At 44.4% G+C, this 124,689-nt stretch overlaps 3 protein-coding genes across 9 annotated transcripts; 1 reads left to right on the top strand and 2 right to left on the bottom strand.

Moving 5' to 3' along the window:
• The first annotated feature begins 4,365 nt into the window (after positions 1 to 4,365).
• On the top strand, positions 4,366 to 61,190 carry KATNAL2 (katanin catalytic subunit A1 like 2). 3 transcript variants are annotated; one of them, XM_058171066.1, is made up of 17 exons: positions 4,366 to 4,653; positions 9,373 to 9,502; positions 22,695 to 22,765; positions 23,879 to 24,045; positions 26,708 to 26,744; positions 32,073 to 32,184; positions 34,200 to 34,295; positions 36,384 to 36,482; positions 37,982 to 38,059; positions 40,197 to 40,295; positions 42,065 to 42,128; positions 45,455 to 45,573; positions 48,340 to 48,431; positions 52,032 to 52,142; positions 55,543 to 55,705; positions 57,932 to 58,034; positions 60,582 to 61,190. In XM_058171066.1, the coding sequence occupies exons 4-17, from the start codon at positions 23,973 to 23,975 to the stop codon at positions 60,719 to 60,721; spliced, it is 1,386 nt and encodes a 461-aa protein (XP_058027049.1). In that variant the 5' UTR covers positions 4,366 to 4,653; positions 9,373 to 9,502; positions 22,695 to 22,765; positions 23,879 to 23,972; the 3' UTR covers positions 60,722 to 61,190. The 3 variants fall into 3 exon arrangements, with proteins under 3 accessions (XP_058027049.1, XP_058027047.1, XP_058027048.1); XM_058171064.1 differs by lacking the exon at positions 9,373 to 9,502; XM_058171065.1 differs by lacking the exons at positions 9,373 to 9,502; positions 34,200 to 34,295.
• Positions 61,191 to 61,309: 119 nt separating this feature from the next.
• Positions 61,310 to 89,249, bottom strand: HDHD2 (haloacid dehalogenase like hydrolase domain containing 2). Of its 5 annotated transcripts, none has more exons than XM_058171068.1 (8): positions 89,206 to 89,249; positions 86,294 to 86,395; positions 82,790 to 82,998; positions 78,404 to 78,472; positions 76,673 to 76,757; positions 66,948 to 67,164; positions 64,106 to 64,169; positions 61,310 to 61,673 (listed from the first exon to the last, which is right to left on the bottom strand). In XM_058171068.1, the coding sequence occupies exons 2-8, from the start codon at positions 86,392 to 86,394 to the stop codon at positions 61,570 to 61,572; spliced, it is 849 nt and encodes a 282-aa protein (XP_058027051.1). In that variant the 5' UTR covers position 86,395; positions 89,206 to 89,249; the 3' UTR covers positions 61,310 to 61,569. The 5 variants fall into 5 exon arrangements, with proteins under 5 accessions (XP_058027051.1, XP_058027050.1, XP_058027052.1 ...); XM_058171067.1 differs by lacking the exon at positions 89,206 to 89,249 and adding an exon at positions 89,046 to 89,198; XM_058171069.1 differs by lacking the exon at positions 89,206 to 89,249 and adding an exon at positions 88,809 to 88,948.
• A 9,181-nt stretch (positions 89,250 to 98,430) lies between these two features.
• IER3IP1 (immediate early response 3 interacting protein 1) lies at positions 98,431 to 106,423 on the bottom strand. The gene is made up of 3 exons (XM_058171072.1): positions 106,266 to 106,423; positions 102,409 to 102,510; positions 98,431 to 98,613 (listed from the first exon to the last, which is right to left on the bottom strand). The coding sequence occupies exons 1-3, from the start codon at positions 106,354 to 106,356 to the stop codon at positions 98,558 to 98,560; spliced, it is 249 nt and encodes an 82-aa protein (XP_058027055.1). The 5' UTR covers positions 106,357 to 106,423; the 3' UTR covers positions 98,431 to 98,557.
• Between the last annotated feature and the right edge of the window lie 18,266 nt (positions 106,424 to 124,689).

Genomic DNA, 124,689 nt, shown 5'->3' with positions numbered 1-124,689 from the left:
CCCTTTGCTGGGAAGTTTCAATGGCCACCCTTCAAAGACAGTGTAGTAGGGGGTTTTTTTGTACTGGACAGGGGGTTGGACTGATGATCTCCCAGATTTCTTCCAACTCTTACAGTCTGTAAGTCCAATCCAAATGCAGAAAGATAAAGCTAGTAATTTATATTAGAATTAAAGACACCCTATTACAACACCTGGGGAAGTTTTCATACAACACCTGGGGAGTTACGCAGGCCAAACGGGACCACCTGCTGCCACCGTTTGCCTCCCATCGACCTGTGCGCTCCCATAGGGAGGGCCTCCTCAGGGTGCCGTCGGCCAAACAATGTCGGCTGGCGACCCCCAGGGGGAGAGCCTTCTCTGTGGGGGCACCTACCCTCTGGAATGAGCTTCCCCCAGGACTTCGACAGCTCCCTGACCTCCGGACCTTCTGCCGCGAGCTGAAGACGTACGTATTCTTCCATGCAGGACTGGCATAAAAAATTAGAAATTATTAGTAATTTGAATGGGGTTTTTTATGGTTTTAATGTGTCTTTTAATTAATGGGCCAGATTGAATAGGTTTTTTAAAATCGGTTTTTAGCTGTATATTGTATGTTTTTATTGTGTTTTTTTACCTGGCTGTAAACTGCCCTGAGTCCTTCGGGAGAAGGGCGGTATAGAAATTAAATTATTCATTATTCAAATTATTCAGGCAGTTATTCATATTAGAGGTATGAAGCCACAAAACCCCTCTCCACCTAAAATCAACTGCTTAGTGTAGCCAAGAGTTCTACCACCAGCTTTACTAGGACACGTTAATTTTGACTGATGCTGTATTTTCTTTATTTAAACCATATTTACTTTTTTGCTGAGTTTGTATAATGCACTCATGGTTTAATATACACTGTTGCCTGGGGTTGCAATACACAATGAATCATAAGCTTACCATGTTGGCTAGATTCACACATCACAGTAGTTTGAGCTAAAGTGACTTTGTAGGGAGTCATGTTAGGAAGCCAACGATTGTTTTAGCATGTATGAACAGGCCATCCAATTAAGCCACAACAAATGTATCTGGGCACAGCCTGTTATTTGAACAAAGCAATTATACTTTATTAATTCAGGTTTAGCTGGTAAGGTAAAATTGAAGTTTTTTTTAAAAAAATGACAATTTTATTACGTAAGATTCTTACCCATGGTTAACTGAGGGAATTTCACTTAAGCCCGTGTTCAGGATTTGTATAACACACACTGAAATATAACTTCTTGAGCTGCTTCTGCATAACCCAATGGACTAAAATGTAATTTGTAAGTGTTGGAAGAAATATCCATCTGGGTTCAGTTCCAAGTGGGGACAAAGACACTGGAAACATGGAGACTGCTTGGAAAGATGGTTTAATGGTGGTCAGGATCACATGGCTTGAGTTCCTGAACAGAAAAGGGATGAGATCCTGTGTGCTCCCTGGCTTTATGCTTTTTCTGAGCTTTGAACTTTCTGGGGCACAGGAAGAGTATCCTGATTGGTTGTCAAACTCCCAGGTGGTCTAGGGGTCTTAGTTAACATTGTAGGTTGTCCCTCAAGCTTGCCTGAGCCTTGCCATGTGGTGAGTTTCTGTTGCTAGATGGGTTCTATTATGTTGCAGATGATGGCCAAAGGTGGGGAGAATGAGTTTCTACCTCTGACCCATTGACAAAGGTGGGGGGAAATGAGTAAGCTTGGTTGAGGCTTTAATGGCCCATTGACAAAGGTGGGGGGTGGCAGGAAGTTGCAGGGAGCTGCTTTGTCTTTAAAACATGTTTCTCCATTTCTCATCCAGGGAAGTATATTCTGCCTTTTTAAATATTTTCTAAAATATTTCATTCTTCTAGGAGGAGGGTGGGTGCTAAATTCCTACATAAGTATGTGGCTCAAGAGTACTGTGCAGGCATGCTGCTGCTTCTTTCAAAAGTTTTGTCCGTAATCAACATGAAACATTAACCTAAAGTTTGTTTTTCTTGCATGTTACAAAAAACATCCTCGACCATAAATTTGCTGATCACATTTTAACCTAGTGTATTGAATGAATTCAGACTACTGAATTCATTCTACATGTTTTAGCCTCCAGTCCCCTTATCATCCTGGTTGCTCTTCTTTGCACTCTTTCTAGTCTCAACATCCTTTTTATAGTGTGGTGACTAAAACTGGATGCAGTATTCTAAGTGTGGTCTTACTAAGGCTTTCTGGAGTGGTATTAGTACATCACTTGATCTGGATTGTATCCCCCTGTTAATGCAATTTAGGATTTCGTTGGCTTTTTTGGCTGCCACCGCATGCTATTGGCTCATATTTAATTGATTGTCCACTAAGACTTAAAGAGATTGGACAGCCACAGGAGCCTGGATGTCTCTAAAAATTACTTGTGTTTAACAATTTGGATCTTCTTTCATGCTTTTGAGTACCTCATGCAAGAAGAGGTTTGCAAGGGTTGGACTGTAGGAAGTTAGCACCTACCCCTCTCCTAGAAGAATGAAATGTTTTAGAAAATATTAAAAAAAGGCATAATATTGTATTTCCCTGGATGAGAGAAATGGAGAAACATGTTTTAAAGACAAAGCAGCTCCCTGCAGCTTCCTGCCTCCCCCGCCCTTTGTCAACGGGCCATTAAGGCCTCAGCCAAGCTCACTCATTCCCCCCACCTTTGTCAAAGGGACCATCATCTGCAACACAATAGGACCCATGTAGCAACAGAAACTCACCACATAACACCTGGGAAGATTACATCAGCCAGCAAGTCTAGTTAAGGCCCCCACCCACTTGGAGTCTGACAACCAATCAGGATACTCTTCTTGTGCCCCAGGAAATTCAAAGCTCAGAGAAAGCATAAAGCCAGAGCGCGCACAGCTTCCCTTCCCTTTTTTTTCTGTTCAGGAACTCAAGCCATGTGATCCTGTCCACCATTAAACCATCTTTCCAAGCAGCCTCCATGTTTCCAGTGTCTTTGTCCCCACTTGGAACTGAACCCAGATGGACATTTCTTCCAACAGGACATTACAAAGAAAAGAGCTGCAAGGGAAACCATAAAAGAACAACAGAATTGGAAGGGACCTTAGAGGTCTTCTAGTCCCAACTCCCGGCTCAGGAGGAAACCCTATACCACATCAGACAAATGGTTGTCCGATCTCTTCTTAAAAACTTCCAGTGTTGAGCATTCACAACTTCTGAAGGCAAGCTGTTCCATTGGTTCATTAGTCTCAATTTCTCCTTATTTCTAGGTTGAATCTCTCTCCTTGTTCAGTTTCCATCCATTATTCCTTGTCTGGCCTTCAGGTGCTTTGGAGAATAGCTTGTCTCCCTCTTCTTTGTGGCAGCCCCTCAAATATTGGAAGACTGCTATAATGTCTCCCCTGGTCCTTCTCTTCACTAGATTAGGCAGGCCCAGTTCCTGCAACCATTTATGGTATGTTTTAGCCTCCAGTCCAGCCCCCTAACACTGAGAGGGTATGGACCAAGACAAATTCCTTGTGTGTCCAATCACACTTGGCCAATAAAAAATTCTATTCTATTCTATTAAAAAAAAATTGCTACCAACCTGCCTTCCATTAAGGACCTGTATACTGCATGAATCAAGAAGAGGGCCGTGAAAATATTTAGAGACCCCTCGCATCCTGGACATAAACTGTTTCAACTCCTACCCTCAAAACGACGCTATAGAGCACTGCACACCAGAACAACTAGACACAAGAACAGTTTTTTCCCGAAGGCCATCACTCTGCTAAACAAATAATTCCCTCAACACTGTCAGACTATTTACTGAATCTGCACTACTATTAATCTTCTCATCATTCCCATCGCCAATCTCTTTCCACTTATGACCGTATGACTCTAACTTGTTGCTGGCAATCCTTATGATTTATATTGATATATTGATCATCAATTGTGTTGTAAATGTTGTACCTTGATGAAGGTATCTTTTCTTTTATGTACACTGAGAGCATATGCACCAAGACAAATTCCTTGTGTGTCCAATCACACTTGGCCAATAAAAATTCTATTCTATTCTATTCTATTCTATATTACGCCAGAGATATAATCCTAGCCTAAAATCCTGGCCCAGCAAGCCTTCCCAAAAGCAGGCGAGGACCAAAGCAATCAACCCGCATTCCAGCATCTGAACTCAACCGAACGGTCCCTGTCAATCAAATACGCTCCCCGCCCAACTCAATTCAGGCCATCCCTATTACGTCACCAGCTTCCGGTCCATTGGCAGCCACAAGAGGCGACAGGCGAGTCGGCCAACCCTTTTTGCAGTGCCGTCATTGGCTAATTCCTCCCGCCCCGTCGTGATTGGCCACCTTCCAAATAACCCCCCGCCTCCCGCTCCTTTTACATTCTAATCGATTGGCGGCTTTTCCTTGGCGTCGCCGGCTCGCTTTTAATCCCACCCCTCGCCTGTCAGTATTGGCTATTGGGGCACATTGATTGGTCCGCCTTCTTTCTCAGATGAAAAGCGCCGCCGAGGGAAGAAAGCGATGGAGCTTTAAAAAAAAAAAAAAAAAGCCCTTAACGGAATAGCAACGCGGAGTCGTCTCGGGTCGGGTTGTCGTTTTTTTCTTCTTCTTCTTTTCCTTCAGTCGCATTCTCGAAATGGAACTGACGTATCAGTCGTTGAGGACGACGCACCAGGCCAAAGAAGAAGTGAGTGAAACGAGAATCCGTTCTTGTTTGCCCCGTAACTATGGTAACCGTGAGGCGAAGGGCGGGGCTCGTGGCGCACGCGCGGTAGGAAAGAGGCGCGCCCGGGCCGCGCATGCGTTTTAGCGCCATGGGGAGGGGGAGAATGGATGCTTGCGGTTAATCTTGACCTTAAGGGAGGCGGTGTCCAAACTTGGCAACTTTAAGACTTGTGGACTTCAACTCCCAGAATTCCTCAGCCAGCAAAAGCTAGCTGAGGAATTCTGGGAGTTGAAGTCCACAAGTCTTAAAAGTTTTTTTTATTTGTCACAACAGTATATATAAGCATAAGCATGAAAATAACTATATGATATATAAGCATATATATGAGCATAAGTATGTAATAACTATATTAATTGGATATAATGAAAGGGAATATTAGGACAGGAATGGTAGGCACCTTTGTGCTCATGCACGCCCCTTACAGACCTCTTAGGAATGGGGTGAGGTCAATAGTAGATATTTTTGGTTAAAGCTTTGGGGATTTTGGGAAGAGACCACAGAGTCAAGTAGTTTATTCCGAGTATTAACAACTCTGTTACTGAAGTTATATTTTCTGCAATCAAGATTGGAGCGGTTAACATTAAGTTTAAATCTATTGTGTGCTCTTGTATTGTTGCAATTGAAGCTGAAGTAGTCTTCAACAGGAGGACATTGTAATAGATGATTCTATGAGTTAAATTCAGGTCATGTCGAAGTTGGCGGAGTTCTAACTTTTCTAAACCCAGGATTTCAAGTCTGGTGGCATAAGGTATTTTGTTGTATTCAGAGGAGTGGAGAACTCTTCTTGTAAAATATTTCTGGACACGTTCAATTGTATTAATGTCTGAAATGTATGGGTTCCAGACAGGCGAGCTGAATTCAAGAATTGGTCTAGCAAATGTTTTATATGCTCTGGTTAGTAGTGTGGTGTTTCTGGAGAAGAAGCTACGCAAGATTAGGTTTACAACTCTTAAAGCCTTTTTTGCAATGTAGTTGCAGTGAGCTTTGGCACTTAGATCATTTGATATGAAAACTCCAAGGTCTTTAACAGGGTGGGGGTCATCTGTAAGTTAATGACCATCGAGCTTGTATTTAGTGTTCAGCATTCTTGGACCAACACTCTTCATGTTATATATTAATGATCTCGGTGACCATATTGTAAATAACTGTGTTCTCTTTGCTGACGATGTCAAACTATATAACACTACCAACAATACAGCTACCTTTCAAAAAGACCTGGACTTTGTGTCGGAATGGTCAAAAACTTGGCAACTCCAAATCTCAACCAGCAAATACTCTGTCTTACACATTGGAAAAAAGAATTGCTAGACCAATTCTTGAATACAGCTTGCCTGTCTGGAACCCATACCACATTTCAGACATTAATACAATTGAACGTGTCCAGAAATATTTTACAAGAAGAGTTCTCCACTCCTCTGAATACAACAAAATACCTTATGCCACCAGACTTGAAATCTTGGGTTTAGAAAACTTAGAACTCCGCCGCCTTCGACGTGACCTGAGTTTAACTCATAGAATCATCTATTACAATGTCCTTCCTGTCGAAGACTACTTCAGCTTCAATTGCAACAATACAAGAGCACACAATAGATTTAAGCTTAATGTGAACCGCTCCAATCTTGATTGCAGAAAATATGACTTCAGTAACAGAGTTGTTAATGCCTGGAACGCACTACCTGACTCCCAAAATCCCCAAAGCTTCAACCAAAAACTGTCTACTATTGACCTCACCCCATTCCTAAGAGGTCTGTAAGGGGCGTGCATAAGAGCACAAGCATGCCTACCGTTCCTGTCCTAATGTTTCCTTTCGTTATATCCAATTAATATAATTATTACATACTTATGCTTATATATATGCTTATATATTGTATAGTTATTTCATGCTTATGCTTATATATACTGTGTGACAACATAAATAAATAAAATAAAATAAATAAAATATAGGATAGGATATAGGAGATAGGATAGGATAGGATAGGATAGATAAGATAACCTATGGCACATGTGCTGGAAGTGGCATGCAAAGCCAATTCTCCGGGCATGCGAGCCGTTGCCTGTTGCTCTTCCAGGTTCTGGTGCACCAGCCAGCTGGTCTTCACGTGCGTGGGAGTGCTGGAAACTGGAAGAGCAGTCACCTGGTGCACGCATAATCTTCCAGTGTCCACGCGCACCGGCCAGCTGGTCTTCGCACGTGCATGCGCACCAAAAACCAGATCCCCCCCCCCCATGCACACTGGAAACCAGAAGGTCATCTACCTGACACGTGCATGCACACCGGGTGGCTGCTCTTCCGGTTTCCAGTGTGCACATGCACACCGGCCAGCTGGTCCTCATGCACGCCAGAAACCGGAAGACCAGGTGGCCGGTGCGCATGTGTATGCCCACCCGTTTCAGCACTCGGTGCTAAAAAGGTTCACAACACTGGAATAGAATCACAGAGTTGGAAGGGACCTTGGAGGTCTTTTAGTCCAACCCCCTGCCCAGGCAGGAAACCCTAAAACCACTTCAGACAAATGGTTATCCAATCTCTTCTTAAAAACTTCCAGTGTTGGAGCATTCACAACTTCTGCAGGCAAGTTGTTCCACTTATTGATTGTTCTAACTGTCAGGAAATTCCACTTTAGTTCTAAGTTGCTTCTTTCCTTGATTCATTTCCACCCATTGCTTCTTGTCCTGCCCTCAGGTGCTTTGGAGAATAGCTTGACTCCCTCTTCTTTGTGGCAACCCCTGAGATATTGGAAGACTGCTATCATGTCTCCCCTAGTCCTTCTTTTCATCAGAGTAGACATCCCCAATTCCAGCAACCGTTCTTTAACAAATACTGCTAACTTAACAACTGCAGTGATTGACTTAATACCAAGAAAAGTCGTAAAATGGGGCAAAATTCACTTAAGAAACATCTCACTTAGCAGCAGGAAATTGGGGCTCCATTGTGGTCCTAAGTTGAGTATTGGTTGAAGAAAAATAAAGAAAAATGCACGCAGTCAGTACTTGATACTTCTCCCCTGTGCTGTGTCTAAACTGGGTGTGTCTTCCTTTCCTAATTCGAAGCCCCTCAGATGTGCCAATTACATATCCCATCAGCCTCCACCCTGGCCAACTGGCTAGCTACAGAATGACGAGCGCTGTCATCATTACGAAGAGATTGAACACCCATTTGTCTGAAATGGTATCGGGCAGTGATGGCTAACCTTTTTGCCATCGCGTGCCAAAAGCGGGAGGAGTGCTGGCGGGTCACGTGCGTGCGTGCCCGTACCCATAATTCAATGCAGTGGTGAAATGTAAAATTTGTTACTACCGGTTCTGTGCGCGTGGCTTGGTGGGAGGGTGGTAATGTGACTGGGTGGGCGTGGCCAACTTTAAAAAAAAACTTTTAAAAGCATTTTTTTCTACAACCTCTTCGGCCGAAGAGATTGTAGAAAAAAAATGCTTTTAAAAGGCTCTGACGATCCCAGCTGAGCCGCGCGATCATCAGAGGCTATTTTTTTTTAACTTTTAAAAGCATTTTTTTCAGCTGAAGAAAAAATGCTTTTAAAAGTAAAAAAAAAACAACCTCTGATGATCCCGCAGCTCAGCTGGGCAGGGCGGGGGTGCAAGGATTTTTGCTTACCGGTTCTCCGAACCACCTGCCGACATCGCTACCGGATCGGACAATCCGGTCTGAACTGGGAGCATTTCACCCCTGATTCAATGCCCTCCTGCGCGCGCCCCCGCCCATGCATGCGTGCGTGACCACCAGCCCTGCACTTTCCCCGCCAGTGGGTGCGGTAGGCCTGTTTTTCGCCCTCCCCAGGCTCCAGAGCCTTTCTTGGAGCCTGGGGAGGGTGAAAATGGTCTCCCTCACCCCCCAGAGGCCCTCCGGAGGCCGAAAACACCCTCCCAGAGCCTCTGCGGGATCCCTGTACTTACCTGGCATCCAAAATGGGCCGTATGGAGTCTCTTGGGAGGGGAGGGATGGCATGGACGGGGCCAGCCAAAAATCAGCTGGCAGGTGCACGCATGCACTGGAGCTGAGCTAGGGCAATAATCTGGCTCCGCGTGCCACAAGTTCGCCATCACGGGTATAGGGTTTCCTGCTTGAGCAGGGGGTTGGACTAGAAGACCTCCAAGGCCCCTTCCAATTCTGTTATTCTGTTACCATCTGAAGTAGGGAAGGCGGCTTTTAGAGAATACTGTCATAACGTTCTACCGAAGGGTTTGATGCACATGCATCGAACACACTTTATTTTCATTTATATATGTTCGTCTAAGCCCACTAATCGATTTTTTAAAAGGACTCATGTGCCGTCTTGAAGATGGAAAAGAGGCACCAGAATGTCCATGATAAATGCTGAACAAACTAGGCCCGGGCTATTAAAATTGGAAGAACAACCTCAGCACCATTTAAAAGGGGGAAGAAAAAAAAGAGAGAGCCTGGAAGAAATATTTTTGATTGTATTGCTAAAATCTTGATTGCACCCTAATTCATTCGACTGGCAGCTGCAAAGGAAAACAATGTGTGGCATTTTAAGAAATGAATAATGTGCGCTCTGTAAGCATTCAAGCTAATTAGGAAAGCGCGTTTAGCATTTAAAACCAGCTCCTGTTTAAGTGCTTTACGCTTTTATTAATCGGATGGACCAAAAATCCCTTACAGTAATTGAAATTTTAATTACACCCATTTTTTTTTTCCTGTTCTAGGACTGGGAGCTGATTAAACTTTAAACACTTAAACCTCTATCGAAATACCAATAGCTGTAAAGATGGTGGCATGCTACACAGCAATTAGAGGAGCAAGTGTAAATCACTATAAACCTAAACTGAATTTTAAGTAAAGTTTCGTGCTTTTAAGTGTTTCGGTTCTTTTACGCATGTACAAGACCCAGGGCTTCTATAGTTACCGTTTATTTTTAGCAGCTCAAAGGCTCATATTAATTCTGGTGGTTTTTTTCCCCTTTATAAAGAATTAATCTTGTCCTTGGGACAAATTATGTAGAATGTACAAATCCACACGGACGTTTGTTGTTGGCATACTTCACTCTCGGATGCAGATGTAGGTGATATGTTTGTTTGGACTGAGAATATAAACAATATGTTTATAGAATATTGGGGCTTAAAATTTAGGGAAAAATTCTGATGGATGTAGCAGAACCAAGAGGGAAGCCAATTAAAACAGAAGGAACAGAAATACCCAGCAGGCCCTTCTCATGTACTCTGCTAAACTCCTTCCAATTTGAACCTGACTGCTGAACAAGTGATATTGCAAATGATCTTGCAGTTGTGGTATTCATTTTCCAATAAATCCATTCCCTGACTCCTGCTAGTATGGATGTCTGTCGTTTTCAAAAGGAGTTAATAGACTGTCGGGAGAAATATCCATCTGGTTCCGTTCCAAGCTGGGAGGAAGACACTGGAAACATGGAGGCCGATTGGAAAGATGGTTTAACGATGAAGCAGAACCACCAAGCACCTGGTCCTGGTGCAGCTGACCACATGGAGTTGAGAGTGAGGGGTTTTTATACTTTCTCTTGGGCTTCGCACTTGAGCTTCCTGTTCCTGTGCAAGAACATGTATTCTGTTGGCTGTTGTAGGGGTCCTAGCTGTCTCTGTAGGTTGTCTGAGCTACGTTTGGTTGAAGTTTGGAGGTTGATGCAGTGAAGGGGTTTGTTGGGCAATTCCTATTGTGGCTGAGGGCTAACGCTTCCTTTGTTCCGCTGATTTTTGGGCCTTCTGGGCCAACTAGAAGTAGGGAAACAGGCTGTTTCCTGCCTCCAGAGGGCCTCGGGGTGGGGGGTGGGGAAGGCCCGTTTTTCTCTCTCACCTAGCTCCAGAGCCTCTCTAGGAGTCTGGGGGTGGGGGTGAAAACAGCCTTTCCCACCCCACCCTGGAGGTCCTCCGGAGGCAGAAAACAGCCCGTTTCCCTACTTCTGGTCTGTTTTCAGCTTCCGGAGGACCTCCGGAGGGGGTGCGGGAAGACCGTTCTCACCTTCCCCAGACTCCTAAGAGAAGCCCTGGAAGCTGGGGACAGCAAAAAACGAGTCTTGCAGTCCCACTGGAAGTTGGCAGGTGAGCTGTTTTTGGCCTCCAGAGGACTTCTGGAGGGGGAGGAAGGCCATTTTTGCGCCCTCCCCAGGCTCCTAGAAAGGCTCTGGAGCCAGGTGAGAGAGAAAAATGGGCTTACTGGGCCATTGTGTGCCAGGAGCAGGGAGAGCGGGTCGCACACGCATGCACGGGGGCAGGGCACAAAGAATTATGGGTATGGGCACGCATGCATGCAATCCCTCACCCCCTGCCCCCCCCCTCCTGGCATGTGACGGCAAAAAGATTAGCCATCACTGGTTCAGGCCTTGCTGCAGGAAGTAATGGATTACCTAATCTGCATTTCTAAAAGCTGGCCTCTACGTAGTATACCCATATATATTATAAGACCCAGAGAAATAACAAGTCTAGTTCGGATGTATCCATGTACATGGTGAGAGAAACTGAATCTTGTGAGTTTACCAGACAGATGGCCTAGGGAACAAAGCTATTACAGAATGTGGAAGTCCTGCTAGAAATACTTCGAAACCACCTTCCAGAGGGGGGACAACAGAAACAAACCGTGAAGTGGGTGTATGGATGCTGCTTATAAGCACATAGCGCTTATAAGCAGCAACCTTAATGGCTTAGGGCCAGGGTACTTACGGGACCGCCTGCTGTTACCGAATGTCTCCCACCGACCTGTACGCTCGCACAGAGAGGGACTCCTTAGGGTGCCGTCCGCCAAGCAATCTTGGCTGGCAGCCCCCAGGGGGAGGGCCTTCTCTGTGGGGGCTCCCACCCTTTGGAACGAACTTCCCCCCAGACTTCGGCAACTGCCGGACCTTCGGACTTTCCGCCGAGAGCTGAAGACCTATTTGTTTGTTCGCGCAGGACTGGCATAGGATTTTAATGGGATTTTAATTAGTTTAGTGTTTTAACATTTTAAAATTTGGGGTTTTATTCTAAATGTTTTAATTCGGCCATTTTTATAATAAGTTTTTTAATTATGGTTTTATGTGTATATTGCTGTTGTTTTTTATCATGGCTGTAAACCGCCCTGAGTCCTTCGGGAGAAGGGCGGTATAAAAATTTAATAAATAAAATAAATAAATAAAATAAAATAAATAAATAAATAATGGGAAGCAAGTTTCCTATAATCTTCTCCACTGTCTTTACCACTCTCTGTAGGGACTTTCTATCTGAGACTCTACTGCCACCAAACCAAATAGGGATGCAGTTTGTTAAAGCATTCTCAATTCTGGCCCAGTAAAAAGTGGCCAGGATGGATGGAAAAAGATGTATCCGATGCAGAAAATGCAAGCCCCGGTTTGCACACTTCACTAAGGATAACGCACAGCTTACTCGTTCGTTAACATGTTTTGGATAGCGTATACTATATAGGTCAGGTAGTTTTAACCGGTCACTTAACAACGGTTCAAAGTTGCAACCAACCTGAAAAGGAGACCTAACCCAGATTCAAAGTTCCAACAGGCACCCTCTGCAGTCACATGACTGAACTCCAGGCACTGAGCAATATTGCCACATTTATGACTATTTGTAGCCCCCTGCGATCATGTGACCACATTCTGTTATGTTTCACTGAAAACTGACACTTCCGATTTGTAGCATGTGCCCATATGCTGTCAAGGACTATTTGAATTATCTGCAAAATGGCTTCCTAAATTCTCAAATTAGGTTGCAGTTTGCAAACTACCTCAGCATCGTCGTACTACACAGAGGAAATTATGTGGTGTAAAGATAGATAGGGATGGCATACAGGTTCAAAACTGGCAAGGAAGACTTCGACAATTACCTGACCTTAGGACCTTTCGCCGCGAACTTAAAACCTATTTATTTCGCATGGCTGGACTGGCTTGATTGTTAAAATTTTAATTTAATTTAATGGGTTTTTAATTTTATAGGGTGTAATTTGTATTTTAAATTTCTTTGGCCAATTGAATAAGTTTTTTAAGGGTTGTTCTTAATATTGTATGTGTTTGTGTTTGTATTTTATTTGGTTGTTCACCGCCCTGAGTCCTTCGGGAGAAGGGCGGTATACAAATTAAAATCACGTAAATATTGGTTAAAAATTAAAAAGTGGCTACAAGAAATTACGAATGAACAATTGGATCTAGAACCCGAACTTTTTTTATTGGGGATTTTTAAGAAAAAATACTTGAAGAGTATAAAATATTTAATACTACATATATTAACTGCTGCTAGGATGGCCTTTGTTCAATGCTGGAAACAGCCATGTGTGCCCTCAGAGAGACTTATTATACAAAAGATTATGAATTGCGCTGAAATGGACAAACTAACTCTGAGTCTGAAGGGTAAAGAGACATCAGTATTTTATGGTATATGGGAACGGTGGTATGGATGGATGGAAAGGAGATAGGAATTTTTAGTTACTAAGCATAATCAATAGATAAAATAAGAATACAAATATGTAGAATTTAATGTTTGTCATTATTGCACGGATTATTGTCAGATGAAAAACACCACAAATAGCTGTTAAATGATATAAGCTTTTCTTTTTCCTTTTTTTTATGCTTTTAATGTAAAAAAGTTCAATAAAGTATATTTAAAAAAATAAAATAAAAATAAAATAAAATATTATTTTATTTATTTATTTATTTTTTCACATTTATATACCGCCCTATCTCCCTAGGGACTCAGGGCGGTTCACAGGCACTTAAAAATACATATAAATACAAACTAAAATAACAAGTAAAAAAAAAAAAGTAAAAAAATATTATTATTATTATTATTATTATTATTATTATTATTATTATTATTATTATTATTATTATTATTATTATTATTATTATTATTATTATTATTATTAAAGAGACAGTTGCGATGTGGCCCCCAAAATTTTGCATGATCCAGAAAATAATGATCTTGATTCAGAAAATCTTGTGAATTTTCAAGGTTTAGCTTCATTTTCCTCCTTACCTTATTTAACGAAGTCCCCATGATCCTTGAGAGAGAGAGAGCTCATTAAAATGCAGATTGCCCTCGACTTACAACAGTTCACTTAGTGACCGTTCAAAGTTATGACGATGCTGAAAAAAAGTGACTTTCGACCATTTTTCACACTTACGGCCGTTGCAGCATCCCCACGGTCACGGGATCAAAATTCAATGCTTGGCAAGGGGTTCGCATTTATGACAGTTGTCGTGTCCTGGAGTCATGTGACACCCCCCCCCTTTTGTGACCACCTGAAGAGCAAAGTGAATGGGGAATCCAGATTCACTCAACAACCTTGTTACTAACGTAACAGATGTAATGAGTCACTTAACGGTGGCAAGGAAAGTCGTAAAATGGGGCAAACTCACTTAACACTTCGGGACCGTCTTGTTGTGTCTTGCCCGCCCTCAGAGCAGCCGGGGCCTTCTTACCTGCTCCCCAACACTGAGGAATGTATGCCTTGCGGCCCAAGTCCTGGCTCCATGCCCCCACAAACTGCAGAAGAAGGAGCATCTCCCTGCCCCAGCCCTGACTCCATGCCCAGGCAAACGGAGCAGCTAGACCTCCCCTCCTCCACAGCAGGTGAGCCTGAGGAGGTTTACTCCCAAGAACAGCTGATTGGGTGACCTCGCATCAGAAGATTGGAGAGGCGGAGGCAACAGAGGGAAGGGAGGGGCAGGCCTTAATGAGTGCTGAGTCATGGAGCCACACCCCATGGCCTATATAAAGGAGCTACTTTCTGGCAGTCTCTGAGTCAGGCAAAAGTCAAACTTATCTTGCTGAAGTCACTTACTGGTCTCCTGCCTGCTCTGTGGACTTTGCTAGGACTTTGGGCAGAGCTGCAGAGGCAAGCCTGATTCGGATTTCCCGGACCCAGCCGTCAGTGGAGGAGTGGGACACGACACGTCTACTGCCAACGTCTATCTCCCAACGACCGGTGCGTTCTCACAGAGAGGGGCTCCTCAGGGTGCCGTCAGCCAAGCAATGCCGGCTGGCGGCCCCCAGGGGGAGGGCCTTCTCTGTGGGGGCTCCTACCCTATGGAACGAGCTTCCCCCTGGACTCCGACAAATACCTGACCTTAGGACCTTCCGCCGCGAACTTAAAACCTACTTATTTCGTCTTGCTGGACTCGCTTAAATTTTAAATTATCAAATTGATTTTATGGGTTTTAAATTTTTTGTAAATTTTAGAGGGTAATATTTTATCTATAAGTAGCCATATCGAATAGGTTTTTTAAGGGTTGTTTTTAGTTCTGTATTGTTGTTTTCTTTCTGTATTTTATTTCCTGGCTGTACACCGCCCTGAGTCCTTCGGGAGAAGGGCGGTCTATAAATAAAAATATTCTATTCTATTCTATTCTAACAAATGTTTCACTTAGCAACATAAACGTTGGGCTCAGTTGTGCTCGTAACTCGAGGACTATCTGTAGGACTAACTTTCCCTCCCTTTCCTCCCTTCTAGCCCTTGGCTGCTGAGACTAAACTCAGAAATTATGGTTGTTAACTCATAGGGCCGGGTTATCTACGGGACCGCCTACTGCGACCAGATACCTCTCACCGACCCGTGCGCTCTCACAGAGAGGGACTCCTCAGGGTGCCGTCAGCTAGGCAGTGTCGTCTGGCGACGCCCAGGGGAAGGGCCTTCTCTGTGGGGGCTCCCACCCTCTGGAACGAACTCCCCCCAGGACTCCGTCAACTTCCAGATCTTCGAACCTTCCGTCGCGAGCTCAAGACTCATTTATTCATCTGTGCAGGACTGGCTTAGATTTTTAAATTTAGAGGGGTTTTAAATTGATTTTAATATTTATATTTCTATTTTTAATAATTGGTATTATTAATTATTGGCATTAGAATAAGTCTTTTAATGATTATTTTAATTTGTATATTGATGTTTTTATATGCCTGTAAACCGCCCTGAGTCCTTTGGGAGATAGGGCGGTATATAAGTTTAAATAATAAATAAATAAATAAATAAATGGTGTCCAGATTGATGTGCCATCAAGTCGACGTGGATAGCTCTGTCCCCAACTTGGCCCTTCTGATCTTCCAATGATGCACCCATTGCTGCTGCAATTGAATTCATCCACCTTGCTGCCGGTTGACCCCGTGGTGAAAATGGAAAATTTCTTACTACCGGTTTTGTGGGCGTGGCTTGGGGGAGGGTAATGTGACTGGGTGGGCGTGGCCAACTTTTTTTTTTTTTACTTTTAAAAGAATTTTTTCTATAACCTCTTCAGCCGAAGAGGTAGAAAAAAAGCTTTTAAAAGGCTCTGATGTTCCCAGCTGAGCCGTGCGATCGTCGGAGGCTTTTTTTTTTTACTTTTAAAAGCATTTTTTCCTGCCAAAGAAAAAAATGCTTTTTAAAGTTAAAAAAAAACACCCTCTGATGATCGTGCGGCTCAGCTGGGCATGGGGGTGTGTGGAGGCAGGGATTTTTTCTACAGGTTCTCCGAATCGCCTGCTGCCATTGCTAGCAGATCGGGTGATCCAGTCCGAACTGGGAGCATTTCACCCCTGGGTTGACATCTTTCTTCCAACTTTCAACATCTATATGAAGCCGCTGGGGGAGATCATCCGTGGTTTCGGGGTGAGTTGTCAACTGTACGTTGACGATACTCAGCTGTACATTTCCACCCCGAACCACCCCAACGAAGCCGTTGATGTGATGACCCGGTGCCTTGAGGCCGTTCGGGTCTGGATGGGGACGAACAGACTTCGACTCAACCCATCCAAGGCAGAGTGGCTGTGCATACCGGCGTCTCGGCACAGTCAATTAACTCCATCTTTGACTGTGGGGGGCGAATCGTTGGCCCCCAGGGAATTGGTGCGCAATTTAGGCGGTCTCTTGGATGCGCGGCTGTCTCTAGAAAATCATTTGATGGCCGTCACCAGGGGAGCTTTTTATCAGGTTCGCCTGATTCACCAATTGAGCCCTTTCCTGGATCGGGACTCGTTATGTACAGTCACTCATGCCTTCGTTACTTCCCGTCTGGATTACTGCAATGCTCTTACATGGGGCTCCCCTTGAAGAGCACCAGGAGGCTCCAACTGGTACAAAATGCGGCCGCGCGGGGAATAGAGGGAGCTTCTCGTAGCTCCCATGTAACACCTCTCCTGCGCAGGCTGCATTGGTTGCCGGTGGTCTTCCAGGTGCAATTCAAGGTTCTGGTGATCACCTTTAAAGCGCTCCATGGCATGGGACTGGGATACTTACAGGACTGCCTACTGCCGTCAGTAACCTCCCATCGACCTGTGCGCTCCCACAGAGAGGGCCTCCTCAGGGAGTCGTCGGCCAGACAATGTCGCCTGGTGACCCCCAGGGGGAGAGCATTCTCTGTGGGAGCTCCGGCCCTGTGGAATGAACTACCCGTGGGGCTACGACTTCTCCCTGATCTTCGGACCTTTAAGCGCGAGCTCAAAACCTTCTTTTTTCACCAAGCAGGGCTGGCCTAATGATACAGTTTTAAATTGAATGTTTTAATGGGATTTTTAGGGAATTAATTTTATTTTACTATTTTTACTTAGATAGTTTTAAATTCTTCAGCTTATTGAATTAGATTTTTAATCGTTTATTGTATTTTAAAGTTTTTTGATATTTATGTTTTATTTCTGCTGTACACCGCCCTGAGTCTTCGGAGAAGGGCGGTATAAAAATACGAATAATAAATAAATAAATAAATAAATAAATAAACTTTCCTCGTATTAAAACAATTTTCTAAAAGGCGTTGAAATAAAAGTGAGCTTTTCCACTTAGAGCCACTAGGTGGTGCTCCAGTTCCTAAGAAATTCTTGCGTATTACATCAGGGAAGTTGATTCAAGAAAGTGAATAGTTTATATATGGATTATCTTGCCTAGGATAAATGCTGTGATTTAGGAGCCTGCAGAGGGCAGAATATTTATTTCTGTTGATTGATTGATTGATTGATTGGATTATGTGCCATCAGATTGATGCTCACTCATAACAATCCCCTAAATAGATTTTCTCCATGACAACTGGTCCTTCAGGTTTTCCAACAGTGTCCCCATCACCACTATAACTTCCATCCTTCCTTTCTGCCGGTCTTCCTCTTCTCTTTTTTTTTTTTTTTTATTCAAAAAGTTTGACAAAATTTTTTCCCCCTTTCCCCCCCTCCTCTCCTCCCTTCACAACCCCCCTCCCCCGACTTCCCCGAACGGGCACAAGGTACAGTTAAAAGTAAAACAAACATATGCTAAAAAAATTTCGTCCCAACTTAATTATACCCCTACAATCATCAATTCCTAACTTCCCCCAAAAACAATCAAAAATAATACATCATAATCATTCAAAAACAGTCTGATAACTCTTAGTCTGATATCTACATTGAATATAGTCAATCCATTTTTTCCATTCCTTTAAGTATCTTTCTTGCGTATTGTCTTTCAAAAAGGCTGATATCAAGATATCAGCCTTTCCTCTTCTCTTTTTATCCACCTTTCTCTCATGTCCTCTGCCTGATTGCCTAAACCAGGGGTTGTTGTTGTTAGTTGTGAAGTCGTGTCCGACCCATCATGACCCCATGGACAACATTCCTCCAGGCCTTCCTGTCCTCTACCATCCTCTGGAGTCCATTTAAGCTCACGCCAACTGCTTCAGTGACTCCATCCAGCCACCTCATTCTCTGTCGTCCCGTTCTTCTTTTGTCCTCAATCTTTCCCAGCATTAGGCTCTTCTCCAGTGAGTCCTTCTTTCTCATTAGGTGGCCAAAGTATTTCAGTTTCATCTTCAGGATCTGACCTTCTAAAGAGCAGTCAGGGTTGATCTCCTCTAGAACTGACTTGTTTGTTCGCCTTGCAGTCCAAGGGACTCGCAGGAGTCTTCTCCAGCACCAGAGTTCAAAGGCCTCAATTCTTTGGCGCTCAGCCTTTCTTATGGTCCAACCTTCACAGCCATACATTGCAACTGGGAAAATCATAGCTTTGACTATACGCACTTTTGTTGGCAGGGTGATGTCTCTGCTTTTTAGTACGCTGTCTAGATTTGCTATAGCTTTCCTCCCCAGGAGTAAGCGTCTTTTAATTTCTTGGATGCAGTTCGCATCTTCGGTGATCTTGGAGCCCAGGAAAATAAAATCTGTCACTACCTCCATTTCTTCACCATCTATGTATCTCTGTTAGTAGCAAAATTTTCTAACCGCCCACCGGTTCCACAGTAATGGTGATTTATAAAGTAGGGAAGTAACTTTACTTTATAAAATTTATAAAGCAGAGTTGCAGAGTTACTTACCAAATACTTTATGTCGGACTTTCACTAAGTTTGGCAGAATAAATCTTTATAGAACAACTTACTGTAGTTAAATCTGTCTTTTTATTTATACTTTGCATACATAGAAGCATAAATTATGAAAACCTAATGAAAATGTTTTTAAATAATGCTATGAATTTTTTAAAAAAAGTCAATTAAATTAAAAAAAAGGAAAGTGCTTCAGTATCGGACAAAACCCCTACCGCCCACCATGAAAGCTGGAACTCCCACTAGTGGGCGGTAGGGACCAGGTTGACTACCACTGTATTTTGTGCATTTTCTTATCCCTTTTCGCACTTCCCAGAATTTCCTCTCTTGCAGGGGTGGAGAGAGAGATGGCTTGGACAAGCTAGCTCTTCCTAAACTGCTTTTCTTCACAACACAGGCTTTTCTGGAACGGTGCTAAACCATAAGTCAGCTCAGCTCTGCTATCTTATTTAGTTAATTAGCAATCCAGCAAGCTTCCGCTTCTCTCTGAAATTGGCAAGATCCTAATCTCCTCCGCTCGCAACAGAATACCTTATGCCACCAGACTTGAAATTCTGGGCTTAGAAAATTTAGAACTACGCCGCCTTCGGTATGGCCTAAGCATAGCTCATAAAATCATCTGTTACAATGTCCTACTTCAGCTTCAACTACAACAATATGCGACCACACCATAGATACAAGCTTAAGGTGAACCGCACCAAACTCAATCGCAGAAAATATGACTTCAGCAACAGAGTGGTCAATGCCTGGAATGCACTACTGTTGTGACCAGGGCCCAAGTAGGTAGTAGTAGACACAATCAGTTCAAAAACAAACAGACTTTATTAGAACAGCTGAGAATTAACTCATTATCAGTGTAGTCCAAGCTAAATCAAAGCAAATTCTTCATAACACAATTCTTCAGTCTTATCACCAACCTTGGTCTAATTAGGCAAACTGCCAAAGGCCTTTCTTGGCAAAAGTTCAAAAGCAGAAGACGCCGACAAGAAATAAATGCAGCAAGATAAGGAGCAAGACTCCTTATTTTTCCGACAAAGAGCCCAAACGCCATTTCTGGTCTATTTTAAGCCTTCTGGGTGGGGCCAATCATCTCTTGGCCCTACTCCTGAGTCGTCCTCTTTGCTTTAGCTGCTCTTGCCTTCTAGCAGCTCTTCTCATGCGTGCACTAAGAACAGGCTCCTTCTGTTCCTCTGCCTCACTATTGTCAACCTCTGGAAGCTCCGGAGTCCGCACATCACTTGTTGTGCCTCGCCCGCCCTCCTCTCCTCAGCCGGGCCCCTCCCATCTCCTGCTATCTGAGCCAGAGACTGATAGTGAAGAAGAATGGCCTGGCATGCCTCCAGCCCCCAGCCCTGGCACCATGCCCGGACAGACTGAGCAAACAAACCTCCCTCCTACAGCGTGTGAACACGAAGCCAGCCACGAGCTAGAATTGCCAGCAGCTGAGCAGGAGGATGAAAGGTGGGCAGATCCCCGCTTCTGGATAATGGAGAGGCGACATCAACAAAAGGAAGGGAGGGGCAGGCCTGGATAAGTGCTGAGTCATGAAGCCGCACCCCATGGCCTATATAAAGGATCTGCTTTTTGGCATTCCTTGAGTCAGGCAAAGTCTCATCTGGTTGCTGAAGTCACACCTTGGATTCCTGCCTGCCCTGAGAACTCTGACAGGAATTTGGCAAAGCTGCAGAGGCTTCGTGGCCACGCTTGATACAGATTTCCCAGACCCGGCCGTCAGAGGAGGAGTGGGACACGACATCACTCCCCGATGGTCCTGGCCCCACATCTGCCTCCAACGCAGAGCTCTCATCAGCCTCCAGGACTGGCCCATGTTCTTCCTCAGCCTCATCGCTGTCCGACTCCGTTGCCAGCTCCGCAGACTGCTGGCGGACCAAAACAACTACCTGACTGTGGTTTCATCCCCAAACCCTCCAAATTTTAAAATTTTAACCTTAGATTATTGATACTGTTGACCTCACCCCATTCCTAAGAGGTCTGTAAGGGGCGTGCATAAGAGCACCAGCGTATCTACCGTCCCTGTCCTAATGTTCCCTTTAATTGTATTCATTTTATGTATTCAATTCATGCTTATACATATATATTATCTAATACGTACTCGACAAATAAATAAATAAAAGTTTTCCCCCCTGTCTCCTGAGTAGCAGAGAGCATCTTTTGCAACGAGGTGGTGCTATTGTGTATTTCCCCCTTGTGTGCTTGCTTACTCCTTCGTAACCTTTTCCTTGTCAATGATTGTAAATACAAATATTACTTTCCCCATGCTGATTATCCCAAAAATTGCATTTCTGTGAGATCTAATCAGAAATTATCTGATTATCATGTCCCCCTTATCTACTCAGCGATCATCTTTGTGGCAGCCCTTCAAATGCTGGAATACTGCTCTCTAATCAGAGTTTAGATACCGGTGTTCCAGTATTTGAGGGGCTGCCACAAAGAAGAGGGGGGGTCAATTTATTTTCAAAAGCCCCAGCAGGCAAGACAAGACTCAATGAATGGAAACTAATCAAGGAGAGAAGCAACCTAGAACTGTGATGGCGAACCTATGGCATTCATCCCAGAGGTGGCACACAGAACCCTCTCTGTGGGCACACGCGCAGTCACCAGCTGCTCTTCCGGGTTCCGGCGCATGCATGCGCACCGGCCAGCTGCTCTTTTCCGGGTTCTTTAGCTGCGAAGAGCGCACAGGGACCTGGAAGAGCAGCTGGCCGCTGTGCGCATGTGCACTCGGTGCTGAAAAGGTTAGCCGTCACTAACCTAGAACTAAGGAGAAATTTCTTAACGGAGAACAATTAAACAGTGCAAAGACTTGCCTTCAGAAGCTGTGAATACTGGAGGCCTTTAAAGAAGAGACTGGATAGCTCAGGAGTCAGCAACCTGTGGCTCTGGAGCCACATGTGGCTCTTTCATCCCCCTGTTGCGGGTCCCTCTCACCAGTCGGCACTACAATTTTGAGAGGACTTTCTGGTTGGGGGGAAAGCACAGCGCATCGGGAGGAGAATCTACGGCAAGGGGCAAGTTTTCTGGTCGGCTCCACAATTGATAGGGCTTTCAGTTAGGACAGGTAGATGAAAAAGGACGCCATGCTTATAAGGAGATTCTATGGTGTGGAAACCGGACTTCCGGTCAGCTCCAGAATTGAACGGGGGATTTCCGGTTAGGACCTTTGTGGCTCCCGGTGTTTTCTTTTCTGTGGGAAATGGCTCCAAATGGCTCTTTGAGTGTTTAAAATTGCCGACCCCTGGGATAGCCATTTGTCTAAAATAGTATAGGGTTTCCTGCTTGAGCAGGGGGTTGGACTAGACGACCTCCTAGGTCCCTCCCAACTTTTTTATTTGGTTAAATAAATTTCAATTTATTGGAGTCCAACTTGATGAGATTCAGCTGACTTTGTCTATACTTGCGACCTTGCATGTATGTCCAATTGAGCTGGATGGGAACTGCACTAAAGACTTCAACATACCACCAGCATCTTTAAATATATTAAATGTATTCAACATGTATCAATCCCAAGGAGTATTTATCATCTAAAGTTGACAATTGGGGAGAGGACTGACACTAGGATCATCAAGTATAGATCCAAATGTAGTATGTTGATTATAGCTCAGAAATTCCTGAAACATGAAAACTCAAGAGCAATGATATAATAAAAAATACCTACTAAAACATGGACCGATTTTCCCAGAAAGCCTACAATCTACAGTTACCAATGAATGCTTTACAGAGCTATGTATTTGATTATTTTCTTTTTTTGTTCCATAGGAACACGTACGAACAGAAGCCCGGCGCAAAAATCTCCTTATTTTGATTTTACGTTATTTAACTGATGAAGGGTAAGCATTTATTGGCTTTATAAGATACATACTGTGTTTCCCCGAAAATAAGACCCTGTCTTATATTTTTTTGAACCCTGAAATACACGTTTGGCCTTATTTTTGGGGAGGTCTTATTATTTTGGGGCACATGGAGCAAGACGGGGCTCCTCTTGCCATCTTACCTGATTTCCAGCTTTGTCTCACCAACCCTAACCAGAGGAAATGGCGTGGACCAGCTGCACATGCGGTTAAATATTTTTGGAGGAGGGCTTATTAACAACAGTGACAGAGTTGGAACAGACCTTGAGGGTCATCTAGTCCAATCCCCTGCTCATACAGGAGAGCTATACTAGGGATTCGAACCACCGAACTGCCGATCTTTCTGATCGACAAGCTCAGTGTCTTAGCCACTGAGCCACCTAGCCGCGACCTCTGTCAGGGTTCCAAGGAACAGCCCCAACGAAATAAAGCTCTGAGGCTTGAGGTTCCTCAAAGTTCCAATTTATTAGAGATGTCATGTTGGCACAGCTGGGAAAACCCGAAACTGAAAGCTTCCAGGTTTTCCACACCCAGTTGACAGTTCACAGCCCTGCTGCACACACACAAGTTCATCACATTGTCCAATCAACTCTTCACACTCAATTGGATACAATCTTCAGGCAGTCTCCATCAGACGAATACGGAATGTTGTTATGACTAACTTTCTACCGCTCCATCAACAACCCCCTCCCAATTTCCCCAGCTAAAATATGTGGCAGTTAAGAAGCAAAAAGAAAATTGCCTTCCAAAACTGACAACCTCATTATTTAGGGAGATCTTATTTTCGGAAAAAATATGGTATTGCAAAACTGTAATTGTTGCCATAAGCGAATTTCATAGGGTCTCTGATAATGTTCAGCTTTCTTCCCTACTATATATCCCATCAGCCCCAGCCAACGTGATTCAGCATGATAGGGAGTTGAAATCTAACACACACACAAAAATAAATGCAGAAATAGTTGATTCCTGAACTGCGATTCTGATTCTGGTTTTTTATACTTTTCCCTTTTCTTCCCCCTGTATAAAACTCATGTCGTAAATGACTACCATTCTCAAGTCCCAGTCATAAACTGAAAACTTTCTAACTCCCAGGTATGTAGATGCTGCTAACGCACTGGAACAAGAAACAAAATTTGGGTTGCGCCGTTTTGAAGTGTGCGACAACGTTGATCTGGAGACCATTTTGATGGAATACGAAAGCTACTACTACGTCAAGTTCCAAAAGTACCCCAAGATTACCCGGAAAGCTGTCGACGCCGGTACGTTCTGTTGCTCATTAAGAACTTTTTGTGTTTTAAATGTTGGCACTGGCACTAACACTTACCATATTTTTCGGAGTATAAGACACACTTTTTCCACCACTAAAAGAGGGTGAAAATGTAGGTGCATCTTATTTTTTTTTTTTGTTTACATTTATACCCCGCCCTTCTCCGAAGACTCAGGGCGGCTTACAGTGTATAAGGCAATAGTCTCATTCTATTTGTATATTTTTACAAAGTCAACTTATTGCCCCCCCAACAATCTGGGTCCTCATTTTACCTACCTTATAAAGGATGGAAGGCTGAGTCAACCTTGGGCCGGGCTCGAACCTGCAGTAATTGCAGGCTTTGTGTTCTTAATAACAGGCTGTTCTTAATAACAGGCCTTACCAGCCTGCGCCATTCACCAGCCCTGTATACACCCTATACAGCCTGCGCTTACCAGCCTGCGCCATTCACCAGCCCTGTATACCGGCCCTATACACCAAATGTAGCCCTGCCCACCTGCCGTCCCCCACCCTTTGGCCTCTGCCTCCCTGCAATTTATCTCCTTGCAGCAAACAGCCCGTTTCAGCTTCAGCACATCCTGATTAGCACAAGCAGTTGGGATCAGCCTCCCGACCATCAACTATTTTAGGCTGCAGGGATTGCCATTGCCTATTGCTGCGCAGGCCTCCGGTGTTTGCTGTTTGCTGCAAGGAGACAAATTGCTGGGAGGCAGTTTTTTTTCCCTTGTGCTAATGAGGCTGTGATGAAACTGAAACTGAAACAGGCTGTTTGCTGTTTGCTGCAAGGAGGCAAATTGCTGGGAGGCAGATTTTTTTTCCCTTGTGCTGGTCAGGCTGTGCTGAAAATGAAACTGAACAGGCTGTTTGCTGTTTGCTGCAAGGAGGCAAATTGCTGGGAGGCAGATTTTTTTCCCTTGTGCTGGTCAGGTTGTGCTGAAACTGAAACTGAAACAGGCTGTTTGCTGTTTGCTGCAAGGAGACAAATTGCTGGGAGGCAGATTTTTTTTTTCTTGCTTTCCTCCCCAAAAATGGTAGGTGTGTCTTAAAGTCCAGAGCGTCTTATACTCCGAAAAACTTTAATGCCTCTTCCCTCCCAACCTCCATCTCCGAAGGAACCCTATTAAAAAGTGAAAATGGTTTGTCCCTGAATTTTATACCTCTGGCATATTGGCCTCCCTCCAGGGTGGAGCAGAAACCTATATGGGTGTGGCTCCTTTAGTGGAGCTCATTTTATTTATTTATTTGATTTTTTTATCCCACCTTTTATCACTTTATAAGTAACTCAATGTGGTGAATGTACATACTCCTTCCTCCTCTTTTTTTGCCAGCAGAACAACCCCGTGAGGTGAGTTGGACTGACAAAGGTTAATTGTCCCAAAGTCACCTAGCCGGCTTTCATGCCTAAGTGGGGGGCTAGAACTTAGTCTCCTAATGCTTGGCCCAAAGCCACCCAGCTGCTTTCATTCCCAATGTCATACTAGAACTCACAAGCTCCTGGTGATTAGCTCAAAGTCACCCAGTCAGCTTTCATGCCTAAGGCAGGACTAGAACTCACAGTCACCTGGTGATCAGCCCAAAGTCACCCAGCTGGTTTTCATATCTAAGGCAGGACAAGAACTCTCAAGTCTCCTGGTGATCAGCCCAAAGTCACCCAGCTGGTTTTCATATCTAAGGCAGGACAAGAACTCTCAAGTCTCCTGGTGATTAACCCAAAGTCACCCAGTCGGCTTTCATGCCTAAGGCAGGACTAGAACTCACAGTCACCTGGTGATCAGCCCAAAGTCACCCAGCTGGTTTTCATATCTAAGGCAGGACAAGAACTCTCAAGTCTCCTGGTGATTAACCCAAAGTTACCCAGTCGGCTTTCACGCCTAAGGCAGGACTAGAACTCACAAGTCTCCTGGTGATTAACCCAAAGTCACCCAGTCGGCTTTCATGCCTAAGGCAGGACTAGAACTCACAGTCACCTGGTGATTAGCCCAAAGTCACCCAGTTGGCTTTCATGCTTAAAGCAGGACTAGAACTCACAGTTTATTGGTCCTAGGCCATCACCTTCACCACTAGACCAAACCAGCTCCCATCACTACCAGGCTTGGATGCAATCCTTTTAATCCAATGCAAGGAGAAAACTGAGCAGGTCTTTTTTTGTTCAGGAAAGGTCTGCTGGCACATCACCTCCAACTGAAGGCAGTTTTCATAGAATCGTGGCATCAAGGTTTGCAAGGGACCTTGAAGATCATTTAGTCAAATATTTCCCATTATTACATGTGTGGATTTCAGCTTCCAGGATTCTTAGTAATAATGGCGGTGGAATTCTGGGACTCGAAGTGCACACGTGCTAAGTTTGGGAAACAATGATATAATTGAACTCCTTTCCTGTCAGCTCCTTTGCATTTGTGTTTGCTTTGAGCAAGGTCTAACAGGTTCTTTCTGGATTTTTACTGCATACAGTCCAAGTTCCTTATAATATTCATCTGGAATAAATGTTGATCTTTTCTTTCTAAACTCCTGTAGGAATGCTGTAGTGGAGGCCACTCAGTCCAATAACCCGGAAACCAGAGTGTAACACAAATTTGAGAACACCTTTGCTTCTGTTCAGAGTAATAGTTTCTTTTTTAAAAACTTTTAACTGCTGTCTTTCTCCCCTTCCACAGCAGACAATAAATCAAGAAGTGGAGGGAAAACAAAAAGGTAAGAGAAATGTAGCTGCTGGATGGAATTAGGCAATAATTCTTTAGTAGCCACATTTATTGATTCATTTAATTTCCCCCCATTTCTGAAATGCAAATGGTGTTGCATTCAATGTGTTAAGTCTTGTGGATGGATAAATGGATGGATGGATGGATGGATGGGTAGATAGGTAGGTAGGGAGATAGATAGATAGATAGATAGATAGATAGATAGATAGATAGATAGATAGATAGATAGATAGATAGATTGATTGATTATAGATGGCTAGATAGATGATGGATGGATGGATGGATGGATGGATGGATGGATGGATAGATAGATATGATAGATAAATATGATAGATAGATAGATATGATAGATAGATAAATATCATAAATATGATAGATAAGTATGATTGATAGATTAGATAGATATGATAGATAAACAGATAGATATAAATATGATAGATAGATAAATATAGATAAATATGATAGATAGATAGATAGATAGATAGATAGATAGATAGATAGATAGATAGATAGATATAGATGGCTAGATAGATGATAGATGGATAGATGATGGATGGATGGATGGATGGATGGATAGATAGATATGATAGATAAATATGATAGATAGATATGATAGATAGATATAGATAGATAAATAAATATGATAGATATGATAGATAGATAAATATCATAAATATAATAGATAAATATGATTAGATATGAGAAAAATAGATAGATATAAATATGATAGATAGATAAATATAGATAAATATGATAGATAGATAGATAGATAGATAGATAGATAGATAGATAGATAGATAGATAGATAGATAGATAGATAGATAGATAGACAGATAGACAGACGGACGGACGGACGGACGGACGGACGGACGGACAGATGGATGGATAGTAGTTTTCATTTTTTTCACACACAGTCTTATGAACACCTCTGGTATTGCGAATAATGCAGAATTGCAGTAGAAGGAAACGAAAGTGATTCATGAGAGAACATTGAAATGTTCTCTGTTGATGAGTTATCTTAATGTTGGGGAAGCAACACAAAATAGAATAATAAAACACACAGGCTTTAAAACCTGAATGAAACTGCACCAGCAACTAAAAAGGATTTGGGGTAAGAAAAAAATGCTGTAACTGACACAGAAGATGGAAGGATCTGGCAAAGTCTTTGCCAAAACGAAGCCTCTGTTTTCTACCTTTCCATGCCGGTCTGTCATCCTGAGTATCTCAGCAGAGCATAAACCATCTTGAGTGTAGAGCATACCCTTGTTTCCCCAAAAATAAGACCCTGTCTTATATTTTTTTGCACACCGAAATAAGCGCTTGGCCTTATTTTCGAGGAGGTCTTATTATTTTGGGGCGCGTGGAGCAAGATGGGGCTCCTCTTGCCATCTTACCCGATTTCCAGCTCTGTGTTTAAATATTTTCGGGGGGAGGCTTATTTTAGCGCATGTGCTCAAAAGCCCGATTGGGCTTATTATCAGGGGATGTCTTATTTTCAGGGAAACAGGGTAGTAGATCTTAATGCAGTGGTAGTCAACCTGGTCCCTACCGCCCACTAGTGGGCGTTCCAGCCTTCATGGTGGGCGGTAGGGGTTTTGTCCGATACTGAAGCACTTTCCTTTTTTTTAATTTAATTGACTTTAAAAAAAAATCATAGCATTATTTAAAAACATTTTCATTAGGTTTTCCTAAAATTCCCCGTGACAATTTAAATTTCTGAAAATATATTATTTGTATCGCCTGCGAATAAGTTTAGTTCAGGCCGGAATAGCTCAGGCTGTTAGAGCCTGTTATTAGAACACAGTAGCCTGCAATTACTGCAGGTTCAAGCCCGGCCCAAGGTTGACTCAGCCTTCCATCCTTTATAAGGTAGGTAAAATGAGGACCCAGATTGTTGGGGGGGCAATAAGTTGACTTTGTAAAAATATACAAATAGAATGAGACTATTGCCTTATACACTGTAAGCCGCCCTGAGTCTTCGAAGAAGGGCGGGATATAAATGTAAATTAAAAAAAATGTAAGTGAAACTAAATGGCGCTATAGTGCGACTGCAAACAAAAGAGCCCCATCCCAGAATAGCTTGGGCATCTCCCCCCACACCACCTAGCTGTAACAGACAAGCAGAGCTGGTAGCCGGCGCCACCCCCACCAAACCCAATCCACGATGCGCGAGAGGCATGCGCCGACGATGATAGACGGCGCATTACTGTGGAACCGGTGGGCGGTTAGAAAATTTTACTACTAACAGAGATACAAAAGCGGGCGGTAGGTATAAAAAGGTTGACTACCCCTGTCTTAAGGCTTGGGTAACCTTTTTGTCGGGTAACCTGGTTCAAAACTATTAAGACCCACTTGGTTAAAAGAAATGTTTCAAGTGTGCTTTAGAAATTAAGTGGCTGAATCAAGATGAGACATTTTGAGCCAAGCTATCCAGTCTTACTTTGCATTATTTTGGATAAACTGATGTCTTTGAATCTCTTAAAACCAGTCCTGCCTGTAGCACAGAGTTGCAATCTAAATAGGAGAGTGAGGTGCCTGGGTCTATGGAGCTTTTATTGGGAGCATCTGCATGGAGGTAAAAAAAAAGTTAAAATGATGACAGCTTTGCTGCATCCCTTTTATATCTGGTATATGTAAAGCAATGGTGAAATCTGAACTGGTTTAATGCATGCGCGGTGTGCACCGCGCACCAAATGCGAGGTGCGCGCACATGCAGTGCACGCCAAAAGAAGGCATGGGGTAAGTAGAACAGCATGCGGGCGGTGATCAGCTGTGGCATGCAATCTTTTTTTTTACCTTTTAAAAGCATTTTTTCTACAACCTATTCGGCAGAAGAGGTTGTAAAAAAATGCTTTTAAAAGTTTAAAAAAAAGGCTCTGACAATCACACAGATCAGCTGTGATCGTCAGAGCCTTTTTTTACCTTTTAAAAGCATTGTTTTTACAACCTATTCATCCAAAGAGGTTGTAGAAAAAATGCTTTTAAAAGTAAAAAAAAAAGCCTTTGATGATCAGGTAGCTCAGCTTGGATCGTCAAAGCCTTTTTTTTATCCTTTTAAAATCATTTTTTAATAACCTATTCTGCGGAAGAAGTTGTAGAAAAAATGCTTTTAAAAGTTAAAAAAAAGCCTCTGATGATGAGGCAGCTCAGCTGTGATCATCAGAACCTTTTTTTAATCTTTTACCACCTCTTTGGCGAAAGAGGTTGTAGAAAAAATGCTTTTAAAAGTAAAAAAAAAGCCTCTGATGATCAGGCAGCTCAGCTGTGATCATCAGAACCTTTTTTTTAATCTTTTAAAAGCATTTTCTTACCACCTCTTTGGCGAAAGAGGTTGTAAAAAAATGCTTTTAAAAGTAAAAAAAAAGCCTCTGATGATCAGGCAGCTCAGCTGTGATCATCAGAACCTTTTTTTTAATCTTTTAAAAGCATTTTCTTACCACCTCTTTGGCGAAAGAGGTTGTAAAAAAATGCTTTTAAAAGTAAAAAAAAAGGCTCTGACGATCGCGTGGCTCAGCTGGGCATGGGCGGGCAAGGATTTTTGCTACCGGTTCTCCGAACCACCCACCGCCATCGCTACTGGATTGGGCGAGCCGGTCCAAACGGGAAGCATTTCACCCCTGCTTCAAGGTAGTCCAGATCAGGAAACTGTCATTGCAAGGATTCCAAGAGTGCTAATTTATTGTTCTGTATAATAACAGAATCATCAGCGTTTCCCTCTGCCCTGTTTATAAACATAGAATTGAGGTGGCATTATTCTGAATTTCTTTTTCACACCTTCTCCTTGTCCAAGGAGTTTCTCCAATTTTCTTTCAGGCCTCTTATCCACTTTCATCAAGATTACCTGCATATCCCTCTACAAATTGATAGGAATATAATTTACATTAGGGGAGGGGAGTGGCATGGTGCCATAGAGGTGGAGCTTTTGCCTCACAATCGAGGCTGTGAGTTCAATCTTACTTAGCGGCAGATATTTTTCTGGGTGCAACGGGAAAATATCTGCTGGAGCTCCCTATAAGTGTCAGGAAGGGAATCCAGCTCAAGCTCTGCTCAGTCTCCCCAACTCCAACCGGAGGAAAGGGATTACAGGATTGTTAAAAGAAAAGAAAAATATTAAAGGGAGGAGTCCCAAAAGTGCTTTTTTCAAGAGGCAACTGGACTTTCTGGTTTTTTTCTTTGAAGATATTTTGCTTCTCATCCAGGAAGCTTCTTTAGCTTTGGCCGGATGGTGAGGAATGGAAGGATTTATACCCCTTGCAGACAGCTGGTCATTTCCATCCTTTTAGAAAGTCATTGAGGCCACTTGGTGGTTTGTGTCCACAGGGTCACTTTGAGTGGTGCAAATGGGTGTGTAGCCTTCTTGGAACTCTTGAAAGGGCTATGTTGTAGACTGGAGATAAATAATGTTGTAATCCTTCCCGCTCGGTTGAGAGAGGGCTGTTTATTTATTTATTTATTTATTATTTAAATTTTTATACCGCCCTTCTCCCGAAGGACTCAGGGCGGTTCACAGCCAGATAAAAAATACACAATAATACACTATAAATACGATTAAAATACAATTAAAAAACTTATTAAATTGGCCAGGATTAAAAATTTGGGATAAAAACCCATTAAAAACCCATAAATTTAAAAACTAACCCAGTCCAGCGCAGATGAATAAGTGAGTTTTAAGCTCGCGACGAAAGGTTCGGAGGTCCGGAAGTTGACGGAGTCCTGGGGGGAGTTCGTTCCAGAGGGCGGGAGCCCCCACAGAGAAGGCCCTTCCCCTGGGCGTCGCCAGACGACACTGTCGCGCCGACGGCACCCTGAGGAGTCCCTCTCTGTGAGAGCACACGGGTCGGTGAGAGGTATTCGGTAGCAGCAGGCGGTCCCGTAAATAATGTTCAATTTGGACACAGATGGCCTCTTTGACCCCTCTTTCAAACCAGCGATCCTCTCTGTCCAAAAATGTGGACTTTGCTGTCTTCAAAAGAGTGGCCTTTGTTTTTCAACTACAGATGGACTGCTGAATCTAGCCCTGATGGGTTTGTTCTCCTGTGTTGTGCCACGCGTTTATGAAGTGGTTGTTTCGTTTCCCCAGCGTACAGATCTGCATATGGCTCACTGCATGTATATCCTTTGGGACAAACATGGCCTGGATGACTGAAAATCTCCATAGACATTTAAAGGGAGGGGCTTTTATTACCCTCTTGTGGCAACCGCTGGGACTTTAACTGACAGCGTGCGCGTGCACACACATACACACAGAGTCTATGACCAGGCCTCAAATCTTTTCCGCTTCAAGAAATGTCCTCAACTAAATTCCATTTTTCCCATCTAGGGCCCCCAGCGGCACATGCCGGAATCTTCCCAAGATTAGCCAACATCAGGGGAGACCCCAGTCCAAAATATCACCCAAAAAAGTAACAGAGCTCAAAGAAAACTCAAAGCAGGTAAATCTCCTTTTCGTTTGTTTACTGCTTTCACTTGTGAGAAGCCAGCTCGGAAAGTCACCAATGGCTGTCGGTGGACGCTGCGACCGTCATAAATACGTGCCCGAATTTTGATCACCTGACTTCTGGGGATGCTATGACAGTCTTAGGCATGAGAACGTTTTTCAGGGCTGTTGAACGGTCACTAAACGAATGGTTGCAAGTCGAGGACTACCTGCCTATGAAGCAATATTTTAAAATTATTTACTATTTTATTTATTTGTATCCGATATTTATTATTATTTTTTCGAATAACTCAAGGTGGTGAATGTATCCAACACACCTTCTTCCAAGTCAAGGACTACCTGCCTGTGAAGTAATATTTTTAAAATATTTATTATTGTATTTATTTTTAATCTATTTTTATCTCTTTTATTCATTAAACATGAAACTCAGTCAACTGTATCTATTATTATTATTATTATTATTATTATTATTATTATTATTATTATTATTATTATTATTATTATTATTATTATTATTCACACAGTCAGCCATATGTTTAGACTGGTTTTGGCATTTTTGTTTAGCTATCGAATTCTTACCAAGGACTTGGGATACGATTATCTCTTTTATTCATTTAACATGAAACTCAGTCAACTGGATATTTAAAATGTGTCACAAATACCATTGACTGGTGCTAATGGTTGATCCGGGTCACTGCCAGCATCTTAGGTATCAACCAAGTATCTTCTTATATATAAAATGTTCCGAGTAGCACAGTTTTTTGCAGTTCCGCTGGTGTTATTGCAGGAAGCTGCAGTTTCTCGATGTGTTTTATAAAATTCTTGGACATGGTACCAAGTGCCCCGATGACAATGGGTATCACTGTTACATGTTTCATCCATAGCCTTGTAGTTTCGATGGTCAGGTCGCGATACTTCATGATATTTTTCCAGTTCTTTTTCTTCGACTCTGGCATCTCCTGGTACCGCGATGTTAATAAATTGTACATTTCGGTTTTCGACAACTCTGATATCTGGCGTGTTGTGTTCCAAATGATGATCCGTCTGTATTCGAAAGTCCCACAACATCTTCACCATCTTATTTTTGACAAATTATTATCAATAACAACAACAACCTGTATCCAAAAAGTGGGACATAAAGTGGGAGCATAAAGTGGAAAAAGTTATATAAAATGAGAAGCTGAAGATCTTGTGGGACTGTCGAATACAGACGGATCGTCACTTGGAACACAACACACCAGATATCAGAGTTGTCGAAAATCAAAACGTGCAATTTATTGACATCGCTGTACCAGGAGATGCCAGAATCGAAGAAAAAGAACTGGAAAAAAATCATGAAATATCACGACCTGGCCATCGAAACTACACGGTTATGGATGAAACACATAACAGTGATACCCATTGTCATCGGGGCACTTGGTACCATGTCCAAGAATTTTACAGAACACATCAAGATATTACAGCTTATTGCAATAACACCAGTGGAACTGCAAAAAACTGCACTACTCAGAACATGGTTGATACCTAAGATGCTGGCAGCAACCCGTATCAACCGTTAGCTCCTGTCAGTGGTATTTGTGATGCCTTTTTAAATGTTCAGTTGACTGAGTTTCATGTCTAATGAATAAAGTAAATAATAATAATATAACTCAAGGTGGTGAATATATCCAATGCACCTTTTTCCTGTTTTCCCACAATAAAAACCCTGTGAGGTGAGTTGAGCTGGGAGAGAGTGACTGGCCCAGAGTCTCCCAGCTGGCTTTCATGGCTAAGGCAGAACTAGAACTCAAAGCCTCCTGGTGATTGGCCCAAAGTCTCCCAACTGGCTTTCATAGCTAAGGCGGGACTAGAACACATGTTCTCCTGGTGATTGGCCCAAAGTCACCCAGCCGGTTTACATTGCTAAGATGGGACTTGAACTCATGGTCTCCCACTTTGTAACCTTGTACCTTAATCGCTAGACCAAACTGGCTCTCACTAAGTTCAGAATATTTCTTTTTTCCCATTCAGGAGGATGAAGGTCCTTTAAGTCGGGTGGCATCGGAATTTGGTTTAAATGTATCTGCAATCCACAAAGGAGGTGGAGAAGGCCCTCATTCTAAAAGAGTTAGTCAAAATCTTACAAACATTAAGGGTCTTATGTAACATTAAGGTGTCCAAGGGCAAAGACTTGTAGACATCTTGAGCGTCGTTTAATGTATAGATAATCCTCAAATTGTTTTCTGAGGTTTTCGCGGGTGTTTGTATGTAGGTCTTTGGTTATTCGGGTTTTCTCCCGCGTAAAATCGGAAGTGTCTTGGCGACGTTTCGACGAAGTCTCATTCGTCATCTTCAGGCTTCAGCTTCATGCTTCTTCATTGCTCCCAGAAGCACGAAGCTGAAGCCTGAAGATGACGAATGAGACTTTGTCGAAACGTCGCCAAGACACTTCCAATTTTACGCGGGAGAAAACCCGAATAACCAAAGACCTACAATCCTCAAATTGTATAGATAGTCCTCAAATTACGACCACAATTGAGCCCAAAATTTTAGGTTGCTAAGCAAGAAATTTGCTAAGTGAGTTTTGCCCCATTTGACGACACATTTGTTAAGTGAATCACTCCAGTTGTTAAATTAGTAACACCATGGTTAAGTGACTCTGGCTTCTCTATCGGCTTTGCTGGTCAGAAGGTCACAAAAGGGGATCACGTGACCCCGGGATACTGCCAACCATCATAAATGTGAGCCGGTTCTCAAGCATCTGAATGTAAATCGCATGTCCAAGGAGATTCTTTCTCACTTTTCTCAATAAGTGAGAAAAACGGTCATAACAGTCGCTTTTTTCAGTTCCATTGTAAGTTTGAACAGTCAGTAAATGAACTGTTGTAAGTCGAGGCTGCCTGTATTTGTAAACATACTTGAAGTTGCTAAAGTTGAGAAACATTAGATGATCATCTCTGGCCTTTGAAATCAATAGACGTTTTTTCCTCTGGTTTAGCTTGATATATTTTTGGCTCATTGCAGAATAAAGTAGAGATAGCACAGTTGGCCAATAAAAATTCTATTCTGTTCTGTTCTGTTCTGTTCTGTTCTGCTCTACTCTACTCTATAGTAGAACAGAACAGAACAGAACAGAACAGAATTTTTATTGGCCAATTGTGTTGGAACACAGAAGGAATTTGACTTCGGTGCAAGAGCTCTCATTGTACGTAAAAGCTATAAGTGATAAATCATGATTACAGTCATCATAAAAATACATTCATCATGAATCATAAGATATAACACTTAGTGATAGTCATGAATTGTATTAGGAAACTACATAAGAAAATATAAATCATAAAGATACAAGCAACAAAGTTCTAAGAAGATAAGGAGATAAGTAATAGGAAAGATGAGAAGAATAATAGTGACACAGCCTTACTAAATAGTTTGACAGTGTTGTGGGAATTAGTTGTTTAGCAGAGTGATGGCATGGGGAAAAAACCTGTCCTTGTGTCTAGTTTTTCTGGTGTGCAATGCCCTCCAGGAGGGGAGGGGTCTGTAGATATTTTCACAGCCCTCTTTTTGACTCCTGCAGTATACAAGTCCTCAATGGAAGGCAGGTTGATAGCAATTGTTTTTTCTGCTGTTCTAATTACGATATCTTTCGGAGTATAAGACACTCCAGACTATAAGACACACCTACCTTTTTTGGTGAGGAAAACAAGAAAAAGAAATCTGCCTCTGCCCCCCAGCAATCTTGCCTCCTTGCAGCAAACAGCAAATAGCCTGCTTTAGTTTCATTTTCGTTTTCAGCATAGCTTGATTAGCACAAGACGAAGAAAAAAATCTGCTCCCAGCAATTTACCTCCTTGCAGCAAGCAGCAGAGGCGCGCGCAGCAATAGGCCATGGCAATCCCTGCAGCCTGATGAAACAGCTGAGAGTCGGGAGGCCGATCAACTTGGGCTAATTAGGCTGTGCTGAAGCTGAAATGGGCTGTTGCTGCTTGCTGCAAGGAGGTAAATTGCTGGGAGGCAGAGGCCAAAGGGTGGGGGGCAGTGGGTGGGCGGGGCTACATTTGATGTATAAGACGCACCCAAATTTTCACCCCCTTTAGCGGGGGGAAAGGTGTGTCTTTTAGTCCGAAAAATCTGGTATCCGTTGACGTCTGTGTCTGTCTTGTTTGGTGTCTCCAAGAATTCAGGCTGAGCAAATGGTGTTTGCTTCTCCTGCAGGGCCAAATCATTGACTTCCGTGGGCTGATTCAGGATGCTATCAAAGGAACATCCAGTGAAATCTCCTTACACAGCTTTAACTGCAATCCAGATCCTTCGGTGAGTGACGTTCTTTCTAACCAAGAGCTGGCAAAAGGCATTAGTCCTTTGGAAACAATTCTTTCAATTAGAAATAAAAAAAAACTCCGCTCAGAACTGTTGCTGCGTGAGAATGTTTCCCAGCATCTAAAACCAGAATATTCTACTTTGCATCTTTGTAAAATGAGAGTATGACGTTCACGCTTAAATAATTTCCCCAAATTAATTGGAATGGCCAAATAACGTTTGCTTTTTTTAATTATTTGAATTTATATCCCTCCCTTCTCCGAAGACTCAGGGCGGCTTACACTGTGTTAAGCAATAGTCTTCATCCATTTGTATATTATATACAAAGTCAACTTATTGCCCCCAACAATCTGGGTCCTCATTTTACCTACCTTATAAAGGATGGAAGGCTGAGTCAACCTTGGGCCTGGTGGGACTTGAACTTGCAGTAATTGCAAGCAGCTGTGTTAATAACAGACTGCATTAGTCTGTTGAGCCACCAGAGGCCCATATTTTGAAGGAGAAAAAGCACTGCTTAGGAAAAAAGGGTCAGGAGCAGTGGTGAAATCCAAATTTTTTTTACTACCAGTTCTGTGGGCATGAATTGTGAGTGTGGTGTGGCTTGGTGGGTGTGGCTTGGGGAAGGATATTGCCAAATCTCCATTCCCTCCCCACTCCTGGAGGGGAGGATATTGCAAAATCCCCATTCCCACCCCACTCTGGGGCCAGCCAGAAGTGGTATTTGCCGATTCTCCAAACTGCTCAAAATTTCCACTACCGGTTCTCCAGAACCTGTCAGAACCTGCTGGATTTTACCCCTGGAGATCTGCATTAACTGAATCCAGTTTTGCCTCATAACACTTCTCAAATTTGCATCTGTCTTTCTTCCCCAATTATGGGTAGTCCTCGTCTTATGACCAAAATTGAGCCCGACATTTATGATGCTAAGTGAGAAATTTGTTAAATGAGTTTTGCCCCATTTTATTGACTTTTCTTGCCACACTTGTTAAGTGAATCGCTGCGGTTGCTAAGTTAGTAACCCGGTTGTTAAGTGAATCTGGTTTCCCCATTGACTTTGCTTGTCAGAAGGTCCCAAAAGGGGATCACACTGCAACCGTCATAAGTATGAACCACTTGTCAAGCGTTTGAATTTTGATCACATGGCCATGGGGATGTCACAACAGTCATTAGTGTAAAAAACGTTCATAAGTCACTGTTTCGGTGCCATTGTAACTTTGAATGGTCACTAAGTGAACTTGTAAGTTGAGGACTACCATATAGGTCTTTTGGATAGGTGAATGGAAGCTAACAATAGGCCAGGGGTCTCCAACCTTGGTCCCTTTAAGACTTGTGGACTTCAACTCCCAGAGTCCCTCAGCCAGCAAAGCTGGCTGAGGAACTCTGGGAGTTGAAGTCCACAAGTCTTAAAGGGACCAAGGTTGGAGACCCCTGCAATAGACAGAGCAGGAGACAAAGTATTTTCTGCCACCAGTGTATGTTTTCCACGTTTCTAGGAACGACTGTTAAAACCTTTGGGCGCTTTGCTTGGGATGACAGCTGAAATGCGGGAACTTGCAACGATTGTCAGCAAGGTGAGTTTTCATTATCAGACTAAGGATGGTTGTTAAACTCCAGCCGCATTCAATGAGGGACTAAGCCTACTGTCCATCTTGATATTGAAAGTCAAGCAGAAGACACAGGAGGGACATCAATAGAGACCTTTCTTGCCTGAGCCCCACATTCTTATGTAAGTTCAGGGCAGTGGGATTCAGCCGGTTCGGACCAGTTTGGGCAAACCGGTACTGCGATCTGTGGGTGGCTGCCCCCGCCACAGCGTTATGCCATCCTATTTAGCTGCATTTTTTAAGCTGTGCGCATGCGTGTAAGTGTTATGTCCTCCTCGCCTCCATCTGAACGATGGCTTAATTAGCCGGCTCTCATCAGCTCTGGCAGCAAAAGAGCCAGCGTCTGCCAAGAGCCCTCGTTAGCTGCCAAGACACTGGTGAGTCACATCCTTCAGCTCTAATCAATCCGTGGATTTGCCTGATACAAAGAGACACACCAGCTCTTGCTGCCTTTTATATCCTGTGGGGTGTGGCTCCATGACTCAGCACTTCCTAGGCCTGCCCCTCCCCTGCTTCTGTTGTTCCCGCCTCTCCTGCCTATGAAACCTAGGGTCCAGCCAGGCCTGATTGCCATCAGCCGGGTCTGAAGGCGTGGCCTGGGGGGGGAAGAGTCAGGGGAAGGAAGCCTCATTATCTCCTCCACCTGGCCTGCCTCTGGCTTCTGGAACTGAGCCAGGGAAGCCGGTGCTCCAGAGGTAAGTCCTGATGGCCCTTCCCCCTCATTTTCCAAGTCACTTTCTGGCAGGGGGCCCGGCTTGGGAGGCGCAGACACAACAAGAATTCAATAAGCTGCATCCCTGAAAATCCTGAAACCTTTGCAACCTCCAAAACAGATTTGTACTACCTTTGTAAAACATGTACCCATGTACTTTCTTGTATTGTTTCTTCTAAGAACAAGAAGTACTAATGGGAAATCTTTTGCAAAAAGCCATTATTCTTTTTTTTTTTTTAAATAATTTTTATTAAACATTTTTTTAAAAAAACAACAACACAAAAACCAAAAAGAAATATTGACACTTTCTTCTTTTCAACAGTTTCGCGTCGGTGATCAATACTTATACATTTTCTCTCTCTTACCCTAATGTATCTTCTATGCATATATTTCTAATATATCATATGTATATCACTATAATTATTATATTATTCTAATTATTTTATTTACATATATACTTAGATATATACGTGTACCCAGTTTCCTTTCCACAGTTTCTGTTTCTTCCCATTTGTTCTTCTATTTCTACTCCTAGTTTAGCTGTTATTTAATCTTTCCTTGCACTTCTCCCCCCAACTTTTCCTCCAACCATTTATACCATCTCTCCCATACTAAATAATATTCTGTTTCCTCTTTTTCTTGTATCTCCTTCATAAGCTTGTCCATTTCTGCACATTCCATGATTTTTCTAATTACATTGTCTTCAGATGGTATATCGTTATTTTTTCCAGTTCTGTGCGTAGACTGTTTGTGCTGCGGTAACTATGTGGATCATTAAATACCGTATTTCTTTTTCATATGAGCCTGGAATTATTCCCAGTAAAAATGTTTCTGGTCTCATTTCTATATGTTGATTTATAATTTCTTCTGTTTGTAATTTAATTTTTTGCCAATATTGTTTCGCTTTATGACAGGAAGCCATTATCCTTGAAGGCATGTTAAGCCGCAGCTGACTCTTCCCTTCTGTTCCCCCATAATGGCAGCCGCATAAATCGTCTGTTCTTTGTCGTGCTTTTTTTGTTTTTTTGTTTACATTTATATCCCGCCCTTCTCCGAAGAGTCAGGGCGGCTTACACTATGTTAAGCAATAGTCTCATTCTATTTGTATATTTACAAAGTCAACTTATTGCCCCCCCCAACAATTTGGGTCCTCATTTTACCTACCTTATAAAGGATGGAAGGCTGAGTCAACCTTGGGCCTGGTGGGACTAGAACCTGCAGTAATTGCAGGCAGCTGTGTTTTAAAACAGGCTTCTTACAGCCTGAGCCACACTGCGGCTTTTCCCCTGTAATTTTTACGGCACGTCCGAGCTTATTTTGCTGCGTGTTTGTTATGCTTGCAGAGGGAAAATGGGAGGCCTGTTTTTAAGAAGATCAAACCATGTCTTGCAGGATATCTACCTTCACAACCCCAACGTCAAGTGGAATTGCATCATCGGACTTGACGCAGCCAAGCGGTTGGTCAAGGAAGCTGTTGTGTATCCCATCAGGGTAAGGAGCAGCTTCTGAACCACCTTTTCAAAAGTCACACAAGTGGCCTCTGTTCTCGTGGCTGAGACACACAGTTGGTTCTCGACTTACAGCAAGTTCATTTAGTGACCGTTGGAAGTTACGACGGCCCTGAAAAAAAAAAGGGACATGAGGACTATTTTTCACACTTACGACCACTTGTAGCATCCCCATGGTTGTGTGATTTATGTACGGATGCTGCACAACTGCCTCATATTTATGACGGTTGCAGCGTCCCGGGGGGGGTCATGTGATCCTCTTTTGAGAAGGTCCGACAAGTCAACGGGAAAGCTGGATTCACTTAACAATCGCGTCACTAACTTAGCAGTCGCAGTGATTCACTTAACAAACGTGGCAAGAAAAGTCGTGAAACGGAGCAAAACTCACTTAACAAATTTCTGAGCCATGGAAATTCTGGGCTGAATTGTACAGCTAGTTCTTGACGTACGACCACAGTTGGGCCCCAAATTTACGTTGCTAAGCAAGGCAGCCGTTAAGTGAGTCACCTCTGATTTTACAACCTTTGTTGCCCCGATTGTTATGCAAGTCACTGCAGTTGTTAAGTGAGTCACATGGTCGTCGAGCAAATCTGGCTTCCCCCGTTGACTTTGCTCACCAGAAGCCGTCTGGGAAGGTTGCAAGCGGTGATCACACGACCCTGGGACACTTGCCATAGTTGTAAATACATGCCAGTTGCCAAAACCCCTGAATTTTGATCGTGTGATAGCGCAGATGATGCGACGGTTGTAAGAGCGAGGAGCAGTCGTAAGTCACTTTTCAGTGCTGTCGTAACTTTACAACAGTCAGGGAATAAATAGTTGTAAGTTGAGGACTATCCGTAATCTTTATTCTTCTTTCCAAGCTATCATTGATGATATTGAAAATACTTCTTCTTCTTCCTCCTCCTCCTCCTCTTCCTCCTCCTTCTTTCTCCTCCTCCTCCTCCTCTTCCCCTACTTCTCCTCCTCTTCCTCCTCCTCCTCCTCTTCTTCCCCTTCTTCTTCTCCTCCTCCTCCTTCTTTCTCCTCTTCTTCTTCTTCCTCCTCCTCCTCCTCCTCCTCTTCTCCTTCTCCTTCTTCTTCCTCCTCCTCCTCCTCTTCTTCCCTTCTTCTTCTCCTCCTCCTTCTTCTTCTCCTCTTCTTCTTCCTCCTCCTCCTCCTCCTCCTCTTCTTCTCCTTCTTCTTCTCCTCCTTCTTCTTCCTCCTCTTCTTCTTCCTCCTCCTCTTCTCCTCCTCCTCCTCCTCTCCTCCTCTCCTTCTCCTTCTCCTCCTCCTCCTCCTCCTCTTCTTCCCTTCTTCTTCTCCTCCTCCTTCTTCTTCTCCTCTTCTTCCTCCTCCTCCTCCTCCTCCTCTTCTCCTTCTCCTCCTCTTCTCCTCCTCCTCCTCTTCTTCCCTTCTTCTTCTCCTCCTCCTCTTCTTCTCCTCTTCTTCTTCCTCCTCCTCCTCCTCCTCCTCTTCTCCTTCTCCTTCTCCTCTTCCTCCTCCTCTTCTTCCTTCTTCTTCTCCTCCTCCTTCTTCTTTCTCTCTTCTTCTTCTCCTCCTCCTCCTCCTCCTCTTCTCCTTCTCTTCCTCCTCCTCCTCCTCTTCTTCCTCCTCTTCTTCTTCTCCTCCTCCTCCTTCTTTCTCCTCTTCTTCGTCTTCCTCCTCCTCCTCCTCCTCCTCCTCCTCCTCCTCCTCCTCCTCCTCCTCCTCCTCCTCTTCTCCTTCTCCTTCTCCTTCTCCTTCTTCTTCTTCTTCTTCTTCTTTCCACAGTACCCACAGTTGTTTACAGGCATTCTTTCACCTTGGAAGGGACTTCTGCTATACGGGCCTCCAGGTATGATATTTTTAAATTAAATTTTAAACGCCGTCACACAAATCTTTTTCATTCTGAATTGCCGGCAGTCTCCTTAATGAAAGAGACCATCAGTCCTCGATGTACAACACTTCATCTAGTGACCGCTCGAAGTTACAACGCACTGAAAACAGTGCCTTAGGATCAGGAGTGGGTTTCACTTACCTTTACCACTGGTTCGCCACACGCACGCTTCGCGCGCGCTGTCCGTGCACGTGCCTGGCCTTCCTCACATCCACTTTGCTCACTTGCGCACCTTCCACGCGTGCGCCCAGCGTCAAAAAACGTGCCTAAATAGCACGACTTGGAGCCCGGGCGGGAGGGGCGGGCTTACCCACGATTGCCGCTACCGGTTTGCCCGAACTGGTGCGAACCGGCTGAATACCACCTCCGCTTAGGATCCTTTTTCACACTTATGACCACAGAAGCATCCCTCTGGTCATGTGACCAAAATTCGGACGCTTAGCAACCGACTCATATTTAGGATGGTTGGCCATATCCTGCAGTCCCGCGATCGTTTTTTCTGACCTTCGGAGAGGCAAAGGGAATGGGGAAGCGAGATTCACTTACCAAGCGTGTGACTAACTTAAGTGATTATATAGTGATTCACTTAACAGCAGTGGCAAGAAAGATCGTAACATAGGGCAAAATCAGGGGTGAAATGCTCCCGGTTTGGACCAGATCCCGTGATCCGGTAGCGATGGGGGCGGGTAGTTCAGAGAACCGGTAGCAAAAACCCCTGCCCCCCCCACTGCCCACGCCTCGCTGTTCCTCTTCTCTGAAGCTCTCGGTAGTGATATAGCTGCAAACGCAAATGCCTTAAATGACTGCTGCGGTGCTTCAAAGGGTCACACTACAGCTGATCAGCGCTGTAGGTGGCTAGTAGACCGGTGCCTCTATTTTTAAAGAAGATAGACCGGTGCGCTCCCAAAAAAAGGCAATTAGTAGACCGGTGCCTCTATTGTTAAAGGAGATAGACCAGTGTGCTCCCAAAAAAAAGGCAATTAGTAGACCAGTGCCTCTATTTTTAAAGATGGTAGACCGGTGCGCTCCCAAGTTTTGTATACTTTATTATTTTTATTATTTATTATTATTGGCCATGCCCATTTAGTTACCTGACCACCAAGCCACGCCCAACCAATTAAGCCACGCCCACAGAACCGGTTGGGAAAATTTTGAGTAGTCCAGAGAACCGGTAGCAAAAACCCCTGCCCCCCCCACTGCCCACGCCTCGCTGTTCCTCTTCTCTGAAGCTCTCGGTAGTGATATAGCTGCAAACGCAAATGCCTTAAATGACTGCCGCAGTGCTTCAAAGGGTCACACTACAGCTGATAATAATAATAATAATAATAATAATAATGTTTTAATTTGTATCCCGCCCTTCTCCAAAGACTCAGGGCGGCTTACACTATGTCAGGCAATAGATGACCTCAATTACCAAAACCCCTTTTTGTGCCTTGCGAGGAAAGTTATTTGTTCTGAGAAAGTAAAACATGTAGTTTTTCAAGTTAACGGGGATGAATAACAGAATAACAGGGGGTTGGAATGGGACTCGGTGGCTCAGAGGTTAAGACGTTGAGCTTGTCGATCGAAAGGTCGGCAGCTCAGTGGTTTGAATCCCTAGTGCTGCATAACGAGGTGAGCTTCCCGGTACTTGTCCCAGCTTCTGCCAACCTATCAGTTTCAAAAGCACGTAAAAATGCAAGTAGAAAAAATAGGGACCACCTTTGGTGGGAACGTAACAGTGTTCCGTGCGCCTTTGGCGTTGAGTCATGCCGGCCACATGACCACGGAGACGTCTTCGGACAGTGCTGACTCTTCGGCTTTGGAATGGAGATGAGCATCGCCCCCTGGAGTCGGCAACGATTAGCACGTATGTGCAAGGGGAACCTTTACCTTTACCTTAGTCCATCCTCTGCCTCAAGCAGGAAACCCTATACCCGTGATCGCGAACCTATGGCACCCGTGTCTCAAGTGGCACGCAGAGCCCTCTTTGCAGGCATGTGAGCCGTCGCCCAGCTCAGCTCCACTGGGCACGCATGTGCCTCCTGCCAGCCTGCTGATTTTTGGGATGCACAGGGGGTGGAGTGCATGGGGAATCGTGCGCATGCAGGGGGGTAGGGGTCACACACATGCGTGGGGGACAGGGACGGAGTGCGAGGGGCTGCAGGGAGGCCTGCTGGGCCCAAAACGGGGCATGAGGGGAGTGGCCTGCACCCCACCACGGCCCGTTTTTGGGCCCAGGAGGCTGCAGGGAGGCCTGCTAGGCCAAAAATGGGGGGACAGGAGGTCGCATGTGTATGCACGGGGTGGGGTGAGAGTGGGGGGGGGTCACGTGCTCATGCATGTGGGAGTGGGGTAAGCATGTGGGGGTCACACGCGCGTGCACCGGGGTGAGATGGAGGTTGTGCGCGCATACGCACAGGGATGCGTGCACTGCATTATGGCTACCGGCACACACGTTGCTATCGCATGCGCGTGTGGGCGCTTTAGGCACACTACGAGAAAAAGGTTAGCCATCAATGCCCTACACCTTTCAGACAAATGGTTGTCCAGTCACTTCTTAAAAACTTCCAGTGTTGGAGCATTCACAACTTCTGGAGGCAAGTTGTTCCACTGATTAATTGTTCTGACTGTCAGGAAATTTCTCCTTAGATCTAAATTGCTTCTCTCCTTGATTAGTTTCCACCCATTGCTTCTTGTTCTACCCTCAGGTGCTTTGGAGAATAGGTGACCCCTCCCTCTTCTTTGTGGCAGGTCCTGAGTTAACAGAACACTGCTATCATGTCACAATACAACAATACAACAATATAACAATACAACAATACAATACAACAATACAAGAGCAAACAATAGATTTAAACTTAATGTTAACCACTTCAATCTTGATTGCAGAAAATATGACTTCTGTAACAGAGTTGTTAATGCTTGGAACACACTACCTGACTCTGTGGTCTCTTCTCAAAATCCCCAAAGCTTTAACCAAAAACTGTCTACTATTGACCTCACCCCATTCCTAAGGTCCGTAAGGGGCGTGCATAAGAGCACAAACGTGCCTACCATTCCTGTCCTATTGTTTCCTTTCATTATATCCAATTAATATAGTTATTACATACTTATGCTTATATATGTGCTTATATATTATATAGTTACTTTCATGCTTATGCTTATATATACTGTTGTGACAAAATAAATAAATAAATCTAGTCTAGAAAAGCATGTCTAGATTAGACAAGCCCAATTCCTGCAACTGTTCTTCATACTTTTTATGGCTTGAGAGTAAATACTGCCTTTCTTTCAACTTGTAGGTACTGGGAAAACTTTGCTGGCTAAAGCTGTTGCCACTGAATGTAACACAACATTCTTCAACATCTCCGCATCCACCATTGTCAGCAAATGGAGAGGCGATTCGGAAAAGCTTGTCAGAGTAAAAATCCCTTTTGTTTTCTTTATACGCAGAATTTGAGAGAGAATCAGCTTAAGATATGGCCTAAGGCAAGCGTTGGTAAAACCAGGGGTCTCCAACCTTGGCAACTTTAAGACTTGTGGACTTCAACTTCTGGGAGTTGAAGTCCACAAGTCTTAAAGTTGCCAAGGTTGGAGACCCCTGGGCTAAACTAATCATCCATATCCCAATACTTTCTAAAGCAGTGTTTCCCCATTTAAGCGTGGACTTCTTCCCAGAATTCCTTAGCCAGCATGCTTGCCAAGGGATTCTAGCAGGGATGAAATCCAGCAGGTTCTGACAGGTTTTGGAGAACCAGTAGCAGAAATTTTGAGTAGTTCGGAGAACCGGCAAAGGCTACCTCTGGCTGGCCCCAAAGTGGGGTGGGAATGGAGATTTTGCAATATCCTTCCCCCAGGAGTGGGGAGGAAATGGGGATTTTGCAGTATCCTTCCCCTGGAGTGGGGTAGGAATGGAAATTTTGCTGTATCCTTCCCCTGCCATGACCACCAAGCCGGTAGTAAAAAAATTTGGATCTCACCATTGGATTCTAGGGGCCAAACTCCAAGTGATTGAAACAAATTACCCTGGAAAATCACCCAGAGTTAAAAATTATGCAGTGGAACTAATACAAATTCAGAGAGATTTTTAAATAGGCTGTAAAAACTTAGACATTCACTAGAGAGCAGCAGAGTTAGTATTCTCTGATTCTTTGCTCCCCTCTAGTGGTCATTACAAGTTCTGCATTGGAATTTCATAGGCTGGACTCTTCATGTCTCACTGTAATTTTTCATAATTCAGGTAATCCTTAACTTACGACCATTCGTTTAATGACCAATAGTTGTAAGTCAAGTTCAAAGTTACAACGGCACTGAAAAAAGGAACTTACGACTGGTTTTCACATTTATGGCCGTTGCAGCATCCCCATGGTCACGTAATCAAACGATGGACCCTTACAACTGGCTCATATTTTGGTTGTAGCATCCCGGGGTCACATGACTAATGAACATTTTTCACACTTATGACCATTGCAGCATTCCCATGGTCACACGATCAAAATTAAGTTGCTTGGCAATTTGACTCATATTTATGACGGTTGCAGTGTCCCGGGGTCATGTGATCCCCTTTTACGAGCTCCTGACAAACAAAATCAGTGGAGACGCCAGATTCACTCAACAACGGTGTTACTAACTTAACAACTGCGGTGATTCACTTAACAGCTGTAGCAAGAATGGTCGTAAAATGGGTCAGAACTCACTGAACCAATGTGTCGCTGAGCAACAGAAATTTTGGGCTAAATTGTGGTCGTAAGTTGAGGACTATCTGTACATTTCAGTACAATTATTTTTGCCGAACAAAAGATCTAACATCTAAATTACACCAGAATTCTGGCTTTTCTGAAGAGGGTTATTTGTAGAGAGAAGTGTGTGTGTAAAATGCACCTAAGTATTTAGCTCGCCCAACTTTTAATTCTCTCTGCATTCATTTTTGCTTATGAAAGTGTATTTAAAAATCTATAAATGCAGCTGTAAAGGGACATTTTAGTCTCTAGCTGTTATAGGAGGATTTTGTTCAGCTTCTCTTTCTGGAATCATTCTCCTGTCTTCTTATTCCCTTCGTATTTGAGTAGGATTTAGGGGAAAAGATTTAAAATATAAAGACGGGATTAGTTGTCTCTCTTCGCTCTTCCTCTCCTCTTTTGTGGAGCTGTGGAGATTTAAGAATTATTTTGTATGCCCATTTCTAATATGTTCGTCCTGTATTCTCAGAATAGAATAGAATAGAATAGAATAGAATAGAATAGAATAGAATAGAATAGAATAGAATAGAATAGAATAGAATAGAATTCTTTATTGGCCAAGTGTGATTGGACACACAAGGAATTTGTCTTGGTGCATATGCTCTCAGTGTACATAAAATAAAAGAGATCTTCATCAAGAATCATAAGGTACAACACTTAATGATAGTCATAGGGTACAAATAAGCAATCAGGAAACAATCAATATCAATATAAATCGTAAGGATACAAGCAACAAAGTTACAGTCATACAGTCATAAGTGGAAGGAGATGGGTGATAGGAACGATGAGAAGATTAATAGTAGTGCAGATTTAGTAATAGTTTGACAGTATTGAGGGAATTATTTGTTTAGCAGAGTGATGGCGTTCTGGAAGAAACTGCTCTTGTGTCTAGTTATTCTGGTGTGCAGTGCTCTATAGCGTCGTTTTGAGGGTAGGAGTTGAAACAGTTTATGTCCAGGATGTGAGGGATCTGTAAATATTTTCACGGCCCTCTTCTTGATTCGTGCAGTATACAGGTCCTCAATGGGAGGCAGGTGGGTAGCAATTATTTTTTCTGCAGTTCTAATGATCCTCTGAAGTCTGTGTCTGTCTTGCAGGATTGCAGAACCAAACCAGACAGTTATAGAGGTGCAGATGACAGACTCAATAATTCCTCTGTAGAACTGGATCAGCAGCTCCTTGGGCGTGGCTTACAATATTTTACTATAATAGCCACTGCCTTTTTCTGATCCCATGGCAGAAAGCGAGATATATACAGGTGGTCCTCACCCAACGACCCAAATTGAGCCAAAAAACTCTGCCGCTAAGCGAGGAAGCTGGAGCTTCCATCAAGGGCAGCACCATGTAGAGCACGTTGTCCCCAGATTCCTGCTGTCAGAGAATGATCCCAAGCAGACCGTTTGTCCCTCCTGACATTTCTTTCTTGGGTTCTGTCTCCTTCTGTGCAGGTATTATTTGAACTTGCCCGCTATCATGCGCCTTCCACAATCTTCCTGGACGAACTGGAGTCCGTTATGAGTCAGCGAGGCACGGTTCCAGGGTAACAATTCTCAAGCGCTCTAGGTTTTGTTGTTCTTGTTTTTTGGGTGGGTGGGAGGGTGTCAATCCTCTTATTGGATTTTTAAAAAATATTTCAAAAAGACGTCTCCGTGGTCATGTGGCTGGCATGACTAAATGCCAAAGCCGCACGGAACGCTGTTACCTTCCCACCAAAGATGGTCCCTATTTTTCCACTTGCATTTTTTACGTGCTTTCGAACTGCTTGGTTGGCAGAAGCTGGGACAAGGAACGGGAGCTCACCCAGGCAGTAGGGGTTCGAACCGCTGAACTGCCGACCTTTCGATCGACAAACTCAATGTCTTAGCCACTGAGCCACTGTATCCCCTAGTTGAGGACTACCTCAGTATTAACCTTTGGAGCAGAATATTTGTAGCTCAGGGTTAAAATGAGGGATCCTTGGTGCTCTCTAAGCTTGGTTGTTTTCTTGCCGACGTCTCATTGCCAAACTAGGTAACATCAGCAGCAGCATGGCTGGCTGAGGAATTCTGCGAGTTGAAGTCCACAATTTGCAAAGAGGCCATAGTTGCCCACCTTTGCTCTTGATGTTATTTTACCTGTTTTATCTCAGCAGGGATAGAAAGAAAGTTATAGTTCCACAAAGTGGATACTATGACAACCTTTTCTAGCAGTGCCTCTGTTTCTCCAAACCAACCAGTTTAGGCCAGGAAACAGAAGTCCTTTGCAGCACGGATCAAGTTTGCAGGTTTAGTTTCTGCCCCAGTTTCTAAGCGGGGTCTGGAAGCTTCGGCCACATCTGAAATGAAACTTCCCAGACACGTCTCCATCCCTCGAGGTCTTACTGATCAAGTGACCTGCGGCTGAATGTGGCAAAGAAGACGTCCGCAAGGCTGGGTCAGCCAAGGTGGTTTCGCTTCCCGAACTCATCAATGGATCTGCAGAGTCACCAAGTGATGAATCATATATATGAAAATTGGTTCGAATATTTCTTAATTGGAGAGAGGATTACGACATCATAAAACGCCAAGAGAAGATGATTAGATAAGCCGCCTGTGAATTAATAGCCCCTATCTGCTTTCTGTCCTCGGACTAAGCGTCTCTAAAATCTTTTTACCTGCAGGGGGAAAAGGATTGGGGCCTTAGGCCTGGCATACATACCCTCTGCCCCGGCTTTTATAGGTCTTTTTAATTGGCTCACCGAAGAGACTTATATAGGGCGCTCCCTTGTTTTAACATTCTAATCACCATCTATCTTCAGAGCTTGGATGTCAAAACCAGGGGTCATAACGTTAAAAGATGATAAAATGGCCCTTATCTTGCAGGGTCACGAACCCTGAAGGCCTTCAGAAAGACGGTCAAAATGTGCCTTTTGTTTTCTTCGGCCTTGGGGCTAGGAAGACTGCATCCCCCCATCTGGAGGAGGGTGTGAAGTGAATCCTTTGTTCTTGTTCAGTTGCTAAGTTATTTTCTGATTCTTTGAGACCACCATGGACCACAGCGTGCCAGGCCCTCCTGTCCTCCCCTATCCCTCAACGTTTGCTCAATGTCATGTCCATTGCGCTGATGACCCTATCTAACCATCTCCTCCTCTGCCGTCTCCTTCTCTGTTTTCCCCTTCCGTTTTTCCCCAACATCAGGGTCTTCTTCAAGGAGTCCTCTCATCTCATTTGGAGGCCAAAGCCTTTGAGCTTCAGCTGCAGGATCTGTCCTTCGAACGAACAGACAAAATTGATTTCCTTCAGGATCAACTGATTTGATCTCCTTGCAGTCCAAGGGATTCTCAGTAGCCTTCTCCAGCCACCACAGTTGGAACAGCAGTGTGAATTTTTGATTGCCTGTTAAGACTTGTGGGTGTTGGGTAGGGACTTGGATTTTTCTTTGGGTGGGGAAACCCTGGAAGCTTTCAGATTCGGGTTAATGTCAGGGTTCCAAGTAACACCTACAACCAAAGAAGACTCTGAGGCTTGAAGTTCCTCAAAGTTCCATTTTATTAGAGGTGTCATACTGGCACATTTGGGGAAAACCCGAATCTGAAAGCTTCCATGGTTTCCCCATCCAAAGGAAAGTCCAAGTCCCTTCCTCTGCACCCACATGTCCATCGCATGGTCCAATCAAAGCACCATCCCAACTAGAGATGTTTCCCAGCCACACCCTTCCAGGTGCAGGGCGAGATGGCCTTGACTCTCTGAGAAAGGAATGTTATTAAGACTATATATCTCTCTTGCTCCATACAATCCCCGCTCCCAGTTTCCCACAGAAGTAAATGTGGCAGGCCTGAAGGCCCAATGCAAAAGATGGCTTCCAGGTCTGACAGTCCGGTTGAATTTTAATTGACATTGTTTCTTTTGTTGGGTGGGTGGGTGGAGGCTATTGTGGGCTTCCAGAGTCACAATGTTTGTGTTAGGCGGCCATATAAATTCTACAAATAAATAACTACGGTGAAATATCATTTAGCTAATCACATCCCTTAAGGTTTTGGGAGAACCCAGAAACCTGACAAGGTTTCAGCCATCAGCAATGATGTTTTCTAAAATTTTGTGGGGTTTTTTTCCCAAAACATTCAAGATATTGAATGAAATTCTGTATGTAATTGTACGTAACTGAAATTCTGTACGTAATTCAGGTAACCCGAATGACAATACATGATTTGGTACTAATGTACTCCACATTGCTGATCCTCTCATCCTGGACATAAACATTATTTATTTATTTATTTATTATTCAAATTTTTATACCGCCCTTCTCCGAAGACTCAGGGCGGTGTACAGCAAATAAAACGACAATAATCCGAAAAACATTTTAAAATACAGTAACTAATTTAAAAATCTAATTTAACTGCTGTATAATTAATAAATATTACATAAGAAAATTTATAAAAGATAAAAACCCCGGTTAAAAGCCCGCTAAAAACCCCCAATATAAAATCGATCAGGCCAGCCCCACTTGGTGAAAAAAGAAAGTCTTGAGCTCACGTTTAAAGGTCCGAATATCAGGGAGAAGACGGAGTCCCACCGGCAGCTCGTTCCACAAGGCCGGGGCCCTCACAGAGAACGCTCTTCCCCTGGGGGCCGCCAGCCAACATTGGTTGGCCGACGGTACCCTAAGGAGGCCCTCCCTGTGAGAGCGGACTGGACGCACCGGACGATGGGAGGTAACTGGCGGCATAAACCTACCCTCAAAACGATGCTATAGAGCAGGGGTCACCAACCTCGGCAACTTTAAGTCTGGCGGACTTCCACTCCCAGAATCTCCCAGCCAGCAAAGCGTGGCAGAGCTGAACTGGGGCGGTGGCTCACGTGCCCACAGAGAGAGTGTCCAATCTCCCCTTAAAAACTTCGAGGGACGGAGCACCCACAACTTCCAAAGTCAAGTTTTTCCAAAGGTTAATTCTCCTCACTGGCAGGAAGTTTCTCCTTCATTCCAGGTTACGTGACTATAGAGGTGCTGCAACGGTTTTATAAGTGTGAAATACAGCCGCCAGTCCCAATTTTTCAGCGCCGTTGTAGCTTTGAACGGCCACTAAGCAAATTGTTGTAAGCTGAGGTCTACCTTTAACGGGGAAGCTTCTCCCGTGCCCAGGAATAATCGTTCCTCTTTTCTCCTGCCCTCAATATCTTGACAGCGGTGAACACGAAGGGAGCCGGCGGATGAAAACAGAATTACTGGTGCAGATGGACGGCTTGGCTCGCTCAGATGATCTGGTCTTTGTTTTAGCAGCTTCCAACTTGCCCTGGTAAGAGAGTCAGAGAATATGTTTTGAATACATCTGCATGAGCCTCTAAACACAGATAAAGATTTTACTTACCCAGAGCAGTAAAAGCCATGATATTTGGCTAAAGCCTTCCAAGATTAATTGGGAGCTTTGAGCTTCTTTGTCGTTGTTGTTATTATTATTACTGCTGTTTTGCTTCTGCTTCGGTTCTTGCGGTTTGCACCAGAAAGTACATAATCCTCCAAAAGATCAGCCAGCTGCTAATATTTAAAAGGCAACTCGATGGCCAAGTTATTTACTATAGTTAAGCTAAAGAAGCATTCTCGGCGGAGAAACTCTTTAAGGTGCTTAAATCATCCGGCGCTTAGAAAAATACGTTCTCTAAAAATAGGGGAGAGTTGGGTTTTATTGGAATTATGCGCGCTAAAGTTTCAGGATGAAAATCCTTCCCCCTCCTTTTTAAAAAAACAAACAAACATGAAGATCCAGTTGGGATCAAAGCGGAGCCGCAATATAATAGGGAAAAAAAAAGTTTTTTGTACAAAAGTAACAAAGGAGGAAATGACCCCAAATCAGTGGGGGGTATTCAGCCAGTTCAGACCGGTTCGGGAGAACCGGTAGTGGCAACCTGCGGGTGGACCCGCCTGTTGTGACCCAGGCCCAAGTAGGTAGTAGGAAACTCAGTCCGTGAAAAAGCAAACGAACTTTATTCGAACAGCTGAGAATTACTTCATTCCCAGCGTCATTCAACTCAAAGTAAAACAAATACCTCCCAACACAAATTCCTCAGCCCTATCGCAAATCTTGGTCCAATTAGGCAAACTGCCAAAGGCTCTTCCTGGCAAACGTCCAGAAGCCACAAAAACAAAGACGTATACAAAGCAGAAGATGAAGCAGAAGACGCAGCTACAACATTGTTTTCCAGCAAAGCCCAAACGCTGTTACTGGTCCGTTTTAAGCCTTATGGGAGGGGCCAATCATCTCTTGGCCCTACTCCTGAGTTGTCCTCTCTGCTTGAGCTGCTTTTGGCTTCTGGCAGCTCTTCTCATGCGTGTATTAGGAACAGGCTCCTCCTGTTCCTCTGCCTCACTACTGTCAGCCTCTGGAGGCTCTGGAGTCTGCATCTCACTCCCTGATGGCCCTGGTCCCAACTCAGCCTCATCATTGTCCGACTCCGTTGCCAGCTCCTTAGGTTGTTTTTTTTTTTTTATATATAAAAAAGTTTTATTTTTACAATCTTATCAAATAATTCATCCAATGTACAGTTATATGCAATTAGTCGGGCCTGCCCAGTCACCACCCCCCTTTTTAACCTTCTTCCCTCTTCTACCTTCTTTTACTTTCCAAACCTTCCTCTCCTTCTCTTATCTACCTCCTCTCCTCCCTCCACCCTACACTCTTCTCCCTCTTCTACCCCTCTTCCTTCCTCTTCTCCTCTTTCCTACCTCCTACTCTCTTTTTCCTCCCCACCGTTCTAAAATGGCAACTGGTCAGACCCGACCCTACATTAATTATATTTATACATCTTCAATAATCCCTGTACATTAACCATCACTCCATCACTAACCTCAACCCCCCAACTCCCTTCCCCTTTACCCCCACCCCCACCCCGACTTCCCAGAACAAAATGCAGGGTATCAAAACTAACAATCATAATCTAAAATAATTCCTAAATTATAATCTCTAGTCTCTCCACGCTTATTCACACTCTCAATTCCCCTCTCCTTCAAAAATATACCTAATACAAATTATTTCCTAAATTTACTCATATGCTATTTGATATTTTTTTATCTGATACTTATTTTGAATATAATCAATCCACATTTTCCATTCTAAAATATATTTTTCTTGAGCTCCTTAGGTTGTTGACGGACCACAACACCGTCCCCCGCCCACTCGCCCCAGTGCGATGCTGTCCTATTTACCCACGTTTTCTAAGCCCTGCACGCAAGCAATGTGTATGTGCGGAAGGCCGGGCACATGCGCGGAAGGCGTGCTCACATTTTTGGTGTGCGGCGAAACCGGTGGTAACATTATGTGAAACCCACCTCTGCCCCAAATCCTTGTTTTCAGGATCACCATGCCATCATGTGCCAAAAGTGGGGGGAGCGCGGGGGGGGGTCGTCACACACGCATGCACAGGGGGCATAGAATTATGGGTGTGGGCATGCACGTGCGTGACCCCTCCACACTCCCTCCTGCTTTTGGCACGTGATGGCAAAAAAGGTTAGCCTTCACTGTTCTATTCATACATCAGTTCTTGGCTCAAGGGAAGCCACGTAGCGTATGAACAAGCTTTGTTTCTACTGGTTCAGTTTTGGTGTCTCCGATCCTTTTTTAGCTTTGGCATCTCTTAAGGAATCTTTTTACCGCTTATACTTGAGGGAAAGAGTCCTGAGATCCAGGGGTGGGATTCTACTGGTTTGGACCGGTTCGGGTGAACTGGTAGCGCCAACGATCAGCTGAGAGTGAACTGGTTCGCTCCGACATCAGGTGGGCCCACTCATCTGCCCCTGCGCTTTACTGACCTGTATCTTCTCATCTGATTCGCGCGGCAGAGCAGATTGCCGCGCCTCAGCTGTGTTACTCTCCGGCAGTAATGTGGAAGGTAAGTTTGGTAAAACTGCACAAAGCACGCGATCACCGAACCGGTTGTTCAACCGGCAGGATCCCACCATTGCGGAGATCCTCTCGCTAATAGAACAGTGTCCAAGGATTGCAATGCTCTCTACATGGGGCTGCCCTTGAAGTGCACCCGGAGGCTGCAGCTAGTCCAGAATGCAGCTGCGCGGGTAATAGTGGGAGCCACTCGTTGCTCCCATGTAACACCAATCCTGCGCGGCTTGCACTGGCTTCCTGTGGTCTTTCGGGTGCGCTTTAAGATTTTGGTCACCACCTTCAAAGCGCTCCATGGCTTAGGGCCCGGGTACTTACGGGACCGCCTGCTGTTACCTCATGCCTCCCATCGACCCGTACGCTCTCACAGAGAGGGTCTTCTCAGGGTGCCGTCCGCCAAACAATGTCGGCTGGCGGCCCCCAGGGGCAGGGCCTTCTCTGTGGGAGCTCCTACGCTCTGGAACGAACTTCCTCCTGGACTACGCCAAGTGCCTGATCTTCGGACCTTTCGCCGTGAGCTGAAAACACACTTATTTATTCAAGCGGGACTGGCTTAATATTTTTAATATTTTTAAATTTTTAACTAAGGTTTTATTATTTTAGGGTTCATAATTTTAAATTTTAAATGTTTTAAATGTTGGCCATTTTTTATAATATGCTCGGTTTTAAATTGTTGTTTTAATTGTATATTTTTGTGTTTCTTATCTTTTGGCTGTACACCGCCCTGAGTCCTTTGGGAGAAGGGCGGTATAAAAATTTAATAAATAATAATAATAAATAATCTACCCTCCCTATTCTCTCCTAGGGAACTGGATTACGCCATGCTGCGCCGACTGGAGAAGAGGATTCTGGTTGACCTCCCAAATCAAGAGGCCCGGCAAGCCATGATCCAGCATTGGCTTCCCCCGGTGAGCAACAGTGGAGGAGTGGAGCTGAGGACAGAGCTGGATTATAATTTGCTCAGTCAGGTGAGGAAGAGCTCCACGAGGGTTGTCAAGGGATTGTATGAATGACCTTTGTAGAAGAGTCAAAGAATCTATTGAACAGTATTTTTCAAATTTTGGCGACTTTAAGATGCGTGGACTTCAACTCCCAGGATTCCTTAGCCAGCATATGCTATGCTGTGTGGATTTAGAATATATGGCTTATCATTTTGTTGTCTGTATGTACACTGAGAGCTTCTACACAGGAAACAAATTCCTTGTGTGTCCAGTCACACTTGGCCAATAAAGAAGTTCTGTTTTTTTCCGTTACATCTATTCTATTCTATTCTATTCTATTCTATTCTATTCTATTCTATTCTATTCTATTCTATTCTATTCCATTCCATTCCATTCACCATATTTTCTGTTCTGTTCCATTCCATTCACATATGTATAAGTAACCAACCAAAATGCCAAAGAACATGGTAGCTGGACACCATCAAAGTTGACACCAGTCAAAGCATAGAACAACTCAGAGAAGTAGTGCAAGATCAGAAGATGTGGAGAGACCTGGCCCATAGAATCGCCAAGCATCGGACATGTCTATACGGATATCATCATCATCTTAAAGTTGCCAAAGTTGAGAAAAAACTCTTTTGGAGGGTAGAATGCTTATTGGCAGTTAGTCTTGATGGTTTGGTGGGACACTTACTTCTAGGACCAAGTTCGCTTGGTTCGCCAGTTGCGTCCCTTCCTTGACCGGGATGCCTTATGCACGGTCACTCACGCTCTGGTTACGTCTAGGCTGGATTATTGCAATGCTCTCTACATGGGGCTGCCCTTGAGGTGCACCCGGAGGCTCCAGTTAGTCCAGAATGCGGCTGCGCGAGTAGTAATGGGAGCCGCTGGTGGCTCCCACGTGACATCGTTGCTCCGTAGCTTGCACTGGCTTCCTGTGGTCTTTCGGGTGCGCTTCAAGATTTTGGTAACTATCTTTAAAGCGCTCCATGGCTTAGGACCCGGGTACTTACGAGACCGCCTGCTGTTACCCTTTGCCTCCCACCGACCCGTACGCTCTCACAGAGAGGGTCTCCTCAGGGTGCCGTCCGCCAAACAGTGTCGGCTGGTGGCCCCCAGAAGTAGGGCCTTCTCTGTTGGAGCATCGATGCTCTGGAACGAACTTCCCCTTGACCTGCGTCAAGTGCCTGATCTTCGGACCTTCCGTCGTGAGCTCAAAACATATTTATTCATTAAAGCGGGACTGGCATAATTAGTGATGAATTTTAATTGGGTATTCTTAATATTTTTAAATTTTTAAATTTAAATTTTAATAATCAGCCTTTAAAATTTGCTCTTTTTAAATGTTGTTTTAAATTGTATATATTCTGTGTTTTATTTTGGCTGTACACCGCCCTGAGTCCTTCGGGAGAAGGGCGGTATAAAAATTTAATAAATAAATAAATAAATAAATAGGAGTAATTAATTACAGACTGCTGGGTAGAAGAGCACAGGGCTGGCCTTCTTTGAAGTTTTCCTGAAGGCATCTTGGATGGCCTTCAGCCAAAATGGGGAATGGGATAGGCCACTGGTCCGATCCAGGTAGATCTTGTAATGTTATCTTGATGCTTTTCTGATTGCAAACGAATTTGTCACCAACCTCTTGTCCACCATAATACGTTCCATAAGACTCAGGAGACATATGATCCATGTGCTCAGAACACCTTTTGGGTTGTGTCAGAAGTGTCCCAATGTAGAAGCCATCTGTCAGGGTTCCAAGTAACACCTCCAACTAAAGAAGACTCTGAGGCTTGAAGTTCCTCAAAGTTCCACTTTATTAGAGGTGTCATATTGGCACATCTGGGAAAACCCGAATCTGAAAGCTTTCAGGTTTTCCCCACCCAAAGGAAAGTCCAAGTCCCTGCCCAGCCCCCACATATCCATCACGTGGTCCAATCCAAGCACCTTCCGAACTGGAGATGCCTCCCAATTCCATCCCTCCAAGTGCAAGGCAAGATGGACTTGACTCTCTGAGAAAGGAATGTTATTATGACTACATATCACCTTGGCTCCATACAATCCCCACTCTCAGTTTCCCACAGCAGTAAATATGGCAGGCCTGAAAGCCCAATGCAAAAGATGGCTTCCAAGCTGACACCGTCCCCATAACCTCTCTTCCTCTCCATCCTTTCTTAATCTAAATGCTAGCTTGGCAGCTACCTGCAATGGGAAACCTCTGCAGATGTTAAGCACATCTTTCTGTTTATGTATTAGGAGACGGAAGGCTACTCGGGTTCTGACATTAAGTTGGTTTGCAAAGAGGCAGCCATGCGCCCTGTGAGAAAAATCTTCAGCGCTCTTGAAAATCATCAGCCAGGTACTGCAAAACCCTCTTGAGTGTTAGAGCTGAACAGGTGCTCAGGGCAGGGATGTCTTAGCTAGGAAGCATACAAAGGTAAATGGTAAATTACAACTCTGTACCAGCAAATGGCAGCATTCTGTTTGTTTCCCATTCAGATTTGTTTAGGACAGGGGTCTCCAACCTTTGCAACTTTAAGCCTGGAGGACTTCAACTCCCAGAATTCCCCAGCCAGCAAAGCTGGCTGGGGGATTCTGGGAGTTGAAGTCCTCCAGGCTTAAAGTTGCAAAGGTTGGAGACCCCTGGTTTAGGATTTGTGAACTCCCTTCCCAATTTTGCCCCTGATACAAAACTTCCTAAGATCATACAAGTAGTCCTCAACTTATGACCGCAGTGGAGGCCAAAATTTCTATTCCTAAGTGAGACAATTGCTAAGTGAGTTCTCCCCCACCCCCCATTTTACAGCCTTTCCTGCCACAGTTGTTAAGTGAATCACTGCAGTTGTTAAGTGGGTAACACGACTGCTTCTGTGAACCCGCTTCTCCATTGACTTGGCTTGTTAGAAGGTCACAAAAGGGGATCACATGACCACGGAACCCTGCATGCTAGTTGCCAAACATCTGAATGTTGATCCCATGATACTGCGACGGTCGCAAGTGTGAAAAACGGCCATAAGTCGCTTTTTTCAGTGCCGTTGTAACTTTGGTCACGAAACGAATTGTTGCAAGTCGAGGACTATTTGTAGAATTCTAGAGCCAGAAGGGTCCTTGGAGATCTTCTAGTCCAACCCTTAGCCTGGTATTCTGGATGAGGTTGGACTGCAACTACTCAAAACTTGCAGTAGAACAATGGCTAGCACACATTGGAAGCATTGGTGGTATTGAGATGGTTCGGGCGAATGGGTAGTAGCAACCTGTGGGTACCTACCAGCCCCGGTGCTATGCCGTCCTATTCAGCCACGTTATCTAAGCCATGTGCATGTATGCAAGCCGCGTGCATGAGCAAAGCTGTCGTGTCCCCCTCCCCCTCCGACGACCTGGTCAAGGAAGTCCGTATCAAACGTGGCAACGAAGCCCCTGCAGCTTGCCAAATTCCTTCGAGGTTTATCAGGGCAGGCAGGAGTCCAAGTTGTGACTTCAGCGATAGAGTCTGATATCAGCAAACTAGATGAGACTTTGCTTGACTCAAGGTTGGAATGCCAAAAGCAGGTCCTTTATATAGGCTGTGGGGTGTGGCTCCATGACTCAGCATTTATCCAGGCCTGCCCCTCCCTTCCTTCTGCTGGCGTCGCCTCTCAGATCTCCGGAAGCGAGGATCCTCCCACTTTGAATTCTCTTCAGCTGGATCTGCTGTCAGTAATTCCAGCACGTGGCTGGCTTCCTGCTCACACACTGTAGGAGTGAAGTTTATCGGGCTTGTCTGTTCACTCCTGACATCCTCTCAGGGCATGGGGCCAGGGCCGGGGGCTGGAGGCATGACAGGCCGTTCATCTTCATTATCAGACTCGGAGTCTGATAACAGGCCCGGTTGGAGACGGAAGGGGCCCGACTGAGGAGAGGAGGGAGGACGAGGCACAACAGAAGCGCAAGCGTGAAAGTCGCACGCATGCGCAGAACATTTTCGGTGAGCGCAAACCAGTGATAAAATTATGGGAAAACCCACCTCTCATTAAAAAGGTAAAGGTTCCCCTCGTACATATGTGTTAGTCGTTCCCGACTCTAGGGGGCAGTGTTCAACTCCATTTCAAAGCCAAAGAGCCAGCGCTGTCCGAAGACGTATCCGTGGTCATGTGGCCGGCATGACTCAACCCCAAAGGCACCCGGAACGCTGTTACCTTCCCACCAAAGGTGGTCCCTATTTTTTCTACTTGCATTTTTTACGCGCTTTTGAACTGCTAGATTGGCAGAAGCTGGGACAAGTAACGGGAGCTAACCCGTTACGCAGCGCATGGGGTTCGAACCGCTGAACTGCTGACCTTTCATTTGACAAGCTCAGCATCTTAGCCCCTGAGCCACTGTGACCCTCACCTCTGATTGGAAGGTACCAGTTTGGGGAATGAGATAGAAATAAAATGATACTTGCACAGTCTGGGAATAAATTAGTAGGATAAACTGGGGAAACCGGAACAAAACTCAAGGTATAAAGGTGTCATTTGGAGGCATCCCTTCTATAACCTTTATGATCTTATTCTATTATCTTATGAGCCGTGGTGGCGCAGTGGTTAGAGTGCAGTACTACAGGCTATTTCTGCTGACTGCCGGCTGCCTGCAATTTGGCAGATGGAATCTCACCAGGCTTAAGGTTGACTCAGCCTTTCATCCTTCCGGGGTTAGTAAAACGAGGACTCAGATTGTTGGGGGCAAAATGCTGACTTTGTAAACTGCTTAGAGAGGGCTGTAAAAGCACTGTGAAGCGGTATATAAGTCTAAGTGCTATTGCTAAGTGCTATCTCATCATCTTTTGGGTTACACGCCATTCAAGAGGAGATCTGAGTTGTCCATTGACCATCGGTGGACCGATTTTGGGTGACATTTCAATTTCTAATTGGAGATCTTCTTTCTTCAGACAGTGGAAACTTGCCAGTGATTCACCTGGACACCGTCACAACCGAAGACTTCCTGGATGTCATTTCTCATACCAAGCCTTCCGCTAAAAACCTAAGTCAAAGATACGTTGACTGGCAAAGAGAATTTGAGTCAGTTTGAGCCGAGTTTAAGATCTGGAACAATCATCCACGTTTCCAGCTCCTCCATCTCACCCAACACATTTCTAAAGAGTATATTTTTAAAAAAAAAAACAAGAGAAGAAACTTGTCGCTTTCTAAGCCAGATGCTGAGTTTCGATGAGGGAGAAGAGGCCGCAAATTGTTATTCGGAGAAACGTCCGTTATAGCTTTAGACTCGTACACAAAGCGGGGGGAAAAAAAAAACATGTTAGCACTTTTATGAGTTTTAATTTTTGTAATTAAACACGACCGGCCGTTTTGATTTCTGTGTCACCTAGAAGACTTTTGGGATCCGTTCTGCTGACTCAATATTTGCCGCTATACTTTTCTTCCTTAGTGGGACCAGATAATAGGATGTGATAAAGTAAGACATTAATTGGACCTTGTCGGGCATCTTTGCATTAAACCAGTAGATTCTGAAGACTGTCCTTGAAGAATAAACCACTTTCAAACCGTCTCAGAGATGTTTTTTTAGAGGCTTCTTTACAGTGACCTCTCTCTTCCCTTGGTCATCTGAAAATAGACAAATATCCATTTAAAAAGCCATTAAAAAAAAGGAGTTTGGGGACAAATTGTATGCTTTTTACTATATCAGGAAGCCTAGGCCAGAACACAGAGTCAGGCAAGACGGGAAGGTTGGACAGGATTAACTTTCTGGGGTGTGGGAAGCAATGTTTACGGTGAGAACATTCATTCCATCACAGTCCCCCAAAAGGGTGGAGTCCAACGGCAATGCACCCAGAAAATCCAAACGCTCTGCAACGGATACTGTGGGCCATTTCATTTTGTGGCCACCGGAAGGCGACGTTCAAAAGTTGCGGTGCTTCTTCAGAGCAGATGCTGGAGGATGTGTTCCACGGCATGGGGAAAGCTCTCGCAGGTTAAGTAGGGGGGTGGGTTAATTTTGCCTTCGTCGGCATCTCGGTATTTCCCTGCAACGACAAAACCAGAAAGAAAGAAATTACCTTCCGTAATTCGGTCAGAATTAGCCTCAATCTCTTTGCCAGAGATCACCGCAAATTTCTGCAGCCCTATTTCGTGCCCGCTATTTTTCAATGTTCTCACCGGTGCACTCAGCTTTGTAAAAGTAATCCAGCGGGCATGGACGGTTCTATTTACTGACCAAGGAACTGAGGTCTCATCCTGTTAAACAATAGATGAAGTGTGTCCTCATTACTTTCCTATGATTTAATGATTTCTCTGACGGTCAGCCTTCTGCAAAAATCTTCGCAAAAATCAAATCGGAAAATCATGAAGTGACGTAAATAACATGAAGTAACACAGACAAGGAGACAAAGACCACAACTACCCGTGTTCCCCTGTCTTTTTTTTTTTCTTTGCCACGAAAAAAGGCACCAGGTCTTATTTTCAGGATGGGGGGATGTCGTCCACACCTCACTTGCGTGTGTCACCCCTGGCCTCTTTTTTCACTATCAGAGGCCTTCAGGAGCTTTTTCTGTGCAGCCAGGCCTCGCACAGATCCAGAGCTCTGTTATCGGCTACAGAGGCCTTCAGGAAAACCTTGCTGGCTGCAGCAAAAGAAATAGGCCAGTGGTGAAATCCGAACCAATTTGCTACTGGTTCGCTGGCCGAGCATGTGCAGCACACAGCAAAAGGAGGCTTGGGAAGATAAGTAGAAAAGTGGGGCGGGAGGATCAGCTGTGCAGCACAGTTTAGCTTAGCTAGAAAGCAGGAAATCCTGCTTTCTGCGAAGCTAAATCGTACGGCACAGCTGATCGTCGGAAATACCGGTTCGGAGGAACCAGTAGCTTTTTTAAACTACCGGTTTGCCTGAACCGGTAGTTTTTATCACTACCGGTTCATCCGAACCGGAGCAAACCAGTAGCATTTCACCCCTGAAATGTGCCAAGCTGTGCGAAGCCTGGCTGCAACTATCCGAAGGTAAGTAGTAGGGCAGCTCCAACTCCCCCCATCTCCATCCTAGTTTAATTTTTACCTGTGCACCCTGGAGTGGGTGGGGTCTTAATTAGGGCTTATTTGTGGGGTAGGGCTTATATTGGGTGCACATGTACAAATCAAGCTAGGACTTTCTGAGTAGGTCGTATTTTGGGGGAAACACGGTATCTAGATCAGCGATTTTCAACCTCAGCAATTTTAAGATAGGTGGACTTCAACTCCCAGAATTCCCCAGCCAGCATGGGGAATTCTGGGAGTTGAAGTCCACTCGTCTTAAAGATGCTGAGGTTGAAAAACACTGATCGAAATGCAACAGCCGTTCAGCTACTGCTTGAGTAGCCATGAGACGGACTCCTCGTTCTATAGCAGGGGTGTCAAACTTGTGGCGTCATGTTGTCATCACGTGATGTAACCCGACTTTTTCCTCCTTCACTAAACCGGGGAGGGGCGTGGTCAGCGCGTGACGCATCCGGCCCACGGGTTGCAAGTTTCACACCCCTGTTCTATAGAGGTAGCTAAGTTCAGGTGGGAAAAATCTGCAGAAGGTTAACCCACGAGGGAACAGCAGAAAGGTGTTACAGGTGAGGATGCTTATTCCGCAAATGTGTATAAGCAAGCTGACACGAACAACTGCAGCTTGATTGTAGTTGCTGAAAAACTGCACGGTTTGTACCTGACACTGAAAGAACTGATGTACAAACAGATCACTTGAGAACAGAAGAAGCCACCTGCAATGGAAATCTTGAAATGAAAGATGGGTGTTAACCGTTGTATTGCAATTCCTGCATTGAGTCAGGAGTAACAGGTTGGTATAGATTGAGTAGCAGGTTGGTATAGATCAGAGGTCTCCAATCTTGGCAACTTTAAGACTTCTGGACTTGGAAGTCCCAGAATTCCTCAGCCAGCAATTCTGGGATTTGAAGTCCACAAGTCTTAAAGTTGCCAAGGTTGGAGACCTCTGGTATAGATGATCGCCAAGATCCGTTTCAAGGAGCCTCTGTGGCTCAGACTGCTAATGCAGCCTGTTATTAACAGCAGCTGCCTGCAATTACTGCAGGTTCTAGTCCCACCAGGCCCAAGGTTGACTCAGCCTTCCATCCTTTATAAGGTAGGTAAAATGAGGACCCAGATTGCTGGGGGCAATAAGTTGACTTTGTATATAAATATACAAATAGGATGAAGACTATTGCTAACATAGTGTAAGCCGCCCTGAGTCTTCGGAGAAGGGCGGGATATAAATGCAAATTTTTTTAAAAAAGGGGGTGTCCCTGCAATTCATCCATGATTTAGATAAATATCTCAGCACCTTCCTGCCTATCTCTTTTTCTTCCTAAGGGAAAATGTTCTAATTCCTTGACCGTGGATTCTTTTATGTAAGGCAGAACAGAAATATATATCAACCTAGATTCAAGTGTAGTTCTTTTAGCGCCCAGGTATCACTACGTACCGGTCTTCACCAGTATTCCCAGCATGCCAGCGTTCTGGGCACCCCCGACGTCATCCCTGCAGTCCTGCACATGCAATGGAAATGCAAATAAATCTGCAACTTGAAGCAACTAAAAAATAGGGGTGTGTTTTTAATAAATAATCTTTCATAAATAATCCTTAACGCGTGGTATTTTTCCTATTTTGCACTGAAGTGGTAAAATAATTGTTTGACAACTTAAAGAGTTTGAACTCGTGCTGTATTGGGGTCTAAATTAGACACTTTCATCTGTTAAATCCAATTGTATAATAGTTCGCAGAAGCTAAATGGTTACATTGATTCTTAAATTTATGTACCCTCTTTCCAGGGGTGAAATGCTCCCGGTTCGGAACGGATCGTCCAGTCCGGTAGCGATGGTGGTGGGTGGTTCAGAGAACTGGTAGCAAAAATCCCTGCCCCGCCCATGCCCGGCTGAGCCACGCAATCATCAGAGGGTTTTTTTTTAACTTTTAAAAGCATTTTTTCTTTGGCCAAAAAAATGCTTTTAAAAGTAAAAACAAAAGCCTCTGATGATCGTGTGGCTCAGCTGGGATCGTCCGAACCCTTTAAAAGCATTTTTTCTACAACCTCTTCGGCTGAAGAGGTTGTAGAAGAAATGCTTTTAAAAGTAAAAAAAAAAAGTGACCATACCGACCCAGTCACATTACCCCCCCACCACCAAACCACGCCCACAGAACCGGTAGTAACAACTTTTACATTTCATCCCTGCCTGTTTCCCCCAAAATAAGACATCCTCTGATAATAAGCCCAACTGGACTTTTGAGCGCCTGGCAATAAGGCCAAGCGCTTATTTTAGGGTTCAAAAAATATAAGACAGGGTCTTATTTTCAGGGAAACACAGTACTTAATTAACTACATTATACATTCTCTATGGAGATTCTCAGTCATTCAGGTTCTGGTTGTTCCAAAGGTGCTTTTTCAAAAGGCAACTGAACCAGGGGTGAAATCCAGCAGGTTCTGACAGGTTCTGAAGAACCAGTAGCAGAAATTTTGAGTAGTTTGGAGAACCAGCAAATACCACCTCTGGCTGGCCCCAGAGTGGGGTGGGAATGGAGACTTTGCAGTATCCTTCCCCTGCCATGCCCACCAAGCTACGCCCACCAAGCCACATCAACAGAACCGGTAGTAAAAAAAATTGGATTTCACCACTAAACTGAACTCTTCTTTGTTTTTTCTTGAAGACGTTTCACTTCTCATCCAAGAAGCTGCTTCAGTTCAATCCTTCCAAAGCTTTTTGGATGAGAAGCGAAACGTCTCCAAGAAAAAAGAAAGAAGTCCTTTATTTGCCTTTTGAAGAAGCACCTTTTACACATTATCAGATAAAAATTAACAGCTTTTAAATGTTTTAAAGATCATGTCGGTGAACCTATGACACGCAGAGATGGCACGCAGAATCCTCTCTGATGGCATGCGAGCTGTTGCCCCAGTGCAGCTCTGCTGCGCATGCATGCCTGCCTCCCTGTTGTGGCTCCCGCCCCCGAACCTGGCCCCATGCCCAAAAGTGCCTTGGAGCCGGGCCTGCTGCCAGAAAGTGATTTGGACAGTGAGGGAGAAGGGCTGTCCGGACTTACCTCGGAAGCACCGGCCTCCCTGGATCAGCTCCAGGAGCCAGAAGCAGGCCAGGTGGAGGAGATAACGAGGCCTCCTTCTCCTGACTCTTTCCACCCCCCAGGCCACGCCTGCAGACCCAGCTGACAGCAATCAGGCTTGGCTCAATCCCAGGTTTCGTAGGCAGGAGAGAAGGGAACGACAGAAACAGGGGAGGGGCAGGCCTAGGAAGTGCTGAGTCATGGAGCCACACCCCACAGGATATAAAAGGCAGCAAGAGCTGGTGTGCCTCTTTGTATCAGGCAAATCCATGGATTGACTAGAGCTGAAGGTTGTGACTCACCAGCGTCTTGGCAGCTATCGAGGGCTCTTGGCAGACGCTGATTCTTTTGCTGCCAGAGCTGATAAGAGCCGGCTGATTAAGCCATCGTTCGGACGGAGGCAAGGGGGACACAACACTCCCGCTGGCCAGGTGGTCTTTGGTTCTCTACTGCGCATGCGTGGGGGTGGGGCTCATGCATGGGGGGAGGCAGGGTGCATGTGCAGGGGCCGCTTGCACATTGCATTTTGGGGGTTTGGGCGCATGTGCACTTTGGGCACTTGGTTCAGAAAAGGTTAGCCATCACTGTTTTAAGAAATCAGTATATACCGTATTTTGAATTCTAAACTGCTCAAGTCGCTTACTGAGAAGGGCGGCTATAAAAATCCAATAAATATCTGAATAAAATTAACAGCTTTTAAATGTTTGAAGTACAGGTAAAGGTTCCCCTCGCACATATGTGCCAGTCGTTCTCGACTCTAGGGGACGTTGCTCGTCTCCGTTTCGAAGCCGAAGAGCCAGCGCTGTCCGAAGACATATCCGTGGTCATGTGGTCGGCATGACTCAACGCTAAAGGCGCACGGAACGCTGTTCCCTTCCCACCAAAGGTGGTCCCTATTTTTCTACTTGCATTTTTTACCTGCTTTCGAACTGCTAGGTTGGCAGAAGCTGGGACAAGTAACGGGAGCTCACCCCATTAGACAACAGCACTAGGGATTCGAACTGCTGAACTGCCGACCTTTCAATCGACAAGCTCAGCGTCTTACACACTAAGCCACCGCGTCCCCATTTTAAATGTTTTAAGAAATCTGTATATACTGTATTTTGAATTCTAAACTGCCCAGGTCGCTTACTGAGAAGGGCAGCTATAAAAATCCAATAAATATCTGAATAAACAAGCAAGCAAGCAAGCCAGAAAGCATTCAAGGGACTCACGTCGCCAATCATGATGGCTTCCTCAGGTCCACAGTTGGTCCCACGCAAGGCCTCCAGAAAGAACGTCCGCTCTGGCTTCCCCACCACCGTGGCCTTCTGGTCAGTGGCATACTCCAGGCCGGTCACAAAGGGTCCTGGGCCGAGGGCAAGGCCATCTTTCTTCTTGTAATACCTTGCTTTGTGGATAGCTATGAGCGGAGCCCCGTCCAGCACCAACCTTGGAAGAGGAAGGAGACAAGAGCTGCAACGTAATCCAGGGAGGCCTAGAAGCGCCAGGCAGCTGAGAACATTCAGCGGGAATTCTTCAAAAATGGCAATAGCACTTAGAGTTATATACCACTCCATAGAGCTTTACGGCACGCTCTGAGGCTTTTATAATGTCAGCATACCAGGGGTGAAATCCAGTTGGTTCTGAAGACAGGTTCTGAAGAACTGGTAGCGGAAATTTTGAGCAGTTCTGAGAACTGGTAGTGGAATTTTGAGTTGTTCCGAGAACCGGTAGCGGAAATTTTGAGCAGTTCCGAGAACTGGTAGTGGAAATTTTGAGTAGTTCCGAGAACCGGTAGCGGAAATTTTGAGTAGTTCCGAGAACCGGTAGCGGAAATTTTGAGCAGTTCCGTGAACCGGTAGGGGAAATTTTGAGTAGTTCGGAGAACCGGCAAATACCACCTCTGGCTGGCCCCAGAGTGGGGTGGGAATGGGAATTTTGCAGTATCCTTCCCCTGGAGTGAGGTGGGAATGGAGATTTTGCAATATCCTTCTCCTGCCACGCCCAAAAAGCCACGCCCACAGAAACAGTAGTAAAAAAAAATTGAACTTTACCACTGCAGCATGCAGGTAGTCCTCAACTTCACTACATTTGGATGCCCAAAGTAATCCAGTGGGCATGGAAGATTCCATTTATTGATCAAGGAACTGAGACCTCATCCTGTTAAACAGGAGGTGCAGCCAGAGGTGGGTTTCAGCAGGTTCTGACCAGTTCTGGAGAACCAGTAGCGGAAATTTTGAGTAGTTCGAAGAACTGGTAGTAAAAATTCTGACTGGCCCCGCTCCCATCTATTCTCTGCCTCCCGAGTCCCAGCTGCTCGGGAGGAAATGGGGATTTTGCAGCAACCTTCCCCTGGAGTGGGGAGGGAATGGAGATTTTGCAGTATCCTTCCCCTGTCACGCCCACCAAACCACGCCCACCAAGTCATGCCACGCCCACAAAGCCACACCCACAAAGCCATGCCCACAGAACTGGTAATATAAAAATTTGAAACCGGACTTCCGGGTGGCTCCACCGCTGAGCCCTAATTAAAGGGGCTCCGCACTGAACATCGTAAAGCCAGGAAAAGCCGGCTTTAATCTTTTTCCCTGGATGAAAGGGGAAGATAAGAGCAGCAGGAAATGTTGGTAGACCTCCCCAGAGGCTTTGTTTTAATTAAGCAGAGCTTCGAAGGGTCGACGGGTCCCATAAATATTCCTGCCATAAGCTCCGACTTCAGTGCGCCCTGCAAAAGCAGGAAAAGAAGAAAGTGTCCATCTCTGCTAATTGTCTTATCTTTATGGATCTCTTTAAGCAGACGGAATGAGTGCCAGCGGACAATTATTGGATTGCAAGTATTTTTGATTTCCTGACTTCTACCTTCTAAAAAAGAGAAAATTTTTTTTCCTTTGTTTTAATTGACTCTTAAAGATGGCGCCTGAACGGGAGTGAAAGTGACGAATGGAATTTCAAACAGTCTGTGCAACTAAGAAGATAAGAAATGTTATGTGTGGATTTTAATGAAGTGAACTGAGCTCTCCTATACTTAAAGGGGAAAAGAGAAGTTTCTAGACTTATATTTTGTGAATTTTAAAACTGAAATGGCTACTAAACCACCTAAGACTGGGGCAGAAGGGTTCTGAACCAGCTTTAGAAGATCTGATTAAAGAGCAAGGGAAAGTGTCTGAAGAAAGGTTTAAGGAGATTATGGATAATAATGAGAAAATAAGAGAAGAAATAAAAGAGAATAATAAAAAAATAAGAGAAGATATCTTGATGGTTTTTCAAGGTTTGGCAAAAAGATTGGAGGTGGTGGAGGAGGAGGTGCAAGAAATTGTTCAGTCAAATCAACAAATAGAAAATAGAATGGGGAATGCAAATCAAATTGGATAAAATGAAGATCAAGTGGTGGTGATGCAGTATAGGATGATGGAAGGAGCTCTGAGAATTAGAGGTTTGAATGAGGACAAAGGGGAAGATTTAAAAAAAATTTTATCAGAAGCTCTGGCTGAATTTATTGAACTTGATCCACAAGAGGTTGCTTATCAAATTGACAAAATTTATAGAGTTAATTCTTGGATTGCTAGGCAAAAGAAACTTCCTAGAGACATTGTGGTTTATTTTTTGAAAAGAACAGTGAGGAATCAAATTTTGCAAGTTGCTTTTCAGAAAAACTTGAAAATAGGGGAACAGGAGTTGAAGGTTTTGAAAGAGATTCCTCCCAAGATGTTAAGGGATAGAAAGGACTTTACATTTTTTACACAAGAACTTAAGAAATACCAGATTCAATTTAGATGGGAGGTTCCAGTTGGCTTGACAGTGTATTATCAAGGAAGGAGATATCGTATTGACACAGTGCTTAAGGCCAAAGATTTTCTTTCTACAGTGCTGAAATTTGAAATAGAAATAATAGAAAAAAGAATTCAAGAGACTCAAATGGGTGTGGAAGCTGAGGTGATTCCAGTGATGTTACCATCAGAGGAACAACCACAAGAACAAAGACTGACGAGGGGAGCCCTTAAGCGTAAAGAAAAGGAGCAACAAACTCAAAGTTAGGTAAACATTTTGTTGCTTCAGCTTTGGAGAAAAACATGGCATAGTGGTTTATTTGAGAAAAGATATACCAGCCAAGTTAATAGAGGCAGATATTCACGGAAGATATATTGCTATTGAACTTACAATAGAAACAAAAGGACTCTCTTGCTTGGTATATATGCACCCAATCAGCAACAAGAAAATTTTTTTTCCTTTGTTTTAATTGACTCTTAAAGATGGCGCCTGAACGGGAGTGAAAGTGAATGGAATTTAAACAGTCTGTGCAACTAAGAAGATAAGAAATGTTATGTGTGGATTTTAATGAAGTGAACTGAGCTCTCCTATACTTAAAGGGAAAAGAGAAGTTTCTAGACTTATATTTTGTGAATTTTAAAACTGAAATGGCTACTAAACCACCTAAGACTGGGGCAGAAGGGTTCTGAACCAGCTTTAGAAGATCTGATTAAAGAGCAAGGAAAGTGTCTGAAGAAAGGTTTAAGGAGATTATGGATAATAATGAGAAAATAAGAGAAGAAATAAAAGAGAATAATAAAAAATAAGAGAAGATATCTTGATGGCTTTTCAAGGTTTGGCAAAAGACTGGAGGTGGTGGAGGAGGAGGTGCAAGAAATTGTTCAGTCAAATCAACAAATAGAAAATAGAATGGGGAATGCAAATCAAATTGGATAAAATGAAGATCAAGTGGTGGTGATGCAGTATAGAATGATGGAAGGAGCTCTGAGAATTAGAGGTTTGAATGAGGACAAAGGGGAAGATTTAAAAAAAATTTTATCAGAAGCTCTGGCTGAATTTATTGAACTTGATCCACAAGAGGTTGCTTATCAAATTGACAAAATTTATAGAGTTAATTCTTGGATTGCTAGGCAAAAGAAACTTCCTAGAGACATTGTGGTTTATTTTTTGAAAAGAACAGTGAGGAATCAAATTTTGCAAGTTGCTTTTCAGAAAAACTTGAAAATAGGGGAACAGGAGTTGAAGGTTTTGAAAGAGATTCCTCCCAAGATGTTAAGGGATAGAAAGGACTTTACATTTTTTACACAAGAACTTAAGAAATACCAGATTCAATTTAGATGGGAGGTTCCAGTTGGCTTGACAGTGTATTATCAAGGAAGGAGATATCGTATTGACACAGTGCTTAAGGCCAAAGATTTTCTTTCTACAGTGCTGAAATTTGAAATAGAAATAATAGAAAAAAGAATTCAAGAGACTCAAATGGGTGTGGAAGCTGAGGTGATTCCAGTGATGTTACCATCAGAGGAACAACCACAAGAACAAAGACTGACGAGGGGAGCCCTTAAGCGTAAAGAAAAGGAGCAACAAACTCAAAGTAAAGTTCAGGATTCTGCTACAGAAGCGGTGGGAGGAGCACGGCCAAAGATACGGGAGGACGATCTTCAGTTGATTGCTCAAAGGCTTCAGCAGCCCAGTAATGGCAAATAAAATCTTGACTTGGAATGTCAATGGTTTGAACTCAGCTCAGAAGAGAAGAAAAATATTTCATTATTTGAAACAATTTTAAAATGATGTTATTTGCTTACAAGAAACGCATATTAAATTATCAGATCAAAAGTACCTAATAAACTCAAAGTTAGGTAAACATTTTGTTGCTTCAGCTTTGGAGAAAAAACATGGCATAGTGGTTTATTTGAGAAAAGATATACCAGCCAAGTTAATAGAGGCAGATATTCACGGAAGATATATTGCTATTGAACTTACAATAGAAACAAAAAGGACTCTCTTGCTTGGTATATATGCACCCAATCAGCAACAAGAAAAATTTTATAGAATGTTATATGATAAGTTGAATCTATGGGATTATAAATCGTGCATTATATTGGGAGATTGGAATGGAGTAATAGATACACGAAAGGACAAGAGAATTTCTTCCAAGAAGATACCTGCACATGCAAAGCTGCCTAAATCCTTTTTTGATATGATAGAAGATTTTGAGTTAAGAGATGTATGGAGACTGGGGAATTTGGAGGAAAGAGACTATACTTTTTTTTCTGATAGGCATCAATCCTTCTCACGTATTGATTTTATTTTAATTTCTAATGATTTGCTTTTTAGGGTGAAGAAAACTAAGATATTTCCAAGATGTTTGTCTGATCATAGTCCTGTTTGGATGGAATTGCAATATGGAAAAGAGGGTAGAAGAACTTGGAGATTAAATGAAAATTTGTTTAGATATCAGGATAATGTAAATCAATGTAAAAAGCAGATGAAAGAATTTTTTGATTATAATTTGAATAATGAAACATCGATAGAAATGGTTTGGGACTCCAGTAAAGCTTTTATGAGAGGTGTATTAATATATCTTAATAATAGACAGAGAAATAAGCAACAAAGACAGCGAGGTATTTAGAAGAGGAAATTTATAAGAAACAACAATTATTAATACATAATCCACATGATCAAAAACTTAAAGATGCAATAAAGTTACTACAGAATCAATTTAATATGATAATGGCTGATCAGGTGGCAACAAATATACAATATGCCAAACATAATACTTTTGTAATGCAAATAGACCTGGTAGGTGGTTAGCATACACTTTAAGGAAAAGACAAAACAACGTACTATAGAAAAATAGAATATAAAGGTAAAGAGAGATATCAACAGGATAAAATTAAAAAAGCTTTTTTAGAATATTATACAAATTTATATCTTAAAGATAATATATTGAATAGGGATATTGATAATTATTTGAAGGAATATAAGGTTAAAAATTTAACTTTAGAACAAACGGATGAACTGAATCGGCCTATAACCTCGGAAGAAATTATTTTGGTAATTAAACAATTAAAAATGGGGAAAACTCCTGGTACGGATGGGCTCACAGTTAGTTATTATAGGAATTTACAGGATGAGATGTTAGGTCCACTTAAGGAATTATTTAATCAGATACAACTAGGAGGGGGAATTCCCCCCTCATGGAGAACCTCCTTTATTTCATTGATACCAAAAGAGGAACAGGATTGTTCTAAACCTGGGAATTATAGGCCAATCTCACTTTTAAATAATGATTATAAGATTTTTGTTAAAATAATAGCTAATAGATTAATGTTGATTCTGCAGCGAAGAATTCATAATGATCAATCTGGATTTATAAAAGGGAGACAGATGAGGAATAATGTTAGGCAGATTGTTAATTTACTGGAGTACTTAGAAAAGAAAAATTTTATTCCAGCAGCATTTATTTTTCTCGATGCAGAGAAAGCTTTTGATCGATTGCATTGGGATTTTTTATTTAAATTAATAGAAAAGATGCAATTTGGAGATGGTTTTTTAAGAATAATTAGACTAATAAATCAAGAGCAAACAGCACAGATTATAATCAATGGTAGCTTAACAGAACCTTTTAAGATTGCGAAAGGAACAAGACAGGGATGTCCTTTATCACCATTATTGTTTATTTTAACTCTAGAACCATTATTGGATAAAATACGAGAAGTAAAGGAGATAGAGGGAATTAGAGTTAGACAGTATGAATATAAGTTAAGAGCTTTTGCAGATGATTTGGTGATTACTTTAACAAACCCTATAAATTCTAGTAAATCTTTGTTGGAAATAATTGATCAATATGGGAATGTCTCAGGGTTTAAGGTAAATCAGAAAAAGACAAAAGTGATAATAAAAATATGGCCAGACAACAGAAAGAAAAACTAGAGGAAGTAACAGGATTTGAAATTGTAAAGAAGGTTAAGTACTTAGGGTTTATATTACGTCAAATGTGAAATTGTATAAGAATAACTATGAGGTTTTATGGCAAAAAGTTCAGAAGGAGTTGATTGTTTGGAAAAAATTGCAATTATCTTTGCTGGGGAGAATTGCTGCTATTAAAATGAATGTTTTACCTAGATTTTTATTCCTCTTTCAGATGATACCAATAATTAAGAAAGATAAGAATCTTGAGGAATGGCAGAAGGGAATTAACAAATTTATATGGGAAGGTAAAAAAGCTAGGGTTAAAATGAAAATAATTCAAGATTCTCGGAAAGGGAGGTTTAAAATGCCTAATTTTAAATTATATTATGAAGCAGCTGCTCTCTGCAATAAGTGATTGGTTTAATTTAACAGAGGACAGAATTTTGAATATAGAAGGTTATGATTTGTTATATGGATGGCATGCATATTTAATTTATGACAAAAAGTGGATAAGGCCTTTAAAAATCATGTGCTAAGAAATGCCCTTCATGTGTTTGGAAAAATACTCTTATAAACTAAATTATAAGGTTCCTATATGGGCAAGTCCTAGACATACAGTAGAAAATATAAACATAGAACAGAATCAGGAAATGATTACATATAAAGATCTTTTGTATACTGAAAGAGGTAATTTGCAGTTAAAATCTCTGCAAGTATTAAGAGAGGAAGGGAAAAATTATACTTGGTTTCAATATGAGCAATTACATGCTAGATGGAAGGGAGATCAGAAAATTGGTATAGAGCAGAACGAGGGAAATTTGGTAAAGCAAATTAGAAATCAGTCTCAGGAGCATATAAAGAGATTGTATAATGTGTTACTTGAAATAGATTCTGAAAGGGACTTGGTAAAGGACTGTATGATAAAGTGGGCACAAAATTTTCAGGAGCCAATATTATTGGAAACGTGGGAAAAAATTTGGGTTAGAAATGTTAAATTCACGCAGGCACAGAATCTGAGGGAAAATTTTTATAAAATGTTTTATAGATGGCATCTAGATCCTAAAAAAATATCGTGTATGTATCCAGAAATGCAAGCAAAATGTTGGAGATGTAATTGTGATGACGCTACATATTTTCACATTTGGTGGACTTGTAAGGACATAAAGGCCTTTTGGATAAAAATTTGAAACCCACCACTGTATCAGATCCGCCCTCCCCCCGACATACAGTTCACAATGGAAGAAGAAACAGCTAGGCCACATTGCCATTTTGAGAACATGCGCAGAATGTAAAAAACACATTACTTTCAGGTTAAAACTAGGAAGTAATGACACCTATTTATTATTTATTATTCGTATTTGTATACCGCCCTATCTCCCGAAGGACTCAGGGCGGTTCACAGGCAAATAAAAAACATATATATACAAATTAAGAAAACCATTAAGAAACTTATTCAAAAAGCCAAATGATTAAAAATAGTATAACTATTAAAACCAATTAAAACCCCTATAAAATTTAAAAATTAGTCCAGTCCTGCGCAGATAAATAGGTGTGTTTTAAGCTCGCGACGGAAGGTTCGGAGGTCTGAAAGTTGACGGAGTCCTGGGGGGAGTCCGTTCCAGAGGGTGGGAGCCCCCACAGAGAAGGCCCTTCCCCTGGGCGTCACCAGACGACACTGCCTAGCTGACGGCACCCTGAGGAGTCCCTCTCTGTGAGAGCGCACGGGCCGGTGAGAGGTATTCGGTAGCAGTAGACGGTCCCGTAAGTAACCCGGCCCTATGCCATGGAGCGCTTTAAAGGTGGTTACCAAAACCTTGAAGCGCACCCGGAAGGCCACAGGTAGCCAGTGCAGTCTGCGCAGGATAGGTGTCATACGGGAGCCACGAGGGCTCCTCTATAACCCGCGCAGCCGCATTCTGAACTAACTGCAGTCTCCGGATGCCCTTCAAGGGAGCCCCATGTAGAGAGCATTGCAGTAATCCAGGCGAGACGTCACGAGGGCGTGAGTGACCGTGCATAGGCATCCCGGTTCAGAAAGGCGAACTGGCGCACCAGGCGAACCTGGTAAAAGCTCTCCTGGAGACGGCCAAATGATCTTCAAAAGACAGCCGCTCATCCAGGAGGACGCCCAAGTTGCGCACCCTCTCCATCGGGGCCAGTGACTCGCCCCGACAGTCAGCCGTGGACTCAGCTGACTGTACCGGGATGCCGCATCCACAGCCACTCTGTCTTGGAGGGATTGAGCTTGAGCCTGTTTCTCCCCATCCAGACCCGTGACGGCTTCCAGACACCGGGACAGCAGTTCGATAGCTTCATTGGGGTGGCCCGTGTGGAAAAGTACAGCTGGGTGTCATCAGCGACAGCTGGTACCTCACACCGAAGCCACTGATGATCTCACCCAGCGGCTTCATATAGATGTTGAACAGAAGGCGAGAGGATCGACCCCGCGGCACCCCACAAGTGAGGCGCCCGGAGCCGACCTCTGCCCCTGTCAACACCGTCTGCGACCGATCGGAGAGATAGGAGGAGAACCACCGATAAACGGTGCCTCCCACTCCCAATCCCCCAACCGGGCGCAGCAGGATACCATGGTCGATGGTATCGAAAGCCGCTGAGAGGTCTAATAGGACCAGGGCAGAGGAACAACCCCTATCCCTGGCCCTCCAGAGATCATCCACCAACGCGACCAAAGCCGTCTCAGTGCTGTAACCGGGCCGGAAACCGGACTGGAACGGGTCTAGATAGACAGTTTCCTCCAGGTGTAAGGGAAACTGATATGCCACCATACTCTCTACAACCTTCGCCGCGAAGCGAAGGTTGGAGACCGGACGATAATTACCTAAAGCAGCCGGGTCCAGGGAAGGCTTCTTGAGGAGGGGTCTCACCACCGCCTCTTTTAAGGCGGCTGGGAAGACTCCCTCCACCAAGGAAGCGCTCGTAATTGCCTGGAGCCAGCCTCGTGTCACCTCCTGAGTGGCCAGCACCAACCAGGAGGGGCACGGGTCCAGTAAACACGTGGTGGCATTCAACCTACCCAACAACCTGTCCATGTCCTCAGGAGCCACAGGGTCAAACCTGGGTGGGTAATCGAAGCTTTGCTCCGCCATTGCTACCGGATTGACGAACCAGCGGCCACGATCGCTACCGGATCGCCATATCTGGTCAGAACCGGGAACATTTCACCCCTGATGAGAACCCACTGTAGTACCCAGCAAGTTGGAGAGCAGGTACCCACGTGAACAATTCAAGCAGGAAGGGATTTATTCCTGTTTACCTGAAAGCTCTGTTCATAGTTTGATAGTTGAACTGGTCAGGAGCCAACCCAATTACTACAGCATTCGGGTGGCTTGTGTCTATACCTACAGGAAAATGTAAACATCTGTTAAAACAGGTCCTAACCAAGTCCCTACAAAGGAAGGATTCCCCTGGGTGGCCTTGCTTTCCTCTTTCCAAAAGCCAGCTGGGTGACTTTGCCTAATCACCCAGAGATCGTGAGTTCTAGGCCCACCTTAGACAAATAAAAGCCAGCTGGATGACTTTAGGCCAACCACCTGGAGACTGTGAGTTCTAGTTCAGCTTCAGGCATGAAAGCTAGCTGGGTGACTTTGGGCCCATCACTCTGTCTCAGACCATCCCCCTCACAAGGTTGTTGCTGTGGGGAAATGCTGTGGGTAAAATAGGAGGAGGAAGGCATATTCGGTATGTTCACTGCCTTGATTTGTTTATAAAATAATGAAGGTAAGATTTTTAGAAATCCAATAAATGCCTAATTCCAGCAGACTACGAACCTCAGGGAGGTTCAGCATATATATTTTTTATTTGCATTTATATCCCGCCCTTCTCCAAAGACTCAGGGCGGCTTACACTATGTTAAGCAATAGTCTTCATCCATTTTGTATATTATATACAAAGTCAACTTATTGCCCCCAACAATCTGGGTCCCCAAACTTATGGTCAGATATTTGTCAGCATCTGAAAATTGGAAGAATAGAATAGAATAGAATAGAATAGAATAGAATAGAATAGAATAGAATAGAATAGAATAGAATAGAATAGAATAGAATAGAATAGAATAGAATAGAATAACAGAGTTGAAACGGACCTTGGAGGCCTTCTAGTCCAACCCCCTGCCCAGGCAGGAAACCCTGCACCACTTCAGACAAATGGTTATCCAACATTTTCTTAAAAATTTCCAGTGTTGGAGCATTCACAACTTCTGCAGGCAAGTTGTTCCACTGATTAATTGTTCCAACTGTCAGGAAATTTCTCCTTAGTTCTAAGTTGCTTCTCTCCTTGATTAGTTTCCACCCATTGCTTCTTCTCCTGCCCTCAAGTGCTTTGGAGAATAGCTTGACTCCCTCTTCTTTGTGGCAGCCCCTGAGATATTGGAAAACTGCTATCATGTCTCCCCTAGTCCTTCTTTTCATTAAACTGTCAGTTTTGGAAGGCAATTTTCTTTTTGCTTCTTAACTGCCACATATTTTAGCTGGGGAAATTGGGAGGGGGTTGTTGCTGGAGCGGTAGAAAGTTAGTCATAACAACATTCCGTATTCAAGGACTTTTGCCTGCGACTGATGGAGACTGCCTGAAGATTGTATCCAATTGAGTGTGAAGAGTTGATTGGACAATGTGATGAACTTGTGGATGTGGGGCAGGGCTGTGAACTGTCAACTGGGTGTGGAAAACCTGGAAGCTTTCAGTTTCGGGTTTTCCCAGATGTGCCAATGTGACACCTCTAATAAAATGGAACTTTGAGGAACCTCAAGCCTCAGAGCCTTGGAACCCTGACATAAACTAGACATACCCAGTTCCCGCAACCGTTCTTCATATATTTTAGCCTCCAGTCCCCTAAGCATCTTTGTTGCTCTTCTCTGCACCCTTTCTAGAGTCTCAGGATAGGCCCAGGATATTCTTTTAAAGAGAAGGTGTCCTTACGAAAGGCAAAAATGGAAGTGCAGCAATGAGAAATACTCCAATGTGGATTTTATGCATTTACTTGACTTACTTTGTAACACTCCCTGGAAGCATCTGGCTCCATTAAGCAAAGGATAGATTATGTTCATCTGGCGGCGAGCTATCTTAAACGAAGATTATCCAAGAATAATTCCATAGTAGTTACTAACAGGGGCTTAAACATCTTTCATCGTACTTAAAACTACTGGACACACACACACACACACACACACACAAACACACGTAAAAAATGCATATAAAGCATTTTAGGTGAAGAGAAGGAAGAGTCACGACCGAATGGGATTCGACACAGAATTGATCTAAAGACAGGAAACGCAATCTGATAGAACTAAACTTTTAAATCTCCCGTACATTAAGATGTTTCAATGTCGTACACTGACCAGATGCTTGTTCACCTATGCCAAAACTGGAAGAAAGTACCGTATTTTTTGGACTATAAGATGCACTCCCCCCCATAAAAAACGGTGGGTGGACATGTTTGTACGTCTTACAGACCAAATACGGCCCTATTTTTGGCTTCCCGAACCCCCACCCACACATCCTGTTTTCGCCAAAAATGGGCCAGTTTTTGGCAAAAGCAGGACGTGTGGAGGGTTTGGGAGGCCTGCAGAGTGCTCCTGGGGGCTGGGGAGGGCAAAAACGGGACGTGTGGAGGGTTTGGGAGGCCTGCAGAGTGCTCCTGGGGGCTGGGGAGGGCAAAAATGAGATGCATGGGGGGTTTGGAGGCCTGCAGAGTGCTCCTGGGGGCTGGGGAGGGCAAAAACGGGACGTGTGGAGGGTTTGGGAGGCCTGCAGAGTGCTCCTGGGGGCTGGGGAGGGCAAAAATGAGATGCATGGGGGGTTTGGAGCCTGCAAAGTGCTCCTGGGGCTGGGAGGCAAAATGAGATGCATGGGGGTTTGGGAGGCCTGCAGAGTGCTCCTGGGGGCTGGGGAGGGCAAAAACGGGACGTGTGGAGGGTTTGGGAGGCCTGCAAAGTGCTCCTGGGGGCTGGGGAGGACAGAAACCGGACGTGTGGAGGCCAAAAACTATTTTTTTTCTTCTTTTCGTCTTCGAAACATAGGTGCGTCTTATACTCCGGTGCACCTTATAGTCCGAAAAATACGATATTTAGCAAGATACAAACTCTGGTGTGAAAACGAAGTCAACCGAAGCAACTATCATGGGGCTGGAGCCAAAGCAGCAGCCATAAAAAACCCTCTTAAGGCTTTTCCCTAAATCACAACCACCATTTCAGCATTGAAATACTTACCATACTTAACGATCATTGAGCCGAAAATTTCTGTCCTTAAATGAGACATTTGTTAAGCGAGTTTTGCCCCACGTGACGACCTTTCTTACCACAGTTGTTAAGTGAGTCACTGCAGTTGTTAAATTAGAACCATGGTTGTTAAGTGAATCTGGCTTCCCCATTGCTTTTGCTTGTGGGAAGGTCGCAAAAGGGGATCATAGGACCCCCCCGGCACAGCAACCGTCATAAATATGAACCAGTTGTTGACCATCTGAATTTTGATCACGTCACCCGGGGGATGTTTACAAAGGTCGTAACGGTGAAAAACGGTCGTAAGTCACATTTTTCAGTCCCACTGTTAACTTTGAACGGTCACTAAACGAACGGTTGTAAATCAAGGACTATCTGCAGTCCTCAACTCACAACCGTTCGTTTAGGGACCAATCAAAGTTACAACAGCACTGAAGAAAGTGACTTAGGACCGGTTTTCACCCTTACGACCGTTGCAGCTTTCCCATGGACACGGGATCAAAATGGACACGGGTTCAAAAGTCGGTTGCTTGGCACTTGGCACCCAGCTGGTTTCGAATCCAAGACAGGACTAGAACTCACAGTCTCCCGGCTACCAGCCTGCGGCCTTAAACTGGCTCCCATTATAGTACAGCAATGGATAAATCATTCCTACATCCTTTGTATGTTGTCGTGTCCCACTCCTCCGATGATGGCCGGGTCAGGGAAATCCGAATCAGGCTTGCCTCTGCAGCTCTGCCCAAAGTCCTAGCAAAGTCCTCAGAGCAGGCAGGAGACCAGTAAGTGACTTCAGCAAGATATGTTTAGACTTTGCCTGACTCAGAGAATGCCAGAAAGCAGATCCTTTATATAGGCCATCGGGTGTGGCTCCATGACTCAGCACTCATTAAGGCCTGCCCCTCCCTTCCTTCTGTTGCCTCCGCCTATCCAGTCTTCTGATGCGAGGGTCACTCCAGTCGGCAGCTGTTGGTAATAAACCTCCCTCAGGCTCACATGCTGTGGGGGAGGGGGAGGGGTCTAGTTGCTCCGTTTGCCTGGGCATGGAGCCAGGGCTGGGGCCAGGAGGTGCTCCCTCCTCCGCAGCCTGTCTGGGCATGGAGCCAGGGCTGGGGCCGGGAGGTGCCCCCTCCTCCTCAGCCTGTCTGGGCATGGAGCCAGGGCTGGGGCCGGGAGGCATACTAGGACATTCTTCAGCGTTCGGAAGCAGATAAGAAGACCCCGGCTGCGGTGAGAGCGGGCAAGACACAACATATGTATAGATATAATTCAGCGGTGAAACGACTTACCTTTGTTACCAGTTTGGTAATGACTGTGTGCGTGCCTCTGCGCATGCGCAGAGGGTCAAAAATGGGACATAATGACATCCCGGTGGGTGGGCGGAGCCTCCTGCTGCCAGCGCTACTGGTTCGCGCGAGCCAGATAGATCCCGCCTGATTTCACCGCTGATATAATTCTATACTTATGCCAGGAGTTATATTAGGATACTGTCAGCCTCCGCACACTACATTTGTGGTTTTACTATTGCCAGTTAATTGTTTTATTGTTTTATTACTGTATTTTAGTGATAGGCACATGGTAGTGGGTAATGTATTCCTGACTGGGGTCTAGCTGCTTCGGCTGTCATAATATTGGAGGGAGGGGGGAGTTTGGCCAGTTTGGGCTGAAACGAAACTTATCTGTAGAAACGAAACCTAGTGTTGTGTCTGCGCCCCCCCCCCCGAGCCGGGCCCCCTGCCAGAAAGTGCCTTGGAAAGTGAGGGGAAGAGCCATCAGGACTTACCTTGGGAGCACCGGTTTCCCTGGCTCAGCTCCAGGAGCCAGAGGCAGGCCAGGTGGAGGAGATAACAAGGCCTCCGTCCCTGACTCTCCCCCCCCCCGGCCACGCCTCCAGACCCAGCTGATGGCAATCAGGCCTGGCTGGACCCTAGGTTTCATAGGCAGGAGAGGCAGGAACAACAGAAGCGGGGGGGTGGGGCAGGCCTAGGAAGTGCTGAGTCATGGAGCCACACCCCACAGGATATAAAACCAGCGAGAGCTGCTATGCCTCTTCGTAGCAGGCAAATCAACTCCTACTGTTTGTTCATGGGCGACTCATCGGCCTCAACGGAGATAACAGAGTCACTTGGCAGATACTCGCTGGTTTGCTGCCAGAGCTGATAGTGCCGGCTAATTAAGCCATCGCTTGGACGGAGGCGAGGGGGGACAGAACACCTACCTATCCGTGCGGGATGAAGCCATCTGGAGGTGATCCTCACGTGGCACCTGAGAAGAAGGTGAATTGGACAAGACTGCTTGAACTTTGGAGGAAGGAGGGATCAATGTGAGAACTTCTATGTGTAAACCACACCTATTGCCCAGAGCTTGCTTTACTTGTGATGCATTCAGTTCATTCTCAGTAAAAGTACCTTTCTCTACAAATAATGGAGTTGAGGGTTTTCTTTCTTGAGTTTTGAAAGGAGGCACGCCTGACAGATACCTTCATTTTGTTATATTGTACTATATTAATTTATTTGACTCTGTTAGTTTTTAATTGTTTTAAATGTGGTTTTATATTCTGTAAGCTGTTGTGTCTCGTCCGATCTCACCACAGCCGGGGCCTTCTTATCTGCTTCCGAACACGGAGGAATGTCCTAGTATGCCTCCCAGCCCCAGCCCTGGCTCCATGCCCAGACAGGCTGAAGAGGAGGAAGTATCTCCAGCCCCCAGCTCTGGCTCCATGCCCAGGCAAACGGAGCAACTAGACCCCTCCCCCTCCTCCACAGCATGTGAGCCTGAGGGAGGTCAATTGCCAACAGCTGCAGACTGGAGTGACCCTCGCGTCAGAAGACTTGATAGACGGAGGCAACAGAAGGAAGGGAGGGGCAGGCCTGGATAAGTGCTGAGTCATAGAGCCACACCCCATGGCCTATGTAAAGGACCTGCTTTCTGGCATTCTCTGAGTCAGGCAAAGTCTAAACATATCTTGCTGAAGTCACTTACTGGTCTCCTGCCTGCCCTGAGGACTTTGCTAGGACTTTGGCAGAGCTGCAGAGGCACACCTGATTCGGATTTCCCTGACCCGGCCGTCAGCGGAGGAGTGGGACACGACATAAGCCGCTTTGAGTCGCCCTGAGCGAACAGGCAGCCATATAAATTCAATCAATCCATCAATCAAATACCTGTAAAATCGTGCAAAGCATTTTCCTCCACCATCAACAACGGCCGAACCTTTTTCTGCTCCAACAAATTTCGGGCTGCCGTCAGAGACGTGAAGATCTCGTCTTCCTTAATGTCAAACTCCAGTTTCTTCAGCCTCTCGAGCAAGTCTTGCTTGCACTCCTTTGTTGTGTTCGTCACAAACCGGATGGTCACGGGAGCAGAGCGCAACCTGGCCGGGAGAAACAGAGAAGGCGGACGGGGTTTTGATCACAGAAGTACTTTTGTGTGTAATCCTACCACGGGTAGTCCTCGCCAGTACGACCACAACGGAGGCCAAAAATGTATGCTGCTAATAAGTGAGGCATTCGTCACCCAAGTTTGGCCCCGTTTTACGATCTTGCAAAAGATCGTAATGCGATTCCCTTTTTGCAACCTTTGGACAAGCAAAATCAACAGGGAAGCCAGATTTCACTTAATGTTGTGACCCAGGCCCAAGTAGGTAGTAATAAACTTAGTCCGTGGAAAAACAAAAAAACTATTTGAACAGCTGGGAATTACTTCATTACTTCATTACTTTCAAAAAACAAGGGAGGGGAAAAAAATGCTTTGACCCAGGATGTATGAGAGAAGGAGGCCATGGTTAGTGTTCCAAACTGCACTCTGTGTCCCCTCAAATCTTTTGAAATTATTCAAAGATTAAATGAAGAAAAATCTGGCTTAGACACTTGGAATGGAAGGTTTCTGTTGTGACCCAGGCCCAAGTAGCTAGTAATAGACTTAGTCCGTGAAAAAACAAACTTTATTCGAACAGCTGGGAATGAAGTAATTCATTCAACGTTCAATTCATCGTTCAACTCAAAGTAAAACAAATGCCTCCCAAACACAAATACTTCAGTTATCTCACAAACCTTAGTCCAATTAGTCAAACTGCCAAAGGCCCTTCCTGGCAAATGTCCAGAAGCCACAAAAACAAAGACATATACGAAGCAGAAGACGGAGCAGAAGACGCAGCTACAACGTTGTTTTCCGGCAAAGCTGAAACACCGGTGCTGGTCTTTTTTTAAGCCTTATGGGAGGGGCCAATCATCTCTTGACCCTACTCCCGAGTTGTCCTCTCTGCTTGAGCTGCTCTTGCCTTCTGGCAGCTCTTCTCATGCGTGCATTAGAAACAGGCCCTTCCTATTCCTCTGCCTCACTACTATCAGTCTCTGGAGGCTCTGGAGTCCGCACCTCACTTCCCGATGGTCCTGGCCTCACCTCAGCCTCATCGCTGTCCGACTCGGTTGCCAGCTCCGCAGGCTGCTGGCGGACCACAACACTTAACAACCGTATGTCTAACTTATCGACGGTGGTGATTCACTTAACAGCAGTGGCAAGAAAGGTCGTAAAATGGGCACAACCTATTTAACAAACGTCTTGGATAACAGTAGAGATTTTGGGCTCAATTCTGTCCGTTTAAGTCAAGAGCTACCTGTACTTACAATACAGGCGGTCCTTGACTTCCAACTGGTGGCTTAGTGTCAGTTTGAAGTTGAAAAAAGGGACTTACAACCCCGATCCAAAGTTCTAATGGTTGTTCCCGACTCTAGGAGATGGTGCTCATCTCCGTTTCGAAGCCGAAGAGCCAGCGCTGTCCGAAGACGTCTCCGTGGTCATGTGGCCGGCATGACTCAACGCCGAAGGCGCACGGAACGCTGTTACCTTCCCACCAAAGGTGGTCCCTATTTTTTCTACTTGCATTTTTACGTGCTTTCGAAACTGCTAGGTTGGCAGAAGCTGGGACAAGTAACGGGAGCTCACCCCGTTACACGGGGTGAACCAGAGGACCATGGTAGCTCAGGCTGGTAAGAAGCCTGTTATTAGAACACAGCAGCCTGCAATTACTGCAGGTTCAAGCCCCACCAGGCCCAAGGTTGACTCAGCCTTCCATCCTTTATGAGGCAGGTAAAATGAGGACCCAGATTGTTGGGGGGGCAATAAGTTGACTTTGTAAATATACAAATAGAATGAGACTATTGCCTTATACACTGTAAGCCGCCCTGAGTCTTCGGAGAAGGGCGGGATATAAATGTAAATAAATTTTAAAAAAAACTAGGGATTCGAACCCTACAGTACCTATTACGGTACAAAGGTTTTGCTAAAAACACTTATTTACGACAGAAGAGAATATTTGTAGCTCAGGGTTGAGCTGTGAGGTCCTCGGTGCTTTCTGAGATTGGTGGTTGTTAGTTTTTTTTGCAGACGTTTTATTACCAAACTAGGTAACATCATCAGTGTTAGAAGGGAGGCGGGTTTGCTTCTTCTTCATATTCAAGTGGTTGCCTTAATGAAGAAACTACAAAGAATTCTCCCGCCAACACTGACAAGGCAAGCCACTTGTATATAAAAAGAGAGCAATTTCCACTCCCTTTTAGCACCAATGATATTACCTAGCTTGGTGATGAAATGTCTGCAAGAAAACCACCAAGCTGAGAGAGCATCAAGGATCCCAGAGTTCTGCCCCTCCCTCTCTCCCCTCCCTTCTAGCTCTGATGATGTTACCTAGTTGTGTCGTGTCCCACTCCTCCGCTGACGGCCGGGTCAGGGAAATCCGAATCAGGCGTGCCTCTGCAGCTCTGCCAAAGTCCTAGCAAAGTCCTCAGGGCAGGCAGGAGACCAGAAAGTGACTTCAGCAAGATATGTTTAGACTTTGCCTGACTCAGAGAATGCCAGAAAGCAGGTCCTTTATATAGGCCATGGGGTGTGGCTCCATGACTCAGCACTTATCCAGGCCTGCCCCTCCCTTCCTTCTGTCGCCGCCGCCTATCAATTCTCCTGAAGCGAGGGTCACTCCAGTCTGCAGCAGTTGGTAATTGACCTTCCTCAGGCTCACATGCTGTGGAGGAGGGGGAGGGGTGTAGTTGCTCCATTTGCCTGGGCATGGAGCCAGAGCTGGGGGCTGGAGGTATTTCCTCCTCTTCAGCCTGTCTGGGCATGGAGCCAGGGCTGGGGCCAGGAAGCATGCTAGGACATTCTTCAGCGTTCGGAAGCAGATAAGCAGACCCCGGCTGTGGTGGTGAGATCGGACGAGACACAACAAGTTGGTAAAGAAACGTCTGCAAGAAAACCACCAAGCTCAGAGAGCATCAAGGACCCCCATACACATACCCCTAGTTTTTTGGTTTTTTTGGTTTTTTTTGCATTTATATCCCGCCCTTCTCCGAAGACTCAGGGTGGCTTACACTATGTTAAGCAATAATTAGTTTTCGACAAATCACAGCCCATAGCACAGAATGGGTCTGCACTTACAACCTCCAAGTTTGACTGTCACATGTGCTCAGTGACCATTGCAAAAAGCACGACAGGAACTCAATGCCTGTTTTGTAAGTTTTTGTTGTAGTCGGAGCTGGCAACGGAGTCGGGCGATCCGGTCCGAAATGGGAGCATTTCAACCCCTGGATGCAAAAGCATCTTCTCAGCTAAGAAATGGAATTTGCAAAATTGTCACTTTCCCGCCCATCCTTCAATGGAAAAAAATAACTTGCTTTTTAAGCGCTTCCTGGGCTCCTGGCACAGCTGAGTCTTCTATATGAAGCGTACCACTCAGATCCACCAAGACCGCTTTTATCACACGTCGAGCTGCCATCCTTCAAGCCAAAGGGAAGATGGAGGTGGTGGAAGGGAAGAAAAAGACCATAAATGGTTAGGTAACCCCAGTGGTGGGTTTCAATTTTTTTTTTTACTACCAGTTCTGTGGGTGTGGCTTGGTGGGTGTGGCTTGGTGGGCATGGCAGGGGAAGGTACTGTAAATTCTCCATTCCCTCCCCAATCCAGGGGAAGGATATTGCAAAATCCTCATTCCCTCCACAATCCTGGGGGGAAGGATACTGCAAAATCTCCATTCCCACCCCACTCCAGGGGAAGGTTACTGCAAAAATCCCCATTTCCTCCTGATCAGCTGAGACTCGGGAGGCAGAGAATAGTTGGGGGCAGGGCCAGTCAGAATTTTAACCACTCAAAATTTCCGCTACCGGTTCTCCAGAACTGGTCAGAACCTGCTGAAACCCACCTCTGATTAAAACAAGCAGGAGGAAAAAAAACACCATCTCCCTGGTAAATATCTATGGAGATTCTCAGTCATCCAGGTCATGGTTGTCCTGGAAAAAAACACTTTTGGGACATCTCCCTGGTAGGTAGATGAACCCTCTCAAAAAAAAAGAGGGGGGTAACATATAAAAATATATCAATAATTGATCCATCAGAACCTTCTCTTCCAATCCCCAAAAACAAAACAAAAAATCATCATTTTCTTTTAAACAAGGAGGACCCAGATTGTTGGGGGGGGCAATAAGTTGACTTTGTATATAAATATACAAATAGGATGAGACTATTGCCTTACACAATGTAAGCCGCCCTGAGTCTTCGGAGAAGGGCGGGATATAAATTCAAAAAAAACACAAAAAAACAGAAAAAGTTACACACAAAACGAAATCTGGAAATTGACATGTCCAGCTCTGGTTTCAGAGGATAATTTAATTCAATAATTTGATAATTTAATAATTTAATCAATAATTTAATTGTATCCACTTTACGTATTCAATTCATGCTTTTACTTATATATATTACCTAATTAGTGCACGACAAAATAAATAATAAAATAAAAAATAAATGAACTTTATATTTTATAAAATTCTCTTGCTACAGTAGAAACAAGCCGTTCCAATTGTAGCCCTGTTACACCATTCAACAGCAATTAAGATACCAGAGTTTGTTTGTTTGTTTGTTTGTTTGTTTTGGGGAGGGGGAAATGCGTGGACTTCAATTCCCAGAATCCACACATCTTAAAAGTGGCTCAGGTTAACAACCAAGGTTGTATAAGGAGGAAGCAGGACGTTTTGTTGCGTGCAGCTCCAGGAAGGAGGGATGCAGGCAGCCTAAACTGGTGGAATGCAAAGCCAGAACAGGGACTCATCCAGAGACAAATTGTGGGAGTGGCAGGGGGCAGTCCCTTTGGGCATCAGAAGATGCCCCATTCAGCAATTGATGCAGCAGGCAGAAATCAAACAGACGTCAAACTATTCAATACCACTAGCAATATTTCTACCCTTCAAGATGACCTTCACTTCGTTTCCAATTGGTCTAAAACTTGGCAACTTCAAATATCAACCAGCAAATGCTCAGTCTTACATATTGGTAAAAAGAACCCTAACATCAAGTACAAGCTTGATGGACATTACCTTACTGACGACCCCCTCCCTGTCAAAGATCTTGGAGTTTTCATATCAAATGACCTAAATGCCAAAGCCCACTGCAACTATATAGCAAAAAAAGCTCTTAAGAGTTGTAAACCTAATTTTACGTAGCTTCTTTTCCAAAAACTCTACACTACTAACCAGAGCATACAAAACATTTGCCAGACCTATTCTTGAATACACCTCATCCGTCTGGAACCCGTACCACATCTCTGACATTAATACTATTGAACGAGTCCAGAAATATTTTACTAGAAGAGTTCTTCGCTCCTCCGAAAACAATAAAATACCTTATACCACCAGGCTTGAAATCCTGGGATTAGAAAATTTAGAACTCCGCCGACTCCGACATGATCTGCGTTTAACAGACAGAATCATCTATTGTAATATCCTTCCTGTAAAAGACTACTTCAGCTTCAATCGCAACAATACAAGAGCAAACAATAGATTCAAACTTAATGTCAACCGCTTCAAACTTGATTGCAGAAAATATGACTTCTGCAACAGAGTTGTTAACGCTTGGAACTCACTACTTGACTCTATAGTCTCTACTCAAAACCCCAAAATCTTCAACCAAAAACTATCTACTATTGACCTCACCCCATTCCTAAGAGGACTATAAGGGGCGTGCATAAGAGCACAAAAGTGCCTACCGTTCCTGTCCTATTGTTCCCTTCATTATAGTATTATATGCATACTTTTACTTTTACTTATATATACTTTTTCGCTCATGATGGGTTATTGTTTATGTTGATGATTGTATATACTGTTGTGACAAAATGAAATAATAATAAAAAAAAATATGAACCTGCTCCAAAAGTGCTTGGAAGGAGCTATGGCAAGATCAGAGATGCATGCAGAGGCGCAACGTGCACCCTCCCCACCGTTACTTTCTTTGGTCTTCACTGTTTTACCAACTTCATCATTGCCCCCATTCAGCCTTATTGCACACACAACTCCCCCATTAAGGAGGAAAGCAACCCCCACTCCTTGCCAATGTCACAAGGGGAAGAAAAATCGCCTGTTGGTCTCCTTCCTTCCGTACCTCGACACCCCAGGCAGTCCCTCCTTGCTGCTCAGAAAAGCCCTGCAGAAGGAGCCCTTCGGGAGACCATACGGAGACTGGAGGCAACACTTCCCCCCTTTCACACCATTGGTACCGTCCCCGCCATTGGGGGACGCGTCCGATTGGACTGTCCTATTACCATATGCAGGAGGAACGAGAAAAGCCTTCTCTCTCTATGACCCGTCGTTGGGATTTGATGGGAGGTCCTGTCGCTTAAGGACCTTTAGAAACGTCTAAACAACTGCCTGTACGGGCCTTCGTTTCTTTCTTTCTTTTTTTTCCTCGTCAGCGATCGAGATATAATTTTCCTAAATAGCACGAATACATGTGTCCCTTAATGGAGATGATGACGCTTACTTTTGTCTCCTGCTCGACGCTAACATTTTTGAACAGGCGGTTAGATGAACTCCTTTGTTATCCCTTTGATAACTATAAGTTGTGATCTATTTTCTATTACAGTAAAAAAATACATTCCTGTTGAATTTCTGCCTATCTATAGGATCCTAGATCCCAAAGGAGATGGTATACAGGAACCTCTGATGTAAACCAGGGAATGGCAGCAGGTGCTGCTCCACTTTACAAGGTTCTATCCCCATACTCTAGAAATTCATTAGAATGGAATGGAATAGAATAGAATAGAATAGAATAGAATAGAATAGAATAGAATAGAATAGAATAGAATTTATTGGCCAAGTGTGATTGGACACACAATTTGTCTTGGTGCATACGCTCTCAGTGTACATAAAAGAAGATACCTTCATCAAGGTACAACACTTACAACATTTAATGATAGTCATAGGCTACAAATTTAACACTTAATGATACAACACTTAATGATAGTCATAGGCTACAAATTTAACACTTAATGATACAACACTTAATGATAGTGTAGGAATTTAGCACCCACCCCCCTCCTAGAAGAATGAAATATTCTAGGAAATATTTTAAAAAGCAGAATATTATACCTTCCTGGATGAGAAATGGAGAAACATATTTTAAAGACAAAGGAGCTCCCTGCAACTTCCTGACCCCCCCCCCACCTTTGTCAATGGGCCATTAAAAGCCTCAGCTAAGCTCACTCATTCTCCCCACCTTTGTCAATGGGCAATTAAGGCTTCAACCAAGCTCACTCAATCCCCCCATGATTTGCAACACAATACAACTGAAACTCACCACATGGCAAGGCTCAAGCAAGCTTGAGAGACAGCCAGCAAGGCTAGCTAAGACCCCCACCCCCTGGGAGTCTGACAACCAATCAGGATACTCTTCCTGTGCCCCAGAAAGGTCAAAGCTCAGAAAAAGCATAAAACCAGGGAGCACACAGGATCTCGGCCCTTTTCTGTTCAGGAACTCAAGCCATGTGATCCTGACCACCATTAAACCATCTTTCCAAGCAGCCTCCATGTTTCCAGTGTCTTTGTCCCCACTTGGAACTGAACCCAGATGGATATTTCTTCCAACAATTGGCACCCACAGATGGGACTCCAAGCTAACCTAACCAATGGACCTGGCCCAGGTAAGCCTCCCTTGCTAGCAGCAGACCCATTGAGTCTGTGGGTAAGTTTTCCTGGACCTTGGCCATTTGGAACTAGGTTTTAAAGGGGTTTTGAGTGTTGAGCTCAAAGACTGCTTGGAAAGAAGGTGAGTACCTCTAAATTTTAATTTTAAGCATGGAAAAGTATGGGAAATATGTGTATGCCTGCATGTGTGTGAATGAGAGAGCCCTTCTCCCAATCATAGCTGGATCTTGCATCCTCTGTGCATTTCCTAACCGCAGAAAGACCAAAAGTCTGGAGAGCATGGGGGTTTTGCCAGAGCACAGGACCTTCTGTTAGGGAAGGAAGAAGTGTGTGATAGTGGGATTCCACCTAAGGAAACAGTCTGATTCCACCTCTTTGAGCAACCTCTAGCCGCACCTCTGCCTACTGCTAGCTCCACCGAGCCGTGACCGGTAGGATAGAGAAAGCAAGGGGGGGAAGCCAAACGTGGAACTTTGTGTTTATTAGGAACGGAAGCCGAGCGAGAGGAAAGTAAGTGTGAATGAAGCAATTAAGAGAGTAAAAAAAGAGAAAAAGGAGAAAAAAAAGGAAGCAGGAAATCTGCTTGGGGCCCTGGATGCCCGGAGGCTGCCAGTACTGCCTGGTATGCTAAAAAGGAAGCAGGAAGCAGTGTTGAAGAGGTGCTCGTACCTACTGGCAGGGCAGTAGGTCCTCTGGGATCACCTTTTTTGATCCAAAACGGAAGCTCCCTTAACAGGAAGGTGCTCATACTTCGACAGAAGGGAGTCGAAGTCCTTCCCAGAACCTTTTTTTTCTGAAAACTGTAGGAGGATCCACCCGGCTAAGCCAAAGTGAAAAATAAAACCTCACATCAGAGAGGGAAACATGGGAAGCAGTAGCTCGAGGGTGGAGGGAAATCCCCTGGAAAACCTGCTGGGGGCCTGGAGTGCCCGGAGGCTGCCAGTTTTACCTGGTATGCGGAAAAAGAAATTGAGGAAATTGTGTAATAAAGATGAGAATAGGAAACAAATTTGGCTAAATAAAGGTACTTAAAAGAAAAGGGAAATATATAAATAGGAATGTTTGGGTTTTTGTTTTGTTTGTTTGTTTGTTTGTCTCTTTCTCTGTCTTCTATGGAACCACGTGGTCTGTCTGTTAAGATTTGTGCCTTCCCTAATTTAACTGAGATTTATGGGAATGATCAGTGTGTGTGTAAATCTCAGAGTTTTGTTTTTCTCTTTGTCCTCCTTGTTTTTTATGTGTGTATGTCTGTCTTTGTGGGCCCTTGAGGTAATTGTAACTGTAAAATGTATCTGATCTCTAGAGACAAGAATTTTAAATTGTTAGGGAAAAAGAAAAACAAAAGGTTGAAACAATGAAAATGGGGAAGAGAGAGAGAAAAAAAAAAGGAAAGAGCCTTTTTCCTGTCTTTGTCCGGCCAACAAAATAGTAAAAAGGACTTTTCATCCTATTTCTGTTTTTTTAGCTCCTCTCTATCTTAAAGTAACAGCTCAAGTTTATAAGGAAACATTTTAAGTTCACTTACAAGATAAGTTTATGAGGAAACGTTTTAAGTTCACTTACAAGAGAAAAAAAAATTCAGTCTTGCATTTACTGTGTATTTAAATGATTTTACCTGTTCATCCTCTTCCTGAAGTATGTGAAGTTTTTTCTTTCTCATCAGTTGTGTCTCCATTTTGTTGAAACTGCATTACCTTTTAGTAACTGCAATATTGATGTGTTGTTTCTTTTCAAACTATGCCTGCAAGATATCTACCCCCCCTTTTTTAATCCTGTTACAATGCCTTTCCTGAGAAGATTACCCACAAAAGTGGGGAGGAGATCCTGTTCTAATGTCTTTCAGCCCTGAAAAGATGACTCTGCAACTGTGGAAGCAGAGCACATGGTTCCAGATGCTGCCCCCAGAGGAGACCTTCCATTTGTTGGAGCCAGGAATTGAGTTTGAATCCAGCCCCCACTGAAAGTCATCACAGCAACCAGATTGGAGCAGACCTTTCCAAACCTGACTGACCAACAAGCATGCCACCCAAAAGATATGAAAGAAAGGACCCTGAGATGTATAAGTAAAGACTAAAAGACTCTTTTCAATTCCCAGAAGACAACTGGAAAGACTATGGGGAAGGGTGGAAATTCATTGTAAGGTTTTCTGTCTTGTCTCATTTACATTGTAATCAGTCTAAAGTACTCATGTAAGGATTGTATTTGAGTGGCTACCACAGCAAGTTCTGAACACGTTAGATTTTTGTCTGGTGGGAGGGAAATATGTCCAAAATGTTTGTATTGCCTGTATTGTAAAAGTAGCTGCATACACAGGCACACACAGAGAGACACACCATTCAGAATTAGTCTATTCCCTTCACTTACCTCCACACAAGACTTTTAGGTTGATTTTTGCTCTGTGGCACTAAAAGCCCAAGGAGTCAGATCTCCCTGCTAATTCCATAGGGGAGGGCATCCCCCTCAGGCAATTCCTCTCTTGAAGAGATAGCAGAAAAAGTGATATCCAAAACCCAAGCCCTGACTATGACTCACAAATGATGCTGCCCAGTTGCCCAGTAAAGCAAGATATGTTGCACTGGTGGTCTCATGAGTAGAAGTCCCAGGGCTCATTGTGTGTAATTTAAAAAAAAAAAAGAAAGGAAAAAGCCTGGATTGCACACTGATTAACCTCAATTTGGACTGGGAAAAAATCTTGGATAGACTAAAGTAAGAGCTAGGGCAGGTTTAGTAACCAACCCTTGGAAATGGGCAGCCTGTAATTTAAAGGAAAGCCATGGCTGTGAAAATTTTGGGATGTGTGCTTGCTTGACCTGACTGGAAGCTCTCAGAAAGTGATATCTAACTGCTGAAATTAATTGGCATAGAAAATTGGATACTGTAAAATTCTTACCAGAACTTTTCCCCTGGCTGCTAGACCTTCATGGTTGAAAGCTTTTGGGAGCCACTGAAGGAATCTTTTTTTCTGTTGTCTCTATCAATGGCTTCCTTTGCATCAGGAAAATTAAAAGCACCCACTGATTTGATCGATTTTAATTCTTGCCAAGAGCATGTTTCAAAACTCACGTTTTGAAAAAAAAAAAAGTAGGGATTGTAGGAATTTAGCACCCACCCCTCCTAGAAGAATGAAATATTCTAGGAAATATTTTAAAAGCAGAATATTATACCTTCCTGGATGAGAAATGGAGAAACATATTTTAAAGACAAAGGAGCTCCCTGCAACTTCCTGACCCCCCCCCCACCTTTGTCAATGGGCCATTAAAAGCCTCAGCTAAGCTCACTCATTCTCCCCACCTTTGTCAATGGGCAATTAAGGCTTCAACCAAGCTCACTCATTGCCCCATTCAGCCTTATTGCACACACAACTCCCCCATTAAGGAGGAAAGCAGCTCCCACTCCTTGCCAATGTCACAAGGGGAGGAAAAATCGCCTGTTGGTCTCCTTCCTTCCGTACCTCGACACCCCAGGCAGTCCCTCCTTGCTGCTCAGAAAAGCCCTGCAGAAGGAGCCCTTCGGGAGACCATACGGAGACTGGAGGCAACACTTCCCCCCTCTTTCACACCATTGGTACCGTCCCCGCCATTGGGGACGCGTCCGATTGGACTGTCCTATTACCATATGCAGGAGGAACAAGAAAAGCCTTCTCTCTCTATGACCCGTCGTTGGGATTTGATGGGAGGTCCTGTCGCTTAAGGACCTTTAGAAACGTCTAAACAACTGCCTGTACGGGCCTTCGTTTCTTTCTTTCTTTTTTTTCCTCGTCAGCGATCGAGATACAATTTTCCTAGATAGCACGAATACATGTGTCCCTTAATGGAGATGATAACGCTTACTTTTGTCTCCTGTTCGACGCTAACATTTTTGAACAGGCGGTTAGATGAACTCCTTTGTTATCCCTTTGATAACTATAAGTTGTGATCTATTTTCTATTACAGTAAAAAAATACATTTCTGTTGAATTTCTGCCTATCTATAGGATCCTAGATCCCAAAGGAGATGGTATACAGGAACCTCTGATGTAAACCAGGGAATGGCAGCAGGTGCTGCTCCACTTTACAAGGTTCTATCCCCATACTCTAGAAATTCATTAGAATAGAATAGAATAGAATAGAATAGAATAGAATAGAATAGAATAGAATAGAATAGAATAGAATAGAATTTATTGGCCAAGTGTGATTGGACACACAATTTGTCTTGGTGCATATGCTCTCAGTGTACATAAAAGAAAAGATACCTTCATCAAGGTACAACACTTACAACATTTAATGATAGTCATAGGCTACAAATTTAACACTTAACGATAGTCATAGGCTACAAATAAGTAATCAGGAAACAATTAAAAGAACAACTAAAGACACTCTCGTTCACACAAACTGCCTCTGAATTTGCTGTTGTTATATTTTTCCTTTTATGGCAATGGCAGGAAGACTTTTCCCTTCTTTTGTAAACTGCTCTGAGCTCCTTGGGGAGAAAAAAGCAATATAGAAAACAGTAATTATGATACCAGATCAACATCCAAGTGCTCCTAAACCACGATTCCCTGTGGTCAGTCTGGGAATAATGGCAGAAAGAAGGAAAGAAACACAGCCTATTCTGGTCAGTCAGACTCCCAGTTTTGATGTGAGATTAACTTCTTACGGAGAGAAAAAAACAGAGTCACTTTTCAGGGTAGCTTTTTAAAATAAAATTTGTATTGCTTAAAAAAAAGCAGTAACACAAAAAGCAAAAACAAAACATGTACATTATAAAAATACACAGGTATTTAAAAATAAATGAAAAAAATATGAAAGAATAAGATGCAGGTAAAAAGGTAAAGGTTCCCCTCACACATATGTGCCAGTCGTTCCCAACTCTAGGGGGCGGTGCTCATCTCCGTTTCTAAGCCGAAGAGCCAGCACCATCCAAAGACATCTCCATGGTCATGTGGCCAGCATGACTCAACGCCAAAGGTGCACGGAACACTGTTACCTTCCCACCAAAGATGGTCCCTATTTTTCTACTGGCATTTTTTACCTGCTTTCGAACTGCTAGGTTGGCAGAAGCTGGGACAAGTAACGGGAGCTCACCCCGTTACGCAGCACTAGGGATTCAAACCGCTGAACTGCCAACCTTTCGATCGACAAGCTCAGCATCTTACCCACTAAGCCACCATGTCCCTATGTAAGATGCAGAGTACATGTTATTAGATTAGAACAATGAACAGTTCTATATGTAATTATCTGGTACAAACATTATTCATGGGAGTGCATGTGTGTGGGGTGTCCTTGTTGCTCTCTGAGCTTGTTTTATTGCAGATGTTTCATTGCCCAAATTATGTAACATCCTCAGTGCTAGTAGAGTAGGATCCTCATGTCAACCCTGAGCTACATATATTCTCCTTTATTATTACTCAAGTGTGTATAATACTTATATGACTATTTTTAATCTATTGTACTTTGAGCCTCATATTTCCCTATATTTATCCATACAAGGTCTACATCTATACACAATCCGCTCACCAGCAGCAAATGCAATCAGGTTTCCCATCTGTTGAGCGAAAGGGCCATAGATTTAGCTTTCCAATATAGCAATATCAATCTTTTAGCTATAATAGCCGCCTGGAGAATCCATTTATGTTGTCCAGTTATCAAATTCAAATAGGTAATTCAATGCTTTTCAAGGTTTTTGTTCTTTAAAGAATGTTTGAAACTCTGCCAATGTAATTTCTATTTAGACGGGGCATTTCTAAACTGATCAACAAATTTGTCGACAGTGCATTATCAAACTTCCCAAGACCAGCTGTGCCATGCCGTGCCTTGCATCTTCCTTCCTAACACTGCATTAAACTGAATTATTAACCCAGTTTATCATGCTATACATGAACCTGTGGGTGTGGGTGGCTCAGGCTGTAAGACAGCCTGTTATTAAACACAGCTGCTTGCAATTACTACAGGTTCAAGTCCCACCAGGCCCAAGGTTGACTCAGCCTTCCATCCTTTATAAGGTAGGTAAAATGAGGATCCAGATTGTTGGGGGCAATAAGTTGACGTTGTATATAATATGCAAATGAATGATGACTATTGCTAACGTAGTGTAAGCCGCCCTGAGTCTTCGGAGAAGGGCGGGATATAAATGTAAATTAAAAGAGAAAAAAACCTGCTAGCTAGGGTCGCTCCTGGACCTGACAAAAGTGTTTTACGCAAATCCAGGGGCTGTGAGAAAGAACCTCTCAGAGTTCAAAGAATACAGTGATTGCAGGAAGAAGTTATAAAATAAAATATATAGAATAACAGAGTTGGAAGGGACCTTGGAGGTCTTCTAGTCCAACCCCCTGCTTAAGTTGATCGAGAGGGAAGCTGGATAGTGGAACCCAGGAGTGGAATCAAGAAGCTGAATTGGGATTCAAGCGAGACCAGTAGGATCCTAAAAAAGTCAGATAGGCCTCAACTTACAACAGTTCATTTAGTGACCGTTCAAAGTTACAAGGGCACTGAAAAATGTGATTTATGGCTGTTTTTCAGTTACAGGATGCTGCAAACCGTTGTAAATGTGTGGAGAGGTTCTCAGTCATCCAGGTCATGGTTGTTTCAAAGGAGCTTTTTCAGGAGGCAACTGGACTTTCTTTTTTTTCTTTTGAAGACATTTTGCTTCTCATCCAAGAAGCTTCTTCAGCTCTGACAGAACAGTGGGGAATGGAAGGGCCGTCCTGTCAGAGCTGAAGAAGCTTCTTGGATGAGAAGCAAAACGCCTTCAAAAGAAAAAAAAACAAGAAAGTCCAGTTGCTTTCTGAAAAAGCACCTTCGAAACTCTGACCAAAATTTAGTCAGAAGGCCGCAAAGGGGACCCAACTATTGGAATTTCGGATTGCCATCACTTCTTACTTCAATTCTGAGGTACGTAAAACAATCACTTGCCCAGTTATTTAGTTTTCCATTATTATTTTTTTGCTCCAGTGGAAAGTCAGGTGGAGCCAGACGATATTTGGTTTTAATGGGAATTATCTAGAAGCCAATGACTGCATTTTATGAAGGCTTTGCTAAATTACTTCCTTCTGGTTTTTGACAAAACCACCCCCTTAGTGAACTACTGGTTTGCCTAACTGCAACCTTCACTTAACCACCACAAAATAAGTTGCAAAATTGTGTTGGTCACATGACCGTCTTGTTTTACGACTGTCACAAAATACTACTGTAATGGGCAGGTTCGATTATGGTCATGTTTATGGCTACCTGTATGTGCCCTGAACTCATGTGTTGACTCTGAGGATTGTATAGGTCTTTGGTTATTCGGGTTTTCTCCCACGTAAAATTGGAAGTGTCTTGGCGACGTTTCGACGAAGTCTCATTCGTCATCTTCAGGCTTTAGCTTCGTGCTTCTGGGAGCATTGCTGGGAGAATTATATATAAACCAACCCTAAATCATTTTTTGAGGGAAAACTCTTCAGTGACTGAATTTTCAGCCCCAAGCTTAAAGGAATAGCAATAGCACTTAGACTTATATACCGGTTTTACAGTGCTTTACAGCCCTCTCTAAGCGGTTTATAGAGTCAGCATATTGCCTCCAACAATTTTGGGTCCTCATTTGACTGACCACGGAAGGATGGAAATGTCAGGTTTCCAAGTAATAAATTCCTAGGAATCTTGAATCAACCTTGAGCCTGGTGAGATTCGAACTGCCAAATTCCAGGCAGTCACCAATCAGCAGAAGTAGCCTGCAGTACCGCATTCTAACCACCGTGCCACTGCGTCTCATTGCGTGAATGTAAGAATAGCACCTTTAGACCATTGCCACAATATGTAGAGGGGGGAAAAAACGGGTTCAATTTAATTACTGGGTTTAATGAAACGGAGTGCATATTAAGCAATACAATAAATATAAACGGCATCTTTATTGAGGCAAATATGCAGCTTCTTCAGCAGCTCAGATTGGATCCCACGTGCAAATCGGTCTGGAGCCTGTTCGCTTTAGACGCTATCCAGATTTTCTGAAGACAATTTCAACCAAATAATAACAACAGCACAATTGTCACGGTGTTCACGCCAATTAATGGCACTGTGGGAAAAAAAGGAAAAGAAAGAAAAGTGTAATTTCAAACAACAGCCTATTGCGTTAAAACTCAAAAGAATAGCTAAGGAGACAAAAACCCACAATTTCTCTTTCTCCATTCCTTTGTGGGTTTTGATAATTTTTCGGCACACAACTTAATAGGACAAAGAATGTCACTTTAATGAAACTGCCCACGACAAAGTTTGCTTTAAAAGAAATCTTTCTAAATTGCTTTTGATCCATTGATGCTGTTAGAAGCCTGTTATTAGAACACAGCAGCCTGCAATTACTGCAGGTTCAAGCCCGGCCCGAGGTTGACTCAGCCTTCCATCCTTTATAAGGTAGATAAAATGAGGACCCAGATTGTTGGGGGGGGCAATAAGTTGACTTTGTAAATATACAAATAGAATGAGACTATTGCCTTATACACTGTAAGCCGCCCTGAGTCTTCGGAGAAGGGCGGGATATAAATGTAAATAAAAAAAACAAAACCACTGTAAATACATTCTAGTTGCCAAGTGCCTGGATTTTTATCATCTCACGGTGAAGATGTTGCAACCATCATAAATGTGAAGATTGGTACCTAAGTCCCTTTTTTTAGTGCTGTTTTAACTTCGAACAGTTGCTAAATGCATGATTGCTAAGTTGAGGATTACCTTTATGGCTTGTCTTCTAAAAATAAATTATCTTGTACTGGTGTTTATATTCTTTCTGGCTTTTTTAAACATACAGTACCCAGGGAGCTAAATCAAGTAAACAACAAAAAAAATGCAACAGCTGCTAAAAGTACCAAGGGTACGTTTCAAGGTTGAAGAATAGTTTTTCTATTTTGAAAAGTTTAGTGCCCAGATGAATGTCTATGGAGATTCTCAGTCACCCAGGTCATGGTTGCCCCAAAAATGCGTCTTCAAGAGGCAACTGAACTATTTTTTTCTTTTAAGACATTTCCCTTCTCATCCGAGAAGCTTCTTCAGTTCAGAACTGAGCTTATTGGTTGAGAAGGGAAACGCTTCAAGGAAAAACAAAGAAAGAATTGCTTCTTATATGTGTGATGTGTGATATGAGATAGATAGATAGATATATATTTTCTGAGGTTTTCGCGGGTGTTTGTATGTAGGTCTTTGGTTATTCGGGTTTTCTCCCGCGTAAAATTGGAAGTGTCTTGGCGACGTTTTGACGAAGTCTCATTCAATAAACGAGATGATACCTCCCGCCTACCAGCCATTTGGAAACCCGCCCTTATCGACAAACAAGTCCCTAACATGAAGAATGACGCAAGACCCACACTCACAAGTGCCACACAGCATGTCACCACCACACATCCACGCGGAAAGCAGACTCAGACCCACACCCATGATGAAGCACGACCTCAGACCAGAAGCCAGACAGCAACTGCATCATTAGCCATTTCAAACCCATTTCAAACTGCATCCATACATGCAGCAAACTGACACCCACCATGAAGATATAGCACGACCACGAAGCCAAACAACAGCAATGCTGCTCACCAACTCAAATCCCTCTGCAACTCAGACTAACCTGAACACAACCAAGCCCCCCCAAACAGAACACACCCCCATCCAATCAGAGTACAGCCAAACCCCCAACCAATCAGTTCAAACCCCCACTAGTAGTTAAAAGGAAGAAACAGCTGCGATCACACATTGCTCCTAGAAGCATGAAGCTGTAAACACCAGCCTGAAGATGACGAATGAGACTTTGTCGAAACATTGCCAAGATACTTCCAATTTTACACGGGAGAAAACCCGAATAACCAAAGACCTACATACATACATACATACATACATACATACATACATACATATACACACATATATACACACATATATACATATACATATATATATATATATGTATGTATGCATGCATGTATGTATATATAATATTGTATATCAAAGTTATAACCATTATTTTCATAACGCTCTATACATTTGTCACTCTATATGTTTTAGTCTATAATCACATACAGTCCAATATTACTATTGCTTACAATATGTATTCTTAGGTAAAGGTAAAGGTTCCCCTCACACATATGTGCTAGTCGTTTCTGACTCTAGGGGGCGGTGCTCATCTCCATTTCAAAGCCGAAGAGCCAGCACTGTCAGAAGACTTCTCCATGGTCATGTGGCCGGCATGACTCAATGCCAAAGGCGCATAGAACGCTGTTCCCTTCCCACCAAAGGTGGTCCCTATTTTGCTACTTGCATTTTTTACGTGCTTTCAAACTGCTAGGTTGGCAGAAGCTGGGACAAGTAACGGGAGCTCACCCCATTACGCGGCACTAGGGGTTCGAACCGCTGAATTGCTGATCTGTGTACACAAACACACACTTATATAACTGTATTTCTATTTTCTTAATCTTTTGTTATTAAGTTACTAACCTCTGCACCTGTTATCTAACCATTTTTACAATGTCCCATGTTAAGTAATACTCAGATTCCACTTTATCCTTAAGTTCCATCGTTAACCTGTCCAATTCGGCACACTCTAATATTTTCTTTATTTACCTTTTGGTCTGTAGAAATTTTGTGCATATGTGATTCTAGCTGTTGTTATTACATGTAACATTAAGTATGTGATTCTTTTATTGTATTTCCTGGGTAGTACACCTAGTAATTAATAGATCTGGTTTTAGATCTGAAAGAACCATCTTTTGCTTTAGTGCGACATTATACAATTATCGTGGTATATAGTAATATACATTGCATTCTGATATCATGCACTTATCCATGCAAGACATGTTTTCTGAGTGGCAAAGCGAAAGCTGTCTAAATACAACATTATTATATTTACTGCATGCTGGAATAAGCCATTAAAATAGATTTGGCCATGAAGGATGTAATGGTTAGAGAATCTTTTGTTCTTTAGAAAAAGGAGAGCTCTTAGACTAAAATTTAGAGATTTGAAAACAGGGAAGCAATGATGCCCCCCACCCCCACCCAAATTTCTTCTAAAAAGCGTACAGAGATTATGAATAATAACATAAGTCTTTGCTAATGATCTGCTCGGTTCTTCGGAATGGCGCAGGTCATTAGATGCAAGCTGTCATAAAATTAGATGCATTAGTGCAATCAAATATGCCATTAATGTATAGCAGTTCAAAATTAGCCTGGTAAATGTTAGTAGAGTATTAACATTTAGTTAATACCGAGTTATTTAGGGAAAGCCAGTTTGGTGTCGCTGTTAAAGTCACTGGGCTAGAATTAGGAAGACTGTGAGTTCTAGTCCTGCCTTAGGTGTGAAGCCGGATAACCCCGCCCCCCCATCCCTCTCAGCCCAGGAAGAAAGAAAAGGCAAACAGTTTCCCAAAAACATTACCCAGAAAATTGCATGGATTTGTCCTGGCCCTTCCAATGAGCCAAGACCGATTCAAAGAACCAAAAAAAAAAAAAAAGTTACAGCTAGTCCTCGACTTACAACCACAACTGAGCACCACATTTCTGTTGCTAAGTGAGACCGTTGTTTTGAGTGAGTTTTGCCCCATCTTTCTTGCCACAATTGTTAAGTGAATCTGGCTTCTACGTTGATTTGTGCTTGGTCAAAAGGTTGTAAAAGGTGATCACGTGACTCCGGGATATTGCAACCGTCATAAATACGAGCCAGTTGGCCAAGCATTCCAGTTCTGACCGTGGGGATACTGAAACGGTCACAAGTCACTTTTTTTCAGTGCGGTTGTAACTTCGAATCGTCACTGAACGCATGGGCTGTAAGTCGAGGACTACCTGTACTTGGGAAGGAAATTCATTCCCAAGTGTTTTGTACCAATATGTCAAATCTTACCTCTCATAACAGTCCGTACAGATCGGATCAGATTCATTAACTGCCCTTTAATTCCAGGCTCTTCTCCAAATCCTCCGATACCCTGATCTGTTCCCCAGCCAACTGTATGGAGAAGTTTTATTTTTGGTTAAAACGAACGCAAGAGACAAATCAATAATTTCTCCTAGAAGGAAAAGCCCGTTTCAAACCCAAACCTAATGAATAGAGAAATTCGTAATTCTTTCTTTAAACGTCAAAGAAATGAACGAAACGAACAGGAATGAAGACATAAAATGAACCAGAACATTCATAATGGCCAAAAGAACAGAATTTCCAGGAATCTCGAAAGCAGCAGAAAATTAGTCCTTCATGGAAAACTGATCAGAGAAAATTAAAATACCAAATGATCCCGTCATTACTGAGAGGCACCACTGTTTAAATCTGAGAAATATCAGAAAGCTCTTTAATCTCGAACGCAGTAGAAGTAATTGCTAGAATATGTTTGACTCCATTTCAGCATTTTAGTATTCTGAAGAATGCTAGAGCTGAAGAGTTTAAAATTCTACACTAAAATATATTTATTTAATAACAACACTTAATTCCCACAGCAGTCTCATTTATAATCTTTTCTGATCTTGTCAGATTTCCTACTTATCTACTGCTATTAGTTTCTTATGATTTATCAATTGTTATTTGTAACTTTATGATGAATGATTGTAACTATGATTATGACCTATGATCTATTACTTGCTGTTTTATGTATACTGAGCTTACGCATTGGAGACAAATTCCTTGTGTGTCCGATGACACTTGGTCAATAAAGAATTCAATTCAAGTCTCTATTATTCTATGCTATTCTATGCTATTCTATGCTATTCTATTCTATTCTATGCTATTCTATTCTATTCTATCCCATCCCATCCCATCCCAACTTATCCTATATTCTATTCTATTCTATTCTATTCTATTCTATTCTATTCTATTCTATTCTATTCTATTCTATTCTATTCTATTCTCATCTCCATTGTTCTGTATTGTATTGTATTGTATTCTGTATTCTATTCTCTCTTCTCCATTGTATTCTGTATTCTATTCTCTCTTCTCCATTGTTCTGTATTGTATTGTATTCCATTTTCTGTTCTATTCTAATTTTCTATTCTCTCCTTTTCTCCATTGTTCTCCGTTCTATCCCGTCCCGTCCCGTCCCATCCCATCCCATGCCCTCCTCTCCTCTCCTCTCCTCCATTGTTCTGTATCCTATTCTATTTTCTATTCCACTCTGTATTCTATTCTATTCTTCTCTTCGCTTCTCTTTTCTCCATTGTTCTGTATTCCATTCGATTCCATTCCATTCCACTCCACTCATATTTTAGTATTCCTTCAGTAACAAAGGTGGAAAGACCAATAAAGATTTCTTTATCAGGATCACCTTTTCATGGCTTGGTGCCCTCGAGAAGCCTCTGGACTTAAGTCACAGCCATCACCACCAGGCAACACGATCACATGGAATCCAGTTCTACCACATCTCTACAGCATCCGAGAAAATGGATGGGAATTGATCCTGACTACAGACTTAAATTAAAGGTACAGGTTGTCCTCGACTTACGATCGCAATTGAGCCCAACATTTCTCTGGCTAAGTGGGACGTTTGTAAAGTGGCTTTTCTCCCATTTGAAGACCTTTCTTGCCACATTTGTTAAGCGAAACACTGCAGTTGTTAAGTCGGCAACACGGTTTTTATTTATTTATTTATTTTTCGCATTTTTATACCGCCCTATCTCCCAAGGGACTCAGGGCGGTTTACAGCCAAATAAAAATACATATAAATACAGAATAAAACCACAATTAAAAAACTTATTAGATAAGGCCGAATATTTAAAATAGAAATACAAATACTAAAACCCCATTAAAAACCAAATTCAAAATTTAAAATTCTAATCCAGTCCTGCACAAATAGATGTGTCTTAAGCTCGCGGCGGAAGGTTCGAAGGTCGGGAAGTTGGCGAAGTCCTGGGGGAAGCTCGTTCCAGAGGGTGGGAGCCCCCACAGAAAAGGCCCTTCCCCTGGTTGTCGCCAGTCGGCACTGCCTGGCTGACGGCACCCTGAGGAGTCCCTCCCTGTGAGAGCACACAGGTCGGTGAGAGGCAATCGGTGGCAGCAAGACGGTCCCGTAAATAACCCGGCCCTATGCCATGGAGCGCTTTAAAGATAATTACCAAAACCTTGAAGCGCACCTGGAAGGTCACAGGTAGCCAGTGCAGTCTGCGCAGGAGAGGTGTCACATGGGAGCCACGAGGGGCTCCCTCTATCACCCGCGCAGCACCCGGTTGCTAAGTGAATCTGGCTTCCCCATTGATTTTGCTCGTCAGACGGTCGCAAAAGGTGTTCCCATGATCCCAAGAAAGAGAAACCGTCATAAATGTGAGTCAAGTGTCTGAATTTTGATCACGTGGCCATGGGGATCCTGCAATGGTTGTAAGTGTGAAAAACTGTTAATTCGAGGGACTATGTGTTTGTGGGATCTAGCAAATACAAGTCTTCCACGACTTACGCATCCTTCATTTAGCTACAGCGAAAAAAGTGATTTACAACTGGTAAAGCACAGTCGTTACAGAAATCTGAAAGTTCAGTGGGTGCAGGTGTAGTAGTTAAGAGACAGTTACCAAACAGTCCGGCTGTTTGCACAACATTCAGTTTTGCACAACATTGTAGCTTGCCCCAACAGAAGAGAATATTTGCAGCTCAGGGTGAAACTGTGGACTCCTTGGTTGTTTTCTGGTAGTTCTTTCATTACCTTACTAGGAATCATCTTAAGTGCTAAGAATTCTTACATAATACAGGTAATTCAGCTCTCAAAAGGATAACCATCTAGAGCAGGGGTCTCCAACCTTAGCAACTTTTAAGACTTGTGGACTTCAACTCCCAGAATTTTGGGAGTTGAAGTTCACAAGTCTTAAAGTTGCCAAGGTTGGAGACCCCCGATCCAGAGCCCGGCTCAGTGGCTAAGATGCTGAGCTTGTCGATCAGAAAGGTCGGCAGTTCGGTGGTTCGAACTCCTAGAATAGATCTCCTGCGTGAGCAGGGGGTTGGGCTAGATGACCTCCAAGGTCCCTTCCAACTCTGTTACTGTTTATTTATTAAGCACATCCCCACATACAGTTGTTCAGTGAATCTGGCTTCCCTATCAACTTTTGCTTGTCAGAAGGTTTGCAAAAGGTGGATCACATGAAACACGCCTCCCCCCCCTCGAATCCCCATGGTCACACGATCCAAATTCAGAGGCTCGGGCCACTGACTCATATTTACGACAGTCGCAGTGTCCCGGGGGTGCGCGCGATCCCCTTTGGCGACCGTCTGTCTAGCAAAGTCAATGGGGGAGCCAGACTCACTTCTTATACCAAACTAAAAACAAATGCAATGATTCACTTAACAACGGTGACAAGAAAGGGCCGCAAAGTGGAGCAAAGACTCCCTTAATGCATGTCTTTGCAACATAAACGGGGGGGAGGGGCTGCGTGCGATCTATTGCGGTCGTAACTCGAGGACTACTGTATTTCCTCCATCAGCTTAAGCTCCCCCACCTACTACTGAATTCATTTAACAACTGCTTTGCTTAGCCACCGCAGTCGTAACTGGAGGACTACCTGAATTCATTTAACTGCCTTGCTTAGCAAACCTCGGTCGTAACTCGAGGATTACCTGAATTCATTTCTGCCTGGCTAACCATCGTGGTCGTAACTCGAGGACTACCTGCGGTCGTAACTCGAGGACTACCTGTATTTCCTCCATCAGCTTAAGCTCCCCCACCCCACCCCACCCGCCCGGGACCCAGAGATGGGGACTCCCGCCCCTCCCGGGGGCCTTTGCGGCCGACTCACTCCTGCGGAGGAAACGCTCCTCGTGCAGCACCGCGATGGCGTTGACGAAGAGCAGCGCGGCCTGCAGCAGCGAGTACAGCGTGAACGCCATTCCGGCAGCGCCAGCGCCGCCGCACGCCACCGGCTTAGGCTCTCTGCGCACGCGCGGGGTGCGGTCGGAACGTGGCGAGGGGCGGAGCGGACCAAACGTCACTGGGGCGGGCGGCCCGGCCGTCGAAGCCGCGCCCCCACCCCATGCGCACCAGAGAGAGGGCGGGGCGTAGCCTCGAACCTCCCTCGCTTCTCCAAGCTGGCGCCCTCGGGCGACTATGGATTAGAATAGCAGTAACAGTTATATACCCGCTTTGCAGCCGCCTCTAAAGCAGGGCTCTCCAACCTTGGCAACTTTAAGCCTGGTGGACTTCAACTCCCAGAATTCCCCAGCCAGCTTTGCTGGCTGGGGGATTCTGGGAGTTGAAGTCCACCAGGCTTAAAGTTGCCAAGGTTGGAGAGCCCTGCTCTGAGGGGTTTACAGAATCAGCATATTGTCCCCCAACAACTTGGGTCCTCATTTTTGATGCTTCTGACCCCGCAGGAGGACACTAGGATGGGTGGAGGCTCCATTTCTACCTCATAAAAAACGAGCAAAAAGGCTCTTGGGATTCCTTTGTCCGAGAACCTTTGCTCTGCGACGCTGAGGGAGAGGGTGGAGAAGGGACTTTATTTTAGACATTTTTATCCTGTCTTTTGAAACTCTGGAATGTTAACCTTGCTTGAGGTAAATAAATACCCCAAATTTCGCTAAAGGGACTGCCCTGCACTATTATGGATGGCCTCCAGGGGGCAGCAGCGCTGGTTTTCTGACTCTCTGAGCTGCCCCTGGTGGCTCCCGAGGGTGTTTGCAGCAGCAGCAACAGCAGCAGGCCTGCCTGTTTGGTTAAAAAAGGCTCCCCTGCAGCATTAATGCGTTTTGTCAGAAGTGGATTCCTGAAGTTGTCCCATTTTCTGGATTTGCACAAGACAGTCGATCGTAAATTACTCCAACAGCAGGATAATCTACCCGAAAAAATTTCTATTAACTTGTCCCAAAGGTGCTTTTTTAAGAGGCAATTGGACTTCTTTGTTTTTCTTTGAAGACGTTTCGCTTCTCACTCAAGAAGCTTCTTCGGCTCTTGATGAGAAGCTTCTTGGATGAGAAGTGAAACGTCTTCAAAGAAAAACCAGAAAGTCCAGTTGCCTCTTGAGAAAGCACCTGTTGTGTCTCGTCCAATCTCACCACAGCCGGGGCCTTCTTATCTGCTTCCGAACACGGAGGAATGTCCTAGTATGCCTCCTGGCCCCAGCCCTGGCTCCATGCCCAGACAGGCTGAAGAGGAGGAAGTATCTCCAGCCCCCAGCTCTGGCTCCATGCCCAGGCAAACGGAGCAACTAGACCCCTCCCCCTCCTCCACAGCATGTGAGCCTGAGGGAGGTCAATTGCCAACAGCTGCAGACTGGAGTGACCCTCGCGTCAGAAGACTTGATAGATGGAGGCAACAGAAGGAAGGGAGGGGCAGGCCTGGATAAGTGCTGAGTCATGGAGCCACACCCCATGGCCTATATAAAGGATCTGCTTTCTGGCAGTCTCTGAGTCAGACAAAGTCGAACATATCTTGCTGAAGTCACTTTCTGGTCTCCTGCCTGCCCTGAGGACTTTGCTAGGACTTTGGCAGAGCTGCAGAGGCACGCCTGATTCGGATTTCCCTGACCCGGCCATCAGCGGAGGAGTGGGACACGGCAGTATCTTTGGGACAACCATCACCTGGATGACTGAGAATCTCCATAGACATTGAGCGATTCTATTAACCTGGTTTAGCATTTTGTAGAAACATAAAAATGCTTCATTATGTGCCAGGAACTCATTGCTGAGTCTTGTTGACTTGACTGGTACGGGTAGATTTTCTCCATCCCTCTTCACCAGGTCCTTCAGATCCTCTAATGATGCACCCATCGTCTATGACAATCAATCCACCTTAGGTTGTCTTCTGCTCCACCTTACCCAGCATTATGGACTTCTCAAAGGAAATTGGGTCCTTATATTGACAGATTACATAGATTCTTCTCCATGATGATTTGTTTAGGTCTTCCAATGATGCGGCCCATCATCTATAACCAAGTCCATCCACCTTGTTGCTGGTCATCTTCTCTTTTCTTCCACTTTCACGGCAATATAGACCTCTCAAAGGGAGACGGGTCTTTGCATATTGATTGACAGATTACCCATGTGCCATTTAAGTCAGTGTCAGCTCCTGTAGGTCACAGATTTTTTTTCCATGTTGACCTGTTCCTAACCTGGTCCTTCAGGTCTTCCAATGGTGTACCCATCACCATTATAATTGAGGTCATCTACCTTGCTTCTGATTGTCCTCTTCTTTTTTCTTCCATCTTTCTCAGTGTTACGGACTCTTCAAAGGAATTTGAGTCCTTGCATTGATTGACAGATTAGATATATGCTATTTAAGTCAGTGCCATCTCCTATAGACAACCTAGATAGATTTTCTCCATGATGATCTGTTCCTAACCTGGTCCTTCAGGTATTCTAAGGGTATACCCTCACCTTTCTTGCTGCTAGTTGTCCACTGCTCTTGCCTTCCACCTTTCCTAACATTATGGACTTCTCCAGCGAGCTGGACTTTAACATCTTGTATCCAAGTGGAATAATTTGAGCCTTGTCATTTCAGTCTTGAGTGAAAACTCTATTTATATAATCTAGTAAACGTTACAACCTAATGTTTAGTTTCTGAGGTACGGTATGTATAATATATATTATTATATAGTCAAAAAGAGGGCTGTGAAAATATTTACAGACCCCTCACATCCTGGACATAAACTGTTTCAACTCCTACCCTCAAAACAACGCCATAGAGCACTGCACACCAGAACAACTAGACACAAGTACAGTTTCTTCCCGAACGCCATCACTCTGCTAAACAAATAATTCCCTCAACGCTGTCAAACTATTCGCTAAGTCTGCACTCCTATTAATCTTCTCATCGTTCCCATCACCCATCTCCTTCCACTTATGACTGTATGACTGTGACTTTGTTGCTTGTATCCTTACAATTTATATTGATATTGCTTCCTGATTGCTTATTTGTACCTATGACTATCATTAAGTGTTGTATCTTAGAATTGTTGATGAAGCTTCTGATGTGTCCAGATCGCCGCCCTGCTGATCGACGCGGCACCTTTCCGGCTCTTTTGGGTCTGGGCCTTGATACCATCATAGGCCCGCCCTGATGGAGGAAGATCCAGCCACCCGTAGAATAGGGTGGCTACGCTGACTGCTGGGCGCTGGGAGAAGCCCCGAGTCACGGGCGGAGCCACGGAGGTAATCCTGGCGGCCTAGCAGCTGCCGAGCCGCCGCCAGCCTTTTTCGCGGTTTGGCGGCGGCGGCGGCGGCGGGTAGGGGGGGCAGCCCCTGGACCCCTGCCTGGAAGACTTGGCCAGTGGAAGTTGGGTCCTTGCATTGATTGACAGATTAGATATATGCTATTTAAATCAGTGCCATCTCTTATAGACAACCTAGATAGATTTTCTTCATGATGATCTGTTCCTAACTTGGTCCTTCAGGTATTCCAAGGGTGTATCCCTCACCTTTCTTGCTGCTAGTTGTCCGCTGCTCTTGCCTTCCACCTTTCCTAATATTATGAACTTCTCCAGCGAGCTGGACTTCAACATCCTGTGTCCAAGTGGAGTAATTTGAGCCTTGTCATTTCAGTCTTGAGTGAAAACTCTATTTATATAATCTAGTAAACACTACAACCAAATGTTTAGTTTCTGAGGTACAGTATGTATAATATGTATTATTATATAGTCAAAAAGAGGGCTGTGAAAATATTTACAGACCCCTCACATCCTGGACATAAACTGTTTCAACTCCTACCCTCAAAACGACGCTATAGAGCACTGCACACCAGAACAACTGAACACAAGAACAGTTTTTTCCCGAAGGCCATCACTCTGCTAAACAAATAATTCCCTCAACACTGTCAGACTATTTACTGAATCTGCACTACTATTAATCTTCTCATCGTTCCCATCACCCATCTCCTTCCACTTATGACTGTATGACTGTAACTTTGTTGCTTGTATCCTTACAATTTATATTGATATTGCTTCCTGATTGCTTATTTGTACCTATGACTATCATTAAGTGTTGTATCTTAGAATTGTTGATGAAGCTTCTGCGCATGTCCAAGATGGCGCCGCCCTGCTGATCGGTGGCGGCGGCTCTTTTGGGTCTGGGGGGCCTTGATACCATCATAGGCCCCCCGCCCTGATGGAGGAAGATCCAGCCACCCGTAAATAGGGTGGCTGGGCGCTGTGCGACTCCGCGGGGCGTTGGGAGAAGCCCCGGAGTCACGGCGGAGCCATGGAGGTAATCCTGGCGGCCTAGCAGCCTGCCGAGCCACCGCCAGCCTTTTTCGGCGGTTTGGCGGCGGCGGCGGCGGCGGCGGGGGCGTTGGGGCGCCCCTGGACCCCTGCCTGGAAGACTTGGCCAGTGGAAGTTGGGTTTGAGTTTTGGGCGTCTCCGGTGGCGATGGGAGGAGCCCGGAGGCTGCGCCCAATGAAGATCTGGAGGGCCGCCCGGCCCCATCGGCCTCTTTGAATCCTGCGGTGGCGAGGCGGCGGCCTGGCCCTTCCCTCTCCGTCGGGCGTTGGTACCGGTGAGCCCTGGGTCTGCTGGCGGTTGGCGGGTGTCCCCCTCTCATCTGGGGGAGCTCCAGTGGCCTGCTCACGGTGGCGATGGGGGCGTTTCCGGTGGCGATGGCCTGGCGGAGGCGGTGGGCGGCGGCGGCCTGCCCCGGTGCCTTGAAGTGGCGGGTGGCCCGATAGGCCCAGGGTGGCTGTGGCCTTGCCCTAGTGGCGCGGATATGTGGCAGCGCCGGAGGAAGGCCCGCGGGTCCAGCGGACACCCCTCCACTATTTACCATCTTTATAACATCCCTACCATCGTTCCTCTCCCCTTCTTCCTTAGCCCACCCCAGGTCGTTTGTATGGGGTGGTGAACTGACTGAGTCAGCGGTTTTGTCATCTACCGCACATGGATTATCTCGAACTATTTCCCATCAGGACAGACTGGTCATGGTCATTTTATCATCTGTTATGACTTTTGCTGCCAACTTGACCAGCCCAGGATGGGCCTTGCCCGGACCGTCTCAGTGATGCGAACATTTACCGCGGCTGACCTTCTTGCCCTGCGAGATGCCCCTCTCTCGCGGGTTTGGCCCTCCAGATTATCGAGGGCCCACCTTGAGGACGGGCTTTGGAGTCCCGAGAGGTGGCATCACGAAAATAGGAGGCTTAGGGTTTTTAATTGGCTGTTTTAATAGATTTTTAAGGGAGTTTTAAAGGGATTTTAAGGGGAGGAACCGGGCTTGGGTTGGGGGTGGGAGGAAGGGGTGGGTGTTGGGGTAACCCGTCGAGTCAGTTCCTGCACATGCTCGTGGCGGGGGTTGGTGGGTCCGAGGTCATGGGGAGTCGGTGTTCCATTGGCTCCCGTTCCCGGATGGTCAGGATCCTCAGGGCCCTGGCCTTGGCTGATGTTATGCAATGCACGGTCCGTGGCCAATAAGGCCCCTAATTCACGATCTTATTCAGGGGTGCCGCGGACCTTATGGGCGTTCTGGAGACCTGGTTGGGCCCAGAAGGGGCGTGCCCTTGTTCAGATGTGCCCACCGGTTTCCGAGCATTTCATCAGCCGAGGGGCCAGGGTAGGGGTGGTGGGGTGGCGGTTGTGATTAGAGAGTCTAGAGCCGAGGGAGACCACTGTACCTCAGATTGCCGGGTGCGAATCCTCTTGTGAGATGGGGTCATAGATGTCAGATGGGCTTGCTGGTCGCGTACCTGGCTCCTTGCTACGTGACAGCTGCCCTGCCCGAGCTCCTGGAGGTGCTTGCTGGGTGGCAGTTGAGACCCCAGACTTTTAGTCGTGGGGACTTTAACTTGCCATCGTCCGCCTGCCATCGACGGTAGCTCGGGAGTTCATGGCTTCCATGACGGCCTTGGACCTGACCCAAGTAGTTGATGGCCCTACTCACGTTGGGGTGGCACTCTGGACCTGATTTTGTCTCTGGTCAGTGGTTGAGAGATCTGGACTTAAAGGAAATAGTCATTGAACCTTTGTCATGGTCAGATCACTCTTCTTCGCCTGCACTTTCTGACCGCCATCCACCACCGCAGGGAGACGGAGCCGACACGTTGGTTCCGCCCCAGGCGCCTGATGGACCCGGAGGGGTTCCGGACGGAGCTTGGGCCATTTCCTGAGGGTCTGGCACACGGCTCGGCTGAGGAACTTGTTGCGGCCTGGGAACGGCCGCGCGGGGCCTTAGACCGGTCGTGCCTTTGCGACCTCTGACCCAGCGCAGGTCCCAACCAGCCCTTGGTTCTCCGAGGAGCTGAGGGGATGAAGCGCCGGAGAAGACGCCTAGAGAGTTCCTGGAGGTCTAGCCGCTCAGAAGCTGATCGGACACTAGTGAAGTCCTATACTAGGCTTACCTAGTGGCAATGAGGAAGCGCGTACCTCGCCTCCTCCCTCATTGCATCGGCAGATAACCGCCCAGCCGCCCTGTTTGGGTGACCCGCCTCCTACACCAGGGGAGCGGGATGACCCGCTGCAGGGACGTGCTGAGGAGTTTAACGGTTATCTATACGATAAAATCGCTCAGCTTCGGGATGGTTTGGACCAAGATTGCGGTGATACGGGTGAGACGCCTGAGGGTGGTCTTGGTGACATTGTATGGGATGAGTTTGACCCTGTCGCCCCGAGGACATGGACAGGTTGTTGGGGAGGCTGAATGCCACCACATGTTTATTGGACCCGTGCCCTCCTGGTTGGTGCTGGCCACGCAGGAGGTGACACGAGGCTGGCTCCAGGCGATTACGAGCGCTTCTTTGGTGGAGGGTGTCTTTCCGCCGCCTTGAAAGAGGCGGTGGTGAGGCCCTCCTCAAGAAGCCTTCCTGACCCGCTGTTTTAGGTAATTATCGTCCGGTCTCCAACCTTGCCCGGCGAAGGTTGTAGAGAGTATGGTGGCATATCAGTTTCCTTGCACCTGGATGAAACTGTCTATCTAGACCCGTTCAGTCGGTTTCCGACCGGTTACAGCACGGAGACGGCTTTGGTCGCGTTGGTGGATGATCTCTGAGGGCCAGGGATAGGGGTTGTTCCTCTGCCCTGGTCCTATTAGACCTCTCAGCGGCTTTCGATACCATCGACCATGGTATCCTGCTGCGCCCGGTTGGGGGTTTGGGAGTGGAGGCACCGCTTATCGGTGGTTCTCCTCCTATCTCTCCGACCGTCGCAGTCGGTGTTGACAGGGGCAGAGGTCGGCCCCGAGGCGCCTCACTTGTGGGTGCCGCAGGGTCGATTCTCTCGCCTTCTGTTTAACATCTACATGAAGCCGCTGGGTGAGATCATCAGTGGTTTCGTGTGAAGTACCAGCTGTATGCGGATGACACCCAGCTGTATTTTCTACACCGGACCACCCCAACGGTTATCAAGTGCTGTCCCGTGTCTGGAGGCCGACGGGTCTGGATGGGGAGAAACAGGCTCAAGCCCAATCCCTCCAAGACAGAGTGGCTGTGGATGCCGGCATCCCGGTACAGTCAGCTAAATCCGCGGCTGACCATCGGTGGCGAGTCACTGGCCCCGATGGAGAGGGTGCGCAACTTAGGCGGCCTGGATGAACGGCTGTCTCTAGAAGATCATTTGGCCGTCTCCAGGAGAGCGTTCTACCAGGTTCGCCTGGTGCGCCAGTTGCGCCTTTCTGGACCGGGAGGCCCTATGCACGGTCACCACGCCTCGTGACGCCTCGCCTGGATTACTGCAACGCTCTCTACATGGGGCTCCCTTGAAGGGCATCCGGAGGCTACAGTTAGTCCAGAATGCGGCTGCGCTGGTGATAGATGGAGCCTCGTGGCTCCGCATAACACCCATCCTGCGCAGGCTGCACTGGCTACCTGTGGCCTTCCGGTGCGCTTCAAGGTTTTGGTGACCACCTTTAAAGCGCCCATGGCATAGGGCCGGGTTATCTACGGGACCGCCTACTGCACCAGATACCTCTCACCGACCCGTGCGCTCTCACAGGAGGGACTCCTCAGGGTGCCGTCAGCTAGGCAGTGTTGCCTGGCACGCCCAGGAAGGGCCTTCTGTGGGGCTCCCGCCTCTGGAACGAGCTCCCCAGGACTCCGTCAACTTCCGGACCTTCAACCTTCCGTCATGAGCTCAAGACACATTTATTCATCTGTGCAGGACTGGCTTAGATTTTAAATTTTATAGGGGTTTTAAATTGATTTTAATATTTATATTTATATTTTTAATGATAGGGCACTGGAATAAGTTTTTTAAAGATTATTTTAATTTTGTACACTGATGTTTTATATGCCTGTGAACCGCCCTGAGTCCTTTGGGAGATAGGGCGGTATATAAATTTAAATAATAAATAAATAAATAAATAAACGTATTTTTTCTTTATGTACACTGAGAGCGTATGCACCAAAGACAAATTCCTTGTGTGTCCAATCACAGTTGGCCAATAAAAAATTCTATTCTATTCTATTCTATTCTATTCTATTCTATTCTATTCTATTCATATGTCTATATGTGTACATACACACAGATATACATTTACATATACACATATACGTTACATGCTGGTTAGACGAGGAATATTCTGGATTTGCATTGCCATCTGGGAATCCCAAAAGAGTTAGAAAAAAGCCCCAGATTACAAGGTTGTCCTCAATTTAAAACCATTTGTTTAGTGACTGTCCGAAGTTATAAAGGCACTGAAAAAAGTGACTCATGACCATTTTTCACACTTAACGACCATTGCATGGTCACATGATCAAGATTCAAATGTTTGGCAACTGGTTGATATTTATGACGGTTGCAGTGTCCCGGGGGTCATGTGATCCCCTTTGCCAACCTTCAGACAAGAAAAGTCTATTCACTTAACAACCATGCTACGAACTTAAGTACTGCAGCGATTCACTTAACAACTGTGGCAAGTAAGGTTGTAAAATGGGGCAAAATTCACTTAAGAATTGCCTTCATTTTGCAACAAGAAATCTTGGACTCCGTTGCGATCATAAGTAAAGGACTTATGCTGGCTTAGCCCTGGTCACAAATCTTTCCCCTGTTTAACTGATTGAAAATACAGAAACTATCAATAAAGCCCCAATAAGCTATTTTTATTTTTCAGAGATTCTGGGAAATCTATTTTATGGTGTACCCTTAAAATAGGAAGCAAAATTATGCTTTAATTAGGGCTTGTGTATCCGTTGCTTTAATGCTTGGGTAGTTTTTAAATATTATTAATCCACTACATTTGCTTTAAGTAGCAGTACTATGATATTTAGCTGATTAATTTCATTACTGCCTCATTTTTATTTTGTTGGCATCGACCATCCTTTCCCTTAAAAGAGCCCAGAGCACAACCGTTGAAGCACAACATCTCTGTTCAACAATTAAAAACATCCAATTAAAAAGCGAAAGGAAAAAAAAGCACACATACCAAACAACTACTGGTGTAAATAGAGTTTGAAGTCGTAATTAAAAATCTCATCAGGTCCTAATTGTTATTTACCCCAAATGCAGGTGTCAAGATTAATAACTGTTTCTAAGCTGAAACAATTATGCCTTGTGCTGTATCAACTCTGTGTGGCTTCTGGGCAGTTCTATAATATAGATAATAACAAAGCAAATCATAAAAGGAACAGAGAGATATTATGCCGCTAACGATGCATAAAGATACACGCTCTTCTTCTCCTGTCTTGCATTTCGATTGGCAGCCGAGTTCCGATCGCTATCGTTGTGATTTTTATTTTGTAATAATCGCAGAATGTACGTATGCCTTAATTCTGAATGACAGGCAGGTTTTATTACTCAATCAGAGAAAAACGCCGGACTGCTGTTTGGAGATTTGTTTGACACTGATAACACAGCATTGAGATAGTGGAACATGGATGTACGTGCTCCTGCTAGAGTCCAGCTGTGGATTAACACCGTACAGATAGTCCTCAATTTATGGCTACAATTGAGCCCAGAATTTCTGTTGCTAAGTGAGAGTTGTTAAGTGAGTCTTGCCCCGTTTTACGACTTTTCTTTTCATGGTTATTAAGTGAATCACTGTAATTGTTAAGTTAGTAACAGGGTTGTTAAGTGAATATGGCTTCCCTATTGATTTTGCAGACCTCCAAGGTCTCTTCCAGTTTATTCTATTCTATTCTATTCTATTCTATTCTATTCTATTCTATTCTATTCTATTCTACTCTACTCTACTCTACTCTACTCTACTCTACTCTGCTCTGCTCTGCTCTGCTCTGCTCTGCTCTACTCTACTCTACTCTACTCTACTCTACTCTGCTCTGCTTTGCTCTGCTCTATTCTTTCCACCTATAACTCAAATTATTCTCCAAAGCACCAGAGGGCAGGACAAGAAACAATGGAAGGAAACTAATCAAGGAGAGAAGCAATCTGGAATTAAGGAGAAACTTCCTTCTATTGAGAACAATTAACCTGTGGAACAGCTCGCTTTCAGAAGTTGTGGGTGCTTCATCACTGGAAGTTTTTAAGAAGAGATTGGACAGCCATTTGTCCGAAATGATGTAGTGTAGAGCAGGGGTGAAACCCAGCAGGTTTTGACAGATTCTGGAGAACTGGTAGTGGATATTTTGAGCAGTTCGGCGAACCGGCAGCAGAAATTTTGAGTAGTTCGGAGAACCGGCAAATACCACCTTCATTTTGCAACAAGAAATCTTGGACTCCGTTGCGATCATAAGTAAAGGACTTATGCTGGTTTAGCCCTGGTCACAAATCTTTCCCCTGTTTAACTGATTGAAAATACAGAAACTATCAATAAAGCCCCAATAAGCTATTTTTATTTTTCAGAGATTCTGGGAAATCTGTTTTATGGTGTGCCCTTAAAATAGGAAGCAGAATTATGCTTTAATTAGGGCTTGTGTATCCGTTGCTTTAATGCTTGGGTAGTTTTTAAATATTATTAATCCACTACATTTGCTTTAAGTAGCAGTACTATGATATTTAGCTGATTAATTTCATTACTGCCTCATTTTTATTTTGTTGGCATCGACCATCCTTTCCCTTAAAAGAGCCCAGAGCACAACCGTTGAAGCACAGCATCTCTGTTCAACAATTAAAAACATCCAATTAAAAAGCGAAAGGAAAAAAAAGCACACATACCAAACAACTACTGGTGTAAATAGAGTTTGAAGTCGTAATTAAAAATCTCATCAGGTCCTAATTGTTATTTACCCCAAATGCAGGTGTCAAGATTAATAACTGTTTCTAAGCTGAAACAATTATGCCTTGTGCTGTATCAACTCTGTGTGGCTTCTGGGCAGTTCTATAATATAGATCATAACAAAGCAAATCATAAAAGGAACAGAGAGATATTATGCCGCTAACGATGCATAAAGATACACGCTCTTCTTCTCCTGTCTTGCATTTCGATTGGCAGCCGAGTTCCGATCGCTATCGTTGTGATTTTTATTTTGTAATAATCGCAGAATGTACGTATGCCTTAATTCTGAATGACAGGCAGGTTTTATTACTCAAATCAGAGAAAAACGCCGGACTGCTGTTTGGAGATTTGTTTGACACTGATAACACAGCATTGAGATAGTGGAACATGGATGTACGTGCTCCTGCTAGAGTCCAGCTGTGGATTAACACCGTACAGATAGTCCTCAATTTATGGCTACAATTGAGCCCAGAATTTCTGTTGCTAAGTGAGAGTTGTTAAGTGAGCCTTGCCCCGTTTTACGACTTTTCTTTTCATGGTTATTAAGTGAATCACTGTAGTTGTTAAGTTAGTAACAGGGTTGTTAGGTGAATATGGCTTCCCTATTGATTTTGCAGACCTCCAAGGTCTCTTCCAGTTTATTCTATTCTATTCTATTCTATTCTATTCTATTCTATTCTATTCTATTCTATTCTATTCTATTCTATTCTACTCTACTCTACTCTGCTCTGCTCTGCTCTGCTCTACTCTACTCTACTCTACTCTACTCTACTCTACTCTGCTCTGCTTTGCTCTGCTCTATTCTTTCCACCTATAACTCAAATTATTCTCCAAAGCACCAGAGGGCAGGACAAGAAACAATGGAAGGAAACTAATCAAGGAGAGAAGCAACCTGGAATTAAGGAGAAACTTCCTTCTATTGAGAACAATTAACCTGTGGAACAGCTCGCTTTCAGAAGTTGTGGGTGCTTCATCACTGGAAGTTTTTAAGAAGAGATTGGACAGCCATTTGTCTGAAATGATGTAGTGTAGAGCAGGGGCGAAACCCAGCAGGTTTTGACAGATTCTGGAGAACTGGTAGCGGATATTTTGAGCAGTTCGGCGAACCGGCAGCAGAAATTTTGAGTAGTTCGGAGAACTGGCAAATACCACCTCTGGCTGCTCCCAGAGTGGGGTGGGAATGGAGATTTTGCAGTATCCTTCCCCCAGGAGTAGGATGGGAATGGAGATTTTGCAATATCCTTCCTCAGGAGTGGGGAGGGAATGGAGATTTTGCAGTATCCTTCCCCCAGGAGTGGGGAGGGAATGGGGATTTTGCAGAATCCTTCCCCTGCCACGCCCACCAAGCCACTCCCACCAAGCCAAGCCCACAGAACCGGTAGTGAAAAAAAAATTGGATTTCAGTACTGGTGTAGAGTCTCCTGCTTGAGCAGGGGGTTGGATTAGAAGACCTCCAAGGTCCCTTTCAGCTCTATCCTGAGTGATTGGTTGGTTGGTTGGTTGGTTGACTGATTGTAGACAACTGTAGACCCCAAAACTAATCCTCTCCCTGCACTTAAAAAAAAAAAAGAATCCTCTTTGTGCATGCCAGAATTTAGAAAAGGGTGATAGCTGGGGAGAGGCAGATTTATATCCTCAAGAGCTCCTGTTTCCCCTTTCCGGGGATCATCAGCACAGAGTCTTTCAGAAATTCAGTCTGAGAGCCGTAAAGGATGGCAGAGCGGAGTTATATTTTGCTCTCCTCGATGCCCATGTGTGAATTCCATTAGCGCAAATGGGATATAAATGTGTCTATCGCGACGGTAAGATAGACTCGCCAGAAAAGATGAACAGGTATCTCTGATCTAGCTAGAATACGCAGCATTAGAACATGTTCTTTGCACGCTGAGGCCAGGGTGGGTGGAGAGGAAAAGAAATAGATAATTTTGTGCTTTGGAAGCAAGTTTACTAACACGTTGGGTTTACTCCAAATGCTGCCTTTGGCTCAGATGATTATTCATTGTGATTCTGAAATGCGTCGTTTCAGCTCAAAATGAACAGAAACGAGACCATTTTGCAAATGCATTTAATACAGGGGCTCCTAATCTTAACATCTGTGAGAAGGAAGGACTCCCTGGAGAAGAGCCTAATGCTGGGAACGATGGAGGGCAAAAAAAGAAGGGGACGGCAGAGAACGAGGTGGCTGGATGGAATCACTGAAGCAGTAGGCATGAGTTTAAATGGACTCCAGAGAATGGTAGAGGACAGGAAGGCCTGGAGGAATGTTGTCCATGGGGTCGCGACGGGTCGGACACGACTTCACAACTAACAACAACAACAAAAATCTTAACATCTACAGTTTCCAGATGCCAGAATTTCCATTGCTAAGCAAGGGGTTCACTGAGTCGTGTCTGATTTAATGTCCTTTTTTGGTTTTGGCCAGTGCACTTAAGCAAATTACGGCAGTCGTTAAGTGAGTCACAATGTCGTTAAGCGAATCTGGTTTCATGCATTGAACTTTGCTTGTCAGAAACTGGCAGAGAAGTTTGCAAATGGTGATCACGTGACTCCAGGATGCTGCAAACACATTGTAAATACGTGCTGGTTGCCAAGAGCCTGAATTTCGATCGCACTCTCTGAGCTTGCTGGTTTACTTGCAGACGTTTCATTACCCAAACTATTGACTTATGGTTCTGTCCTCCTTCGCTTCCATCCGAGTGATGGCTTAATTAGCCGGCACTATCAGCTCTGGCAGCAGAATAGCCAGCGTCTGCCAAGTGCCTCCGTTATCTTCCACAATGCTGGTGAGTCACCCAGGAACAAACTTCAGCTCTTAGTCAATCAGTGGATTTGCCTGTTACGAAGAGACACAGCAGCTCTCACTTTCTGGCAGGAGGCCCGGCTCCAAGTCACTTTCTGGCAGGAGGCCCGGCTCCAAGTCACTTTCTGGCAGGAGGCCCGGCTCAGGGGGCACAGACACAACACTTATTTATTTAGAAAATTTATATTGCTGCCTACTTACAAGGACATAAAAACACAATACGAAAGAAATAAAAAGAAAAATAATACAAAGGAAAATAATAGAATTCTTTCTTTCTTTCTTTCTTTCTTTCTTTCTTTCTTTCTTTCTTTCTTTCTTTCTTTCTTTCTTTCTTATTTATTTATTTTATCACATTTATATACCGCCCTATCTCCCTAGGGACTCAGGGCGGTTCACAGGCAAGTAAAAAAGTACATATAAATACAGACTAAAATAACAGTTAAAAAACTTATTCTACATGGCCGAATTATTAAAAAGCAATATAAATAATAAAACCCATTAAAACCAGTATAAATTTAAAATCTAATCCAGTCCTGCGCAGATGAATAAATGTGTTTTAAGCTCGCGACGGAAGGTTCGGAGGTCCGGAAGTTGACGAAGTCCTGGGGGGAGAGGCCAAGTGTGATTGGACACACAAGGAATTTGTCTTTGGTGCATAGGCTCTCAGTGTACATAAAAGAAAAGATACCTTCGTCAAGAATAATAAGGTACAAGACTTAATGATAGTCATAGGGTACAAATAAGCAATCAGGAAACAATATCAATATAAATTGTAAAGATACAAGCAACAAAGTTAGTCATACAGTCATAAGTGGAAGGATACGGGTGATGGGAACGATGAGAAGATTATTAGTAGTGCAGATTTAGTAACTAGTTTGACAGTGTTGAGGGAATTATTTGTTTAGCAGAGTGATGGCGTTTGGGAAAAAACTGTCCTTGTGTCTAATTGTTCTGGTGTGCAGTGCTCTGTAGTGCCGTTTTGAGGGTAGGAGTTGAGACAGTTTATATCAGCAGTTCTCAACCTGTGGGTCAGGACCCCATTGGGGGTCGAATGACGATTTGCCAGGGGTCGCCTAAGACCATCGGAAATATGGGAAGTATACTTGTGAGTCGAAGAATCACGCCCCAATGGTTGACACCACAAGCCAGCTGCAGGCTCTTCAAATCGCTAGCCAAATTCGGCTTCAGGCGCGATGAATTAAAAAAGAGAGAAATCTTTGCTCTGATGTCTCCCTCTCAAGCCAGCTGCAATCACTCCCAATCACTAGCCTAATCTGGCTTCAGGCGTGATAAACTTAATAAGGGAGGAGTCTTTAATGCCTCTGTCCTCAAGGCAATCGCAAGCAGTTCAGATCGTTAGCCAATATGGCTTCAGGCGTGATAAATTCAAAAATAATTTTACGGTTGGGGTCGCCACATCGTGGGGAATTATATTAAAGGGATTGCAGCACTATAAAGGTTGAGAACCACTGGTTTATATCCAGGATGTGAGGGGTCTGTAAATATTTTCACAGCCCTCTTTTTGACTCATGCAGTATACAGGTCCTCAATGGAAGGCAAGTTGGTAGTTGTAATGTATTACTGTAAGTTTTGGCGGGAGTTTTAGGCGGGAAGTATCTCGCTTCTGATTGGATACAGCCTCTGGCTGAAGTGTATATAAGGAGAGGTTTTTCTCCAGAGTTTTGCTGGGTCACACTATATTAAAGAGCTGTTGTCACTAACCTGGTCTCCTGCCTCGTCAATACCCAAACATAACATTGGCGACGAAGGTGGGATATTGAGGCAGAGCACCAGAACAGAGCTGAACTCACTACGAGAATCAAACCCAGCAAGGTGACGGCGAATGCAGCGATGACCGGCTACACGCCACCCACTCCGTTTGACCCTGCCCAGGAGACATGGGGAATATATATGACCCGTTTCGAAAGTTTCCTGGAGGCAAACGAGCTACAGGGAGTCTCCGACAACCGTAAACGGGCTTACTTCATAAGCCACTGTGGGTCCGCAGTCATCGCCGTCGCAGAAGCCCTAGCGGAGCCAACACCGCTACACTCCGTATCGTGGCAGACCCTTCAGACCCTCCTGAAGAATCACTACGCACCAGCCCCGTCCAAATACGTTCGGACGTGCGAGTTTGGGGAGCGAGGCAACAAGAAGGCGAGTCTATCAGCGACTACATGGCAGCCCTGAGACAAGCCTCCAAGCATTGCAGTACCGCGATCTGGACGAAGAGCTGCTGGAACAACTTATACGGGGGTCAGAGACATCCGTTTGAGGAGACGGTTGCTAGCCAAGAGCAACCTGACATTGGCAAACGCCTGGACGAAGCCAGAGCCCATGAGATGTCCAACCATGCAGCAGACACCTTACAAAGCGACTCACGCCGATGGCGGGCGCAGTCGAGCACAGTCCACCACGAAGAAACCTATCGTGAGTCAACCAGCGAAGAGGAGGAAGAAGTCCACTACACCGGAAAATCGACAAGGAAGACCGGAGGAATGCGGAAGTTGCGGGCGACATCAGCGCCAAAGATGTAAGTTCAGGGCGCCATTTGCGGCGGTGTGAAAGGAAGGGCACCTGGCTCAAGTCTGCCGAGCACCCCAACCTTCCCGCCGAAAATTCAAATCGGCCAATCAGAGCGGCTCTGAGTCAGAGATGCAAACCCCACATTCCGCGAAATTTCAAACCAGCCAATCAGAGCGAGATCGGCGAGGCGACCGCGATTGGCCAGGAAAGAAAGAGCGAAGTCAAACCGAATGACTGTTACCATAGACCACGCAGCTACCCGCATCGAAGAAAAGATCTTCACAAACCCGACAATTGAAGGCGTACGTGCCGACTGGAAGTAGACACAGGATCAGCTATCACAATCATGTCCTGGGACACTTTTGTGAAAGCCTTGCCGCACATCGCAAAGCGCAAGCTACAGAAACAACGGCCCGGTGCAGGATTACCAGGGCAACCGCATCCCTGTTCGAGGACAACGACCGTCGAGGTCAAATGCAGGACATACGAAAAGACCCTGCCCATCACGTTAGTCGAGGAACCTTGCCAAGCTTGCTGGGGCTAGACTGGTTCCGGGCGTTGGGAATGGGGTGACTGGCGTCCACGGGCGGATGCAACCTGCAAAACGCCCTAATGGAGGAATTCGCAGACGATTCGAGGACCGTTTAGGCAAGTACAAGGGACCCCTATCTCCTTCAATTTAGACCCCAAATAGCTCCCATTAGGTTAAAGGCAAGGAGGGTTCCTTTTGCACTCAAACCTAAAATCGACAAAGAGTTAGATAAATTAGTCAGCCAGGGATACTAGTGCCAGTTGACCATGCCAAATGGGAGGCGTAATCACCCCTATAAAACCAGACGGGTCCATAAGAATTTGCGCTGATTACAAGGCTACCTTGAACAAAGCATTGCAAAAGCGCCTACCCAGTTCCAGTAGTGCAACACTTATTGCACTCACTAGGCACGGACAAGTTTTCGCCAAATTAGACTTGGCACAAGCGTACCAACAGCTACCCGTAGATGCTAGCACAGCTGAAGCCCAGACCATTGTAACGCACCGGGTGCCTTTAAGTGCACCGGTTACAGTTCGGGTGAGTGTGGCCCGGGCTATTCAAAATTTGATGGGCGGCTCCTACAAGGGTTACCGGAGTCGTACCCTATTTCGATGATGTGTTGGTATCAGGGAAGATTTAAGAGAACTGGGAAGCGATTAAGGAAAGTTTTGGCCATTTTAGGTCGGCAGGATTAAAAGTCAAAGCAAGTAAGTGTCAGATAGGGGTCGAATCTGTTGAATTTTGGGCTATAGAATAGACAAAAAAGGGATTCACCCCACTGAGAGCAAAGTCAAGGCGATAAAGAGAGCCCCAGCACCCAAAAACAAGACAGAACTCCAGGCTTTCCTGGGTCTGGTAAACTTTTACGCCGTGTTTTTAAAAGACAAGGCAACCGTTGCTGAACCGCTGCATAAATTGCTTGGAAAAAACACTGCTTGGTCGTGGGGGAAGTCAGAGAATAGGGCATTTGAGGCAGTAAAAAGTTTGCTATCAAGCGATAGCCTGTTAATACAATACAACAACAGACTGCCGTTAGTATTGGTTTGTGATGCGTCCCCCTATGGAGTAGGAGCGGTACTTAGCCACAGACTCCCAAACGGCACTGAAGCCCTATAGCGTTCTATTCACGAACAATGTCCCGGCTGAGAGGAATTACAGCCAGCTAGATAGGGAGGCTCTAATAGTGTCAGGGGTGAAAAAATTTCACGAATACGTTTTGGGAGAGACTTTGAAATTATCACTGACCACAGACCGCTATTGGGATTACTGGCTGGCGACCGC

The sequence above is a fragment of the Ahaetulla prasina genome, chromosome 2 (assembly GCF_028640845.1).
Source record: "Ahaetulla prasina isolate Xishuangbanna chromosome 2, ASM2864084v1, whole genome shotgun sequence".
Classification (NCBI taxonomy): Eukaryota; Metazoa; Chordata; class Lepidosauria; order Squamata; family Colubridae; genus Ahaetulla; species Ahaetulla prasina.
Note: the sequence above shows the minus strand (reverse complement) of the source record. Positions and strands in the feature narration are given on the sequence as shown.

Excerpts from the sequence above, each read along its gene's own strand:
- KATNAL2 (XM_058171064.1), top strand. The coding sequence starts at position 4,603 with ATGGAACTGACGTATCAGTCGTTGAGGACGACGCACCAGGCCAAAGAA. Across the intron at positions 26,745-32,072 it reads AGTGGAGGGAAAACAAAAAG|GGCCCCCAGCGGCACATGCC; the intron begins GTAAGAGAAATG and ends TTTCCCATCTAG. Across the intron at positions 58,035-60,581 it reads TCTTGAAAATCATCAGCCAG|ACAGTGGAAACTTGCCAGTG; the intron begins GTACTGCAAAAC and ends TTCTTTCTTCAG.
- HDHD2 (XM_058171068.1), bottom strand. The coding sequence starts at position 86,394 with ATGGCAGCTCGACGTGTGATAAAAGCGGTCTTGGTGGATCTGAGTGGT. Across the intron at positions 67,165-76,672 it reads ACTATGAACAGAGCTTTCAG|GTTGGTGCTGGACGGGGCTC; the intron begins GTAAACAGGAAT and ends TCCTCTTCCAAG. Across the intron at positions 64,170-66,947 it reads AAGCCATCATGATTGGCGAC|GACTGCAGGGATGACGTCGG; the intron begins GTGAGTCCCTTG and ends TTGCATGTGCAG.
- IER3IP1 (XM_058171072.1), bottom strand. The coding sequence starts at position 106,356 with ATGGCGTTCACGCTGTACTCGCTGCTGCAGGCCGCGCTGCTCTTCGTC. Across the intron at positions 102,511-106,265 it reads GGAGCGTTTCCTCCGCAGGA|TTGGCTGGGGAACAGATCAG; the intron begins GTGAGTCGGCCG and ends TTCTCCATACAG. Across the intron at positions 98,614-102,408 it reads TGTACGGACTGTTATGAGAG|TGCCATTAATTGGCGTGAAC; the intron begins GTAAGATTTGAC and ends TTTTTCCCACAG.